The 105,711-nt window shown below is 49.3% G+C and overlaps 1 protein-coding gene across 3 annotated transcripts; it reads right to left on the bottom strand.

The window, feature by feature from the left end:
- Positions 1-1,320: 1,320 nt before the first annotated feature.
- Positions 1,321-74,437, bottom strand: ELOVL3 (ELOVL fatty acid elongase 3). 3 transcript variants are annotated; one of them, XM_059729673.1, is made up of 4 exons: positions 74,295-74,437; positions 16,768-16,899; positions 6,020-6,171; positions 1,321-4,722 (listed from the first exon to the last, which is right to left on the bottom strand). In XM_059729673.1, exons 2-4 carry the CDS (start codon positions 16,836-16,838, stop codon positions 4,301-4,303), a joined length of 645 nt encoding a protein of 214 aa, XP_059585656.1. In that variant the 5' UTR covers positions 16,839-16,899; positions 74,295-74,437; the 3' UTR covers positions 1,321-4,300. The 3 variants fall into 3 exon arrangements, with proteins under 3 accessions (XP_059585656.1, XP_006276298.1, XP_014460593.1); XM_006276236.4 differs by lacking the exon at positions 74,295-74,437 and adding an exon at positions 28,579-28,718; XM_014605107.3 differs by lacking the exon at positions 74,295-74,437 and adding an exon at positions 23,570-23,763.
- Positions 74,438-105,711: the final 31,274 nt, after the last annotated feature.

The raw sequence follows: 105,711 nt of genomic DNA, 5'->3' as shown, positions 1-105,711 counted from the left end.
TTTACTTGATCAACTTGCATCACGAAATCTTAAGGTCTTTTCAGGACCTCACTGGAACTCGTTACCTAAGACTGCCCTTGACCGCTGGGCATGGATCAACTAATTCTTCCTTACTTTATCAATTCCCTAAGCCCAGCTGAAAAAAATCAAGGATAAAATTCAATATCTAACCGCATCCACCCATGAGTTGTTTTTTTTTTGTTTATTTTTCTCCAGATTGCAGAGCCGGAGACCATAAAATGGTGGCAAGAAGTGTATAATATATACCATAATGAGGTGGCACACATCTCAGGGAGACCAAAGGTGTTCACTTTGCAGGCACCTCCCTTACCAGTGGTATGCCCTCACTCAGCAGCAGGGGTGGTAGAAAGTATACATAGGCCAGAATGTGTGGGCTTGGTATAGGGCTTGGTGCTGGGGAACATTCAAAATAGTGCTATGCAGACAAAGACTATAGGTCAGTGGGAGCCAACCTTTTTGGCAGGCATGCCACAAATTAGGCCTGACCCTCCTAGTGCTACTCTGATTTCCTTCCTATTTTTTATTCCCTGCCCTGTCCTCCCTGCCTGATCTGCTCCATGCCGCAGGTGCTGCCCACAACATTTATGGCACATGTGCCACAGGTTGGCCACTTGTGCACTAAGGGATGGTGTGTGTTTTTCCACAGCAGTGAGGAGCAAGAAGATCAATTACACTCTTTGGGTATGTTCTGAACAGGGATTTTGCAATACAGGAGTTAGGTTTTGTGAAATGAGAGCAAGATCTAATTTGCTTCAGATAGCATTAATTATGGAATTATGGTTTAATTGGCTTGTTTTGATCCCATATTTACCAAACTTTATTCCTGTTCCTCCTTTGGTTTGCATCTCTAGGAAGACAATATTTGATTGGGCAACAAGCTAAGAAAAAGAGACACGAGTAGGTTGCTGCTTGTGGGCAAAACCCTGAGCAGTTTTTCAGCTGGCCCTAGCATTGAAGTCTTTACAAAGAAAGCAAATAAACACAACCTTGTCCTACTCCAGACACTGGAAGGAGATTTCTATAGCTCCAACCTTCACACCCATATAGTTCAGCTTGCTGCTCTCCCACCACTCTGCTTCATTGTGTTTTTAACTTCCTCATTAGCAGACTTCTCACAGCCGCAGCTCCTCAGCCAGGCTGCTTGACTCCTCTTAAGGGGTATGTATCACCCTGTTTACAAGGTGCAACTGGATTAAAAATGTGATGAACAGAGGGGCAGGAGGAGACTGGGGATTTAGCAGTGGCTGGTCAATGCTCTGCTGGTGCGGTCATTCAGAACAAAGGCCAGATACAAAGGAGTAACAAAAATGCATTTATTAACCAAATTTCTACATCACATAGTGACTGTTTCAGATGCGCTTCCAGTAGTACATACATCTGGTCCAGAGAACTTTGCTTTTTGTTGTCTAGTGGATGCTTTGCAAATCCCAGCTGTAGCAAACCTGCAAGACGCAGACACTGTCTCTTCCTCGTCTTTAACTTCCAACAGCAGCTCTCAAACTGTGTGCACAGCCCTGTACAATCTGGGGCGGGCTAGACCTGGGTTCTACAGAATGCTGCTGAGGCAGGTTGCAGGTAACATCTGGTAAATTAAATGGGTTATTTCATGGGAAAAAAATGAATTAGCATTGCATTCACTTCCTGCCATCCAGTTTGCACCTGGCAGCAGACCTCTGCAACAAATAAGTACACCTCCATGTTAGCAGCTGGGAGCTCCACCTGGGTGGATAGGCCTTTTAGCACCAGGGAAGGAGGAGGGAGTGCAGGGTGAGATTGCAGGACAAGCCTCTTAGTTGCAGTTGCTACTAAACCAGGAGTACTCAAACTCTGGCCTGTGACCAGATCCAGCCTGCAGCCCTGAATCATCCAGCCCCCAGGGCTCCCCATAGTTTCAGAAATTTGGTGGCAGGGCCATAGCAGCACTGCTCCCCTGCCACCAAATTTCCAGAACCATAAGGAGCCCCAATCTCAGTGTGCAGGGCCACAGGCCCCAATCCTGCCATGTGGAGCGCTGGGAGGAGGTGGTGCCAGCCCCAGGGTCTGATCCTGGCATGTGGACCAGCCCCACCCCACTCATCTAGCACACAGGATGAAGAGGTTGGGCACCACTGTTCCAGACTGATCTATAGTATACATGTTTAAACTGCTGAGATCAGTATGGGGTGACCTTAGCTTTGGCTATTCAGCCGGGAAAGGCTACATTGCCTCAGTCTAGGCTTAATCAGCAGAAGTTGCCAAGAAAGGAGGAAGCATTAGCAAGCTGATTTCGTCATTTAAAACAGCAGCTTAAGCCTGGGGAGGGCCCAGGTTCCTGGTTTGTTGCCCTGCTTGTGCAAATGAAATCAGTGCCCTTCCACACTTATGTTATCTTTTTTTGTACAAGGGTACAGACTCTGGTTACCTCTGGTTACAGAGGGGGCATGTGGCATAAGGAAAAGGGGCTTCACCACTCTGGCTTTTAGGAGTAGGAGGCGAGATTTAAATGTTACACAAATTAACTAAAGGAATGCAAAACAGAGCAAAGTGCTCCCTGGCTTTGCCCTCCCTTGGCTGAAGCCAAGTGCTCCCTTGGTTTCAGCCCTGTCTGGAAACATGGTAAGACTTTTCTGCACCTGCACAGCCTCCTCCTGCATTTCACAGCTGCTTTGCTTGGAAGATGAAGCCCCTAGAAGAAAGAAACAGGGCAGGCCAGGTTGCAGTGACTTGGTTTTATATCACATTCATCTTCAGTTTTATATCTCCATCCTCCTGGGAGGGAGGGCTGACCCATCCCCATTTAAAGGTGCAGAGCTGATGCACAGAGAGATGAAGCAACTTGCCCAAGGCCCCATAAGCTACCTGTGTCCAAATGCCTTGTTGCTTGTCCTATCCTCAAGTCTCTAACACAGCAAGTGGGTAAATTTGAAGTTCCTGCCATTGACGAGATATATCAGTAGCCCTGCCATCATCCAAACCCGAGAGGTTGCTCATAGATTAAAACAGCCAGCGGTATTTTAAAGTGCAGCCAGTGCACATTGACCCAAAAGTGACTCATGGAACACCCCTCCAATCTCAGGGAGGCCTTAATAAGGGCTCCAAGAGCACAGTCCAGCATGCCACAGTCTCTGGCCATCCTCTGTTTCAAAGCAGAGGTAATCACCAGGTCAAGGAAGGGAAAAGTGTTACTTTCTTGTAGTCCATATCTGAGAGGCACTGTCTAAACCAGAACACCAGGCATGGGCATTTGTGCTGTTGTGAGCACAAGTAAGAGAATTTTATGAGGACTTAAACAATACCATCATGGGGGTAAGGTCAATTTCTGAGCTAATTGCTTTGGACTCTGCTTTTTGTAGCAGATGCTGGGCTTTTCATATTCCACCCCCCTCCCACTGTTAGCATATGGGAGATGGAGTGGGATCTTCATTTGCCCCTGCAGAAGGAGTTTAGATAAGCACTGGATCACCTGGAGAGAGTCCCCTCATCCCAGTGGGACTATTAACCCAGGAGGAAATGGGGTCCTTCATGTCATTTAGGAGGAAAAGCAAATGCTGAACCAAACCAGCTTGCTGGAGTGAGAAGGAAAGCCTTGAGGTCAGTAGTTCAAGCTCCCCCAAGCCTTTAAATCAGACAGGGGGACCAAGATATTAGTGGTTGCCCCAACCCTACTCCATGGCAGGAAACAGATTACAGGACTGGAGGAAATGGGAATATTTCCTATTTAAATGCAACCACTGCTCCTGCCACGTACAGCAACCGCCAGCACCAACAAGCTGGTGAGCAGAAAGGGGCGTCCTCGTACTGGCAACAGGAGCTGACTTCTGGCTGCAGAACTGCCAGACAGCAACTGTGCAACAGGCTCAGCATATTCACTACCATCCCTTTCTGTGAAACCACCCCCTGGAGGGAGCAGACTCCTCTCCCCTAGGAAAGATTTTCCTCCTAGAACAGGACAGAAGACTGGAATCCTGCAAGGGAAAGACTGGGACCCAGAAGGATGGGAGCCAAGGGGAGACAACCTGAAAAATGTCTCAATTAAGGGTTCTCAACACCCCTCTTCCAGCTTTCCCCTACTATTGCTGGCCTCTTCCCAAACCATCCCCAGCACTCAACCTTCGACTAGATAGCCAGGTGAACAGCTCCCCCACAGAGGTAAACACCAGGGCCTTCTAAGACTCCAACAGCAGATGTTTTTAGTGAGCAGCTTCCTCCCACCCCCTCAAGACTTCCCAACTCTCAGTGAACCACAGAAAGGAAGTAAGAGTCCCCAAACCCACAGCTACAACCCCCCAAGACCCCAACTTTAATCCCCTTTTGTCTTGCCCCTCCCCCTAAAATACGCCTCACGGAAGAACTGGCAGAAAAGCACCAGGTAGCTGAGGTACATCATGGCTGCCCAGAAGATCTGTCTCCAAGAGGTGTAGCAGTTTTCATCCTGCATCCAGGAGTAAGCCAAGATGGTCACAGTGGTGCCCATCACCATCTGCAGGATCTGTGTGAAGGTGATCACCATGGCCAGTGAGCGGGGCACCTTCAGGCCTGCTGCCCGCACTGTGTAGTAAGAGTACATGAAGGCATGGACACCGTAATTCATGGTCATGAACCAGCCACCACCAGCCACCATGTCCTTATATGCATACCAGGAGTACAACAACACCGTAATGTGGTGGTACCAGTGTAGGAACAGGAGCTTTTGCTTCCGGAGAACAATGAACACAGTATCACCTTAGGAGGGAGACAGAACATTGTTCAGTTAAGCCACAATGTTAAGCCTCTGTCATATCTCAGGCTAGACTGAGAAGAATCCCACTACCCTTGATTGACCTCCCCAAAATCCTGATTTCCCCAGTAGATGGTTTCTGGCTACAAGAGCTTTTGGGCAGTTTTCCCAGCCAGTTTCTAGGCCACCTGCCTAGTTGTAAAACCCTGGATGTATTTGGCCAGAAATATTCACAGCATTTTAAACAAGCCCAGAAGCTCCTTGAAATTCTAATGTTAATGAGAACTGGGCAGGCAACAGTTTTCCTATCTAGAAATTCCTCGTTTTGCATCAGGATGAACAAGAAATGGTTTGTGGCTCTTTGTCAGAGAGCCGCAACCCATCCTAGCTGAATGCCCGCTGGTGGGGGGTACTCATCTGGGATGTGGGAAGCCTGGGTTCAGATCACACCAACTCCACCTATTTGGAGTGGGGGCTAGAAGTCAACTTGCCTAAATCCAGGCAAGTGTTCTAACCACCATACTGTAGAGTCAGTGTCCTTATAGCATGGAACAGCCCCATCAGAAGAAGCCCTATGAGATGTGCCCCAGAACAAACACCCAGCTATTGCTTACTACGCTCACCCAGTTCAAGCCCTGGATATCCCTAATTTGGAGCATACTGACCCACACCCAGGTCTTCCACATCCCAGGCTAGGGCTTCAAGCACCAAACTGTTACCTATAACAGAGTGGGATCAGTCTCTCTCTTCAGTTTGACCAGAGGAAACCTTCAGTGACACTTTTTAACCCAGCACATCCTTGCAGACAATTTTAGTTTCAACAACTGGCATTTTTGGCAGAAAAGCACTGCAACTACATTTCCAAACAGCTCTAATTTTAACTGTTCCAAGGATGCATCCTTATAGGCATGGGATGAGAGACCCTCACACACAGCTGACCGTTGCCCCCTGCTTCTCACCCTACCATCATCTCTCTTAATGGAGAGTTGCCATATCATCTCTTGGATGGTATTTGCTTACCCATCCCTGCCTCAAACATAGTGATGTGAGGCCAGAAATTGAACCCAAATTCCAAATTGGCATCTTTCCACCAAGACCTCCTTCCTATGCCAGAAGAACCCAAACCAAATTGATTTTCTATCTCTGCCAACTCACAGGATGATGGTATTATGTTAGCTGACCCACTGTAGCTGAATTCACACCTGACTAACATAGGAGGATGGGGCCCTCCGGAAAGGCTTCCACTCTCAAGTCGAGAGGCTAGAACCACATTTGACTATTCCAGAGTGGTTCTATACTCACCCAATTCCAGGACTTTGCTCATGACAAACAAAAATGCCCAGAACTTGCAGATGGGACCGGTATAGAAGCCTCGATCGCACACTGACTGCTTAAATCCACTGGTGGAGAGGCGGAATCTCATGTACTCCCCAGTCCTCATAATACCAAGGATACTGCAAGGAAATCATGCAAAAATCACAAGGTGGGAGAAGATGATCTCATGCCACTGTCACATGCAAATGCTTGCCCTTTCCCCGTCAAACAAACCCAGTCAATCCCCTCGCCCTCTCCTCCTCCTCAGATGATTTAAGAAGCCCATGGGAAGAGCTGCTTTCAACTGCTAATCCCACAGTTAACTTGGTTACTGCACTTCCTTACCCTTACCAGTCTCCTGGCTGGCTAACAGAACAGAACCTCTTCTTATTCAGATTTTTCTTGGCTGCCATTTCATTATATGAATTCCCCAGCCAGTGCCTCAAAAGAAGAAAGGCTAGAGAAACTACTAAACCCCTTTAAGACTATGGTTTTGTTGTAATATTTCTGGCTTATAAGGGTTTATGTTATAGTAAAGTTGCATGCCTCTGTTTCCCTGACTAGCTTGTCCATGGGAAAGAAAAAGTTAATGGTGTTTGGAGCCAGAGCCATGGAAATTTGCCTATATACTCTACAATGTTAATGGGCCACCAAGCAACAGAGGTCCAGGCAGTCCTAGAGCAGGGGTGGTAAACATACAGCCTCTGGGCCAGATCCAGCCCATGGAGCCCCACCATCCGGTTCCTTTGCTGCCCTGGGTCTAAGCAGACCCACACCAGACACAACATGTGGCTGTTCCAGGACCATACAGCACAGGAAGGTGCTGGTAGTATAGATCCCAGATGGGCCAAAGCAGGTGCCATGCTACATGTGGTGCCCACCCTGGCCAGACTGTGCCACATGTGGTGTCCATTCCGGGATGCCTGCCACACAACGCACTTGCCCCAGCAGTTCTGAGATTACATTGCTGGCAGCACCTGCTGCAGCCTGTGGATACCATGTGCAGTTTAGGCCCCACACCAATTGAAACGGGTGCCATGTACAGCACAGTTCCCAGAGCAAGTGCCACTTATGGCATGGTCTGACTGGATGGGCGCCACTCTGCCAGCCTGGCACTCATGCTACACACTCCTGGCCAGACTGGGCCACACATGACACCCATGCCAGCCACTGTGGGATCCACACCACACACCCTAATCCGGCTGGAGTAGGTGCTGGATCTGGTATGTAGGGAAGAGCAGAGGGGAGGGGGTGAGGCCATGGATGGTCCCTGCCAGTTGTCTGGCCTGCCCCCTAAGGTCAGATGAATAAGACACCCTTGCCTTACAGGCTATAAACAGATTTCATAGACTTTAGAGCTGGAAGGGACCTTGGAAGATGACCTATTCATTTTGGGGCTGACTATCCTGGTTTCTGATTCCCATCAAAACCAGCTGGGATAGTTGTCTACACATGCACACTGAGTGACAATTAATTAAAATTACCCCCACTGTGCCCAGAAAAGTGTTATCTCTGTACTCTGTACTCACAGGTTTTTTGGGGTGGGATGTGGGTGGGACTTGGGTAGGATCCCAGAATAAAAGGCTTTGTTGGGGGGAGGGGGAATCTGTTTTTAGTTTATTTTTAGCCTAAGGGAAGAACAGTACATTTAAGAGAGAGTCCTAGCAAGGGAGACAGCCAGGGTAAAAACTGACAGGTTTATCCTGAGAAAAAGATTTTTATCCTGGGATCCTACATAAATACAAACTTATTGTCCCATCTTAAGTACCTTTGAAGTATCTGAATTAACACTTTGCCCCCTCCCCTACAAGCAATCAAGGCTAATTTGAGTTGATTGCCTTTTAAACTGTGTATGTAAAACCTAGGACAGTCAACCCCAGATTAAACCAGTCAGTCTGTTTTTTATCCCTAGAGGAAAAGGTGAAGAGTGACAGAGTGCCTCATGGGCCTCATTACACCTTATGCTGTGAACCGCACAAATGCTGATTGGTGTCACTGCCAGTTTGGAGCAGTCACACCCTGTGAGTTGCCACTACAGAGCTGGTGAGCAGGACAGGCTGCTATTCCTGTTCTATGGATAAGGTGTGATACTGGAGGACTTCAATTTGAGCTGCACATCTATGGGAAATGGCCACACCTTAATGGCTCAGAGGTAATCCTGCCCTGAAGTGGTGTCACTTTGAGCCACATAATGAGTGCTTAAAACAAGGGTTGGCAAAGTATTGTGTGGGCTGGATCCAGCCTTCCAAGGGATTTTATCTAGCCTGTGGTTGGTCTCTTAGGGCAGCCTGGGCTGTGGCACGTGTGGCTGGCTCCACCCCCAGGCACATGGTGGGACAGGGGCAGTACAGTGGCTAGACTCTGCCTGGCTGCTGCACCCAGTCCATTGCTGGGGCCTCTGGGTGCAGAGTAGGCCAGGTGGAGTCTCCAAGGAGACTCACCTGAGATCCTAACAGGCAAGGTGTGCTCAGCTGAGTGGATAGGATGGGGCCGCAGGAGTGCAGGTAGTGGCATCTGGAAGCAGGATGGGTGGGCTGGGGCCAGAATCAGGATCACAGGGTGGTGACAGCACAGGGTCAGGGCCCAGGGCAGAGTCACGATCTGCTCCATGCACTTCCTTGTGATGGGTGGCAGCTCCCCTTAAAGTGTAACTGGAAGCATGAACTCATGCAATTGATGCCACTCTTCTTAGTGCATCACAGCCACTTGAATAAATCATTTTTTTGTGAACTGAGAGCTGGTTAAAGACAGGAAGCAAAAGGTAGAGCTAGATGGTCACTTTTCAGGATGGAAGGAGGTCAAAAGTAGAGATTCATGGTAGGTCCTATTGTGTTCAACATTTTAATCAACAACCTGGAAATAGAGCGCACAGTGAAATCTCTAGATTTGCAGATGATACCAGATTATTCTGAGTAGCCAAGTCCTAAAATGATAGAGCTGCAGAAAGATCTCACCAAGCTCAGTGAGTAGGCAAAAAATGGCAGATAAATTTCACTGCTGACAAGTGCAAGGTAATGCACCTGGGGAAAAATAACCTCAATTATATATACACAATGCTGGGTCCTGAAGTAGCTGTCATGACTCAGGAAAAGACCTTGGAGTGAGTTCAGATAGTTCTCTAAAAGCTTCAGCTCAATGTGCAGTGGCAACAAAAAAAGCCAATTAAAAGGTTGGGGAGCATTAAGAAGAGATAGACAGCAAAATGGAGAACAGCATGCTATTATACAAATCCATAGTGCACCCACATCTTGAATGCTGTGTGCAGTTCTGGTCCCTTTGTCTCAAAAAGGTAGTAGAACTAGAAATGGCATAGAGAAGTGCCAAAATGACCAGGGGTATGGAATAGTCACCAAACCAGAAGAGATCAAAAAGGCCAGGATTCTTCAGTTTGGAAAGGAAAAGACTGAGGGGGATATGATAGAGGTCTATAAAACATGAAGGGTGTGGAGCAAGTGAACAGGGAACTGTTGTTCACTAAGCCCCTAGCACTACTGAGCACCCACTGAAATTAGGAGGACAGAGATTTAAAAGTAACAAGAGGAAGTATTTTTTATGTAAGGTGTATTTAACTTGTGGAATTTACTGCCACAGGAGGTGGTAGGGGCAGACAGCATAGTCTAGTCCCAGTTTGGACCTGGCAAGTTCATGGATGATCAATCTATTAAGAGTTGTTGAATGGCATGGTTGGAGATGTTTTCTTTGTCATCTCTAAACCAGTAAAGGTGGATGTAAGGGAAGAAAATGGATACGGGATAGGTTATTCTAGATCTATCTAGTTCAAGGCTCTCCCTCTAGCATCCACTTCTGCCACTCAGAGACTGGACACTGGGCTAGATGGACGATTGATCTGACTGAGTGTGGCACTTCTTATGTCTATACGCACTTAAAAAACATGCAAGAGTCATTTCTGCATGGTTTTTGCAAACTTGGCTACATTTCCTGGTCCCTCAAGGGGTTTGCAGCACAGGCTGTTTAAACCCCTTTACCTGGAAACTGGAACTGCTGCCTGTGGAAGCCACAGAGGCTATAGAAGCTAGTAGCATCTGTTCCTACTCATGAGACTACACTCCACATGCACACCAAACATGCCTAGCAGTTCATGTAGACTTATGGGCTGCAATGCATATTACAGACCCTGGGTTTGCAGAAGCCTGGCAGAAATGGCTCTTGCATGTTTTTAAGGATATACAGACACAAGAAGTGCCACACTGGGTCAGATCAATGCTGTGACAGGACACAGATTGGTACATCTAAGAATTGAGTCCAGCTCCTTCAAGTTTCTTCTTCTTGCAGAAATCAACATCTCCTGGAGTCTTGCAAAAGTCAGTGATGACTTGAGGTTTTCATACACTACAAAAAGAATAGTTAATATGCTCAAATAGTGTATTTAACTAGTAATGGGGTCCCCCCCACTTTCCTTCTCAAGGCTCCATTTAAGATACAGCTGAGCCTGGACTGAAACCTCAATACTGCTTAGCTGCAAGCACAGATGACCTTATTGGTGATGTTTCAGAAATGGAAGTTACAATCTGCTTACAGACAGAGCCCAGAAGTGGAACGCCAGCAGCCACCTGGCATCCAGCTAGGCTTATTCTCCCACAGGCATTCCAAGCCCACCAGCAGTAACAAGATTCCTGGGGTAGATGCTAATGCATGTGCAGCACTAGAACAAAGCTGCATTTCTGGGACGAGAGCATACAAATGCTGGTGGCACAACTGCCAGCAGTCCTCTGTGTTCACATGAGCTAGGGCCAATCCCAAGGTGGCTAAAACATTTGCTCCCCTGTTAGACCGACACCACCAGGGTATCACAATGTTGAGGACTGTATTGCAGCAACCCTGTATGTACAAGCACAAGGCTTTCTGCTTGCTTGATGCCAGGCAACAGGCCCTTGGAAACCAGAATGAGAGAACTGGACAGGGAAGAGCAGCAGCAGTTCCAGGAATGGAACAAGGGTGGGACACCCCTCCCTCCCATGCTTTGGCTGTGCCATGCATGCACAGTGCACTCTGAGCTCACTGCATGATTAGCACAGGCCCTAGCATAAACTCTCAGTGTGGGGTCTGGCCACAGCTTTCACATGTCTCCAGAGCCCACGGAGTGAGCCCTGCTGCTGTTTGCCCTTTCTCTCCCCTTCCCTCCCTGCTGAATTAAGCAGCAGGGGAAAGGAGGGGATGAACTGTGGGTCAGCACTCAGGACCTGCACTGAAAGCTCATGTGAGGCTAGCTAAGGTGGGGTGAAACTGCACTACTGCGTCCCCTCTGGATCTGCCTCTGTGGAAGAGTTTATGCTATGCCTCACCTTTGGCTTCAAGAACTTGTCTTAAAGGACAAGAAGTGCCTCTTAAACTTGCAGGCTCATGCCACAGAGCCAATGCAGCTGTTCAGTACTTGGTGGGGAGAGGAGGGCAGGAATGGACAGGTGTTGCAAAGCACTGAGGGGACACAATATGGCATCAATCCTGTCTTGCTCTGCCCAGCCAGGCCTGGGGTAAACAGATGCCAAGATACCACAGGGAAGGAGGTGTGGGAAAGCTGAGGGAAATTGGCATGGAGCCCCAAGTAATTACAGAGATAGTGCTGAATCACCCTCAGCAGCTTGTAATAAGGAGACAACCATTGTGTGATCTCTCTTTTTTCAAATCTTGAGTCTTTCAGCATAAGCTTTCGGGAAGAGGGATCAATATCTACGTTTTATATCTTGCACAGCATGACCAAGGTTGTTGGCACTTGTCAGGTACAAAAACTTGTTCAGAAAAATCATAATGTATTCATGTAAGAATCATAAATTCATACAATATTAAAAAACCTGTCTTCTCTTCAGTGTTCCTGCTATCCTGTTATAGTCAGCACTCCAAACCCTTTTTGCAAGCAATCTGGAATGTCTGCTGCATTGACTTCACTTGTAAGAGAAGCACAGTGGACGTCCCCATTTATTGGTCCAAAATAAATTAGTAGAATTTCAATGAGAAAAATTACCCAGTCCTTCATTAGGACAGCACAATAAAATTCAGAAGTACAAATCGAGGAATGACTGGTTAGGCTGCAGTACTGCAGAAAATGACCTACGAGCTATAGCAGACTGCAAGATGAATGATACCACAGGGTCAGGCAAAATACAGCCCAAAGGCTGGATCTGCCCCACAAACTCATCAGGGGAGATTATCAGCAAATAGAAAGAGCCCTATTCTCCCCAGCACCACCTGGGGTGACAAGGAACAATGGTAATAAGCTGATGAAGAATAGGTTTAGGTTAGAGATTAGGAGGCAATGTTTTACAGTTAGGGTGGCCAGAATCTGGAACCAACTTCCCAGGGAAGTGGTCCTCGCCCCTACCTTGGGTAAATTCAGAAAGAGATTAGATGATCACCTGTCTGGGGTCTTGTGAACCCAGCATTCATTCCTGCCTGTGGCAGGGGGTCAGGCTAGATGATCTGTTCAGGTCCCTCCTGACCCTAGCTACTATGAAACTGGCTGGATCCAGCCTGCAGCTGCCCCTGCAATGCTCCCCATGGTGCTGAGCCCCACCCAGACAGCCTGGTCCTGCACTATCCTTAGCCCTGGCCCCAGCCAGCACACAGCTTCTCAAAGGGCTGTTCCCAGTGCAGCTCCAGCTGGCCAGATGTACCTCTGCTCCCCTCATCTCCAGTAGGAGCAGCCGGGCTACGGCTTCCTTTCCCCCACCCTTCTGGAGTGGCACAGGATGGGGCAGGAGTGGGAGGAGCAGCCACTGGAGGCAAGGGGAGCACAGGAGCATCTGGGCAGCTGCAACAGGAATGGCTCCACTGGAAGCTGCCTGCACTGGCCAGGACTGTCAGGGCTGTTATGCTCCCCCCCCACTTCCTTCCAGCTGCGGCTCCTACGCTTGCTACGCCACTCCGAGCAGGTGGGCAGGGGGAAGCCTCAGCAGGAGGCTTCTGCCCAGCACATGGAGATCCAGCTCCTGGCCACCTTCCACCCACTCCAGTTGCCTGCAGGGGATGTTCATGAAGCCAGGCTGGTTTGGAATAATTCAAGAAACATTTGGATGCTTATCTTGCTGGGATCCTTTGACCCTAGCTGACTTCCTGCCCCTGGGGCAGGGGGCTGGACTTGATGATCTTTGAGGTCCCTTCCAGCCCTAATGTCTATGAAATCTATGAATGGAGCCAGAAGCTGGAGCTGAAGATCCTTATGCTGGGTAGTAGCCTCCCACTGAAGCTTCCCACCCACCCAGTGCAGCACAACGCAGCAAGGGCGGGGGAAGCCACAGCTGGAGGCGAGGGAAGCAGAACAACCCCACCAGCCCCAGCCATCATACGGCCTGGCCTGGCCTGGCTCAGCTTGTCCTGGCTGCAGCATGCAGTTTCCTGCTGCAAGGCTGGGACCCACGCAGGACAGCAGGGAGGGGATGGGCTGGCTTCGTGCCATGCTGTGCAGTCCCTAGCTTTGCAGCTGGAACTGCCTTATGCCAGCCTGAGCTGGGTGGGCCCCATGTGTGCCATATAGGTCCTAGCCTTGCAGCCAGGAACTGCATGCTGCAGCAAGACAAAATAGATAAGGCTGGCTCTCCACCTCCCAACATAACCCAACACACACCCACACCCTCCCACAGCCCCTACCATAACTCCACGCCCCCCACCATATCCATACACACAACCTACCATGCACCCCACCCCCCACCATACCCCTAAAAACCTTTCCACAGCCCCCAAAGACACTCCCACCCCTACCATACCCACATCCACATCCTCCCATACCCTAACCACATACCCCACCCCTCAACTGCCATACCTACACCCCCCCACACCCACTCCTCAACTGCACAGCCCCCACATAGACCACCTTTAACCCCTGCCTGCACAACATACAAGAGTAAGAATGTATATTGAGCTATTATTGCCTCTAGATACACTATGCAAACACACATAAATCAGGACAAAAATATTTTTTTAAATAAAATTAAAATAAGTTATAGTAGATGTTTGATATTTTTAGTATATGATTTATTTTCTGGTTTCAAGATGGCAGCCCCCTCCCAAAAGGAGGACTACCAGGGCAATTAGAGGGACTTCTGGTGTCAAAGGTCAGGGGTTAGGGAGCAAGACTTCTAGTCCCAAGATGGTGACCAGGAGGTGGAACAACTATCAGGGGGCAAGGCTGCCCATGTGGCCCTCGACAGCTCACTAAACCTCATTAAGCAGCCCTCCAGCTGAAATAATTGCTTGCCCCCGAGTTATCAGCATGCTCTTTTTTCACAGAAAGCCAAACGCATAGTGCAGTGGTGCTCAGATTCCAGCCCACAGCATGGCATCAGCCCACAGGGCTCCCCAAGGGTCCAGACATTTGGTGGTGGGAGAGCAGTAGCAGCATTAACTGCCATGGCTCTGGAAACCACAGTAATAACCACTTCCGCCACTCCCTTACTACTAAACTTCCAGACATCTGCAGGCCAAGTTACAGGGCTCTCTGTGGGCAACAGGGGAAATTTAGGTGGGATAAAAAAGAAATCTGACTATGATGGGGCTAAAGTACTGGATCAGATTAGCTAGAGAAGTTGTGAAATCCCCATCACTAGAAGTTTTTAGGAGTAGGCTAGATGAATACTTGGCCAGGATGACCATTTAGACATGGATGGTCTTGCTTTGAGCAGAGGTTGAACTAGAGCAGTCAATCTCAACCAGGGTGCCATGGCACTCTGGGGTGCCTTGAGATCCTTTCAAGGCTGCCACAGGGTGCCAGGCAATTCCAGCACTGATAGGTGTGAAATCAGGATTCAAAAGATAAACCCAGAGATTTCAAACAGGTATCCACAGTGCTAAAAACATTCTGACTTGTCGGGGTCTTTCTGAATTCTTTGCAACAGAAGAATTTCTCTGTTATTTTTCTGTAGTTAAAAAAAAAAATCAGTGAAAATGAAGAGCAGGCATTTTCTGAGGGGTGCATCTAGTATAAGGAGTTTGGTTCAGTGGTTCTTAGAGAGTGTCCTTAGGTTCTATTCTTCTCTCATCTCTTGGATTAAGCATTGCTGCCAATTTGTGCTGATGGCCAGACAATGTGGTGTGGACGGCTGACTTGGAGGTGACATGGAATCTTCTTCCATGCCCCCTCCTGGATTTAAAGGACTCTCCATGTGACATTCCAATTAAAAGGCTAGTACTGCGCAGTGTCCAAGGTACACATTCAATAATCTCAACAATTAGTCAGTGAGAATCATTACCCAAAGGCTGTGTATCTAGTGGAACTGCACAGAATTGACAGCAGATAGACTGCAGAGAATTGATAGATAGCACTGTATTCAATGTGATTATTGATGATAAAAGTAAGCATAAAACCACCACTGACAGGAGTTCCAGGTGGCACAAAGACTGGCAGAATGGTAAGTAAGGCTGAGGACAGAGCAGCCATACAGGGTGATCTGGATCACTGGATAAGCTGGGTCTCTTCCGGCACAATGCATTTGGCTATAGAAATACAAGAGTTAAGGCCATTCCTAGTGAACTACATCCTGGAAAGCAGGAACTCTGAAAAGCAGTGAGGGGTCATAGTGCATAAAAAACTTGAGACATCCATGCAGTCCTGTGTCAAAAAAGGCTGATGAGATCTTTGAAAGAATAGATCCAGGAGGCATGAGTAGGAGCAAGGGGTTGATTTTACCTCAGTATGTGGTACAAGTGAGACAATGCTGTCATTGTAGGTATAATTCTGGTGCCCTCATCTTATAAAGGACATTGAAAGAGGAGGAAGGCCACAAAAAGAGTCCCCAAAAACTATTCCTGGGCTGGAAAAAATATCTAACAGCAAAAGACATAAAAAAGCTCCATCTGTTTATCTCATCATAAAGAAGACAGAGAGGGAACCTGATGCCAGTGCCCAAGCACCTTCACACAGAAAGAAGTTACCAGGAGATAAAAGGGTTCTGTAATATAGTGGGGAAGGCAGAGAAAGAACACAGGGCTAGAGGCTGCAGCCAGAAAAATGCAAAGTAGAAATAAGACTCCACTTTTTTCAGTAACAAGGGTAATAAATTATTGAAGCAAAACTACTGTAGGAAAAGCAGAACTTCCTTGTGTTAATGTCTTCCTGAAAGGTATCCAGTCTTTACTGTAAGACATCAGGTTAGCAGGACTCAAAACCTGGATGGGCTGTAATGGCCTGGGATATACATGATGTCAGATTGGATGATTTTACAATTCCTTTTACCCTCTAACTCTGAAAATTTCAGCTCCATCTCTGTTCAATTTATCGGGGGCAAGAGCTCTTAGTTCCCCATGGCCTCTCTATAGTTTGCCAAGTGCAAGTTCTCTCCATTTTCTACACTGGTGACCAAGGCTCAACAATGTGGTCTTCTTCAGCAATACTGTTTGCCCAGAAGCAGAACCTGCAGTGACAAGGAGGAGGAGAAATATAGGGAACAATCTTGCAGGAATGGGATGGTGACCAGAGGGCTTGGGGGGAGAGGAGAAAAACATGGAAGACTCCACTCTCCCAGTTTTGCTCTGTAGGATTAGGAAAGGGAAAAAGATACCCATTTTAAAAGAAATTCAGTGGCTTGATTAAACCTTCAGGCCTCTTTTTGGGGGAGGGGGATCAACTGTTGGCTCTGCAGTTTCCCTGTTTGAGTTAGTGGAGAAAAGGCCTCCAGTTTCCCCATGGGGAAAGGTCTCCCCCCCCACCCCCACCAAGGCCTTTCCCATGAGGGAAAACTGGTAGGGTGCAAAAGCTTCTTACACACAGCTTAGGACACAGTTCTTACCTGAACAAGGCCAAGCTGAAGGACCACAGGGCTAGTGGCATGCGTAGGTTGTAGCCTCTCCGCTCCTTCATGACATACTGACCTCCAAAAATCAACAGCACATAAGCCAAAGAGAAGGAGAATGATTTCTGCCTGCAAGCAGAGGGAGGAGAAAACACAATTCTCAGAGAAGCTGGCACAGAGCACCAGTGAGGACTTATGGGAAGATACAGACTAGTCACCTGCTCCTGGTAGGACCTTCTACACCTTAGACAGGGACTAACAACAGTGCCTTAAAATGAGATCTCCATTCCTAGCAGACAACACATACCTAGCAATCCCCTGCCATGGTGAGGGCAGGCCCTGAAAGCAAGCAGAGCTTGTAAGGAATACCCATGATGGGGAAAGGAAATAAGAGATCCATTACACCCGAGTCTTCCACTGACAGTGTCCTGGCCTTTCAGATCCTATCTGAGGACTTAACTAACAAGGATTTTAAGTTGAAAAAACATGGCAGTCTTTACAGATGGGCCCCTCCATGGTAGGTTGTGATAAGACAATATTGCCTAGCTTTGTAAAAAAGCAGCTCATAGTAGGAGAGACATGACAGGATTCTACAAAGGCCAAGTTGTGTATTCAGCATCACTATACACTAGGGTCAAAATCTTGTTTCATGATGCGGAGATGTAAGTTTTGGCCCTAACTTTCCAGACTTGGGATATTTCAGTTCACACAACACAACTTTTTAATAAGATGGTATTTTACTTGACTGGACAAAATCCTACTAGCTCTATACTAATGGTCATCATCCTTTAAGACTCAAGGCACCCTCTATAGCTTTTCTGAATTTTGCAGTGACATGGGGGAGACTTACTGGTCTAGAGGCTCATAGCTGAGTACTCTTTCCTCCATCTTCTTCTGATGATTCATTTGAATTCTACTAGTTGTGTGTTTCTACCTAGCTATCTTCTCCAGTTAACATGAACACTGACACAACTCAGGGCGGGGGGCCCCCCCAAGCACAGCCCCTGACACCATGGCTGCTTTTCTGGAGTCTCATACTGTCTGCTGCTCTGTTGCCACTCAACTCCTTCCTCTGCTCTTCCTTGGTTTCAGGTCTTTTTATCAAAGATACATGCAGGTGGAAGTGATGTGCACCGAAAATGAATGTGCACCTCATACTGCTTGGGATACTAGGGTGTTATATGGGTTCTGGTTTTTGCAGTAAGAAGCTAAATTATGTATCATGGGCTTTAATCTCCTAAACCTGCCTGTAGACTGCAGACAAGAGCCTGAGCATAAAAACAACCCAGCACTGTTTTTAATCACCATCACTGTGCTTGCTTCTTCCTTCAGACCTAGTAAAGAATGCTTTGCATTTGAAAGCTTGTCTAATCCCATCCCAACCATGCAGCTGGTCCAATGAAAAAAAATAATCACCCACAAAAGTTTTTGTCTCTTGCTTAAAGCACTTGAAAGACATGGCCCTCTCCCCCTCATCACCTCATTCATTTGGCCATAATCACTAGTTTAAGCATTACTTTGCACCTGTCACTCTGCAGAGAAGCCTGTCCTGAGATCGAGCAGTGACACCAAGTTCCTGAAGCTGCTGAAAGCTGAGAGGAAGGCTCAGATAAAACAGGTTCTTTCAAAGAGAAGCTCCAAGTCCCCAGCTGGGGCTGCTCTCCTTCCTCACTAAGTAGTGAGCTTCTACCACACACCACCTAGCAACCATGAGTTTCTATTTGGTAGATTGCTGGCCCTCATGGCCCATGCTGCCCCAGGAGCTTGAGAGCAGGGGACAAGCTGGACTGAGACACCCGGCTGTGTAGCCTCGTGTCTACTGACCTGGCCAGGGGCTGGGAGAAGGAAGATTGGAGTCTCCAGAGAAGCAGCCATCAAGCTGCTTCTCTGAAGGAAGCTGGGTCTGGGACAAGGATGAGGGAGGAGAGCACTTACCAGCTCACACAGGAGCCAGGGTCGACAGCACCCATGAAAGGACCTCATGACATCCTAGGGTGTCACAGCTCCCCAGCTGAAAAAAATCACTGCTCTATACCATCATATATGACACCGCTGACATGCAAGCACCCTGAAGGGTGAAACATAACAGCAGCTAACAAGACAAGTGAGGAGAGCCTTCAGGTGGAACATGACCATTTGTCCCATTCACATGTAGAGTACCACAGGGTGACCAGAACCTCAGCTGCACAACTTGACCATATGGCAAGTGCCGTGACCCTGTTCCCTCAACACAGTGTTGGCAAATATTCAAAAGCCTTAGGTCCAAATTAAACTCTACCTCACATCACAGAAAGAGTAAAGATCTCAGATTGTCCCTTAAGGGATTCAGCCTATTGACAGCATCTCCTCTGGGCTGAAGCGGCAGGTAATATTGTGGATTGCAACCGAGGAACCTTGGCAGAACCTGCTGTTCAGGCGAGGAGAGAAAGGCTGGATGAACAAGTTAAAATTGCAATGCACCGGCAGAGACCCTACTGTCCCAACCAGAGCAAGAGAGAGACAGAAAGGCTAGCAAGATTAAAGTGATAGGACCATTGTGATCAAGGTCTGACCTACCACAAAGAAGCAAGTGTCCGAAGAGAAACAGAAAGACTGCTAACAGAGGATGCTGCTACCAAACAGCAGCACCATGCTTTGTTTTAGCCAACACTGCATTTTGCATACTTCATGCAAGAGTTAAAGCCAAACAGCATGCCAGAAGGCAAAGCTCTTACTCCATTCTGGAGAAAGCCCAACACTGTGACTCCCAACCATAGATGTGTCCAGGTCACACGACTAAAGGAGGCTCAAGTGTGGGCCAGTGTTAGCAGGCACCCAGTGAAGCAGGAGCAAGCCCAGAGCAATCACAGTTAAACTTCCATCTTATCCCCTATTTACTTAAGAGGTGGCAGTGCATTGTTTGAATTATTTTCAGAGACTGCGGGTTGGGCAAAAAGTGTAGAAAGACAGTGCCATCATCAGCTCATGCCTGGGCATTGCTTGGGCTGATGGCTCCTCCTCAAGAACCTGCCCATCTGCTGGCAGCCACACAGGTAGTATAATTCAGGGTCTGTCTGAGAAGTGAGGTATAAGGTTATGGGGCGGGGGTCTGAGAATGCAGAAGACATAACACTCAAACTGCTCCACAGATGTCACTGGCAACTGTTTCACCACTGTCCCTGGGAAGAAGCATGTGGACTGCTACCAGTTCCAAGTAACACTCTTAGCAGGGACTGCACTGCTGCCAAAGTGCTACCAGGGATGGTAAGTACCTAGACCAGGGGCAGGCAGTTATTTCAGGCAGACGGCCGCTTACTGAGTTTTGGTAAGGCATCGAGGGCCACATGACAGGCAGCCAGGGGCAGATAAATATTAACTTTCTAAATTTTTTAGGGGCCCCGCAGGCCGGATAGAATGCGGCCCGCGGGCCAGATGCGGCCTGCCAGGCCATTTTGCCCACCCCTGACCTAGACACCCATGCCTTCCAGGGAGTTTCCCCAGGATTCCTCCAGAGGGGAAGGAAAACCCAGATTGGGGGTTGCCTGGGTTGGAGGGGTTGCCTGGTGCTGGGGGGGCTATGTGGACCCATGCTTGTAGTTCCTAGGGGGCTGGGTGTCCTGCTCCTCCCCCCCAAGAACTCCCCAGCATTGTCAGGGATCACCTAGAGATGTGTGCACAAGGTGGAACCTGCACAACAAGACTGGCTTCAGGAGTGCAGGCCAAAGGGCAAGGAACAATTAACTGTTAATGGGCACAGAACTGAGAGCCACTCTTTTCTATCATGTGCCCATTGTGCAATGGCTCTGTTTCCCCCACAACCACCCAACTAACAGGTGTTTATTCTTGCAGGCACAACCCCCCCGACCCCCAAGCAGGAGGCTACAAAGACCCCAGAACCTGGCTACCCTAAATAAGGGTCCCTAGCAGGGACAGGAAACTGACACAGGCTTTCTGCTTCCCCACCTCTGTGGACTGTGGTCTCTCTGGGTTAGTCTACACAAGACGCTGACTGCACAGTAGCCCAATACTACTGCGCAGTAACGCTGCATGGCAAAAAACCATGATGCAATGCTGCTGTGTACCAGTATAAAGCTACTGTGCAGTAGCATCACAAAAATGGTATTCACCAGAGCTACTGAGCAGTAACTCAGGTTAATTGTTTATGCAAGTACTAAACAAATGCACAGCAACCACTGTGCAGTAGCATCTAATGTAGATGCGGCCTGTAAGCAATAGATCTTTGGGCAGCACAATTCTGGCTGCATCCCAGAGCAGACCTATTGCTATGCATGGATTTGGAGGGGTGAGAAAAAGTGCAGTTTGGGATGCCTGTAGGACTGAGTAGACAGACACTAAGCACAGAATGCTCTGTGTCCACACCTAATACAGAACTGATTCAAGGAGTTCCAGTTCATAGTAATACTCAACTTTTCTGGTGTTCTTTTGAAAGGTTCCAGGAAGTTTAAACTTGTCTTCAGTGACCTGTACATCTAAATTCTTGTGGCTTAAATATTTAAAACATTCTCAGCCTTATGGTTGTCCACACCCTCTGTGACTACATTTCAGTCACTCCCATGTGATCCTGGGACAAGGCCTTTGGCTGTGATGATCTTTGATCCAGCCTGCGGTTCAGAGCACAGCTCAGCTCTTGCAGAGACTCCTTCCCCAGTACTGTAACGTAGTAGAAGCAGGACAGCCTATTTTACTACAGCTTTCCTGTTCACCTGTGAGCCTTCTGGGCATCTGCCAGCACATAGCTTCTCAACCTGTGGTATGCAATACACAGGCAGAGGGTAGTCAGGTACCCCGACACTTTCTTGCCCTCTTTTCCTCTCTTTCTCATCCCTTCCTCCTCTCAAAACTATGGTAAAAAATGTGGTGTGCCGCACATTGTGCGGTGCTTTAAATTCCCCAGTAATAAGTTGGTGTTCAGCCCTCCTAGTTTTGGCCAACATCACCTCTAGCTCAGGTACATACTTGAGTTGTGTACCCCTGGTGTAAAAGGTGGCAACCCTACCCACACCAGCTCAGACATCTGTCATGTCACAGCCTTATATACACAGCCCGTCTTCCAACATATGGCACACATTAGTCTGTAAATATAAAATCCCCCAGAAAATTGTGTGTTGGGGTACTTATTAAAATTTTCAGAAGTTAGGGGGTACTTGCTACTTAAAAGGTTGAGAAACACTGTGCCAGCACACAGTCACATGATTCTGGCCTCTGTCCCACAGCAGACAAATATCATGAGAAGACGCCTAGAAAGCAGAGCAGATACTTTTCTGACGTCTCTTCTCCATGTGAGCCGCTGTAGTTATTAAAGGGGACTGAATGGGGCAGAGGTCCATGAGGCGTACACTGCATTACAACCCAGCCCATGCTATACAAGGAGCATGATATATGGTCTATGATATATATTCTATGTAAATCAGGATAATTACTTGATTTTTTTTATTCTTTATAGCAGAGTCAGCAATGTACAGCCCATAAGCCGGATCTGGACCTCAAAAGTATTTCATCCAGTGTGTGCAGCTAAGGGCTTCCACAGCATTTCAGTGGTGAGAGGCTTTGCGAGGGAGCAGTGACCATGGCTCTGGCCCCAGCAGGGCAGATTGGGTTGGAAGTGGCCAAAGCTTGGAGCCAAGCTCCATTAAAGTGGCCCTCTGCTGCAAAACCTTACTGACTTCTGCTTCAGAGCCACAGGTTAGGAGTTGACAGCACTAGCTCTCCCCTTTGAGAAAGACACACCCAAAGTAAACAGCTATACCCAGCTCTAGTAAATCACTTATATGATGCATGCTGACCTTAGCTCCCCTCATCTCCACCTGCCTGTGTATACATTCCTGGCAAACACTGCTAATGCAAAAGGCTAGAAAGCAGAGGAAGTGGGAGTTACTGTCAGACTTGCACGCTAACTGCCACATAAATGGGCAGGATACTACACATGTGCGCAACGAGGTACTGTAAAACAGGAAGCAGGCCATAAAAATGTTGCACATGTAATGTAGAACATTTCAATGGCTTGTTTGTCAGTCTCAGTGCCCCAGCAGTACGGGCGGTCTGGAACAGCCTCTGGACTGACAGTTAGCTGTCAGCCCCATCCTGAGATGGTGAGTGGTCTAGGGGAGCTAAAGGGCTTCCCCACCAGGGACTTTAAAACCTGTATCCACCAGCTCTGGCTGGGCTGCTGGCCACAGGGGATCTGAGCAACAATCCAGTGAAATGCTCTTCTGTACTCTTCCCCTTTGAGAAAGGCACCTGCTGGGACCCTCCGACCCTCCAAGACTAGCACCATAGCCACAGCTGTGGGGCACAGGGTTTAAAAAAGCAGCCAACTCTCTGCCTTGACAGGCCCAGGTGAACTAGACCTGAAACTATGGCAAAGTTGGAGTCCTCAAATAGTGGAGTTTAAAACCCCTAGTAGGAAAAGCCATTTGTTACTGGACCTTAATTCTGTACCTAAGCCTGCAAAAGAGCCTAATTATAGATGGGCTATAGCCTTGTCACTCTAAAACTGAATAGTCCCAAGTTTATGGTAACACAACAGAATCAATTGCCAGCTCATATTATGAGCAGGTCTGAAGTATCCCACCCTCCCACAGCTGCACATTAATTCATATCAGCAGCATTACAAAGTCTCAGCTAGGCCCTCTTCCTATACTAGGCTCTCTTCCAACCTGTGGTGAGGAAGAGAGACCAATGGCAGGGAATTAAGTACTATTCCCTCCCTCCCGCCACAGATGGGGAACAAGGCTGGAGATTAAAGGGACTTCACTGAGGTATGCCAAGAGCAGTAAGAGTTAAAACCCAAGAGACTAACGTTCTGTGGAAAGCATCAGAATATCTGGAATCTGATCAGGAACATCCTGGCAGGTTGTACTGGTTCCATCCAAGATAAGGAAAGCATGTAGGGCAATATAATCAATGGCACGTACATACCTGGGAAGATATGTAAGAATGTTACAATATTAAGTACGTTCACTAATCAGCAAACTGTACACGGCATGGCACCAAATGCGATTGATCATGTGTGGACAATGATGCAGGCTTGATGCAAGTGCTTCTAATACATAAATGGAGCAGAACAGAAACATGCTTTGGATCTGGGTTTAACCCTGTGCTATCTCTGCTGTCAGCCAGCCTGATCACCTGGCTGATAGCATCAGTAAAGGCTACACTAAATTTATACCTGCTGAATAACTATGCTGCCTACTTATTCAAACTATGTTGTAATTAGGTGTGCACCAATAAGAGATTTTGGGGGCCAATACCAATAGCTGATTTTTAAGGAGGCATATTGGCTGATACCGATTTGATTTCCAATACGCAGCCCAGCAGCTTGAAGAGTAGTGTCCGGCTGGTAAGTCTGTTGTGGTAGAAGGGGATGGGGAAGGGAAGGGGGGTGGGGGGGAGGCAGATTGAGGCCCCTGAGGTGAGGGAGGGAGTAGGGCTGGGGCAGGGGCTGGAGCAGGTGCTGCCCAGCTGGGGCGGGGTGTAGGATGGAGCAACGGCTCATCCAGAGGGTAGCTCCTGCTGCTGCACAAACCTCTGGAGGGCATGAAGGGCATGTACCCCTGGATCTGCATAGGGCAGGGTGGGCTGGGGCCAGGGCTGCATCAGGCTCTTCCTGGCAGGGGCCAGGCTGCATTTGGGGTGCTGATCCAATATTGGACCGGTGTATTGATGTACCTCGAGTTGTAACAGGACCCAATAGGACCATAGAGGAAACAATAACCAACCAGTGTTAGCTAAGGATGCTGATACATGACCTACTTGCTATGGTAGAAGGCAGGGTGGCATCTGATAACACAAGCTGTCATCTACAAAAGATTATACCTCTCTGAACCATCTAGTCTCTAAGGTGCACTTCTGCCCTCCCCCCACCTTCTTCCTGAGGCTAATCACCTCTCTACTTTGTGGAGGCAGAACCCTGATTTTACACAACCATAACAGTACTACACAGTAAACAGACTTTAATCCTTAGTAACAGGAGAGTAGACATATGATGCATACTCTCACTAGGCAGTATATCCCTTTTCAGGGAAAAGGCTATCCCATGAAAATAATGCAACTCATTATGGAGCAAGCCTTGCATCTCCCCTCCCTTAGGTAATTTCAGCTGAGGGTAGTTAGCTCTTTTGCTCAATGCAGACTGACTCTCTTGTCACTTTTCTGTGGCCAGCCACTCTTCAGCTAAATTCCTGGAACAATATAGCCTCTTTTGTCCATCACACTTGTGGGAAATAAGGATATAGAAAGAACATGGACTTCTGAAGAGTTTCCACCTGTAGGCTTCTTTTTCAGTCCAGAGATTTCATCTTTCACCTCTAAACCTCAAAAACCAATCAACCTCAGAGCAATCCTCACCAGCCTGTTAGGCCCTGGGCAGATACCAGTAAGTCACCCCTATCAACCCATGTGAAATTCCTGCAGCCTCTTTCCTCCCCTATTTCTTCCCTCACTTTCTGCTTCTGACAGTCCTGAGGTCAGCTGCATGCCACAGAACCAACATGTTGGGTTAAAGCAGCCTATACAGCCTTGTCCAATACAACAAGAACAGGAAAAGACAGACTCATCAGAAACAATGAGATGACAATGCGATGGGAGAAGGGAGCCAGGGCCCCAAGGGTATCACAGGCTGGCCAGAACAGATACATGAGGTGCCCATGACTGACCAGCATCAATCCCTGTGAGCACCAATGGGAAGCCACATAGCTACCTTTTACCAAATTATTCCCACATTTCTGGTGATGGTAAAAATAACTTTATAAGAAAGCAGCTGAATCAGAAATCCAGCAGAATTATCCTTCCTTGCCAGGAAAGCTGTTTGATGGAAGACTTTGAAAAAAGTGATTTGTTTTGAATGCTGCAGATTATTAAATTATTGAACTTAAATTTTTGCATTAATTTCATGCTAGCCCAGTGCCGAGACAAAAATGCTGCAGTCTCTATTCCAATGTCAGATTGCACATAGTATTGTGTAGTGACAGTGCTATTAACTGTCATGATTACCTACCCCCATTAATTGTATCTCACTGTTAAAACAGTCCATCATGACACCAGAAAGTAATAACTAGTAATTCTAGTAATGAACATGGTTTAGTATTGTGTGGGGAGCAACATCTCCAAGTAAGTTCCATCTGGAATTTCTCCTAACTAAAGACTAGTTATTCTAAACTGCATTAAGTCAAGAGCAATTGAGTGATATCTGTATCAGGATTTCAAAGCTAATTATCTACCTTCAGACTCCCACGTATATGTCCAATATGAAAATAAGGTGTGCAAAGCTAACTGAAACCTGAAGCCCAAGTACAAATCCCATTGGAAAGAGGATAGTATCTATCTACTAGTCTTTCATCAGTAACACTCCATATTCCTGAAGTGAACTATTATGGGAAATTCTAATGTGACACCCTGAGGCTTTCCTCCTGGGTCAGAAAGATTAAAGGATGAGAAACATCTAACTTCAGTGCCTGACAAACACGTTTACAAAGTTCAACACCGCTCAGATATTGGGGCCAACTCAGTTGGAACCCAAACCAAAATTCTGGATGCAAATCACTTCCACCATTGTGGAGGCAGAACCCTGATTTTACACAACCATAACAGTACTCACATACACACATACACATGCGTGCGTATTGTTGCGACTTGGTTCAAGCATTAGCAGACCATTATCTGGACACCTGGAACAACAAGAAGGAACACAAACGTACTACGGCCAGCCAGGCTGCTGACCCACATTTGAAGATCCTGGCTACTCTGACATGTATGTGTCTGAACTGAAGGTACAAATGGAAAAAAGAAAGAAAGACCGCTCAAGTTTTCTTCTAAATACTAGTCAGAAGCAGTGGACAGTTTTCTTATTGCTTGGCTACACTCATCCTATGGTGGAACCTCCCAGTGCTCCCAAAGAGTTAAACACATGCAGGCTCCTCCTGTTATTGGCAGGTCAGTGGCATCCATAAGAGGTGGGAGAGCAGTTTTCATTCTCAGCCTTTAATTAGACATGACTGTCAGTTGATGTACTAAAGAGGTTTAGCTACAGATTAGACCAGTATTTTTGCCTTGGAAGAAAGGAGGCAGCTTCATAACAGTCTTTAGCCACAAGAAGCACAGTCACTGTATTTTCTCATCAACCACTCAGGTTATCCTTCGCAAATCTGCCTTAGGAAAAAGGTTTGCCTAGTTTGCAGACAACTTAGTAGCTAGCCTAGGGAGAAGGAGGCACATTCAGGGAAAGGAATCACGAGAAAAACTGTGGTAGTAGGAAAGTTAACCTTAAAGATTAAGCAGTTGGTAAGTAGGCCACATCTCCACACTGCTACTACCTGCTGTTTTATACAAAAGGGTCACATCCTTCAATACCACTAAGCTGTGATTGCACAGGGGTGGCGTCATATGCCTCATAACCTGCTACTTTGTTCTGCAAAACAAGCATTGTTAAATGTACTGAACCTTGCCAGATCTGAGAAATATTCAGAAGATCCCCATCCAGATTTATTTTATGACTAAAGGATGCCTTGGCTCATAGAGCTTCTAAATGTGCAGGACACTGGGTGGGCCTTCAGTGGCCAATTTCTCTCTTCTACCTACAGTATGAACTACACTAGGGGACACACAAAATCCCAGGGAGTGATCCCACTGACAAGCTCTACATGCAAATGCAGGAAAACATGGGGATGTCTGAACATAGCTCTACTCAACTCCCCCAAACCCTGATCTGCAGCATACCCTTGTATTCTGTTTCTGGGCGCTAGCATGGCCAAGTACTAGATGGGTCAAACCCCTGCAGACAGAGCTCCTGGGGCCTCTTACATAGGGTTTATGCCATCAAGCCCTTTCCAAGGTTATTTTAACCTTTTAGTTTCAAGCTGTCACTCCTCATCCTACAATCTTCTTACACTCTGGAATACAAATCTGTTTAAATAATGTTTGTCGCTGCTATTCAAGACAGCTGACACTGTTCTTGCTACCTGGAAGGTATTAGAGGGGGGAGCATTACCACAATCTTTCCATCCACAAAAGTGATTTTGCACAGAGAACACCACAACACTGAAACAGATCTTTTAGTAGAGACAGGTTGGGAGAGGACTATTTTCCCCAGAGGCTGTTTGGCTAAAGAACCAGAGGTTGAATAGAAGAACCTATTAGGGTCCATCTATCAGTTTCTCTTCCTGCAATAAAAAGGTAGGATGCTTATTAGTTACCTACAATCAGTAAAGGGGCATAGGGCAAGGGACCTGTGGTTCTGTACAACAGATGTTTTATACCTGCTTCCTCCCTCTTGGTGGGACAACACAGCAGAAGGGTGAAGAGAGAAGCTGGACACAAGTAAGTGGCGGGCTGGCACAGCCAGACCTCGTCCTACCAGCCCCTGGAGCAGTGTGCACGCACTCCTCAAGGGAGAAGGGCACAGGCCGCTGGCTCGGAGGTCAAGCCAGGGGGGGAAGATGGAGAGAAAGCTGCTCGACCATCTCCTCTGAGAGAGGAACAACAGCGCGCTCAATGCCGCTTTGTGCAGAAGCAGCTGGTCTCGGAGCAGGGTTTCGGCCGCGCCAGATGCCCGGCTCCTGGACCGCGGGCGAGCCTGGCTGCTCGGCCTCCATACGAGCGCAGTGGGAAGGAGAAGGGACCATGATCTAGGGCAGGAGGCTTGCCTGGGTGCCCGGCTCCCGTCTCACTGCAGCCCTGCTCCTGCCTGGCCGGCTGCACGCAAGGCGAAGGCGAAGCCGGAGCCGGAGCCGGAGCCGGAGCCGGCCGCCCTCGCTGCCGGCAGGGCTCGGGGCCAGGGCCGGGGCCCCGCGGCTCCCCCGCGCCCGCGCTCACCAGTTCTCCTGCATCCAGCGCACCGTGTCCTGCGCGTCGAAGCGCCGCTCAAAGTCGTACTCGTGCAGCGCCGACAGGTTAGCGCCCGCCAGCGCCATGCCGCCCGCCAGCGCCCAGGGCTAGAGTCAGCCCCACGCCGCGCCGCGCCGCGCCACTTCACCGCCGCCCCGCGCCCCCCGCAGCCAATCAGCGCCCGCCCCGCCCGCGCCACCGCTGTCGCAGCCCCCGCCCCGGGCTCCGGCTCCCGCCCCCGCGCCTGCGGCTGGCAGCGGCCGCCCCCGAGCGCCGCCCGCCGGGCCCGGGGCTGCTCCCGCCACGCAGCCCCTGGGGGAGCACGGCCGCGACTCGGCCCCGCGCCGCCAGACCGCTGCAGTGCGGAGCCGGGCGGGGCTGGCGGTGAGACCGCGAGTAAGGAACCAGCCTGAGCCTCCTCCGTCCCAGGGACAGCTCGGAAGCGCAGGGTGGTGTCCCGAGCCCCTCTGAAACGGGACCTGTCCTGGGTGTCAAACATCAGCGCCAGGCAGGGCGCGGCGGGGCTGCTCAGAGGGTGCAGGCGAGCGCAGCGCTGCTGGGCGCGGGTAGGCTGCTAGTGGCGGCACCCAGGGGCCCAGCTCCCAGACCAGGAGCAGCCTAGCCACCCTCCTTAGCGGAGCTCTCTTGACAGGCTAAGGGCTATGGAGCAGGAGACTCCTTGCTCCCTGAAGGTTGATTGTGCTCTTCAAATGCCCCCTCACACCTGTCCTCACTCAGAAGCCCCAACACACCAAGCGTTTTAGTTGATCTGACCCCCATTCAAACATACATGGCTCGATGATGATGATGATGATTAGGAAAAAACTTACCCGCTGAGCATGGTTATTGTCCACGGGGGTTTCTGCCCCTTTCTCTGTACCAGGCCACAGACTAGATTAGAGCTTCCCAAACTTTCTCAGCATGACCCTCACTCCCAACCCGCAGCCCCCTGTTCCCTCCAGGTGCCTCAGGGCCAGGGCCTGCAGATCCCTGCCCTCCTCAGCAGTGCCTGAGCCCCAGCTGTCACCCACAGGAGACCACCAGAGCAGAGCACAGAGCCCAGCTTCCCCCCCCTCAGGCAGCACAGCTGGAGCAGAGTCCATGGGGGCAGCGAGGATGCAGACTGCCTGCTGCAGTTTCCCTGCCCTGCTGCCCTCCCCTGAGGGCTCTGCCCTGCCTGCCTGGCACCAGTGGGGGCACAACTCGGCGTCACTGCTGCTGCTGCCATGACTCACCTTGGTGGCAAAGGTGGCAGCCATGCTGGGTCCTGTCCACTGGGCCGTGGAGGTGGCTTCTGCCCAGAGGTGGTCTGGCCTGGCTGCAGCCCTGTGCCCCACTGTGGGTGCACAAATCTTGGGGGGCACATGCCTCCTTCCCACCATATCACCTTTGCCCCCCTGCCGCATCACCTGTGACTCCTCTGCCCCCCACCTGTGCCCCTTCCCCACATAGACTTACCTAGAGGGAGCTGCAGGAGTACATGCACATGGAGCCCCCACCTCTGATCACACTTCCCCACTCCCCCCAAGCCTCAAGCAGCTCCTTGCAGGCTGGAACTCTGCCAGCTTGTAAGGTGAAATGCATATTTTCCCACATTTTTCTCCTTTAAAGAAGAAAATCTACATTTTTCTTAGGTAAAGGATTAAATCTGTGTTTTTCCCCTTTTCTGCAGGGAACAGAAAACCCGAATCCCTGTTTATTGTGACCCCATCCACTGATGATGCAACTCCATTTGGGGTCGCAACCCACAGTTTCGGAACCACTGGACTAGATGTATCATGGTGCAACACTGCACAGAAATCCCTATTTGAAGAGGACTACAAGATAGGCAAGAATCACACAACAAAATCCATACCTTACTTATGCTCTCCATCACGGTTACCTTTTGTCACATTCGAAACCCCAAGCCTCTGCTGTACATAGGGTTGAGGAAGCTCTCCTGGAAATGACTTGTCTGAAGAGTCGTTTAACTCTTCAGTTAGAGTTAAAAGAATAGGTTATTCTTTTAATACAAATATTCTATTCTTTTAATACAAATAACAAAGTATTCACTTGCTAGTAAAGAGCCTGGGCATCATCAAAAACAACTGCAGTGGGAAAAAAGGTACAGTCAATCATATACCACAAGGGTTTTCAACTTTTTAAAATAAGTGTACCCATGGCAGCCCCCTTTTTAATAAGTGTACCCCAGGGGGGTGGGGAGGATCTTGCGAGACAACAGGTGATGTGTTCCCTGCTTACAGAGATTCGCCTCAGAGATTCCCCGTGTCTAAGCAGAGAACCCCAGCTTCCCTAACCCTGCCCCCCCCCTGGCCTTACAGAGCCATGCCTTGGAGATTGCCTGTGGTAGATCTCTGTAAGAGGGGAAAGTCAGGCAGGTGCTTCTGAGGCCTGAGGTGCCAGATCCCATGTTGGAATTCCCAGGTGTACAGAATCGGGCCCCTCAAGCCCCAGGAGCGCCCTCGGGAACACAGGCAGGTCCAGGCTGTCCATGCTCATGTCATAAAGCAAACAGACATACGCCACAAGAAAGTGACAAAAACTATTACCACCTTTGTCATTGCCACGCATTTTGGGCATTTGTGGCACAATAAGAAGTATGGATGTCTGTTGGCTAGGCTGTTGTGCCTAGCTGTCTAAAAATGTTTATGGCAGCATGGGACAACATCTGTTTCTACCCTTAGTGTCTGCCTGCTAGATACAACAAAGTTGCACAGCTTTTGTGAAGAGGACAGGCCACCATTAAGATAAGGAACTTCTCCAAAGAACCAACCCAGTGAACTTGCATAACCCATGCTACAAACATCACCTGCCCAACAGCACAACTGAAATTGTCCTTTCCCTTTTTTCTTAAAAAGAACTGTTTTGTGATTCCATACTTTTAATAGTAACAGCTCGTAGTAGTTACAACTTTCAGCTAATTCAGTACAAGACACCATTGAACAGGTTGCTTAAATAGACAACTACTGATACTATACCACACAGAAAATAAAGCCAGATGATTGCTGAAGGGGGTTCCCATTTGTATTCTGTACAATTACCCTCTTTACACCATATATTTCATCAACCTCCTTTTTGTAATTCTCAATCTTGTTTTTCACCTCTCCTGAACTTTTTTGTGTAGCCATTTCTTGTCGGGAAATGATTTTTGCTTCCTGATACTTGCAGGAAGATCATGATCCTTGCTTACTTTATGGTCCAGTTGTGAGGAGTGAAACTGTTGTTGTAGTTGTAACAGGTTATCAATGCAAAGGAGGCTGAAAGCTGCCGTCTTAGATGGCATGCACTGCTGGACACCATCTTAAGCTCAGCAACAACCAGCATGCCACTATTATCACTGTGTATGCCCCAACATTTAATGCTGACAGTGATGTCAAAGAACAACCAGCATGCCACTATTATCAGCGTGTATGCCCTGACACTTAATGCTGCCAATGATGTCAAAGAACAATTCTACTCTGACCTTGGCAATGCCCTGACTAATATTCCCAAGGAGGACAAAATCATTCTCCTTGGTGACTTCAACACCAGACTTGGGTATGACCTGGTACTCTGGAGTGGCACCACTGGGAAGGAAGAAGTACAGAAAATCAACTCCAACGGCATCCTTCTTTTGAGCATACGCGCAGAGCACAATCTTGTCATTATGAATGGCATCTTCAGACAGAGTGACAAATACAATACTACCTGGAGACACGTTCACTCTCAGCACTGGCACCCCCTTGATTATGTTATTGTTAGAACGCACAATTGAAGGGATGTCTGTATCGCATGAGCCATGCAAGGAACTGATGATTGTTGGACAGATCATTGCCTTGTCAAGATCCATTATAAATATTTGGCTTGCTTCAAAACACCAATTTGAAACAGATGTGAAAGCTACAGATCTGAAATATGAATGACCTACCATCATCATCTGAAGAGCCTGGAGAGATATCACCAATGATGGCTCCAGAAATCCTCCACATCAGATAGGAAGATCAGCCACAAAACCAACATCCTTGCTGAAGCCCGTGTTAATGCACTGAGTCAGTGATCCCCAAGCACCAACTTTGCTGGACTGGCCATTGTGTGTGGATGCCCAACTCTCCACTCTCAGAATGAATGCTCTACTCCCAACTTAGTTGTGGCCTAAGATCTCACAGCAGCCAGAGGAAATGCTACAGGGACATACTATAGAAAATGAATACCTCAAGAAAATGGATGCCAATGGCAACAGCTGGGAGGAGCTGGTTGCTGGCTTACTCCAATGGTGCCATAACCTCAACCAATGCAGCAGCCCACTTCAAAGTAAAGCATTTTGCCCTCGAAGCAGAGATGAGAGTGTGGAGGAAGAAAAAAGAAAGAAATGCCAGCCTACAGCCAACTCTCCCCTGAAGAAAGACTTGCAACTTCTTCAGACAGATCTGTGACTCAAGTATTAGACTCCTTAGTCTAATACAACTCACTTCAAGATCTCTCAATGAGCTGTGGTAGAAATCATCCTAAAATCAAGGGATTGCTGCCCATGACAGCTGCAGGCCAGGAAATGAATCAATCCTTATCTACATCTTAGAATATTCTTCACGTCTCTGGTGCTATGCAACTATTGCTTTATACTAGTGAGGTATTGATAACTGCTGCAAATGTGGATACCTTGCTGTTGTTCTAAATGTGGAACCTTAGTGGTAAGGTTATGGTGTGATTGCAGGTAATATGTAAAGGCAACATAGTTAAGCTTAATAGAAAAGCTCCAGTAAAATGCACCTCTAGAATGACTGAAAAAAGGAGTGGGAGCTAGAATATGGATAATAATATTGCTTGAAGCCATGTTATGACTTTTCTTTGGATGCTTGGTCACTTAATCTCAAAAAGATTTAGTAGAAAGTACAGAGTCATAGAGAAAGGCAACAGTAATAGTTGCCTTGGGAGTGCTTATAAAAGCTAACAACAGCTCACCGTATGCATGACAGTCACTCCTTTTAACTTTAAATCAGACTGCTGAGTGAGCGAAAGAAGAGAGGATTTAGACCCAAACCAATCTACTTTACCAAAGGAGAGGAGAGGGCCACGTGAAACAACAAGTACAGATTAAGCTACATATAAATGGGCTCATGTGGCAATTGGAGAACTGCCCAACTCAGGGGATGAGTGGTTAATCCTTCTAGCACAGCTCTGACAGCAGTTGTGGTGGACTATTGACAGCCTTAAAACTGATTAGGCCTTTTCAATTTCAGGGCTACTCTTAGAGGCAAGCTGGAGTAACCATCTAAGGAGCTGTAATAAGTGCAAACAGCAAAGCAACAATAGACTTGTCTACACGGCAGCACTGAAATGTCTTTGGGGTGCTACTCAGCATGTCCCACCCGCCGACACCCATGTGCATGCTCCAAACCTGGAAATATGCCACTGAAGCTACTTGGAGGCATCCCTCCATGGCTGCTCTTGTGGTCTGGCATGCTTTGCACTATCTTTAATGACAAGCCATGTGGTAGAGATAACACTTCATTACACACAAAACTATGTACAGAGATGAGATGCATGTGTTAACACTTCTGTGCAGAGGAGCCTGATGCCTAGCCTTTGTTCCTGTTTTGCCACATAAGGAAGTAAAAGCTAGCTCAATTTCCAGATTGTCTCTACAGAAGCCATTCTTCCCAGGATAAATTATTCACTTATTCACTTGCTTGTGAGACTCCTTCGGCCCTGTTTGGGTCCCTGGTCCTGTCTCCACTCTGCTCTGGGCACTGAGCCCGGTTTGGCTCTCTCTGGGCCCCCTGGCCTTATTTCCAACCCTGCTCTGGGCACTGAGCCCACTTTGGCCCTGTCTGGGCCCCCTGTCTCTGGCCTGCTCTGGCCCCAAGCTCCACCCTTCTCTTGGCTCTGGGACTTCTGGCCCCAGTATGTGCCTTGAACCTGACCCCCAGCAAGGCTCAAGGTGGTCATGTGCCCCTTGGGCACTAATGAGACCTTCAAATCACCCCTTAATCCCTTCCACAAACCAGCAGTGTAGAACTCTAAACCAAAATCAGCCCCCTGGCTATAACAGAAATCCTGATTGGGTCTAAGCCCAAACCCCTGCTCCTTGTCTGTATTCTTCAGCTTCCCCATACCTTGGGTCCCGTTCCCCTGCAAATCAGTAACATTCCTAGTTGCACTTCTCCTTGGGTAGTCCAGGCATCAGCCAACACCTTCTCTGCAGCTCTCCTGGCCCAGAGCTCTTCCCTCAGCAGTTCCCAGAGCAGGACTGAATACTCTGGCTTATGCCCTGGGTTTATATGGCTGGAAGTCATACCTCAGTTTGGTTTTGTGACTCTCTGAGTAACCACAGATGCTTCCTGATTTAGTTTGCCAGATCAGCCCCAGGGAACCTTACTGCTGCTGGCCTCTGCTGTAATAGTTTGTCACCCATGTAGGGCACTAGCCCAGTGCACTACTGCTGTGCAGCTGGTTCAGCAGTAAGTACTTGTAGCCAGTAAATCCCCAGTTACCTGTTCCCTGGCTGCTCATAATGGGCAGCTTTCCCTCTCCTGGGGCTCTCCCTGCTGCTCCTTCAGCCTTAACATAACAACAGTCTCTGGCTGTTTGTTACAAGGGCATTGGTTAAACATCAAACTTGACTATAGGGTTCATCTTACAGTACTCAATACATAGTCAGATGCGCCCATCAGATTTTAGCACTACCACGGTCAGGCTCCTCCACTGGCTCTGGGATTCTGTAATAACTCTTTTATTTAACATATGACCAATCTTGCTGTTACTGGCTCATGTAATTTTTTAGGCATATGCCTCCAGGAGTCCCTAACCACTCTTTTTCACTGAGTCTGTATGTGGTGGGTTATCCTCTTGGCCTCTACAGGGTCTTCCTGGAACACATCCTGAAATTCCTTTACAAGTTGTATAACCTTTGCTCTCTGCAGCTCAGTCAGCTAAGCTCTTAGTTCCCCCATCTTTGGCTGCTGGCTCCTCCTTCTGGGGGTCCCAGCTCTAGTTTATCAGCGTATGTGGCTGCCCAGACAACTTTTTGCTCCCTCCAGGGTTTCAACAAGGTTGACATGATATATTTGTCTATGTTTTTGCTTGTCAAGCTGTAGGACTTTGTAGTCCACTGACCCGACTAGCCAATTCACTTAATACAGGTCTTGCCATTGGACAAGTACAGTAGTTTGCTTTCACTGTCTAGAAACAGGACCAACACTTGGTCCCGGACCCCAAATTCTCTGTCATGGGCTTTTTGATTTTAAGTCATCTTTTGGTGCTCTTGGGACTTTTGGAGGTTGTCCTGAGCTGTTTTCTGGTCTGTTTCCAGCCTCTCTCAATTGCAGTACAAACTGGATGGGATTCTTAGCCCAGGCCATCTGTTCTTCCCACCCCTCTCTCACCAGGTCTAATAGTCCTGGAGGTTGCTGCCCACACAGTAACTTGAAGGGTGAAAATCCAAGGGATGCTTGGGGTGCTAAAGAAGCTCACCCTGTTAAATATCTGGGCTCTGCTGAACAACACCAGCAAGCCCGGAGGACCCTGGTCATCTCCCTGTGACAAGAAGACGTCAGCCTGTGGATTCGGAATATTTGTATCACATTGTGCCAGTAGCGCTCGGCCTTCCAGGCCTCAAGGATATTTTGTCAAGCTGGAACAGCAGAAATCTCTCCAAAAACCATGAGTGGTTGCTCAGCAATTGATTATTTAGATCGCAGGTAGCCATGTTGCAGCATGCATGCCACAAGTGGCACAGACAGCCTCTGTGTGGCATGTGGCAGATTGGGAAGGAATAGGCAGCACAGTGACAGGGCAGGGAGCAGAAAGCAATGCAGCAGATCAAGCAGGGAAAAGGATCAGAGTGGTGCTTGTAGAGGGTTCAGGGCTAATTTGTGGCATGCCTGCCAAAAAGGTTGGCTCCACTGCTTCAAACCATCTTCTACAAATGAGTGTACTCAACAAAAGACTTGTCTGCAACATAGCACAGCAAATGCCAGGGATTCTGCTCATGAGGAGGAATCAAAGTCCCTCACAGATACTTTCTTTGTCCCTTGCTCACTAGACATGTGTACAGGTTTCCCTCACTTTATGCTGTACACGCGTTCCTGGAAAACTGGCATATAACTTGAATTCGCATAAAGGGAAGCCACTTTACAATGTAACAACCTCAACCCCCAGACCCATTTCTACCATTTTAACAAGACAATTTTGGTACTCCCCAACAGCAAACCGTGCACACAAGCACAGGGCACTATCACAAGGGGGATGGCAACAACAGAAACACGTCACAGACAATGAGCGAGGAGCACAGATCCACACAGGAGACTATATTTTGGTGCGCATCAGTCCCGCAATGCACCGCACAAAGCAGCTGACTTCAGGCTTCCACCATAATGATCGCATAAGAGTGAATTTACTTCACATATAACAATTTTTTGGTATAAAAGTGTCATCACATAAGAGCAAATTCGCACATACAGAACCCACATAAAGCAAGGGAAAGCTGTATATAACTTCAACTGCATTAACCTATCGAGTGCCACCTACTGGCAGAGACAGGGCATATTCATTTATTAAAGGGAAAGTGAGCAGTGTAAAAGAATGAATCTTCACAGAGCCAGATACAAGCAAGTTATCCTTTAACTGACAGCTAGTGTTAATGCTACTAAAGGGTTGGGTTAGACCCTGCTTTCTTTTAAAAAATATAAGGTCAAATGTTCTGTTGATCCCATGTGCCACAATAAAGAACACTTGATATTTCTATTCATGATGAGACACTGAAACAAAGCCTCGAGCCTGCAAATTACCATAATTAATCTCAGTTCACTGCCAGTCCTGAAAGATCATAAGAACTAATGTGCTTTGCATGAACCAAAACGAAAATTTCCAACATTTTTGGTAAGGCCAAAAGAAAAACCCAGAAAGTTCCAGGCAGAACAAGTTCTTTAGCTTCAGAATTAAGTGTTTAAAATTTAAAAAATAAGATAGAAGGCATGCTTTCAAACAAATAGATATTTCAAATTAAAAAATTGGAACATTTCATTTGGAAGATGTCAAAATGAAATGTTTCCACTTTTTAAAAATGTTTTGGCTTGTTCTGATACAAACGACTTAGCAGAGAGAATTTCGGAAACATTTCATGTTGCTTGATTTGTATTTTTTACTGAAAAAAATGCCTGAAAAATTTCACCCAGCTCTACACAAACCCACATAAAACCAGGCTAAGTGACAATTTAGTACAGTTCTGTTCAAAATAAAAATGCTTGGTTCAAACTTTTCCCTAAAAGTTTATACAATCCTAGAATCTAGGAAGTAAAACATTTCTCCAACTTTGTGTTTAAAGTGAGTCTTCCCCATTTCCAAGCATACTTGGGCACATGGAATTCAGAAAAATGTGCTACACCAAGTATTTACACATTATGAATGGAGCAAACCCTAGAGAAAGCATCAGGGAATGACCAACCCCAAACTCCCAGATAGTAACTGTTCATCTTACTGAGGGACTGTGCTTTGGAGCATAGTGTCTATCCACATAACATTCCCCCCCACCTCATAGCTACTGGACCTAGTGGTGATCCATTGAGTACTGGAAGGCAGCTCTCCTCAGCCTGTCCACTTCAGTCCAGGGACAGCTTTGGTACCAGGTCCCAGCCTAGTCTGTAGTGATCTGATCCAGTAGCTTCACACGTGCGTCTGAACGATGGGGTGGGGTGTGGGGGGGCCCACAGTTGTTTGCTCTGGGGAAAGCTATCGGGCACTGGGGGTGCAGCAGGGTGGGGAGGTGAGAATGGTGCCTGCCCCTCCAGAAGGGGAAGGGGGCAGGGGGTGAGCCATTCAGGGGCAGCAAGGAGCTGTGTGGCCAGGGCCAGAGCCCGTGCTCACAGGGGCAGGACAGCCAGGAGATGCTGCAGGGCTGGGGGCAGCAGGAGACTGTGGGTCAGGAGTGAGGGGCACTGGCAGGGCTGCAGGGGCTGTGGCCTGGGAGTGAGAGGCATCAGGGGGGCCAGGAGACTGTAGGTTGAGGGCATGGGACACAGGCAGTGCCAGAGGGCTAAGGGTTGGGAGTGAAGGGTACCAGCATGGGCTGGGAAGCAGGGGGACTGTGGGTTGGGAGTGAGGGGCAGCAGGAGGGCTGGGGGGATTGTGACTTGGGAGTGAGGGGCAGGGCAGGGCATGGGCATATCACTGCCCCCCACCCCACCATTTATATTATACCTTCCTCTCTGACAGGTATCCTCTTTTTTGAAGCTGGAAATATGGTAACCCTAGGTTTGCAGACTGCATACAGAGGTGGTACTAATTGGTCCCACCTGCAAGTTTTGTCTGCCGAAAAAATCTTTAACCTGTTTGCCCCTGTCGGGCTTCGTATAGTTGATAGCGGGTGGCCTTCGAGCGTTCAGCCAACCCCATCTGAGGGGTATGTCCCCGGAACTTATGTGTTGGGTTGTGCTCCACCCTGAGGGGAGCCCGGACAGTTGCCTGCTAAGGATTGGTCTTCTATGTTCCAGTAGTGAGGCTCTCTCCTGGGGTTTTTCACTACTCTTGGTATCACCTGTCAGAGGCGTTCTTGGGGCTCCACCTCCCCTACACCCTAACCAAGTGCCAACCCTCAGGGCCGCTGGATGGTGGATCTTTGGCCTGCTCCTCGGCTCACCTATTCCTGATGACCGCGGGGCATACAATTATCTCTGCCTTTGCACTCATCCCTCCTCCGAGGCTCTTGCCCAGTCTTGCCTCAATCTTTCTCCATGGCCCTGGACCCGTAGAGGGTCTTTCCTCAGTCGTCACTCCATGTGCCCTCCAAAATAGAGTAGGTCAAAGAAAAGAAAAAAAGAAGAGAAAAAAAATAATGAAAGCGTCTGGGTGTGGGCTTCTGCCCACCCCACTCACAGGTCTGCTGAATTTGACCTTCTCCGATCCCCTGATGTCATCCCTCTTTCCCTCAGCTGTCCTGCCAATTAAGGTGGTGGGCCTCTCTAGAGTGGAGAGACCCCCTCCCAAGGGATCTCCATCTCGCCCCTACTGGGGCTGCCGACCTCCCTGGGACATTGGCTGGGGAGCACCCTCGCCCTCCAGCGTCCCTGCCGCTTCTCTTGCCATTTCCCTGCCACTGGCTTTTAAATCTGCTGAGTGGCAGTTTTTTATGATGTCATCTGTTGGTGCCGCCGCCAGCCGGCAATAAAAGCAGCTGATAAACTGCGCCAGTGGCCCTTCTTGGCGCAGCTCACTCTTCCCTGTGGGAAGTAAGTATTTCTTCTTTTCAGGGCTCTTTTCCCCTTTCCTCAGGTATGTCACCCCTGCCTTGGGTCCCGCTGTGGGAGGCCAGTCCGGTGCCTCCATCTTTATTCCCCTGGGACACTGTTCTTCAAGGTCCAGTTGAATCTTTCAATGAGTCCATCTGTCTGTGGGTGGTATACAGATGCCTGTAGCTGCTTAATCCTGAGGGCTTCACACACCCGTTTTATCATGTTGAGCATAAAATTACTCCCTTGATCTGTCAGAATTTTCTTTGGGAATCCCATCTGGGAAGAGACCTTCAGGAGTTCCTCTGTCACTTTTGGGGCAGTAGCCATATGAATGGGTATATCCTCCAGGTAGTGGGTTGCATAGTCTGCTATCACAAGTGATGATGATGAAGCAAGTGTCGCCACACTTGCATGTTGGAAGCATGAAGGCCAGAAAGCCAGCAACAGGTAGAATGGCCAATGTCAATAAAGACTTTGAACACCTGAACGAGGGCTGTAAGGGCATTTGTACATAATGTGGTTGGCCATCTGAGTTTGAGCACCAAAGCTACAGCCAACTTTTCTGGAGAGGCTCCAAGAGTGCATGCTTGCCTTAAACTATCCGACACCCATTCTGAGATGGTTAAGAGTAGTCCAGGCCCTCAGGGGCAGCTGCCATCCTGAGGAGCAGAAGCTGGTGTTGGGGATGAAGTTCTTTCGCCTCAGTTCTTGCACAGTATATTTCCTACTCCACTGATGGGAGGTCCCTGCTGTAGGTGATGTGCCAGCTGAAGATTTAATGAACTTATTAGCCCGAGTTGAAAACAGGCTCCAAGACTTCAGGCAGTACTTGGTTTTCTGGCTTATGGCTACTAGGTGGGAGTGCAAACAATGGTCTGGGTCTTGGGCTTTGAGGCCTAGGGCCAGGTTAGCAGCTTGTCTCTAGATGTCAGTGGGGGGAATACCTGAGAGGAGTGGTAAGCAGTCAACTGGGATTGGCATAAGGCATCCAGTAATGGTCCTCATGACACTGTTAAGGCTGGAATCTACTAGCTTAGTCTGCATGCTCCAGTCCCATACTGGTGCACAGTACACAGCAGGAGCATATGCAAGTGCCAAAATGGAGGTGTAATGTGTTTGGAAACTTGCACCCCAGGTCGGGGCAGCAAGGCAACGCATAAGACCTCCTTTTTGTCAGAACCAAATATTAGTATGCCTATGGCACAGTGGAACGTTCCTTTGGTTTGATACATGTGCCTCAGTGGAATCCCCCGCCATAGTGAAAGATCCCGCTGTCAATCATTCTGAATGCCATGGCACAGTGGAAAATTCCGCTATGTCAGAGCCCAGTAACTATATGCCACAGTAATGGAAAGTTACAGCTTAGAAAAAGTTCCCGCCAACTTTATGCAAACACGCACACCACTATTGGCCGGTTTCAAATTATTCATATTTGGCGACTAGTGATTGGCTTGCTAGTCATATAAAAGTTAAAGCAGTTTCCACCCACGTTGGAGAATCCAGAGAACTCGGAAACCTCCGCACATTTCTCGGAGTTTAGAGAACTCAGAGAATTCTGCTCATTTCTCGGAGTAAAGCTGGCGGACTGATCACCCACCAGCAACTCCCTGCCACGACCTCCCCGACGAAACCCCCTCCCCCCCCGTCTTGCATGCTTGCTCAGCCATTCATGGACGTCTCATCTTGTTCGAAGAGCTCATGTTTGCAACTGTAATCTAAGCCAGTTTTTCTTCCTACGCTATATACATCAACGGCGTAAGTAAATAATCTTTTGTTCAACCAATATGCTTCAGTGCCTAATTCCGCTCCATTGGTCAAAAGTACCCACCTGCCGTTTCGGGGCTGCTGGCCACAGCCCGGCCTACCACTCGACCACCACATGGCGTCACGGACAGGATCTGGGGAAGACGCGATGGAGTTGGAACTAGTTAAAAACTGCCCCTGGTGCACCGGGACCCGTCGCGTGGAAAACACAGATGAACTCTGGGCGCATATCGCCTACCACCAGGCGGTAGGAGGGGATGGAAGGAACATTGACGGCTACTTCTCGGTGAAAGGGGAAGGAGCAGTCATGAAGGAGTGGAGAGCAAAACTGTTTCCTAGGGCGTTCGGGTGTGTAATGGGCAGTGACCGGGTTTGCTATCGGCCCCCGGATGAAACACCGACCTATCCCTAGCGGGGGTGAAGGCGAAGACAGCGGAAAATCTGACCCCCGTTCAAGAGTTTGCCCAGTGCACCTGGTGCCTGAGGGAAGGAGGGGAACCCACCCCATCGGACTGGTTTAACTGTCTGGCTTTAGTGCCTGGATTGCGTGGTTACGAACTCCTCGGCCAGCTCCGGGAAGACCTAGAGACCGAGGGCCGCCACGCGGCACAATGGGAAGGCCCAAAATGGAACAAGGAAAAAATAATAAACGTGTTATTTCAAACAGTAGCAGGGTTATTGAGAGAAAACACCAACCTAGAAATGCAATTGCAAACAGCGAGCATGGAGTCACTGGAGCAGGCGGCGGGGGGCTCCGAGCCAACACTCGAAAATGGCACTGGCCGCATGGAGCTGCCACCAGAAAATGGCGCCGAGAAAAAAATGAGCTGCCCGGAGGACCCGGAAAAGAAGGGCGGAGCCACAAAAGAACAGGCGGGACTCGACCCAGCAACCCCACCCCAGGAGGTGACGTCGCTCCCAACAGCCCCACCTCCGCACCACGGGGAGGGGGCAACGAGCGGGAAATTGTATCCGACCCTCCCACCAGATACAGTAACAATTTCAGCAGCCGCTTACTCTGTAGCAATAACCAAGCAAGTAACCAACCCGCAGGGTGCAACCACCACCACCTATCACACTCGCAACAGAACTGAGCTACGGGAATTACGTAAGGAATCAAAAGAGAAACCTACTGAGACACTAGTCATTTGGCTGGGTCGTCTCGTAGTGGAGTATGGATCAGAACTGTTGGATTTGGAGGAGGTCAGCTTCCTAACTCGTCAGGCCTCGTGGAGCGGAGGACATGCTACTGACTTAGAACTGGTAGTGAACAACAACAACTGGAACATTCCACTCCCGTCCCTGGTTGCGGGACAGATCAAGAATAAATCTCACGCGTGGCACGACGGCAGGTCGGGAAAAGCCTCAGCAGAACAACTGCTACAGGCCATAATAGGGGTATCCTATTGCTCTTGGAACCCGGAGTTACATCAGTCGGGGTTGACGCAAGCCCAGCAAAGAAGCAACTGGCCTCACCGGTTCCTACGAAATCCCGGAACAGTTCCAGCCACCCTCGATGCCATCGAAGAATGCGTGGAGGTTTACGGAGGAGAGAATGCCATCACTCTTCACCTCCTCCTCAACCCGCTCGCTACTCAGCCAGCAGGGAATCTTTTAGGTCGGCTTCCACGGCTGCAAGCTCTCATGAAATCAGCAACCACAAACTCAGCTATCGCCCTAAGCTATCTTACTGCATATCCAGTCAAATATTAAAGGCCAAGACATCAACAATTCAACCCATGGAAGGAATCGAAACTGCCACTTCAAAGGACACCGGAGGAAAGAACAATGTTTGGGTTCCTCCCAAACCACTCTCCGCATACCAAGCAACAGCTACGCGTCCTAGGAGATGCAGGACAACGACGACTGGCGCATAAACTAGGCTTCCAAAGTGGTAGGAGACTTTGACCGATCCCGCCAACCGGTCCGGGCCCCAGAGGCAGCCACGTCTAGCGACGCACTCCGGATAACACCGCAACCTGCCCCAACAAGCAACTACTCGAAGGGGGCATCTACAAACTATTCTGACCACTATGACATTACGTTCGTAGATGTACAAAAGACAATTTTATTGCTTTCAGTTTTCTTTGCTTTAGCAGGCCCGGAACCTGAGACGCGCGGCGACAAGGGACCTAGCCCAGAGGGAGAGAGAGAAAGCGCCACCGCAGGCACCGAGGCCCAACGTGTGGCGTCATCATGACACCTACCGAAGTAACCTTGTTATCGTTCTGGGCCAAAGCCATAACTAACGGCTCATCAACAGATAACCTCACCATGTGCTTACGGTTCCTCTTTTTTGTTAATGACCCCGTGTTTACACCCTTAGTTTACAAAATTATCTTGTACATACTTGTTTTGTTTTAAAGCCTGTTTAAAACTTTACGCAGTGAAGCCAAGCCATAATGTTTTGAGTGGGAAGGATAACTCACTTAACGGAGCAGTCCAAGTTGTTTGACATGCTGACTGTAACCAGCTTATGCAAGCTCTGAATTACTGAAAGAGAACAGCATTGGTAATCTGAAGGTTTGGGGGATGTCGCAGAAAGGTCGGGTGTAGACAGAAGTATTGATTAGGGAAAATGAGAGAGAGAGAAGAGGGGAATTTTGAAGGCTATGTCGTAGGTGGATGGAGGGCAGGAAGTGTTTGGTGTCAAATCGTTGAGAGGAGAAGCAGGTGGTGATGCATGACAAGGTTGATGCGTTTCGATGGTCTTGAGCAGAGAAATGAAGAAAGGCCGCTAATGATGGCACGGAAAATCAGTGTTCTAAGAGCTACGATTTAAATCAAGTATAATAAGAGCATAATGAGGTTACTCCACAATTATAGGAACCCTCTGTATAGGGGGCATTAATCTAATACCCCACTCTCAGTTACCTTGAAAAATCGAATTAGAGAAAATTACATAAAATTAAGAGTAACAATTTGCTGCGTTTGGGTTAATTCAATTGTCAACGTCTTTAATTACCTTGTGTTTACCATTAATAGTAATAGCCATTGTTATATGTATGAGTTGTTGTATTTTATAGTTTGTTAAAAGACGATTCATCAAGCAATCTGCTTATCTATAGCTTGAGCTCTTGGTCTGTTGTGTCATGGCCAAGGGGGCACAAAATCGCCACCAACACAAACAAAATCTCAGGTATTAGAGAGGGATGGATGGGATGCATTCTCATGCCTCTTTACCCTTCTAATTCCCATTATTACCTTGATAGTACCTGTTGTTTGCATTGGTATTTGCATATATGTTGGTTGTTGTTTTATGCAATACCTTGAGAACAAACTTGTTTCATTGTCAGCTTTTGTATATATTTGTTTACCATTTGAGAGTCCTAAACAAGAAGATGACGACGTAATCGGCTTATAAGTAAATAGTTCCAACTGTGCCATTGGCAAGGGTGCATGTCAGAACCAAATATTAGTATGCCTATGGCACAGTGGAACATTCCTTTGGTTTGATACATGTGCCTCAGTGGAATCCCCCGCCATAGTGAAAGATCCCGCTGTCAATCATTCTGAACGCTGTGGCACAGTGGAAAATTCCGCTATGTCAGAACCCAGTAACTATATGCCACAGTAATGGAAAGTTACAGCTTAGAAAAAGTTCCCGCCAACTTTATGCAAACACGCACACCACTATTGGCTGATTTCAAATTATTCATATTTGGCGACTAGTGATTGGCTTGCTAGTCATATAAAAGTTAAAGCAGTTTCCGCCCGCGTTGGAGAATCCAGAGAACTCGGAAACCTCCACACATTTCTCGGAGTTTAGAGAACTCAGAGAACTCGGAGAATTCCGCTCATTTCTCGGAGTAAACCTGGTGGACTGATCACCCACCAGCGACTCCCCGTCACCGACCTCCCCGACGTACCCCCCCGTCTTGCATGCTTGCTCAGTCTTTCACGGACGTCTCATCTTGTTCGAAGAGCTCACATTTGCAACTGTAATCTAAGCCAGTTTTTCTTCCTATGCTATATACATCGACGGCGTAAGTAAATAATCTTTTGTTCAACCAATATGTTTCAGTGCCTAATTCTGCTCCATTGGTCAAAAGTACCCACCTGCCGTTTAGGGGCTGCTGGCCACAGCCCGGCCTACCACTCGACTGCCACACTCTTCTGTTAACTTTACCCTAGACTCCTTCCAGATGCTGGCAGTAGGTAAGGGTCCGGTCCAGCTTGACTCCTAAATAAGTAATGGTGTGACAATGTTCAAGTGTCCAGTTACCAATCTTGACTTTTATTTTTTTCTTCTCTTGGTTGTTTATTTAGGTGAAAAGCTGTTGCCACTGTTTTAGTGAGGTTGAGCTGAAGTCATCATTTATGGAAGTAGTCGGCAAGGGTGTTTGTGTCTGATGTCAAAGTGGATTCAGTGGCTTCCCATTGCTTGGTTGATTTGGTGAGACCCAGGTTATTGGCACAGCCATACTTCTTGGACTGGTTGTCTGGCAGGTTGACAATGTACAGGTTGAAAAGCAATGGAGAAAGTACCAAGCCTTGTGGGATGCCATTCTTAAGACTTCTAGGGAGGCTTTCCTGTCCATCAATGGTCTTGAGAATGAAATTGCGGTTCTGAAGTATGAGTATAATAAAGCCGACGACTGTTTTGTCAGGTATCATTTGGAGGAGCACGTAGAAGAGGCCATGGAACCAGACAGTGTCATGCAGTAGAGTGAGGTCCACCAGGACAGCACCAACCTTCTCCCCAGCCTCAAAACTTTCTTCAATGTCTTGAGTAAGGAGAGTTACCTGCTCCACTGTTGACCTTCCATGTCTAAAACCAGTCTGCTCCTTAGGCAGCTGTGGATAAATTATGGGCTGGACACAGGCATACATGAGGTGATCCAGTAGCTTGAATGGAATGCAAAGGAGGGTGATAGGTCTATAGCTCTTTGCATCATCCTTGGGCTTATTAGGCCACAGCCATTGCAGTCCCAGCCTTTCTCCAAATGCGAGGGACCTTGTTGCATTTGACACAGTTGGAGATATACTCACAAAGCCAAATGAACATCATCTCCCCAGAGTTACAAAGAAATTCAGCATGTATAGCATCAGGCTCTGGTGATTTATTGGTCTTTAGAAGCTTAAGGGCTGCCTTTATTTCCTCTACTGAATTCTCCAGACAGATGCTCATTGGGACCACAAGTCTTCCAGAGCTGTTTAACTTCTTTCTTTATCTGCCTAGTGAATTCATTTTTAGGTTTGTAGCGGCCATTATGTATAAACTAAGCTGCAATGGCATCAGCTTTGACTTCACACTTGCTTACTCCTTGCTTCTTTCCTGCGAACTGGACTATCTTTTGCCAAGCTTTCCAGCTGGAGTGAGAGAAGTTAATTGAATCCAGTGTTTTTTCCACATCGGGCTTTTCTGACTTTGTCTAAAAGGTTGATGAGCTCTGTGGCACCATTGTTGGCTTGCTCTGGCTCAGCTGAGATTAAACTTTCATACAGTTGTTGGCATGCATCATTCCAGTCAGGGATATAATTTTTTCCTATATTGTCTGAGGATGCTATTCTTGGCACATCTAAGAATGATGTCACAAAATGCAGTGTAAGAGGCATTTACATCTTTTATTCCAAGGGTTTGGCAGTGATTCAGCAACAGAGTTTGTATCAGTTTTGAATTTTTCCCACCTGGCTTTGCAAAATTTCCACCTAAGTGATGGTCTGCTATTCACTGGTGCTACAAAGCTTAGGTGTACAATTAGCAATGGCAGATGTTGTGACCAGGGAAATTTCTCCAGCACTCATCTGGCAGGCTAACAAGTATACACAGATAACCCAAACTACACTTCAGAAATGGTACCATAATGTCCATAGCTATTTTTTTTAACTCTATTAAGCTCAGAGAGATTAGGGGAGCCATCAGGGGCTTCCCTGGGGCTACCACCTGACATTCAGGGCAGGATCCACAATACTCAGATCTCTCGTAAGCCCAGCCAAAAAAAATGCCTGAGCAACTGGGCTTCAGTTTTATCTCCCGCCAGAAGTCTTCCTATGGGAAGCTTGTGGGCCATCCTCACTAAGGCCCTCTTATAATGTTTTGAGACCAACAACTGCACAATCTCTTCCCACTCTATGGTCTCGAATTTAATGCAATACAGTAGATCATTCCTTATCTCAAATCAGAGGTTAGTCTTCAGTAGTTCAGGGCAAAGAATTTCATCATTACCTTTTTGACCCGGCCAGTCTTTACCTAGTATTTGACACAGCAAATTTGGTGCCACAGACGGGGAAGGGGTGTGTCTGCTCCATTACTGTCAAAGTAACTCACACACACTTGTAGGTACAGATTTCCCCATGTAAACAGACCAGAGCTTTCTGACCTGATGCCTCCTTGGGGTACCAGTTTCTTTTGTATCATGGTCTGTAAGCATCCTGAATCAACCGCCACTACAATTGACTCTTTAGTATATGTACTTCCACCTTTGAGTGGGGAATACTTCCTTGGGGGTCACAGGTCCTCACCTGGCTTTGTACTCCATAGCTACAGTCCATTTTCTCTAATGGGCGGCATTCTTCAGTCTTTGCTTCCTTGTGAATTGGGGCTTCCTATAATCTGGGAGCCACCTCTTACTGAGGCCTGGCAGAACATACTGTAGTGTCCTGCCTTGCCACAGTGATAACACAGATCCTTAATAGGTCTCAGGGCTTTATCTCCACCTTGAAACCTTCTACTGGTCTCCTGGGTACTTGCTGCTGGGCTTGTGCTATCCCTGAGTCCCCATTCCTTCTTCAGCCCTTCTTCTGCCTCAGAGAAGGCCTTTGCTAGTTCTATCATCTCTTTCAGTATCTGCAGCTTATGCCTCTTCACCCAGTCCCATGTCTTGGTCTTCAGGTCCCATAAGAACTTCTCCATTACAATTTGTTCCATTAATTCATTTTTGGACCTCTTCTCTGGGCATAGTAATAGTCGCTTAAGGCAATGCCCCTTAAGCTCTGATCCAAAAGCTGGGGTTGCTGTGAATCTCTAGCCTTTCTTTCTTGAAACCTTTGTTGGTAGTATTCTTTCAGTATCCCCAGGTAGTGCAAAATGCCCTCCTTAACTTTCTCATAGTCCCAAGCATCTTGTCTTAAGAGCATGCAGTACGCAGCCTGTGCTTCTCCCATTACTAGTGCTCCCAGGTGTGTTGCCCAGGTGGATTCTTCCCATGTGGCTGCTTCCGCATCTCTTTCAACTGTCTTAAAGAAAGCTCATCATCTTTGTAAGGGTAAGCTCATGACTGCCCCCTGCTTCTCCCTTCCCCCCAGCCTTTGTCTGTTGATGTGTGACCTGTTCTCACATTTATTGCCTCAAAAACTGAGTATTCTGCCCTACCTGCTATGCTTGGTTTCGCACCACCTCCTCAATCTGACATCACTGCCCCTGCAGCAACTGGGCCATCATACTCTGGCACTTCTGCATCTCTTTTTTTGGCTGACTTAGGTGTTATAATAACCTACTCTCCTCCATCTTGTCACCTTCAAGTTCATACTGCCTACAGACCACAGTTGGCATAATAGCCATTTAAACAATGTATCCTGACCCATTGGCAATATGTATGGGGTGCGTGTGTGTGCACATGCACCCCCTGACAGAAGCACTGCTGGCGGCACCTGCAGGCTGTCGCCGCTTGCCACCTCCCCCTCTCTGCACCCCCACCCTCCATTGCAGCCCCCTGTGGCAGCTCCCTGCTTGCCGCTGCCATGCCCCTGCTGCTGTCCCCCATTAGCCGTGCCCCCACCCCAGCCTCCAGGGGCATGTGTTGTTCATATCCTGACCAAAGCACTGATGTGACAGGACCTGTGACCTAGGGATGCTATGATGCCCCCAGTGGACATGTGGCTCCTGCTCACTCCAACCCTTTGGGGTGCCCTTCTCTTATTTCATCTGCCATGCCTTGATGTTGCTCAAAGGATTGGGGAGGCTGCCTTGAGGGTCTAGAGTGGGCCCAATCCATTGCAAACTTGGCACTCAGGCAATCAGTTGCAGCCCTTCTGGCCCTATTAGTGTCCTAGGACACGGGTTGTCAACTGGGGGTACGTGTACTCCTAGGGGTACTTCAAAAGGTCATAAGGGGTATGTGTGGGTGAGCAGGGACGGAGCGCACACCGGGGTGCGGTGGCAGCTTCACTACCACCACGTTCCCACACTTCAGCTCTTACCTAGGGGAAGGGCCGCTCTTGAAGCAAGAGGTGCAGAGGGTCTGAATGGCGGGGTGGTAGGGAGGAGGGGAGAATGTGTGCCTACTCCCAGGAATAGGGCCAGGGGGGTGAGGGCAGCGGTGCCCCTCTGTGGGCTGCACAGGTGCCACCTGGCTGGCCGAACATAGAGGAGGGATAAGAGGGGGAGACTCACACGTGGTGGCTGCTGCCGCCACCCACCACCCTGTGCTGCAGCTGCTTCCACCGCCACCCACTGCTGCCGCACAGCACTTCCCCACAGCCAGTTGCATGTGTGACTCCGCAGGCTGCAGACGGGTGGTATGGGATTGGCCAGGCTCGAAGCCCATCAGCAGCCCATGGAGCTGCACGTGCAACCATCCATGGGAAAATGGGGCACAGCGGTGGTGGCGTGGGGTGGTAGGTGGCAGCAACAGTGTGGGGTGGTGGGTGGGGCTGGCAGCCGTTGCATGCAAGGCCCCTCCCTCCCACATCTAATCAGCCAGGCAGTGCCTGTGCAGCCCGCAGACGGGTGCCACTGCTGTCACCCCCCCCAGCCCTGCTCCTGGGAACAGGCACAGAAACACTCTCCCTCTGCTATTCTTACTCTCTGTGCCTGAGTGCTGCTGCTTGCTTAAAGAGTGACTTCACTGACTTGGATGAGGGCATGGCCAGCACTCTGTCCAAATTGGCAGATGACACCAAATTATGGGATAAAGTAAACACACTAGTGGGCAGGGAATGAATCCAGGCAGATCTGGACAGGCTGGAGAAGCGGGCAAAGCAGAATAGGATGCAATTCAACAAGGACAAATGCAAAGTGTTGCACCTAGGGAGAAGGAATCACCAACACACTTACAGGCTGGGGGATGACCCTCTCAGCAGCACTGTAGCAGAAAGGGATCTCGGAGTCATAGCTGACTTCAAGATGAAGATGAGTCATCAATTTGATGAAATGATCAGCAAAGCTAACCGCACTTTATCATGCATTAGCAGGTGCATCACAAACAGGTCCAGGGAGGTTATACTTCCCCTCTGTGTGGCACTGGTGAGGCTGCATTTCAAGAGAGCTGTAGATAACCTTGAGACGATCCAGAGAAGAGCCACTCATATGGTTAAGGGCCTGCAGGTAAGTCCCTATGAGGAGAGATTGAAGGACCTGAATCTCTTCAGCCTCCGCGAGAGAAAGCTGAGAGGGGATCTTGTGGCCATCTACAAATTCATCAGGGGGGGACAGCAAGGGATAGGAGATGCTCTGTTTACCAAGGCACCCCTTGAAGTAACTAGAAATAATGGCGACAAATTGACAGAGAGCAGATTCAGGTTAGACATCAGGAAGAACTTCTTTACAGTAAGGGTTGCCAGAATCTGGAAAGGGTTTCCAAGGGAGGTGGTGCTCTCTCCTACCCAGGGGCTTCAAGAGGAGACTGGACAAGCACTTGGTTGAGGTCATCTGACCCCAGGGCTCTTTCCTGTCTGGGGCGGGGGGTCAGACTCTATGATCTGTTGAGGTTCCTTTCAACCCTGATATCTATGAATCCATGACGGCCATGTGCATCCTATTGCTTTGCAGGCAGTAGCCCGGTGGTGAACTGCCTAGCACTGGGACGCACATTGCGTTGTGCCACTCTCGAAGCAGTGGCAGCAAGGCACAGAGGCAGACCAGAGCCCAGCCTGCCCTCACCCCAGGCACATGCCCCCCACTTGGCTCCCCTGTGGTGCACACGGTGGGAGTCCCTCTCCTCCCACCTGTGCCCCCAGACATGCCACTGGGCTCCTATTATCCCGCAGCCTAACCCAGGTCCCATTCACCCCTGCCCCACTCCCTCCTGCACTGTGTGGGTCTTGATTTGCACCCCCCCAGCCCTTTTCCTCTCCCCTGCCCTGCCTGTTCCATCTACACATACTTACTTTCTGGGGGGGGGCAGTGTGTGTCTGTGTGTGTCTATCCCCTGCCCACCTAGTGACAGCAGGCACATGGCATTGCACGGCTCTTGGGGCAGCGGCAGTGGGAGGCAGAGTCCAGCCTGCAGCAGCAGCTGCCTCTGCCCAGTGCACAGATCTGGGGGGCACATGCCCCCCGGGCCTCAGCTGGGGTGCACACAGCAGCGGGAGCCACCCCCCTCTCCTTGCAGCTCTGTCCTGTGCTCTGCTCTGCCCCAACTGTGCAGCGCCTACCCCTGCCTCTGCCCCTGCCCCAGCCCCACTCTGTCACTATGGGGGCCTCAATCTGCCCTCCCCCCTCCCCCTTAAAAACAAGAAAAAAAATATAAAGGGGTACATGAGCCGAACCTCTGAGGCAGAAGGGGTACACTTGTTAAAAAAGGTTGAAAACCCCTGTCCTAGGACACCAGGCACGTTGTGTTTATGGCCTTTGTCCACCACTATAACCACACCCACGCCTCCTAGATGTCATTCCAGATTTGCCCACACAGGCTTATACAGACTTCAGTCATCTTGTCCTTGGCCTCCCAGTTACTCTAGCTGTGGACTTCTAAGCCTGGGCCACTTGCACTGGCCTGGCTCCTCAGTCCCAGCCTTATCATCATCTGCCTCCTGGCCCTTGTCACCCCCTCGGGGCTCAGGCCATAGCCGTCTTCAGTCTGAGGCTGCCTGTACCCACACTCTGGGTCAGCCTTAGGTCCCTCCCTTTTAGCTTCTGTTTGTCTCTTTCTCCCCACATCTCAAGCCTCTGCCTCTGGCAGGGTCCAACTCTGACGTGCCTCTCTGGCACCCCTGCATGGCCTCCTAACCGCCTCTAATAGTCACACCTGGTTGTAAACTTAACTGCAACAAAAGTACAATAAACTGCTTTTGAACATAAACCTCTCCCACTCTGGGAAAAAGACATCTTGCCAGCCCTTATTCCCTTGGACCACATAGCTCTTGGGGTGGTTTGACGCCTGCTAGGGTGCTTCCTGCAGCCCCTCTCTCCTGGGAGCTCTGTTCCCTGCAACACACTGGGCTAGGCTGCCTGCCTTCCTCCAGGCAATGGGTTTATATGTCCTGGAGTCCTGCCCCTTTTAGTCAGGTGACTCCCTAATCTAGCACAGGGGTTTTTCCTTTTACCTAATGGGTAGCCTGCCACTCTGTGCTGCAGCTTACCCAGGCTGTTTGCCGTCTTTATCCTCTGGCTGCCTGGAAATCTCCACCACTCCGCTGGATCATCATGGTGCAGATAGGCTTGGCTCAGTTGCCTGCCCACACAGCACAGCTAGCCTGCTGTCCCTTCCCCTTTAAGTAACAGGGGCCTTTGGCTCCGTTAGAAGGGTCTATGACCGTCATGAATAGACTCATAGATTTCATAGATGTCATAGACATTAGGGCTGGAAGGGACCTTGGAAGTTCATTGAGTCCAGCCCCCTGCCCAAGGGGCAGGAAGTCAGCTAGAGTCAAAGGATCACAGCAAGATAAGCATCCAAACGTTTCTTAAAAGAGTCCAGAATACGCCTGAGCATATTGAAAACTGATTTTTCTATGGAGGATATGCAGATAGAAAATGTTGAGTTTTTTCTCCTTCATGTAATTATTTGTATTACTGTGTTTCAGCTGTTTCTGTCACTAGTTCATCCCATATGTCTGAAGGAACATCACATAATATTTTTACCATATTCACACGTTTAAAGTTTGTTCCAGATCCTCAGGATGTGAATTGTGTGATAGTTCCTGCTATCACAAATTGGCAGCCAGGTCATATGCTTTTATCATTTCTGAAGTAAAGACTGCATCATAGCCCAGTCACTGGCACGGATCTTTGAGAACTCCTGGTGCTCTGGTGTACTGCCCAAAGACTGGAAGAAAGCCAGTGTGGTGCCTATCTTCAAGAAAGCGGGGAAAGTGGATCTGGCAAACTATAGGCCCATCAGCTTGACTTCTATCCTGGGGAAGATCTTAGAAAAGTTTATTAAAGAGGCCATCCTTAATGGACTGGCCGACGCCAACATCCTGAGGGATAGCCAGCACGGGTTTGTAGCAGGTAGGTCTTGCTTGACCTATCTCATTTCCTTTTATGACCAGGTGACCTATCACCTGGACAAGGGAGAAGAAATTGATGTCATATATCTTGACTTCAAAAAAGCCTTCAATCTGGTATCCCATGATCACCTCTTGGTGAAACTGGCCAATTGTGGCCTTGGGTCCAGCATGATCCACTGGCTGGAAAATTGGCTCTGTGGTCAGACCGAGAGGGTAGTAATTGACAGAAGTCAATCATCATGGTGACCAGTGGGGTCCCCCAAGGATCTGTCCTTGGGCCCATGTTGTTCAACATTTTCATTAATGATGTGGACATTGGAGTCAGAAGCAGACTGGCCAAGTTCGCCGATGACACCAAACTCTGGGGCAAAGCATCCACACCTGAAGACAGGAGGGTGATCCAGGCTGACCTGGACAGGCTCAGCAAATGGGCGGACGAGAAACTGATGTTTAACACTGAAAAATGCAGGGTTCTCCACCTTGGGAGGAAAAACCTGCAGCATCCTTATAGGCTCGGCAGTGCTACGCTGGCTAGCACTATGGAAGAAAGAGACTTGGGGGTCATCATTGACCACAAGATGAACATGAGCCTTCAATCCAATGCTGCGGCTAGTAAAGTGACCAAAATGCTGGCTTGCATCCATAGATGCTTCTCAAGCAAATCCTGGAATGTCATTCTCCCCTTGTACTCGGCCTTGGTGAGGCCACAGCTGGAGTACTGCGTCCAGTTTTGGGCCCCACAATTCAAAAAGGATGTGGAGAAGCTTGAGAGAGTCCAGAGAAGAGCCACGCGCATGATCAGAGGTCAGGAAAACAGACCTTACGACAACAGGCTGAGACCGATGGGGCTCTCTAGCCTGGAAAAGCGCAGGCTCAGGGGTGATCTGATGGCTACTTATAAGTTTATCGGGGTAACCACCAGTATCTGGGGGAACGTTTGTTCACCAGAGCGCCCCAAGGGATGACGAGGTCGAACGGTTATAAACTACTGCAAGACTGTTTCAGGCTGGACATAAGGAAGAATTTCTTTACTGTCCGAGCCCCCAAGGTCTGGAATAGCCTGCCATCAGAGGTGGTTCAAGCACCTGCATTGAACACCTTCAAGAGTAAATTGGATGCTTATCTTGCTGGGATCCTATGACCCCAGCTGACTTCCTGCCCTTTGGGCAGGGGGCTGGACTCGATGATCTTCTGAGGTCCGTTCCAGCCTTAATGTCTATGAAATCTATGAAATCATTGGGAGCAATTATCCACATCCCTTTTCATATATTTTGATCTGTGTTTTGTGATCTGTTTGTGCTGAGCATTTACAACCATATAGAAGGGTGGTGGTAGATGTTATTTTCCCATAACTTAAGATGGGAGTTAAGCTAAGTACTCTTTGGACATCTCAAAGTTATGCTTCTCCAGGTAAGGATTATCTCCAGCTGGTGTTAGCAGCTCTTGTTAAAGTAACATAAGTCTGCTCCACAGGGCCAATACCAAAAACTAGCAGTTCTCTGGTATCCCAGGATACACCGCCCCCAGCCTCCCACTTCCATATGGCCGACCTATCATCCAGAACTCTGCTGCACCCGACTGATGGAAAGCCAGGGAAAGCTGGGCTACATGCCAGGATTGGGGCCCCACACCACTTCTGTTTGGCCCCATGCACTGAGATTGAGGCCCCTGCTGCCTTCGTCTGGCCCTGCTGACTCCTGTGCCTCCATTTGGATTATTTAGAGACACTAGATGCTTTCACATGGGCAGGACTGGATGGGATGCATCACAGGGTACCAAAGGATTGGCTGAGGTACATTTCAGAGCCATTAGCTCCTCTTTGAAAATTTGTGAAGTCTGGTTGAGGTTTCGGATCAGGCAATTTTTTCTGCCTGCGGGCCACATAGGGAGTTTTGGGGAGCTGTTGTGAGCTGGGTCAGCACCTCCCTCTCCCCTCTTCCAACAGCTCACCAAACCTCCCCATGTGGGATGGGGCTGTGGGCAGTGGGGAGAGGGAGAGGGGCTGGGGTGGCAGCTTCAGCAGGTTCAGCCTCTGGCCTGCCCTTCTACCCCAAGGAGGGGCTCGGGAAGATGCTTTGATCCCCAGGGGGAAGCTGACACCTGCATCTGTAGCTGATGCCAGTGCCCGCTGGCACTGCTTCTGGTGCACGGGGTAGGAGCTGGTGTAAGCTGCAGGGCTGTGCTGGAGGTGCAGGATGGTTGCAGGGTAAGGGGAAGAGAAGGCGGGGGGAAAGGCGGTGGAGAGGAAGGGGAAAACAGAGAGGCGGCTCTGTCCACGATGAGCAGCAGTGGCTGGTGCTGGATGTCAGGCAAAAGCAGGACTTGGTAGCAGGCATGCTCACCACTTCCAGGGCCCTACTGGCTGCCACTGCCTGGAGCCAATGCTGGGGATGCCCTGCAGCTCCATCCCAGTGCTACTGCACTGCACCACCTCCAGGCCTGTGAGCCACAGAGCAGCCCCAGCATGCGATCTGGGCAGCCACAGCCAGAAGGGCCCTGGAAGCAGTGATGGCGCCCACTGCCAGGTCTTGCTTTTGCCCAATACTCAGCATCAGCCACTGCCACTCATCACGGGCAGAGCTGCCTCTCACTATCTCCCCCTTCCTTCCTGCCCCACCCCCTGCCTTTCTCCTGCTTGCCCCGGAGTGGTCCCGACCTCAATACCTGGACAGGTATTGGAACAGGTCCTTAAGGAATCTATTGCAAGTCCCTAGAGGAGAACAAGGTGGTCAGAAACAGCTAGCCTGGATTCAACAAGAGCAAGTCACACCTGACTAACCTGATTTCCTTCTATGAAAAGAGAACCTGCTCTGTGAGTCAGGGGAGAGGAGCAGTGAATGTGACCTACCTTAACTTTAGCAAGGTTTTTGGTGCACCTCCCACGCCATTCTCATTAAGAAGCTAAGGAAATATAGATTAGACAAAAGTACTGTAAAGTAGATATCTAACTTGTATCATCGGGCTGAATGAGCACCTATCAATGATTCAATGTCCAGTAGGGAGGAGGTATCAAGCAAGCTTTCCCAGGGATCTGTTTTGGCTCCACTACTGTTCAACATCTTAATTAATGATTTTGATGATGGGATTGAGGGCATACTTAGCAAATCTGAGGATGACAATGGATTGGGTGGAGTTGCAGACCCTCTGGAGAGTAGGGCTAGGATTCAGAATGACCTGGATAGAAGGGGAAAATGGTCCACAAACAACCAGATGCATTTAGCAAGGACAAGTGCAGAGTCCTGTGCTTGGAACAGAATAACTGGATGCAGAACTACAGACTGGGGAACAACTGGCTAGGCTGTGGTACTGCAGAGAAGGACCTCAGGGTTACTGTAGACCCAGGGTAGTTCAATTGGTGGCCCACAGGCAACATACAGTCCCCCAAGGGGATAAACTGAAGCCCCAAGCCCCCCGCTTGGGTGGCACTCTCCCTACCACCAAGCTTCTGCTGCTGCTCCCATGTCCCAGGGCTCCCCCTCCTCTCCTCCAGTTTCTGCTTCCTGGCTCTACCCCTGGGGCCAGGGTAGAGCAGTGGGGCTGAGGGAGCTGATGGCCAGGTGGCTTGGGGGAGACCTGGGACCCTGTGCAGCATGGCACAGTGCAGAGGCACTAGCACAGAAAAGTGGGATCATGCCTGCTGTGTGGTGCCAGAGAGCTTGTGTCCCCCAGCTGCTCAGAATATGGACTGGGCTGTAATAACCCAAATGTCACTTGCAAGTCAAGGGAAGTGATTCTTCTGCTCTACTGAACACTGGTGAAGCCTCATCTGGAGTTCTGTATCTAGTATTGGGCTCCACACTTCAAGAAAGATGTGGACAGATTGGAGTGAGCCCAGTGCAGAGTGACAAAAAATGATTAGTGGCCTGGGAAGCAAGACTTAGCAAGAAAGGCTGAAAGAACTTGGGTTATTTAGTCTGGAGAAGAGAAGACGGAGGGGGGATTTGATAACAAGGATATATGTGACCCTTCAAATACCTGAAAAGTGATTACAGAACATATGGAGATGGGCTTTTTCTTCTGGCTATAGGGACAGGACTAGGAACAATAAATAGCCTTGAGTTGCAGCAGAGGAAATTTAGTTGATTAGGAGGAATTTTCTGACTATGAGGATAGGACAGACCATCTAGAGAAGTTGTGGAATCTTGAAATTTGGACATTTTCAAGAACAGGTTGGACAGAAACTTTGCTGGGGTGGTTTAGTCAGGGATGATCCTGCCTTAAGCAGGAGGCTGGATTAGATGGCCTCATGAGCTTTCTTCCAGCTTTACTTCCCTCTGATTTTAGGAACATGCCTGGAAATCTGTCCAACTCTCCTCAAGGGGAGGGGTGTAGATATTCTGGGACAACCCAACAAAGGCACTCTGCTGTAGACATGTTCTTCATCCACACAAAAACATTGGTTGGGAACTAAATCTTGAGTGGACTGCATGGGATGGGTAGGAGTTTTAATGGTCATTTCTCTGTTATTCTGCAGTTACCATGAGTGTCTTCTTCAGCAGAAGACTGTGAGAAATGATCATGGATCCTGAAAATGTATTTTCAAGAGTTCTGTCATACCAGATGGGTTCAAGAGGAAATGGAGGAGGAGGAAGAGACAGCTGAGGAAAAGCATGTTCCTTTGAAATGGAGAACACAATAGACAGTTTACTTTGTATTCTGCAGTAAGAAACTATCATTACACTCAGTACTTTGACATAAAGATCCTAATGAGCACTTTATACTGTGAAGTTCACAGGGCTAATTCCCCTGAACAATGCACAACTGGAGGATTATTTGACGATGTAACTTGTCCATATTTCAGCCTTTTGACTAATCATGGAGTAGAAATGGTAAGAAAACATATGTAGGTTCACCTATCTTATTAGCAAAAAAGAAATAATAGGTCTAGTTCCAGTCAAAGCTGCTTAAGATGCACATGGATAACACAGGCAGCCAATGCAAATGGTGCAGGCTATTTGGCCGAAGTCAGGGTAATTTACATTTTATGGATTAACTAAATCAGTGACGTGTAAGCTTTTGTAAACAATGGCTTATTGCATCAGATGCTATTTGGCCATCTCCCACTGACCTCAATATTAATAGGCATTGCTTAAGTATGCTATGGTATTAAGTATGCTACCCAGTACAGGAGTTGTCAACCAGGGGTATGTATACCCCTAGTGGTACTTAGAAAGGTGGTAGCGGGTATGCGTGAGCAGGCAGGCAGGTGAGGATGGAGTGCACCCCGGGGCGTGGCGAGACTGTCTCCCATACTTTGCTTCTTCCCCAAGGGAGAGGGAGGGGTGTGCTGGGCACTGCCAGCCCCACAAAGCACACTGCAGCGCCTCCCTGTCCCCCACCTCAGTTTGCTCTCTGTGCCTGCTCCCAGGAGCAGGGCTGGAGGGGGGGGGAGGGCAGCAGCACCCCTCTGTGGGCCACACATGTGCTGCCCGGCTGGCCGGAGAGGGTGGGGGAGGCTCTCATGCAGCAGCTGCCACCACCACCACCACTGTCACCCACTGCCCCATGCCAGTTTCCCATGGCCAGTCATACACATGGCTCCACGGGCTGCTAATGGGCGGCATGTGATTGGCTGGGTGCAAGGCCCATCAGCAGCCCGCGCAGCTGCACATGTGATTGGCCATGGGAGATTGGTGTGGTGGCAGTGTGGGGCGGTGGCGGCCGCCGCATGTGAGTCCCACCCCACATCCGGGTGGCGTTTGTGTGGCCCTCAGAGGGGCACCACTGCCATCGCCCCCCCCCCCCCAGCCCTGCTTCTGGGAACAGGCACAGAAACACACTCCCCTCCACCCCCTGACTTTCTCAATCTGGGCCCCCCTCAGCCCCTTCCTCCTCCCCCACCCCCACCCCCACTTACCTGCTGGGGGGGGGGGGGTCTGTGTGTGCGTGTCTGTCCCCCACCCACCCAGCACCAGCAGGCACATTGTGTCGTGCGGCTCTTGGAGCAGTGGCAGCAGGGTGCAGACTCCAGCCTGCAACAGCAGCTGCCCCTGCCTCATGCAGAGATCTGGGGGCATGTGCCCCCTGGGCCTCCACCAGGGTGCGTGCAGCGGCAGGAGCTGCCCTCCACCTCCTCGTGCCCCCCAGATGAGCTGCTCTTGCGGCTCTGTCCTGCACTCTGCCCAGGCTGTGCAGCCCCAGCCCCACTCCCTCCCTCACCACAGGGGCCTCGATCTGCCACCCGCCCCTTAAAAACAAGAAAAAAATATAAAGGGGTACATGAGCTGAAACTTTGAGGCAGAAGGGGTACACTTGTTAAAAAAGGTTGAAAACCCCTGATCTACTGTCGTACCCGTAAGGGGTCAAGTGGTATAACTTATTTTAGGATAGACACACAGATCTTTGAAACAAGCTTTTGTTTATTAAAAAAAAAAAGAATAAACAGAGTATACTCACAAAATCCAATACAGCATGTTCAAGCCTTGCCACTTCTTATGCGCAGTTTCTAAAGACACCCTTAAAGATGATGCCTGGAGCAGATCAGCTAAGCCGTCTGTCATGTACTACCCGCAAAGCTTCTCAATTATCTGTTCCCCCAGCAGTATGCTTCTATGAGCACCCTAAGATCTGAGCACTTTGCTTAAATTTTGGGCCAAATTTATTCACATCTAAGCGGAATTTAGGACCAAATTTGGATTAACCTTTACTGTGACTGGCTAAACGCTAGAACATTTTGTGGTCAGCGTGGTGAGCTGTTAGTTTCATTTTGTACTGCATTGTGGTGAGATACCTTTTCCACTTCTGACCTTAAGAAGCTGATTTTCAGCCCTCTCAAGCAGTTGATATGGAGGGCAGAAAGAGAGAGAGAGAAAAAAAACCAAAACAAAACTCCCGGAAGAGTATACCCTAAGAGGCCTCGCCGTTGTGGAGTTGTTTCTTCATGGTTTGCCAGTGTAGGTGTTTCGTTGCTTTGACAATGTTGTGAAACCGTATTTTTCCCTGCCTCGGGGGCTCAGTAGCAACCAGGCAGTCAGAACATTTGGGTTTCTCTTTTGTCAAGTTTGTACTTTGTTTCTGTACTGTCAGCAAAATGGTAGGTATGGGTATCACATCTACTACATGCAGACACAGCTCAGCTGTTTGTACCTGGTTATGCTTCCTTACTGAACAAAGACCTTGCTTTTTACCAGGCTGTAGATTTAGTCATTCTGGCATCTGCTAAAGATTATTAGCAGCCAAGAAACTGACTAGCAGTTAACTATTTCCTTGCTTACTTCTTTCCCACCATATTTGCTACTGCAGTCATAAAAGCTGATACTGTTGCCCAACACTGACAGACACTGAAGCCAGCTACATAGCTTAACAATTCACCTCAGACTGTTTGCCAGATGAGTTAACAGCAGGCACATTAGATTGTGTTTAAAGTTTTTGAGTTTGTTCCAAGTTCTCAAAGACAGGAGCTTAGCTATAGTCAAATCTTTTATTTTGATCTGGGTTTTGGTCTCCACCTCTAACAAGTTATTTCCTAGAACTGTCCAAGTGCATAAAAAGTCTGCACTTGGTCCGGAGGGCAGACGGACCCTGTGGTGGATGCTTCTCCCACGACTGGCTCCTCAAAAGTTCCCCACAATAACTTCCTTCCTTGCCTTTTCAACAGGCGCCCCTGAGGTCCATTGTTCCCGAAATAAACCTGATGACTTCTGTTGATTGATACATGACTTTTTCATTTATAGTACAGTCCCTGCCCAGATCCATGTAAAGTGGGATCTTCTTAATTGGTGTAAAGAACTTTTGTTGCCTTATACAGGTCATTGGCTGGCTACTGCCTTGATCTAGTTGGTCAGACCAGGGCCACCAGGATGAAATTCCCACTTCTAAGGTGTACTCTACCCATTTGGAGTACTTTACTACAGAAACTCCACATTCTGGGGGAAAAGTTTCAGAAAAGCCCAGGTTTCTCAACTTTATAACAAATATTAGATGTGCTGATCTAGGTATATTTTCTAGGGAAGACTTTATAGGATTTCAAGTTTGATTCCAGTTCCACAACATAACTCTCTTCTCCTCTGCCCCCCACCCCCGCTTGTTCTAGTATCAAGACTTGAAATATTGAATAGAATCAACCAATTCTAGCTCCGGGGTTGATACTGCTGCCCATCACCATGGGAACTGATTTTTTTTTATATTCCATCTCATATTTGTACTAGATTTCAGGCTGTGACTGACCTCTGCCTAGCCTGAGAAGCAGAGGACTTTATTCCTGTATTAGCTGCCAACTGAATTTTCAACTGGAAGTTTGTGTCCTTTTTCCTCAGCTCTGAATGCTCCTCCATACATAGCATGACCAAACCTCCTATTTTCACTATGACACTCTTCTGCTTTAAACACTTCTCCTGTGTCCCTTCAGTTTGTTCAAATGAACATTTTTGTCCCATGTTCATATGCTTGTGTGCACATCCTCATTCCCCCACTCTGGAGAGCCTCACCATGCCATGACTGAATGCAGCTGCAGCAATCTTCAGCCTGGGGGTGCAATAGAGGGTTGTTGGTCCTCCACCACCCTGTGGTGCACTGCTCCCCCTTCCCAGTTCCCCAGTGTGCTCACCTGAGACTGGAACTCAGAGGCAGCTGAATTTCCCAGAGCTGGAAGCAAAGGTAAGAGGCAGCAGAGTGTGGTGGGATGCCAGGGAATATTTGAAGTGGAAATATTTTGGGCACCCCTTCCTCCAACAAACACCACTTACTAGGTTGTCTTATTTTGAGACTTGGGAAATATGGTCACTCTCTATCTAAATATTTTAGATGGTCTAATAAAAGATAGCTTAATGGTGGTTTTACCAGTCTGACTGCATGTGCTAGGTAATGAGCTACAAGGACAATAGAGCAGGTCTCCTGGCCAGTTTGATTCTTCTTTGATTTGTCTGTTTGTGTATAGGCTTTTGGAGGCTCTCCCCTTTTTAAAAGTGTACATCTGCATTTTTTTTAAACATGGATTTAAATTTAGACTTCAAAGGCTTTGGGTATCTAGATAAGAGGCCTGAAGATTTTTCAAGTATGCTAAGCACCCCACATTCACTTAGGAGCCTAGCTTCAGACATGGAGCTTTTAAAATGATTTGTCCAACTGCTTGGACTAGTCTTTTGCTTGGGTCTCTCTGCACTGTTGCCTTTGCCCCAGGGCCCTGCACCCAGCCCAGTGAGGCAGGGAGGGGACCCAGGGCCCCAAGCAAAGGCAGCAGGCAGACAGACCTGAGCAAACAATGTGCAGCCTGCTGCTGCCACACGCACAAATCTGGGGGGGGCACATACCCCCCCATGCCTCCCCTGGCCTGGGTGTGCACGCAGCGACAAGAAGCTGTCGCTCCCTGTCCAACCAGAAGCCCCACCTTTGTTCTGCTTCCTGCCCCAGGCATACACTGCCCTGGCTGGAGCTGGGCAGTGCCGTGCCCCCAGACCTAGCCCCTGCCCCACCCCGCTCCCTCACTGTGGGGGCCTCAATTTGCTCCCCCCACTCCTTTTCCCCCCTCTACAGACCATGCACACAGTTGCTTTCTCCTGGGCTATGCAGCTGTTCCCTGGTCTCTGCTCTCCGCCCGGCTCTTGGGCACCTGCATGCCTGCACCTGCCAGCTCTGTATATACACATATGCATGCCCCTGCCTGCCTCTCCCGGGGGGGGGGGGGGGGGGGGCGGCGTGGCATTTCCTGAAGGGCCCTGGGCCAGTGCCCAGCAACCCCGGGCATTAATCCACCTATGGGCTTGCTGGACACATCTCCATGCATTCCCACAGCCAGGCAACCTTATGTTTTCAGCTGGGAAGTAGCAATACTTTGCAAGTACAGCTCTTAGCTACTAGAAGCTGTTATGGTACTTGCTGATCAGGCAGCAAGGGGCCTGTCTGCTGGATTGAGCGGGGAAAGATGGCTGGCAGAAGTAGATCAACCGAGGCAGTGAAAGACAAGAAGTGAAATAGTCTTAGGTTTCCATCAAAACACAGTCATCTACCCATAGACGACTGGTAGGGGGTGCATGGGGAGGCACGTGCCCCCCCCCCGACAGCCGACACCGATGCTCTCGGTAGGGCTGGTGCCCCCCCTGACAGGGCTGCTGCCATCAGTGGCTTCTGCGGTTGCCCCCCCAGATTCAGGAGGCACCAGTCACACATGCATCTACCCCTTCCTCCCCCACCCCTCCCAACACACACACTGGTTCCTCCTGCCATTGCCTCCTGGACTGGTTTCTACACAAAACTGTTACCACCTATTTCTCTCTCCAACACTTTAGTAATTATCCATACTGCCAAGGTTTGTGCAGCTTGATACCCTACCATCTTGAGAACAGGATATATTGACCTTAAGCCAACATTTGACATATATGACAGTTTTGTAAACGTACCCATGTAACAGGGTTTGCAAATTATAACATAACTCTCATGGGAGATCAAAGTATTGGGTAAAATTTGGCCACCAAGGGGGCAAAGCCCTAGCAGCAGTGTCTGTGTTTGCATTCATGTAGTGCTGTGCCACCGGAAGGTCCCAATCCCCGAGTGGAAGCCTAATGCCCCTAGGCACTGTACTGAAGACAGTCTCTGTCCTAGACAGCTAGCATCTTGAAACATCTAACCTTTGGATCACTTAGGGAATCTCACTTCTTACCCAAGGTAGACATCTCTGCATTATTTTTCTAGCTGGTTTCATAAATCACAGGCCACATTTTCCTTTGCCTTCACAACCTTCTTTGCAGAGTGTACAGGAAAAGGAGTTTCAGTATCTTTTGTACCCCCAAATTCCAGGCCTGACTGTTGGACCTGCCCAGATCAGACACCATCTTAGATCCACCCCCTGGCTACTGGTTGCACACTGGTTGCACTGGTTTGTAATACCCTTTTGGAGGCTGTTACACTAGGATGGAAATCCCAAACATTCAGGGCACTCTAGCCACGTCCCTTTCATCTGTCTTTTCCTTTGCCCTGCTCTTATAAATTTCTGAGGGCCACAAGGGGCTGGCCCAAGCACAGATATAATGACTCTGTGTCAGGTAGGGAAATATTTTACAACAGTTACTTTTTGGTTTTCTTGTTTTTAGATGGGCTTATTCCACTCTGTGAAGAGACAGAAAAGGACCAGATCTGGTCCTGTGTCTGCCTCTGATTTAGGTCTTTAAGCTCAGTGTTGCATCCCTGCTGCTTAAATTCAACTGTATGGATATGATCATTTTAAGTCAGTTACTTCTGCTCCCCTGACCAGCAGCTGTTGTTGCTCCATTTGATTATCTGAAGCCCGCTCAGGGATGAATCAGTTCTTGTGCCAGGGAAGCTTTGTCTTCTTGATCCTCAGCTGATTTGGAGAGCTGGCCAGTCTGTTCCTGAAGTGAAAGCTGCTGTATCATCTGAGCACCTAACCCATAACAAGCCTTGGATCCTTCAGTGTCTGTGCAGGGAAGCTATTTTTTTCAGCCAGCTCTTTGTGCAAGGATGATTCCAGGAATCCAGAAGCTAAGTTTTCATTTATTTACCCAAAGCTAGCAGATGTGGGACAGGTGAATCTATTTTCTATTCTTGGTACATTCACGCTTCAAATGGACGTGGGGGGCGGGGCGGGAAATGAAGAGGGGGGAGGGGAAAGAAACATTACAATCAGGCAGAAGTATAACAATGGGTGGGTGAGTGGGGCACGAGTTCCAGGCAGAATGGAGCCAGGGGAGGCAGCTCCCCTCCTGCCCCTGTCCTCCACCCTCCCTCCCCATATCTTGTGCCTTTGTTGCAGTGGATCTAACTCTGGATGTCACCAGTAGGTTTATTTGGCTGGTTGATATGCATGTCAGCAGCAAAAAAAGGCAACATCTCCCCTAGCACCAGCTGATCTACCTCTACCCCCCAGCCCTGCTCCCTGGAGGCACAGCTGGCTTCCCCACCCCCATTACTCCTTGCAGGTGATGGCCATGGCAGCGCGGAGGGGAGCAGGGTCAGGATGCTGCAGGGGGGTGAGACCACCAGTGCTGGCCTTGGCCCGCCCCGCCACTTCCGTTGTCACCACCTGCAGGGCCGAACCCAGACAATGCAACAGTGGTGGGGGGAAGAGCAGGTGCAGCGCAGTAGCGGTGGGGGGAGGGGAGGAGTGGGCATGGGCCCGATGCAGGGGAGGACTGGGCCTGAGGGTGGGGAGAAGCCGGGTTGCCGCAGCAGGGGAAGCAGTGGGCCCAGGCCAACCTGGCGGCAGCGGGGAATGGGAGGAGCGGGCTTGGGGACAACACAGGGGAGCAGGGTGGGGAGAGCACCGGGCCTGGCCTGGCTTAATGCGGCAGCAGTTGGGGGAGGGGAGGAGCAGGCCTCCTCCCCCACTCAGGCCCGGTCCCACTCCTCCCCCACCGCCCCCCTGTGTCCCGCCTAGACTCCGAGCCCACTTCTCCCATCCCCACCACCGCTGCCAGGTCGGCCCAGGGCCACTGCTTCCCTCCCTGCCCCTGCCGCAGTGGCCTAGCTTCTCCCCAGCATTGAGCCCAGTCCACACCCGCATTGGGCCCGGGCCCACTCCTCCCCTTACCCTGCCACTGTGGCAGGGTGGGTGGGAATGGGCCCAGATCCCAAGCAGCAGGAGGGAAGTGGGCAGTGGGCCTGGATGGCGGGGGCCATGGGTCTCCATCCCCGCTCCACCCCCCCCCCACCCCGTCATATTTGACAGGCAATTGGCTAGTATATAACAGCAGTTTCTAGGTTTGGGCCCATGATCTGTGGAGTGTGCTGAAGTTCATACCAATGCAGAAGGCATCTTCTAGCAGCAGAGAGGGTGGAGCACGTTCCAGGACAGGCCAAGAGGACAGGCCAGGCCTCACCAAGGTGGGAAGGATTGAGATGACTGCCATCTAGGAGCAGTGACAGGTGGTTGTTGGAGACTCTTTTCTGCAGGGGACAGAGGAAGCCATCTGCCAACCTGACCTGTTGTCTCAGGAGGTCTGCTACTTGCCCAGAGCCCGGATCTGGGATGTTATGGAGGGAGTACCAAGGCTCATCCAGCCCTCTGACTACTACCCAATGCTGATCATCCATGTGGGCACTAATGTTACTGCCAGGGGAGATCCTGAGTGTATCAAGAGTGACTACAGGGCTTTGGGTGCAAGGGTGAAGGGGTTTGGAGCTCAGGTTGTATTCTCATTGATCCTTCTGGTCAAAGGAAAGGGCTTGAGCAGGAGCAGGTATATCCTGCAGATCAACACCTAAATGTGGAGGTTGTGTCACCAGCAGGGATTTGGCTTCCTCAACCATGGGATGTTCTTCTAAGAAGGACTGCTAGGAAGAGATAGGACCCACCTAAGAGCATCTTCACAGACAGGCTTGCTAACCTAGTGAGAAGGGCTTTAAGCTATATTTGCTGGAGGATGGAGACCAAAGCCCTGAGATAAGTGGGGAAGCAGGAGACCTGGAGGAAGAGCAAGCAGGATGGGCTAACAGGGGAGGTGCTTTCATACTTCCTGAGAAATCAGGGCAATCAACTAGTTACCTCAGGTGCCTGTACACAAATGCACAGAGCCTGGGAAACAAGCAGGAAGAACTGGAAGTCCTTGTACAGTCATGGCACTATAACGTGATTGGAATAACATAGACTTGGTGAGAGCTCGCATGCCTGGAGCACTGTCATGGATGGGTACTGTCACAACCCAGTTAATCAGTGCCCATGCCACTAGCAAGAGATACTATTCACACAGTAGTCAACTAAGGGTTAAAAGAAATCCTTGCCAAAAACTCCTGAAACAAAATCCTGGCGGAGAGCTGTATATAATTTATGCCCACGTCACAAACAAGAAACGAAACTTAAGACTGGTCAGGGTGAAAGGGGATAGCCCTGCCATAAATCCCTGCAATAAAACCCAGAGGGAAACTGTATATAATTGGTCAAGAAATAAGCGTAAGCCTCTCTCACATAACATACTAGAAACCTAACCCACTATCTTGTAACCTGATAGCAACCTGAGAGCACAAAGAACTGCTGCTTGCCAGAAAATTAAAGATTCCACATATCGGTTCATCATTAGATATCTCCGTCAGACACCTCTGTCTATAAATAGTTTAGCAACTTCCTCCCAAGCCGGAAAAAACTCTGGAGAATCTCTAAAAAAAAACCTGAGCTCATCACCAGAGTGACTTGACAGTCTGATCAGCTGTCAATGACTCCCCGTCATCGTAAATATTGACGTATCAAAGCCCTGCAGGCACGATAGCACGTTTTTGGCGCCACGTCCGTCATTGCTTGGCTATAACCCATACATTTGACTGTAATCGATGCAACTGTAACGGAACAAAGGCTCAGCCTGCGTCGCACGTCACTATCTGGGCGATGTAAGTAAACGATCTCCTGTAACCAACATGCATCTGTGCCTGGTTAATTTCACCCTATCCATCACTACCAGCCTGTCAGATAAAAGTTTTACTGCTCCGGTGGGGGGGGGGGGGGGGGGGGGGGGGGGGTCAGAAAGCAGCTGCCGGCCGGCTGCTCTGATTCCCGACTGGTACAAACTGTTCAGGAAGGACAGGCAGGGGAGACGAGGAGGAAGAGTTGCACTTTATGTAAAATAGCCATATGATTGCTCAGAGCTCCAGTATGACTCTGGAGATAGGCCTGCTGATAGTCTCTGGGTTATGTTCAGAGGAGAGAGCAACAACATGTCATGGTGGGGGTCTGCTACAGACCACCGGATGAGGCGGAAATGGTAGATGAGGTTTCAAACAGCTAGTGGAAGTTTCCAGACCACAGGCCCTGGCTCTCATGGGGGACTTCAGTCTCCTGACATCTACTGGGAGGGCAATACATCAGTGCACAGTCAATCCAGGAAGTTTTTGGAGAATGTTGGGGACGACTTCCTGATGCAAGTGCTGGACTGGCCAACTAGGGGCCATGCTCTTCTTGACCTGGTGCTCACAAATAGGGAAGACTTGGTGAGGAATGTGTGGCAGCAGTGACCGTGAGAAAATTGAATTCAGGATCCTAAGGAAAGGATGGAGAGCAGCAGGGTAATGACCCTGGACTTCAGAAAAGCAGACTTTGACTCCCTTGGGAAACTCATGAGCAAGATCCCCTGGGCAGCGAGTCTGAGGGGGAGAGGAGTCCAGGAACGCTGGCTGTACTTTAAAGAAGCCTTACGGAGAGTGCAGGAACAAAACATCCCAATGTGCAGAAAGACTAGCAAGTATGGCAGGAGACCAGCTTGTCTTAGCAGTGAATTCTTCAGAACTAAATCACAAAAAAGCAGCTTATAAGAAGTGGAAACTTGGACAAATATCTAGGGAAGAATATAAGAGCCTTGCTTGGGCATGCAAGGATGAAGTCGGGAAGGCTAAAGTACAATTGGAGTTGCAGCTAGCAAGGGATGTGAAGGGTAACAAGAAGGGTTTCTACAAGTATGTTGGTAGCAAAAGGAGGATCAGGGAAAGTGTGGGTCCCTTACTGAATGGGGGAGGCAACCTAGTGAGAGGATGCAGAAAAGGCTGAAATGCTCAATGCCTTTTTTACCTCAGTCTTCACAGGCAAGGGCAGCTCCCAGGCAGTAGCACCAGGCAGCACAGTTTGGGGAGGAAATGAGCAGCCCTCAGTGGTGAAAGAACAGGTTAGGGACTACTTAGAAAAGCTGGACGTGTACAAGTCCATGGGGCCAGACGGGATGCACCCGAGGGTGCAGAGGGAGTTGTACAATGTGATTGCAGAGCCATTGGCCATCATCTTTGAAAACTCACAGCAATCAGGAGAGGTCCCAGATGATTGGAAAAGGGCAAACATAGTGCCCATATTTAAGAAAAGGAAGAAGTAGGATCCAAGGAACTACAGACCAGCCAGCATCATCTCAGTCCCTGCAAAAATCATGGAGCAGATCCTCAAGCAATCCATTTCTCAGCACTTGGAGGAGGAGAAGGTGATTAGGAACAGTCAGCATGGATTCACCAGGGGCAAGTCATGCCTGACCAACCTGACTGCCTTCTATGACAAGGTAACTGACTCTATGGAGATGGGGAGGCCAGTGGATGTGGCATACCTTGATTTTAGCAAGGCTTTTGATACAGTCTCCCACAGGCAAGCTAAGGAAGTAGGGGCTGGATGAATGGACTGTAAGGTGGATAGAAAACTTGCTAAAGCATTGGGTTCAGAGAGTAATAATCAATGACTCAATGTCAAGTTAGCAGCCGATATCAAGTGGAGTGCCCCAGGGGTTGGTCCAGGGCTGGTTTTGTTCAATGTCTTCATCAACGACCTGGAAGATAGCACAGAGTGCACCCCCAGCAAGTCCCTGGATGACACCAAGCTGGGGTGTAGATATGCTGGAGTGTAGGGATAGATTTCATAGACATTAGGGCTGGAAGGGACCTCGGAAGATCATCGAGTCCAGCCCCCCGCCCAAAGGGCAGGACGTCAGCTGGGGTCATAGGATCCCAGCAAGATAAGCATCCAGTTTCATCTTGAAGGTGTTCAATGAAGGCGCTTGAACAACCTCCGGTGGCAGGCTGTTCCAGACCTTGGGGGCTCGGACAGTAAAGAAATTCTTCCTTATGTCCAGCCTGAAACGATCTTGTAGTAGTTTGTGACCATTCGTCCTCGTCATCCCTTGGGGCGCTCTGGTGAACAAACGTTCCCCTAGATACTGGTGATCACCCCTGATAAACTTGTAGGTGGCCATCAGATCACCCCTGAGCCTGCGCTTTTCCAGACTAAAGAGCCCCAGGGCTCTCAGCCTGTCATCGTAGGGTCTGCTTCCTTGACTCCTGATCATGCGCGTGGCTCTTCTCTGGACTCTCTCAAGCTTCTCCACATCCTTTTTGAATTGTGGAGCCCAAAACTGGACGCAGTACTCCAGCTGCGGCCTCACTAAGGCCGAGTACAGGGGGAGAATGACGTCCCGGGATTTGCTTGAGAAGCATCTATGGATGCAAGCCAGCGTTTTGGTCGCTTTACTAGCCGCAGCATCGCATTGCAGGCTCATGTTCATCTTGTGGTCAATGATGACCCCCAAGTCTCTTTCTTCCATAGTGCTAACCAACATAGCACTGCCGAGCCTATAAGGATGCTGCAGGTTTTTCTTCCCAAGGTGGAGAACCTTGCATTTATCGGCGTTGAACACCATCAGATTCTCATCCGCCCACTTGCTGAGCCTGTCCAGGTCAGCCTGGATCACCCGCCTGTCTTCTGGCGTGGATGCTTTGCCCCAAAGTTTGGTGTCATCGGCGAACTTGGCCAGTCCGCTTCTGACTCCAACATCTTCATTAACGATGTGGACACTGAACAGTATGGGTCCAAGGACAGAGCCCTGGGGGACCCCACTGGTCACAGGACACCACGATGAGTGACTTCCATCAATTACTACCCTCTGGGTCCGACCCCAGAGCCAATTTTCCAGCCAGTGGATCGTGGGGGACCCAAGGCGACAATTGGCCAGTTTCTCCAAGAGACGATCATGGGACACCAGATCGAAGGCTTTTTTGAAGTCAAGATATATGACATCAATCTCATCTCCCTTGTCCAGGTGATAGGTCACCTGGTCGTAGAAGGAAATGAGATTGGTCAAGCAAGACCTACCCGCAACAAACCCGTGCTGGCTATCCCTTAAGACGTTGGCGTCGGCCAGTCCATTAAGGATGGCCTCCTTAATAAACTTTTCTAAGATCTTCCCCGGGATAGAAGTCAGGCTGATGGGCCTATAGTTAGCCGGATCCACTTTCCTCCCTTTCTTGAAGATCGGCACCACGTTGGCCTTCTTCCAGTCTTTGGGCACTACACCAGAGCGCCAAGAGTTTTCAAAGATCCACGCTAGAGGCTGGGCTATGATGCTCGCCAGCTCCTTGAGTACCCTGGGGTGAAGATTGTCAGGGCCGGCTGACTTGAAGGTATCCAGCTTCTCAAGATGTTCCTTCACAAAGTCAGCATTAATGGGGGGCAGGGGATCACCCTCACCCGGACTTCCCGGCCCTGTAGCAGGCACGGGCGTCCCATGGGGCTGATGAAAGACCGACGCAAAGTACTTATTTAATAGGTTGGCTTTTTCCTGGGCGTCAGTTGTCAGTTGCCCCATCTGGTTCAGCAGGGGTCCAACGTTGCCCCTGCTTTTCCTCCGGCTCCCCACATATCTGAAAAAGGACTTTTTATTGTCCTTGATGCTCAAAGCTAGCTGGAGTTCAGTTGCAGCCTTGGCTTTCCTGGTCTGCTCCCTACAGGACTGGACCAGTGCAGAATAATCCTCCTTGGAGGTGACTCCCATCCTCCATCCTTTGTAGGCCTTTCTTTTTAGCCTCAGGAGGTCTGCTAGGTCCCTGGAGAGCCAGGGGGGCTGCTGTGCCCTCTTGCTGCCTTTCCTCCGAGATGGAATAGACTTAGTTTGTGCATTGAGGATCGCTCCCTTGAGGAGCAACCACTCTTCTTGAACTCCCCTCTCCCTGTGGTCATGGTCCCTTAGGGCCTCACTGACAAGCCTCCTGAGCTTGTCAAAGTCAGCTTTCCTGAAGTCAAGGACTTGCGTGTTGCTGACCGACTTGCCAGCTTTTCGGCGGATGGTGAAGGTGATCAGCTCGTGGTCGCTATCACCCAGCTTCCCATCGATCACTAGGTCGCCGACTAGGTCCTCCCCAGTAGCCAGCACCAGGTCGAGCAGCGCTTTGCCTCTCGTTGGCCCATAGACTTCTTGAGTCAGGTAGAGGTCATCCACGCACGAGAGGAAGCTCTGCGACCGCTCAGATTTTGCTGAGCGATCCTCCCACGAGATGTCTGGGTTATTGAAGTCACCCATGACAACCATGGTCCTGGAGCAAGCTGCCTCAGCCAGTTCCTGGGCAAACTCCTGGTCTAGCTCAGGACTTTGGGTGGGAGGTCTGTAATAGACTCCCACCATTGTGTCCCCTGTGCCGTGTTCCCCACGGATTTTAACCCAGAGGGTCTCCAGCCGTCCACCCTGGTCGCCAATATTGGCTTGCAGGGACGCGTAGCTTTCCTTAACATGGAGAGCTACACCCCCGCCCCTTTTCTCTACACGATCCCTCCTGTACAGGGTATAGCCATCTATCCCCGTGGTCCAGTCATGGGTGGAGTCCCACCAGGTCTCCGTGATCCCTATGACATCGTAATTGTTTGCACTGAGCAGGAGGATGAGCTCCTCCTGCTTATTCCCCAAGCTCCTGGCATTTGTGTACAGGCAGGCAAGCGCCCCCTGGGGGGCTCCTTCCTTGCCCACAGATTTTACCAGGGCTGGGGCTGGCTCCCTTGAGTGCCGTGATCCGCTGGCTTTGCAAGATTTGCTCAGTGGGCCAGCAGTGGCAGTCGTGCCCCCGTCCCCCAGCAGGCTTAGTTTAAAGCCCGGTGGAGCAGGTCAGCCAGTCTGGCTGAGAAGAGCCTCCTCCCTAGGGGAGAGAGGTGGAGACCATCTCTTCCCAGCAGCTCGCTGCCTCTCTCGCCAAAGAGCGGGCTGTGGTCATGAAAGCCAAAGCCTTCCTGACGACACCAGCGCTGCAGTCTTTGGTTGACCACATAGATTCTCCTGTCCCTTCTCAGCCCATAGCCTGAGACTGGGAGGATCGACGAGAACACCACCTGTGCCCCCAGACCCTTAAGCCCCGCTCCCAAATCCCTGTAGCGCCTCATGACCTGGCTGGGAGTGCTCCGAGCCATGTCATTGGTGCCCACATGAATAAGGAGCATGGGATAGTGGTCTGTGGGTTTGAGGAGCTTGGGGATCCTCTCCGCAATGTCCCGGATGCGGGCCCCTGGGAAGCAGCAGACTTGCCGGGCTAAGGGGTCAGGGTGGCAGATTGGCCCCTCCGTCCCCCTCAGGAGGGAGTCTCCCACAACAAACACCTTACTTTTTGTCTTGGGGAGAGCAGGGGCAGGAGTTGCAGTTGGGCCCATGTTGCCTGTGGGGGCCGGCAACTCAGCAGGCTCTGCTGGGGCAGCAAGAGGTGCATACCTGTTGCTCAGTTGTGGCGGGGGTGGGGCCTTGGTGCGGCGGGCCTTAGGGCCCTTGACCACCTTGGTCCATGCCCCTGGCTGGACACAGCAGGAGGTCCCAGAGTCCTCCTCTGGCCTGGAGGGAGACTGCGATCTACCCTCTGCCTCCCGGGGGAGAAGGGCCTGGCAGTAGGAGTCTATCTCCTGCTCACAGTCCCTGATGGCACGCAGTCTGTGGACTGTGGCCTGGAGCTCCTCCAGCTGGCGTGCCAGAGACCCAAAAAGGGAGCAGACCCCACAAGGGGAGGTCGCCATGCTCCCAGGCCCCAGAGCCTGAAAAAGGGACAGGCAGCCCCCGCAGCCGAGAGCCAGGGGCTCCGTCTGCGTGGAGCCCGGAACCAGGGGCTCCATCTGGGTGGCCGTCTCTGAGGTGCCAGAGGGGGGGCCGCGGAGCCCGAGGGGACCCTCGGGGTGCGGCGCGTGCCCATCCGTGTCATGCCTCTGGGAGGCTGGCTACGGCTGGGACTGTCTACCCTGGGGGGTGCGCAGGCAGGGTCCGGCGCCCTTCCGCACGCCCTCCCGCGTGAACTCCGCGCTAACTCGCGCGCCGGCAGAGAAGCGCGCCTGTTTGTGCAGCCTGTTCGCGTGGCTCCCTGGGGGGCTGGGCGAAGTAGGGGCCTGGACGGGGCTTGACCCGGCCCGGCTCCACTCAGCTGCCGCCTCCCACACACACACTAAGGGGTTAGCCCCTTCTCTCCACGGGCCCCGCTTACCCCGGCTGCGCTGGGGGTCAGCGGGGGGCTCCGCGGCTGCTGGAGGGTTTCTGGGGGGCTTCGGGGGAGCGGGGGCGCAGCGAGCTTTCACCCGCGCGTCTCTCGCCGCTCCCGCGTCTAACTGGGCTTTTTCCCGGTCGGCGGGCCCTTTTAAACTGCGCGCATGGGCAGTGGGCCTGCCGTCGAGGAAGCTGCTCTTAAGGCAAATACGGGGGCCCTGCCCGGGATTTGGGGGACCCTGCCTTACTGGAGGGGGGCTGGTGAGTACCCCCTCTTCTCTCTCTCTCTCTCTCTCCCTCCCCCTGGGGGGCTGGGCCAAGTAGGGGCCTGGGCGGGGCTTGACCCGGCCCGGCTCCACTCAGCTGCCGCCTCCCACACACACACTAAGGGGTTAGCCCCTTCTCTCCACGGGCCCCGCTTACCCCGGCTGCGCTGGGGGTCAGCGGGGGGGCTCCGCGGCTGCTGGAGGGTTTCTGGGGGGCTTCGGGGGAGCGGGGGCGCAGCGAGCTTTCACCCGCGCGTTTCTCGCCACTCCCGCGTCTAACTGGGCTTTTTCCCAGGTCGGCGGCCTGTGTTTATATACCTCCCCGTCCCTGCCTTCTGCTGGTCACATGCCTCAAGCTGCCCCAGGTGTTAGCCTCAGGTAGACACTGCTGCTGGACCCTGTTGCATTCCTATGCAAGGCTCTAGTCCATGGTGCTACCACAACACAGCTAGTTATGGAGTAAATGTTCACATCAGGCAACTACCCCCAGTACCTGTTCCCTGGCACCCCATAATAAGTAGTTTTTGCCACCTGAGGCTCTCTGCTGCTCCTTCACCCTTAACGTCACATGAACCTTTGGCTCCCTGTTACACTGTCCAGCAGAAACTAACTGGCAGCACCCAAGAATTCCTTAATAATAACCCTTAGCAGGGAGAGAAGACGAGTCAAACACCTCAGAGTAGATGGGAGCAGAAGCAAATATAGAGCAGAATAGACTTGTGTCTGCCCTGTGTGCCAATCCTAATGCCAGAAAAGTGAATTATTGCTTTTTGAAGTTAGACTTGCATTTGTTTAAATACTTGGATTTGACAATATTGCTTTTCTCAGCTTTGACGTTGAGCAATAAGCGCTTGCAATGTGTTCAACAATCTGGATGATCCCTACCCCAAAGAGCTTTTGTTCTGAACAACGAAGACCACAGGATAGACGAAGAAGTGGAAAGGGAAATAACTATTAAGCATTTACCATGAACCCAGTTTGTGGGTAGCTTGGGGAGGATACTTGCTTTGGGAAATCCTTCATGCAAAGAGCAAAGGTTGGAAGTAGAAAACCAAAATATGGAATCAACGTGTCAGAGGGCTTCAAAATACTGCTTCTGTTAATACTCTAGTCTTGAGGTATGCTGCATATAAAATCTTTATTTAAGACTCTCAGAGTAATGTAGTATATGAGAGAGAAAGTAGGCAGAAGCTCACAGTATTTCTCTTTTACCTTACCATCTTAAGCTGCTTACATTTCTGAAACTCCCATCTTGGGAGCTAAAATTTTCCAGGCCTAACCTGAGCAAAAGCAAAATTTTGAAAAATCTGGCAAAGGACACTTCAAGCAGTTGATAGTTTAAGATGTCTTTAGGTTGCTTCCTCCTTCTCCCCATCCCAGTGGACCATTAGCACCAAAACGAGGAGCTGAAGTTTGTAAAGAAAACAGCCAAAAACCCTGCTGAGTTCCTCTAAGAATTGTCTTGAATTGGAAATCATAACATATGGGAACAGAGTTTTGCATTTGCATTTTTAAGCAGGGAAAGTGTACAGACTTTGGGTGACTACATCTACATTTATGCACCTAATTTCATGACTTAATTATTGGAACAGACAGAACACCTTTCCAAATGTTTCATGAAAAACCCTGCTTTTGTTCTATTCCTTTTTGCCCCTCATCTGTACACTTCTGGGAGACAGAGAACCTAAATTCTAGTCTTGTTTCTCTCACATATTAGCCTTGCTTTCACAACCTGAAAGAGCAAAGGCTCATGGTGTACCCCCTTTGCAGCAGGCATATCACTCCTATTTTACAGATGAGGTTGTCTTTCTAAACCGTGACTGATTTTGGGTACCTAAGCTTTTGAGTGATCTATCAGAGGTGCCTTGAAGAAGCCTGATTTTCAGAGGGTAAATGCTTAGTGCTTTATGCAAATCCTGCCCACTCAAAGTTTCAGGATGAGCATCAACAATCACTAGTTATTTAAAAAATGCTTGGTTGGGATAACTAAGACCAGAAATAGAAAGCTCAAACTTTCATTGTTAGCTTTCGATGCTGAGTGATTCAGCTCTGGGGTACCCAACTTAAGGTATGCAAAGCTACCTGAAAAACTGGACTAAGGGCTAATCCAATGAAAGACTTATGCAGAAATCATTCATGTAAGCTCAAATGCAAATCTTAAAACCTCTGTTCAGCTGCCTCCTTACCCTAGAGGTACATGATGTCATCCACTGCTTCCCTGTTTGGCCTTTCAGTTTTCTATGTGCCAAGAACTGCCCCACTCTGAACTTGTCAGTGCCTTGCCCAAGCACCACGGGATCTAAGAACTATGTAGAAGTAGAACAAAGTTCCCAATGAGGCTTGATCCGTTGGGCACTTCACAGTCATTGGATAGAATCTAAATAGTCCCAGGACTCTTCGCTGCAGGTGAATGCCCTAACCACTATGCCAAAGTCAAGCCCCCTCTTTTGCTCTATTTCTAGCCCAATGTATTTTGAATTCTTTAATGCAGTGGCAAAGCTTTAACCAAAAATCTGCCCCAAGCAAGCCTATGACCCAGTGGTTAAAACCAAGGGTGGGCAAAATACAGCCTGCAGGCCACATCTGGCCCACCAGACCATTCTATTGGCCTGCATGGCCCCTAAAAAAATTATAAAATTATTATTGTCTGTGGTTGCCTGTCTAAGCTGATGAGGCGCTAGTGGCGGCAGGACCCAGGAGGAGCCGGAGGCAAAACCCAGAGGCAGCAGCAGCAAGGCCCACCTGGCCCCACCCCACCCCGTCCCCAGCCCTCCCACCCCTAGCAGCGTTCCCTCTAAGCTGTGTGGCATGCGCGGCCGTGCAGGCATGCTCATGCTGCGCTGCCAGGCGTACCTGCGCAGCTTAGAGGGAATGCTGGCCCCCAGCCTCTAACTGGAAGCCTCTGCCTAGCAGAGGATTCTGGCCTGGCAACCCTGGTGCTGTTCCCCGTCTCTCTCCATCTGAGACTGCAAAGTCAGATAAGAACAGGGGGAGGGGAGGACGCCAGTGATTGCCCCAGTCTGTGGGGCCGAGCCACCCTGGGCCGGCACCTGCTGTGTTCTGTAGTCCCAGCCATGCAGCTGGGAACTGTGCGCTGCCAGACTGGTGGGCAGGCAGGGGTGAGGAGAAGCAGCAGCAGCGGTGGGAAGGTAGGGAATGGTGGTGGCAGAGGTGGCAGGTGGAGTAGCACCGAGTGGGCAGGCAGGAGTGCAGCAACAGCTGGGTGGGAGTGTGGGGCCCATGCCCATGACCCAGGGCCAGGGCTGGCGGGGCTCAGGGTGGGGCAGCAGAAGCATGGATTCCGGATTGGCAGGGGCTTTATGGAAAGGGCTCGGCTCCCCGCTCTCTCTGCCGGCACAGCAGAAGCAAGCTGGGAACCATGGAGGCCGGGCTGGCCCCTGCTGCATTCTGTGGTCAGGGCCATGCAGATGGGAATCATGTTCTGCTGGAGCGGCGGGCAGGCTAGGGGGCCTGCACTGGTGCCCGAGGTGGGGCAGCAGGAGCAGAGCCCAGGCTGACAGGAGTTCCATGGAGCCTGGCCGACTCTCTCCTCTCCCTGCCAGCAGCCTGGCTGCACACAATCCTGGGGCTTGCCAGCATCGCTCACCACAGGGGATCTCTGCCTGCCATGGGCCATGAGTGCTCTGACGCCTCACCGCCTGCTGCTGCCGCTGGTGGAAGGGGCTGTGTGCAATGAGGTGGGGGGGCATGTTTGTAGGGAGGGGTCCCACATGCACACCCCACCATACACATGTACCTACACCCCCCTTGCACCACCATATACACACCTCCTCACACGCCTGATATTATCCTCCCCCTCCACACATGCTGCAACCCCCCCAGCCACCCTCCCTGCCACACACACACAGCCCCCACAAACCCCACACCCACCCATACCCCACATGTCCACACACCCACATGCTCCCCCATACCACAAACACACACTCACCCACACCTCCCCACACCCAATACCTCCCCTGCAGACCCTGTACCCACCCACCACCGATACCCCACCCCCAAAATACAAAAATAAGACTTCATGTTCAGCTATTGTGCAATCAGCAATATGTGCACTACCAAACACATGCAAATCAGGACAAAAAGGCGGTAGTCATTCGGAGACCATAAAAGCTAAAGAGGCGGTAGTCATGGGGGACCTAAACTACCCAGACATCTGCTGGGAGACGCAGACGGCAAAGTCCCACCGTTCACGCAGGTTTCTAACCTGTGTACAGGACCTCCACCAGACACAGGAGGTACACAGTCCCACTAGGGGGAATGCCTTACTGGATCTGGTATTGGCAACAGGGAATGACATGGTAGGGGACCTACAGATCGGTAGCCATCTGGGGGACAGCGATCACCTAATAATAGAATTCGTCATAAGACGTCGAGTGGGTAAGGTAACCAGTAGGGTGAAAGTGCTAGACTTTAGGAAAGCTGATCTCAATGAACTCAGGCGATTAGTCAGGGACGCACTGCAGAGTAGGAGTTTTGAAGTGATGGGAGCCCAAGAAGGGTGGCTGTGCCTTAAGGAAACGATCCTTCGGGCACAAAGGGAGATGATCCCGATGCGAGGAAAAAGAGGGAAAGGGGCCAGGAGGTTTCCTTGGCTGACCAGAGAAATCCAGCGGAGCCTAAGGGCCAAAAGGGGAGCACATAAAAAGTGGAAACAGGGAGAGATCACCAAAGACGAATATACCTTCTCTGCTCGCGCTTGTAGGGAGGCAGTTAGACGGGCCAAAGCTACCATGGAGTTGAGGATGGCATCCCAAGTAAAAGACAACAAGAAATTGTTTTTTAGATATATAGGGAGTAAAAGGAAGGCCCAGGGAAGAATAGGACCCCTGCTAAATGGGCAGAAGCAATTGGTGACAGACAGGGGGGACAAGGCTGAACTCCTCAATGAGTTCTTTGCCTCAGTGTTCCTAAGCGAGGGGCACGACAAGTCTCTCACTGGGGTTGTAGAGATGCAGCAGCAAGGTGCCAGACTACCATGCATAGACCCTGAGATGGTGCAGAACCACTTGGAGGAACTGGATGCCTTTAAGTCGGCAGGCCCAGATGAGCTCCATTCGAGGGTGCTGAAGGCACTGGCCGACATCATTGCACAGCCACTGGCGGGAATATTTGAACGCTCGTGGCGCACGGGCCAAGTCCCAGAGGACTGGAAAAGGGCCAGTGTGGTCCCCATTTTCAAGAAGGGGAGGAAGGAGGACCCTGGCAACTATAGGCCAGTCAGTCTCACCTCCATCCTTGGCAAAGTCTTTGAAAAAATTATCAAGGCTCACATTTGCGAGAGCCCTGCAGGACAAATTATGCTGAGGGGAAACCAGCACGGGTTCATAGCAGGCAGATCGTGCCTGACCAATCTAGTCTCTTTTTATGACCAGATTACGAAACGCCTGGACACAGGAGGAGGGGTGGATGTCGTATACTTAGACTTCAGGAAAGCCTTCGATACGGTATCCCACCCCATACTGGTGAACAAGTTAAGAGGCTGTGACTTGGATGACTACACGGTCCGGTGGGTGGCGAATTGGCTAGAGGGTCGCACCCAGAGAGTCGTGGTGGATGGGTCGGTTTCGACCTGGAAGGGTGTGGGCAGTGGGGTCCCGCAGGGCTCGGTCCTTGGACCGATACTCTTTAATGTCTTCATCAGCAACTTGGACGAGGGAGTCAAATGTACTCTGTCCAAGTTTGCAGATGAGACAAAGCTATGGGGAAAAGTGAACACGCCGGAGGGCAGGGAACAGCTGCAAGCAGACCTGGACAGGTTGGACAAGTGGGCAGAAAACAACAGAATGCAGTTCAACAAGGAGAAATGCAAAGTGCTGCACCTAGGGAGGAAAAATGTCCAGCATACCTACTGCCTAGGGAATGATCTGCTGGGTGGCACGGAAGTGGAAAGGGATCTTGGAGTCCTAGTGGACTCCAAGATGAACATGAGCCGGCGGTGTGACGAAGCCATCAGAAAAGCCAATGGCACTTTATCGTGCATCAGCAGATGCATGACGAATAGATCCAAGGAGGTGATACTTCCCCTCTATCGGGCGCTGGTCAGACCGCAGTTGGAGTACTGCATGCAATTCTGGGCACCGCACTTCAAGAGGGATGCGGATAACCTGGAGAGGGTCCAGAGAAGGGCCACTCGTATGGTGAAGGGCTTGCAGACCAAGCCCTACGAGGAAAGACTAGAGAACCTGGACCTTTTCAGCCTCCGCAAGAGAAGGTTGAGAGGTGACCTTGTGGCTGCCTATAAGTTCATCACGGGGGCACAGAAGGGAATTGGTGAGGTTTTATTCACCAAGGCACCCCCGGGGGTTACAAGAAATAATGGCCACAAGCTAGCAGAGAGCAGATTTAGATTGGACATTAGGAAGAACTTCTTCACAGTTCGAGTGGCCAAGGTCTGGCACGAGCTCCCAAGGGAGGTGGTGCTCTCCCCTACCCTGGGGGTCTTCAAGAGGAGGTTAGACGAGTATCTAGCTGGGGTCATCTAGACCCAGCACTCTTTCCTGCTTATGCAGGGGGTCAGACTCAATGATCTATTGAGGTCCCTTCTGACCCTAACACCTAACATCTATAAAAATATTTTTTGAAATCAAATGAATGCATGTTGTAGTAGATGTTTGATTGTTAGTATATCATTTATTTTCTGGTTCCAAGATGGCAAACCGTTTCCTGAAAGGAGTATTTCCAGGGGGAAGTGCGGGACTTCTGGTGGCAAAGGTTAAGTGTTAGGGGTTGGGACTTCCAGTCCCAAGATGGCAACCAGGGGGTGGGGCACCTGCCAAGGGGTGGGGCTACCCATGCAGCCCTTAACAGGTTGCCAAAACTCTTCAAGTGGCCCTCCAGCCAAAATAATTGCCCACCCCTGGGTTAAAACACTCCCCTGGGAGGTGGGAGATGTGCGTATGAAACGCCGCAGCATGAGAAGGAATATAGCTCTGGGTTTTTACACTTCTTGGGCCAGCACTGTAGCCATTAGGTGATTATAAAAGGAAGAGAAACCCCCACCTCCCTCCTCCAGTGACTGTAGTCTAAAATAAGGAGTGAGCCCTGTGCCGTTCCTTGGAAGACCCATTGTAGACCTCTATTTTCAGGCAGCGGCTCTGAGCTACGCCCCACGCCACTGCCACAGGGCAGGGACATGCAGAGAGTGGATTGCGGCTCTGCCCCAGGCCCTGGACCTGCATGTCCCTGCCCACAGAAGGAAGGTAGGTTGATGCAAGAGATGCATGGACTTCCACTAGGCACAGGGCTTGTCACCAAAACTGGGAGGTGCATTGGGACAAACACTCTAATATGATGGAGTCTGGGAGGCTGTCGAGGCATATCACATAACTGGGCTGTATCTCTTGCTCAGGAAAGGCCCCTGAATGGGATAAAATGGAATGAGCTAGATAAGTCTTTCTTCAAACAGCTAGTGGAAGTTTTCAGGTCCCAGGCCCTGGTTCTCATGGGGGACTTCATTTGCCCTGACATCTGCTGGGAGAGCAATACAGCAGTACACAGGCAATCCAGGAATTTTCTGGACAGTATTGGATACAACTTCCTGGTGCAAATGTTGGAAAGGCCAAATAGGGGGTTTGCTCTTCTTGATTTGCTGTTCACAAACAGGGAAGAATTGGTGGTGATGTTAAACTGAACAGCAACTTGGGCAGCAGCAACCCTGAGATGATGATAAAGCTCAGGATCGTGAGGAAAGGAAGGAAGGAGAACATCAGAGTAAGGACCCTGGACTTCAGAAAAGGGGACTTCAGCTCGCTTGGGGAACTGATTCCCTGAGAGGCCAGTAGGAGACGTAAAGGAGTCCAGGAGAGCTGGTTGTATTTTAAAGAAACCTTACCAAGGACACAGGAATGAACCATCCCAATTTGCAGGAAGTGAAGTAGCAAGTACGGCAGAAGACCAGCTTGGCTTAGCAGGGAAACTCTTCAGTGAGCTCGCACACAAAAAGGAAGCTTACAAGAAGTGGAAACTTGGACAAACTACTTAGGAAGAAGTATAGGAATATTGCTCAGGCATGCAGGGATGAAATCAGGAAAGTCGAAGTGCAACTGGAATTGCATCTAGCAAGGCATGTGAAAGGTAACAAGTATGTTAAGTATGTTGGCAACAAGAGGAAGATCAGGGAAGTGCAAGTCTTACTAAATGGCGGAGGCAACCTAGTAACATAGGAAAACCAAAACCCCCCAGACAAAATGAGAAATTGATTATTTTTTGGAATGACTCTTAGTGTCAGTTGCTTACCCAAACTTTTCCTGCTTTGCCATTTTACCACTTGTATGGGCAGTTGACTTGTCCCATGACATTATAAAACATCCTTTTGCTAGATTTTTTTTACCTCTCCAATTTCTTTTTAGCACCTTGCACTGTATATCTTTGATTCTTCTTAAGCCTTGTAGAACAACCCCAGTAATATCTCTATTGTTATAGCTTAAGATTCCTGCCACAGGAATCTGTATGGTCCTTACCCTTTGAATAGTAACTTGCTATAGGATCCTTCAGACCCAGAGCTGTTCCTCTACCTTGGCAGGCTACTCTGCTGTCCTTCATCAGGAATTATAGTAATCCTGTAGGATTTTTATCAGTATGCATTTCTTCCATCATAAACAAGATTGTTATCCACTTCAAAGCATACTATGGTACATGGCTTCACTTACAAATATCTTACATTCATATAGAGGCATAAATAACTTAAAATCCTAACAGCTCAGCTGCTGCATCACTGATTTAATGGAAACAGGAATTCATTGCTATGGACCTGAGGTCAACACACCACATTGCAATGGATGCGCAGGACATGGACTCTTTAATAGGGCAACAGGGTGCTTAAGAGTTTCACTAGTGCCTTGTAGTCACCTCGCAGGTAGCCAGGCCTGTTCAGCCAGGCCAGCCTCCCTGTGGCCTTTTGTGTTCCCACAGTGCTTCCCCTTTAAGGGAGTGCTCCTGTAGGTTTCTGAGGGCCTATCAGGACTTCAGCTGTCAAAGCCCCCCTTTTTCTCTTGGTCCTTGCCCTCTGCCTCAGTCTACATATTAAGACTTCAGCTCCCAGGTTCAGCCCTGCCTTTGCAGCAGCCATTCCCAGGGGCTTCAATCTCAGCATACCAGTCTTCACCCCTCCAGTTTGGCAGGGAGTGGGTGGTGCCTAGACACAGATGGGGGGTTCTAAACATCTGTGTCTGCACCAGCGTTGTGCTGGGGAGGTGGCCAACCAGTGTGAGCTGTTCCTGTGTTAGGTGGTCTCCCATTCCTGATGTCTTCACTTTCCTATTCATTGGGTCTTCCGCAGGTGGAGGGCCTCGCTCCCATGTGTCAGGATCAGGGTGCATCAGCCAGCCCTCTTGCTCTTTCCATTCCTTCAAGAGGTTCACGTGATACATTTGCCTTTCTTACCTTTGCCCTGGTTGTACTATCTCATAATCAATGGGCCCCAAACTTTGTGATATCTCATATGGTCCTTGCCACTGGACCAGCGACTTGTTGTTGTTATTTGTTAATAAAAGCAGTACTTTTCTCCCTACAGCGAACTCTCTTTTCACAACTCATTGGTCTTGGGTCCTTTACTGATGCTCTTGTGCCCTTGCAGATTTTGTGGGGTGATTTTCTGCACAGTCTGAAGTCAGTTCTGAAGCTTCATAAAATGATTTGGGAAAGCTGTCACAGTGATTTCTTGTCTATCACACCCCTTGCATACCACATCTGATAAGCTGCGAAGCTGGCATGCATAAACCAATTCAAATGGGGAAAACCTCACCAATGCTTGTGGTGCCTCCCATATCACAAATAAAAGAGGGTCCAGCAGCTGATTCCAACTCTTGGGATTTCCTTATATCACAGCTCACAGCATCCCCTTTAAGGTCTTACTGAATCTCTTTGTCAGCCCATCTGTTTGCAGGTGTTAAACTGCTGTCCTCAATTGCCTGATTTGTAGGGTCTTGTACAGGCCCTTCAGGACCCCAGACATGAAGTCTGTCCCCTAGTCCATTATAATTTCTTTGGGTAACCTGACATGTACCACCCAGTTCATCAGCTCTGCTGTGATTTTGGAGGTGGTAACAAATCTCAAGGGTGTGGTGTCTGAGAGCTGAGTAGCACAATCCATGACAACCAGTACAAACTGCTATCTGGCACTACGCTTGGGGAATGGCCTGGCCACATCCATGGCAATTCAGTTGAAAGGTTTTTCAATTACTGGCATGGGCATTAAGGTTGCCCATTCGGGGAAGACCTGGGAGACCTTCTGACACACTGGGCAGGTGTTGCAAAATCTTTCTCCCTCCCTGTAGATACCCAGCCAAAAGAATCTTTTTAATAGCTATGCCCCCATCTTATCGCAGCCAAGATGATCCCCTGTGGGCAGGGAATGAACTATGCTCATCAGGTCCCTCCAATATCCCTGAGAGACCAGCAATTGGGTGTTCTCCTCGCCTTCCCCTGAGCCTTTTACCACCCAATACAACAGGTCCTTTCTCATCTCAAAACATGGACACTGTGTCACCATCTCAGGTTTCAGGACTTCATCATTCCACCAGACTATGTTGTTCTCAGATACACTGTGGAATACCTCTTCCTCCACCTGGTCTGCTTGTCCAGTCACATGTTCCAAGTCCATTTCATCTGGCTCATTGTCATCATCAGCAAGTTGCCCGACCATCCCCTCCATCTCGCCCCTCTAGAGATGCAGGGTTCCTGGAGTCCTGGTCGCCTTTTCAAAGAAGCCTTTGAGATCCAGACAATCTCAGCCCATATCAAATATCTCGGCTCAAAAATGTTCGCTTACCCTGGATATTATCAAGAGGAGATTGGAGAGCCACCTTGCAGGGGTCACCTGACCCCAATTGTCATTCCAGCCTGGTGTAGGGGGCTGGACCCGATGATCTTCTGAGGTCCCTTCCAGCCTTACAATCTATGAATCTATTAATCATGGGGTAGGGCAGCTGGGGAACCAATCCCCAGTTCCCTCGTCCTTCCCAGCAATGTTCGTTTCAGTCTTTACTAAGGGTCTACCCAATTTTCTTCATGCATACATGTCAATATGGCTGGTGGCCAGTCAGGATGGCCTGTTTAGCCATGGGCTGGGATCAGTGAGGATTTCACCAGGGTTTGAGTAAACCCCGTATCTGTTACCACCCAATATTCATGGTCTTCCTGTGTCACTGTCACTGTGGGACAGGGCAGCAGTTTCTTGGTGTTGGAACCAAAACTATAGTCCATTAGCTCTGGCTTCACTGCTTCTTCCATCATGTCATTTGACAAATGTGCTTTTCCCCATGGTGATCCTCGTTCATCTCATAGCTTAGGGCACATCTACGGTCTGTGGCCTCGTTCTCCACATGTGTAACATTGGTTTTCTTTCCGTAACCCACCTGGCCTGGAGTCACATACTCCTGGCAATCTTCCTCACATTCCCTGGTCAATGGGTGAGGTCATCGTAGGCATCCCCTTGGGGATGTTAACCCTTTCTGCTTCTGTGAGGCCTCAGCCAACTTTAGGGCTTCCTTGGAGGACTGAGGTTGGTGCCTCCAGAACTCACTGTTGGGTACCCTCTGCAAGGTCCCCAGTAAATTGTTCTAACATGATTATGTCTATTATCTGAGCCAGGGACTGTACCTCTGGTTTGAGCTATTTCTGGGCCAGATCTCTCAGGGCCTGCAACAAAACTCATGGCCATTTTTCCTTCCTTTGCCCGAAACTGGATGCACTAGCTTTCCGTAGACACTTCCATTCTATATAAAATCTCATCTTTCAGTTTCTTGTGATCCCCGGCCTCTTCCAGGGATAGAGCCCTATAGGCAGTCTGCTCGGCCCGTCAGCAAACGCCCCAGCTGGTAAGCCCAATGCTTGTGGGCCCACCCCATAGCTAAGGCCCGTCTTTCAAATGATTCTAAATATGGCTCGGGATTGTCACCTCTATCCGTTTTGGGCACCCTAAGCCCTTCTACCACCCCTGCTCTGATCCCTTGCCAAACTTCCAATTTTTCATTCAGCGCTTGCTGTCGCCCAAACAGAGTCCTGTGAGCAGCTTGCTCCTGTGCCCTTGTCCAGAGCAACTTGTCCATCTGTTTCTGTTGCCCCTGCAGTATCTGGATCAATAGGTCTTGTACCTGTGTCCCTGCTGCACCCAGCGCAGGTTCTTGGGGCTGTCTTTCCATATTACTCGTGAACTCTCGTTGGCCCTGGGTTCAGTTTCCTGGACAGTGCACCAGTAATCCCAATGCCGGTATTGTGGCCTGGTTGTCCTTCTTCTTGCCCTCCCTGGGGAGAACAGTTCCCAGCTGAAGTGGTTACCTGTCACAGCTTGATGGAAAAAAGTCTATAGGATTCTAGCTTAGCGAGAGATGATGCCTCATCTGGTTGGGGCAGTCCCTTATCAGACTCATAATGTACCCGGGCCATAGCTGAAGGATTTTTGGAGGTGGTGGGTAGGGCTGGGTGTAACTGGGGGTGGAATCCATAATTGGCAAACAAGGGCATTTGCCCAGCTGCGGCATTCATGGAATTGTTATAGGCAAACTCAGTGAATGTTAGCAGGGGAGCCCAGTTGTCTTGCTTGAATTTGAGGTAGCACCAGAGGTACTGCTCATGGACCTGGTTTGTTCTTTCCACTTGGGCATCTGTTTGTCAGTGGTGTGCAGACAAGAGCTGGGCACTAACTCCAAGCAAATACAGGGCCTTGCACTAGAATCAGGAAATGAACTGGGGCCCTCAGTCAGAGGTTATGAAGTCCAGGAGACCATGAAAGCAAACCACATGGTCCAGTCATAACAGGGCTGTGCCTTTAGCTGAGGGCAGACCTGTGCATTGAATAAAGTGGGCCACTTTGGTTAACTGGTCCATCATCATCAGGATGGTGGAATATCCTTTGGATTTGGACCTCTCTACAATAAAGTCCAGGGAAATGACAGACCAGGATTTGGCAAGGGGGGAGGGGGGGGGGAGGGACAGGGAGAGGCTGGAGGAGCCCACAGGGTTTCTGTGTGGGACTGTTAGCAAGGGTACAAAGATTGCAGGAGTAGACAAAGTCTTGGATGGTCTCAGGCAGGCATGGCCACCAAAAGTATTGGGCAACAGTCAATAGTTGTTCTCTGTACTTGGGTAGCCTGCTGACAATGAAACATGGCATACATGGAGCACTGTCAGACTGGCCAGACCTAGAGGCACATAGATTCTATCCAAAACTAATATGACCCCCTCCCATTCCTGGTGGGGCTGTTGAGAGACACTGGCCTGCTTCTCAGGAGGAATCTCTTCTTGGGTGACAGCTGGAAGCAGGGTCAGCAAGTCTATTGGTCATGTGGCGCTAATGAAATTGTGCATTTTTAAAATAGGGCTGGATTCAGCTGGCACCTGCATGGAGTCAGCTTCATATTCCATCTTTTGAGATAGCATGTCTGCTTTTCTGTTTCTGGGCCTGGGCTGGTACATATATGAAAGTCAAAATGGTTGTCAAGGTAGTACTGCCATTCTCTGAAGGTCGCATGGATGGTCAGGGGTTTCTGATCCAGGATCTCGTAATTCTGTTCTGCTGGGGTAAGTTCTCTGGAAAAGAAGGTGGAGATGCATAGAGTCTGTTTTGGGCCCTGCCACTGGGTGAGCACTGCACCTATGGCTGTGCTAAATGCATCCATGTCTACCACCAGTGGCAGGGCAGGGTCTGGATGGGCAAGCATAGGGGCAGAAATTTAAGGCCTGTTTCAGGTGTCTGAAAGTCTGATGGGCCTCCTTGGACCAGCAGAACTGGACATTCTTTCACAGTTGTGTAGTGAGGGGATTTATTACCTGGGCAAAGTTTCTGATGAATCTGCAGTAAAAGTTCTCAAACCCTAGGAATCTTTGGAGTACTTTGACGTTCGGAGTGGGGTGGGAGCTTTCCATTCATAGGTGGCCTGAACCTTTCTGGAATCAATTTACAGGCCTTCAGAAGATAGAATAAACCCAAGGAACTCAATTGTTGAATGCACATTTCTCTAATTTTGCAAACAGGCTGTGTTGGTGCATTCTTTACAGTACTGTTCAGGCATGTGTTACATGTTGGCTAGGTTCTTCCAAGAAAATCAGTACGCTGTCCAGGTATGCAATTACAAAATGGTCCAGTAGCTTTCATAACACATTGCTGATAAAGTGTTGGAAAGTAGTCAGGGAATTGGTGAGTCCAAAGGGCATAACTAAGCATTTACAATGCCCACATTGCATCCTAAAAGCAGTTTTCCATTCTTCACACTAGGTTATAGACTCCACGAAGATCAAGTTTGGTGAATATATGAGCCATATGTTCAGGAGGTCAAGCCAGAGCCAAGTCAGGTATCGAGAGGGTCACGCCAAACTCAGGGTCCATGGACAAGTCAGGTCAGGTATCCAGAGAATCCATCAGAGAGTCAGTAATAGCATGAACCAAGGGTGCAGCAGCCTAGGTACAAGATTGAGTCTTGTTGCCCAGACACTTCCCCTTCTGGGTTAGGATTTTGAATGGGAAGGGATAAGAGGTCAGCTGACCTTGGCTGGCCACGCCAGTGGCAGGTAGTGTATGTGCACATAGGGCCAGATGGAGGGGCCTGACCACCTGTGTCTGCCCCAGTGTCCTGGTGGGGAGGTGGCAGACTGGGTGAGCTGCCATGCCTGGCAGGATAAGGCCCCAATCTGACAGACTGGGTGGCAAGAAGGGGGAAGGGGCAGTGCTGGAAGAAGCAAGTAAAAGCAAAGAACCCATAGGAACAAAGGACTCACAAAAGGTTATCTTTCCTTCTTATACATTGTTCCATGCGCGTCCTTTCAAAGCATCTGATGAAATGAGCTGTAGCCCATGACAGCTTGTGCTCTATACATATACATATCTACACTAGCTCATCTATAGGTTCCAAATCTACCCTGCCTTCTACTTGACTTCAGACTAATGGGCTCCACAATTGAAAAAGGATGTGGAGAAGCTTGAGATAGTACAGAGAAGAGCCACACACATGATCAGAGGTCAGGAAAACAGGCCTTATGACGACAGGCTGAGAGCTATGGGACTCTTTACCCTGGAAAAGCACAGGCTCAGGGGCTACCTGATGGCCACCTATAAGTTTATCAGGGGTGACCACCAGTATCTGGGGGAATGATTGTTCACCACAGCACCCCAAGGGATGATAAGGTCGAACAGTTATAAACTCCTGCAAGACCGTTTCAGACTGGACATAAGGAAGAATTTCTTCACTGTCCGAGCCCCCAAGGTCTGGGATAGCTTGCCACCAGAGGTGGTTCAAGCACCTACATTGAATGCCTTCAAGAGAAATTTAGATGCTTATCTTGCTGGGATCCTGTGACCCCAGCTGACTTCCTGCCCCTCGGGCAGGGGGCTGGACTCGATCTTCCGAGGTCTCTTCCAGCCCTGATGTCTATAAAATCTATGAAATAATATGGCTAACTGTTTAGCCTAGTAAAGATTGTCAAAGCTATGACAAGGAACCCGTCTCAAATTCACGCCAATCATCAACAGCGCACAGGTAATTTAGAAAATTCTCCTCCTCCTTAGCACATCAGTCTATATACCATACTAGATGAAGATCTTTCAAATCCAAGCTTGAAATATCCCTGGCAAACTACTTTGTAGATAGGATGTGACTAAAATATTCAATGATCCTGCCTTGAGCAAGGGATTGGAATGGGCAACCTCCTGAGATTTGTTCTGGTTCAATTTTTTGTGATTCTAAGTAGGATCTTTTTATATGTTTTGTTAATCCTCTATTTTCCCTAGCCATTCCTATGTTAGAAGACACCAGGTCCCTGTCAGAGCAGCAGTATGTGTATTGCTAGGGCTTGTATATTTTATATAGTTAATAAATATTTATTTGGATCCCATGCTGTTCACATGATTCCTACTATGTTTGTCTCTTAGTCTCTATGTTTGTCTGAGTAATATAAGTATCTTTTATTCGTAATGTGTTTAAAGATGGAAAATTTTGGGATGAGACTTCTAATTATAAGGCAGGTCAGCAGAGAAGGGTTTTTAACATCTGCATATTTAGCATGTGCAGATTTGAGTGCCCAGCTGGGTCATCCTGGAAAAACTCAGGTGACAGCTAGGAACTAATAAGCAATCATATTTCTGATTTCTCCTGCTTGCTATGTAAGTCAACTCTTCGATAACGTCTTGATATAAAGTTGGAAAAAAGAATGATGGAGTTTGAACCTTCTCGCCTTCAGTTAAGACCTGAGTTTACAGTCGCTGTCTGAGGTATCCAGTAAACCTCCTAAAGAATACAGAGAAGAGAGATTTAATACCCTGAATGTAAAAACAAAGATGGGAAAAATAAACCTATTTGGGGAAGGTGAAATGAGACTAAGGTCTTCATGCATCCTATGATAATAAAAACAAACACCTCCCTCGTTTGTTAAGCCCCAGGTACCATAGGTTTCAGTAAGTTTACAAACCTATCATTAGGATCTGGGATCACTGATTTATATCGAAGTGCATGCCTACTCTCACTGACCATAAAACATGTCATTAGGACATACACATCAATCAAATTAATAAATTACCACTTGTAGCTTTAGGTGTAGGACACCTGTTCTAGCTCTGGGAGTTTTCTTCTGAAGAACAGGACCAGAGACTTTAAAGGCATGTTATCCCAGAACACCAGTTGGGGAGGAATTAAAAACTATCGCTAACTACTGCTGCAGCTCTGAAACCTTCATTTAAGTGATCAAGTTGTGTAAACGAAGGTACCATGCTCTACAGTCGGGGTGTCAAACATATGGCCTACAGGCTGGATCTGGCTGCTTCATCTAGCCCATGAGGCTCCTTCCTGGGAGAGCAGGAAACTTGAGGGCAGGACTACTGTAGAAACCAAGGCTACATGGTAGGCCTGTGCGAAGTGGCTAGTATTCACTTTGGATTTGGCCAATTCGGGGGGCAGTAATTCGATTCGGTGATTCGAATCACTGTCCTGATTTGATTCGGCCAGATCTGATTTGGAGATTTGGCAGCAGCTAAATCAGCCAGCCCCATCGCCTGCCTCCTCTGCCAGCCTGGCAATGGTGGCCCCAGCTCCCGGCACTTGTTAAAAAAAAAAAAAAAAGCCCCGGATCACCGGGTGCTGCTGGGCAGGGGGCAATCCCTGCTGCCTCCCACCGCCCCATGCTGCATGGGGGGATCTGCATGAGCCCCCTGACCCACCCCCTGCTCCCCCAGCCTCACCACGGCTCCAGCCCTTTAAAAAAGAAAAAAACAATAATGAAAAAACCCTGGAACTCACCGCTCCTGCTGGTAGGTGGTGATCTCCGCTGCCCCTTCTGCCCCATGCCACATGGGGGGCTCTGCGCGAGCCCCTGAAGCCCCAAAGCCTTTGCAGGAGCCTGAGTCCTGGGGCTTTTCTTGTTTTTTTTTTCCTTAAAGGGCCGGAGCTGGCCCAGGTGGGGCACCTGTGGGGGGGCTGAGGGAGAAGCGGGGAGAGGTCGGGGGGCTCGTGGCAGAGCCCCCCATGCAGCATGAAGCAGTGGGGGGCAGCAGGGATTCCTCCCCTCCCCCCCCAACCAGCAGCACTTGGTGAGCACTGGGGCTTTTCTTTAAAGTACCAAGCTGGGGGGGGGGGGGGGGGGAGTTGGTGGGGGTGCAGGGGGCTGGCATGTCTATGGAGAAATGTGCAGAATTATGGGTGTCCAGTCCACTTTAATTTTGAGATTTCTTCATTTCCTCACCTGACATTTATTTACTAGATTTATATTCAGCCTTATCCAGAAGTTCAGAGTAGCACTACAGCATTAACTTTTACTTAATGGGATCTTTTCATATAAATACTTGTTTGATTGTTCATGGGCAAAGCCTGTTAGAAGAACTGCCAGAAACTTAAATGTACTGGTTGCCTGGAGAAGAAACACCATTAAAGATGACACAGGTTTTCAAGTTATTCCCCAGACCCTACAAACAACTGAAGTGCTCTGTGGGAGTTTGCCTAGAGCTTTCTTACAACAGACAGCTAGCCATAAGCTAGGTGTAAGTACTATGGGTCAATTTAAGAGAATGCAAATAATCAGCAAATGAACCACACTGTGTTCTTAAAAATCAGTTTAAGCACTAATAAAGAACTAGGCCTGCCAGTGGGACCAATGTATTGTGACATTTCAGGTCAAATAAAAAGCTACTTGAGGACCTTAACTGTACAATTTGTAAACATTAACTTTAAAATCTGAACTCTGGATTGCTTGTGTAATCCTTCTACCAGACATTGGACCGGTAAGAAGGGCCAAGTTCAAATGTAGGGGTTTAATACCAACTTACGAAATCTGGCTCAAACTTCCACCAAGAAAGCTGGCAAAATAAACTGTTGCTGGCTGTTCTAAAGTGAACAAACTTCCCCACTCACAGGCAACATTAAACTGAACCAGGGTTCAGTGCTGTAGCAAGGAGGGAGGAGGGGTGAGTGGGGTGACCGCCTTGGGTGCCAAAGCAAAGGGGTGCCAACAGCTCAGAACACTCCTGGGCAAATGTGGGAGAGGGTGTGTTCCCCCTGGATCTGTGTGTGGGGTGAGGGTGGGCTGCTGCTGCAGGCTTTTCCCTGGGCACCAAATTTTCTTGCCACAGTACTGCCATGGTTTAATATAGGGGAAGGGGAACAAATACAAATAAAGAAAACCTGAACTATTAAACAAAAACGGAAACACTGAACAATTAATAGTGTCAGTCACTGGCAAACCAACCCAGGGGAGCTACCACCTAGCCCGGTCTGTTGAGAAGGCACCCAGGGCTGCCACTGGGGGGGCTCTGCCACCTGTGCCAGACAACAGTGGCAAGTGCTGGCTTGAGAGGTCCACCCCAGAGGACCCTGTTGCTCCTCACTGCCAGGGCTCTGCTAAGGAGGCTTCACCACCTGTGCCATCCCCAAGTGGCAAGTGCTGAGTAGGGAGGCCTACACCAGAGTTGCTGCCACTCTACTGCTGGGTGTTGCTGGTAGGGATCACTGTTGGGGATCACTGCATCATTGCTAGGAGTTCCTACCATTCTGCCACGACCACCAGAGGTTGCTGCCACTTTTCTGCCATGGCCACCAGGGGATGCCACCACCAGAGAATGCTATCACTCTGCTGGGGATCACGACTGCTCAGTGGACACTATTGGGGTCACCGCTGTTCCTCTTCAGGAAAGGAAATCATAGAGTTACTATCACAGTCATAACCAAACCAGAGCAGATATAACATCATCATCAGCTACACTTGTTAGCAAATTAAAACATCTTTGGGACTTTATTTTTTTTATCCCGAAGTCACTCGTACATTCTGCTTCCTGGCTGGCCAACCAGCAGCCATACTAGAGAGCCTTTGCACAGTCCCCTTGGGGATGAGAATCATGCTAGTCAAGATGTTTATTAAAAAAGGATCCAATTCACTGTGTACCTGGACATCAACAGGGACATACTACATGCAGGCAGCTCTCCGGTCTTCTCCCAAGAAACTAATTCTCTGCCTTTGTTCTTCTCAAGGAACCCTTGCAGTGAAATGTATTTCCCTGCTGACTGTCCCTGAGTCTCAGGCGTGGGAAACTCCTGCAGGTCCACACTCACCTCTGGGCTAGATGGGGCTGAACCATTTTATCCAAAAGGAGCTTCCGTTGAGTGCTCAATGCAACTCTTCCTTTTAAAAAGGCCTTTGTATCCCAGATCCATATTAACAAGCAACTAAGTATTCTTGGTAACTCCAGTTCAAAAACTAAACATCTGCTGGCCTCTCTCCACATCAGCCTAAGTCACTCTCACCACCTCCCTTCCTTCACTGTCATCTCTCATGTCCTTGGTTCTTCCAATCAGCTAGTCCCACCTTCACAAGACTGCACAAATGGTGTTATTACTTGTGGCACAAATGTGACATTTTTCAACACAGTCACAATGTTAGTTCTATGGGTGCATTACACCCTTTAAGTTGTCAGACTTTTCAGTAACAGGAAATAAGTGGTCCCATACTGGGTTTGTCTGTAGGCACTATTGTAATCCAAACAAAACAGCACACATACACACCCTTAATACTTTTAGCACTAGGTTTTCCCTTGACTCGAGCAGTGGTTCTCAACCATTGAGCCATGGCACGCTGGTTGAGAATCACTGCTTTAAAGGCTTCCAAGTGAATTCAGAACCAGGTACTTTAGATAGAAAAGCCTGTAGGGTTACTGACTACAGCCCTAGCCAGTCTTCAGGCTCCCATGTTCTCATGAGGCCAGGCCATACCTATTCATGAAGAGGGTGCAGTGACAAACAGCTTTGTAGCAGATACCACTGCTGCACAGTTGCACAATTGAGGGCTGGCAACCAGGGCAGCAGCCCCAGGTCCTGTGTTTGTGGGAAGGGTGCCAAAAGAACTGCTGGCACAGTGGCAACTGATCACACTGCAGCAATCCCAGGCATTGTGGCTGCCCTGGGCACAGCTGACTGCTAGACCTCTGCTACTGTAATGCATGTCACCATACCCTAAGCAGACTGCACTAAATAGGTGCCTCTGTAGTAGCTGGTTGAGGTGTCCCTGCAAATGTTACTAATGTAAAGTTGTCAGCAGGCTGGGAAGGCCCATTGCACTGCTGCTTCCACTAGTTGGGAGGAGTCGCACTAAAGTTCATGTTGTTGGTAGAACAGTGTATGCGACAGATGTGTTCATGAATGGGAGGTTGTATAATGGAGCCACTGTTGGTTGTATACCAGGATCATCAAGGGTGTGGCTGAAGATCTGAACAGATGTGATCAGTGCATCCTTACTGGACTTCTCATTGGGAAATCCAGATTTCTGCTGGACTTGCATCCCATAGACCCATCCTATAGCTCCTGAGGTTCACTGAGGTATTGTCATAGGAAAGTAGGGCTGGAAAGGACCTCAGGAAGTCATCTAATCCAGCCCCCTTGAACAAGGCAGGATCATTCCTGACTAAATCATCCCAGCCAAGTGTTGGGAGTTTGTCTGTTTAACCTGCTTTTGAAAATTTCCAAGGCTGGAGATTCCACAACTTTTCTAGGTGGCCTGTTCCAGTGCTTGACCATCTTCATAGTCAGAAAGTTCCTCCTAATCTCCAGCCTAAATTTCCTCTGTTGCAGCTTGAGGCTATTGTTCCTAGTCTTGTGCCCTATGGCCACAGAAAAAAACCCATTTCCATCCTCTCTGTAATCACCCCTCAGGTATTTGAGTACAGTTATTAAAACCCCACTCAGTCTTCTCTTCTCAAGGCTAAATAACCAAAGTTCATTCAGCCTTTCTTCCTAAACCTTGCTTCTTAGGTCCCTAAGCATTTGCATTAATTTACATTGGTTTCTCTCCAGTCTGTCCATAGTGCACATTCATAATAAAGGTGATGTACCATGCCTGCTCTGAGAACTCATTTTGGGAATTCATGTTTTCTACCTACCAACCATGGCTTCATATATATATTAGATCAACTCCTGTCCCTTGCTACATCGACAGCAATAGTAAAATAGCCGGCATCTGTCCTTTTCTCCCTCCCTGGAGCAGGAAACAATGCCTATAAGCCAAAGATCAAGTGAGAATAAGAAGCAACATTTCTCTCTGCTCTGAATAGAGGGCAAAGAAGAACCTGGTCTGTTTCTCCACCACTCGTTGCAAAACCTGTTAATCTGTAAGGAAAGTGCAGCTTCCCCCACAGGCCAGGTACCACCTGATCATTCCTAACCCTGCCAGATGCAGCAACAGTTTTGGCATGCAGCAGTTCCTCTTCTTGGCATTGTCCTAAAGAAAGGTTAGTGACTGTTTGTTTCTGGTCAAAGATCAGGATACTTTGTGTGTCAATGTATTTACCCAGACATTTGCTAATGACCACTCTTATGCCATACTCACCTGTTCCATGCTAAGCATCTTTCTTTTAACCGTGTGAATTCCACAAACACATTTTTACACTAATTTACAATTTCACTAGTCAGGGTCCGAGAGCTGTGAATTTTCTTGAAGATGCTCCCTTGCTCACCTCTGAAATAGTTCAGGCAGCTGAACGTGCATGACAATTCAAACATGCAATGCCCCCTGGAATCTAAGTAATGACAACTATTTCCCGTTGCACAAGTTGGAATGAAGAGGCCAGACACTATGCCCCAGAAGATGATAGGCTCTGTCTGAGCAACAGAAGAGAACTTGAATGGCCAAAACACTTAACATTTAAGTTTGTGGTACTTTTAGAGTTGTGTTCTAGATGAAAAGCAGCTCTCCAATGGCACTTTAGCTGTTAAGCCAGTGTCATATATTTTTTAAAATAATTTTCACTCTAAGGATGAGGTTACATGGTGCACTTAGACCATACTAAATCTGAAGAATATTATGCATTGTTAAAGTTGGAATGTGCCATGAGCAGTTGTATGTTAAGGGTTAATACTGCTTCTTGACTGCACAACCCTGACTTGCTACTGAGGACTGGTTAGCGGGGGCATGGCTAGCAGCCAGCACACCTGGGCTCTAGCCTTGCTCTGTCGAGGAAGAGTGATTTCAAGAGACCATTTTAGCCAACCGCCTCTGCTGTGTGGCAGGATCATATGTACGTGGACCCATCCCAGTCTCTATAGTGCCTCTTATTGTGAAAGCTCTGTCTTAATTTATCTGATTGATCCCAGTGTCCCTACTTTAGGTTAGTATGAGGCTGTCTCTCTGCAAGATGTATTAGACTTCTACTAGGAGAATCTGGCATTAATTGGCTCTGGATTTTTACTGTTACCCCTAGTCTGTGGTGCATGGTGCCCCAACTATGAGCAATAGGAAGTTGCTAGAGGTGACTTCACTGACCCAGAGACTGAGATGCAAGAAGAAAAGGTAAGTACTTCCAGCAGCACCAAGCAACTCACTGCCAGCTCCTGCTACCTATACAAATGCCACCCCTTCCCCCACCACACACACCTCCCCAGGAATAAACCATGACTCAAGGAACATAAAGAATCAAGGATCACAACCATGTTGTTGGTTAAAGGTCAAACTAATTTTAGTACCACCTTCCAATAGTAGCTCAGGCTGATGGAACTGCTACTGGAGAAGCTTAGCATTCAACCAGTCACTTGAACAATGCCTTCTGCTGGGCAGCACTGGGATTAGGGAAATGTAGCATTATCCCTACCAGGACAGCACTGTAACTCCCACAACACCTACTGAAGGAAAATTCAGGAGTTGAGATTGTCACGGCGGGGTCCTACAGGAGGGCCGTGATCTCCTTAAGGCCCCCTCTTCCATGCCAAATCGGCCCAAGGACACCCTCAGATTCTCACCCACCACGTCTTTGATGTTTAGGTAAAGTTGGGAGGCTGCCTCATGTCTCCTTGGGCACAGTTAGTTGGGACCTCTGTCCCCGTGTTTTCCCAGACCCACCGGGGTCTCCCTGTATGATGGGTGCTTCCCGGACACCCTAGCCTTATGGGCTACACGTGGCTCCAACCACCCCTGATACCACGCCCCAAGCCTCGCAGATGGGATAGACATTGGTCTGACTCTGTCTATATTCATGCCCGTCTCTCAGGCCTTCTCTGTTGTGCTGCCCCCTCCTGGGCTCTCCGAGCCCCCTCGAGGCCTTCCCTGTAATGTCACCCCTCTCTGGGGCCTTCCCTATGAAGCCGCCCCTTTCCTGGGGACTTCTGCGCCCACTCTGGGACTTCCTGGTTGAGCCACCTGTCTCTCGGGCCCACCGCACTGCTACCCCCTTTCTCCAGGGCTCACCGCACCACTACCCACTCTCGCTGGGGTTCACCGCAGCACTCCGCCCTGCTCCAGGGTTTACCGTGGCACTAGGCCCTTCTTCAGGGGCTCACCACGCCCACACTGGGCTGCTCAGTAGTACCCCTTCTCTGGGGCTCGCTGGGCCCACACTGGGGCTTCCTAATAATACTGCCCTCTCTCTGGGGCTGGGGTGTAAGCACCCCTTTAGCTGCGCCCTAACTGGCGCTGGGGCCCCCACGCCGCTGTGGGTCCCTATGAGTATGCTGCGCCCTCACTGGCGCCGGGGTCCCCACACCACTGTGGGTCCCTTTATGAGTACGCTGCGCCCTCCCTGATGCCGGGGTTCCCCCACCGCTGGGGGTTCCCCCTGAGGCCTCCTCCAACCCCTTATAGCCTCACCCTAGCCACCGGTGTAATACATAACAACACAAACTCGAGCCTCCTGGCTATAACTCAAACATATGCCCTCTGGTTATAACAACATTGCTCAACTGTGGTCAAGCTGTACTTGCTGTTAAGCTTCTCCTTGCATCCTAACTGCAGGAGCTCCCACCCCTCTAGCTGCTGGCAGGGAACTGCCAACTTGGCCTCAGCCCTGGGCTTTATGAGGGCCAGGCCCTGCCCCCTCTGGTCAGCTGACTTCCTGGTTGCTCTGGGCAACCCGCAGCTGTGCTAGTTATGTCCTGCCAGGGCTCTCTCCCTGGCAGTTTCCACTCTCTAGCAGCAGAGCACCAAGGTGCCCTGCGACAGAGATGCATGTGAGCTCTTCACAGCTAGTACCAATATCACTTCGTAGCAAGAGGCACTGCCACCTAGTGGTTATAAACCTGAGTACCACTGAGCTTGCTCTGGCCAAATTGCATCCTTCACCTCTGTAGGTTTTGCTGCCTCCAAGCATGCTTACTAAAGTGACTGTTTATTGTGTGATCAGACCTCTGAAGCGCTTTATAACCACGTAATGACAGAAATGCATGGCTGCAGAGCGCTTTAAAAATGTTTGATCATGCAACAGTGTGAACCTTCATTACTTGAGGGTTTAGAATAGATGAAGGCACTCTAAACTGGAGCACCTTTAGTAACATCTGTTAGCATGTGCTGGGAGCAGGTCTGGGCTGAAGCAGCACAGCCCAGCCCAGCCCTGCTCCACTCCCAGCTCTGGTGCTGTCTTCAGAATGGGAGAGAGGAGTTCTGTCTGGGGTTTGCCCAGCCTGTGCTGGAGAGTTAGGGCAGATAGATTGGAGCCCCCCTGAGGTGGGGGTGCTCCAATCCACCCACTTCACCCTCCAGTGCAGGATGGGCAAACCTCAAACCGAGCTCCCTCTTCCCTCTGCTCCTTCCCCCCTCCCATTCTGAAGACAGCACCGGAGCTGGGAAGTGGGAGGGATGGGGCTAGGGGAGAGTGACTGCAGACACACAGCCGCTTCAAACTGGAGCTCGACCCCCCCAAGTCCCTGGACCCAACAGCCAATGTCTCTTGGGTCTGGGGAAACACTAACTGACAGCACTTGCTGCAAAGCACCATGAGTTACATGGGGGAACTGCACCTCTGTCAGCACCCTTCAAGAGATTTAGGTGTTTCCAGGGGTGTAACTGGCTGGTATTTCACTCTAAGCAATACTGCACCCCCCTTGCACCCTGCATCTTCCTTCCCTAGAGCCAGAGTCAGAACAAGAGGGGAGCAGGGAGGGGCAATGAAGCAGCCATGGCATGTAGTGGAAGCTCACTGCTGGAGGGAGGGAAAGGAGATGATCTCACCCACTTTTTTTGTCACTACCATGTATACCAAGGGGTCAAAAAGCCATTATATTTCATTGGCAAAAAAAGTAATGTTTCTCCCCTACTCTATGCAGAAATGACCCTTCAGCTTCTCTTCCACCACATACCACTTTTTTGCCCTCTGTTCTACTGCTGCCAGAACTGGAATAGGGAAGGGATGAATGAAGCATGGGAGGGAAGGGGGGAAGGAGGGGGAGGTGCCACACCAGCTTCATTCTGGCACCTCCTGGGGCTCAATCCCTGCTCACCCACCCATCATTCATTACATTAGCATTCCAAGGGTGGATTGGCTGCCATGGCTTACATGTTCAGGTTAGAAATGGAAAACAGCTCATCATCTTTTGCTAAAGCTACCAAACATCCTGGTTTGAAGCTGTTGCCCTAAGGAATTTTAAAACATTTGGACAGGATTACCTGGGGGTGGGGACAGTCTGAAGGGGAAGGGAGTCCAGGAGAGGTGGTTGTATTTCAAGGAAACCTTACCAAGGGTACAGGAATAAACCATCCTGATACACAGGAAGATTAGCAAGGAACACTAGCAAGTATAGGAGAAGACCAGCTTGGCTTAGCAGGGAACTGTTTAGTGAGCTAAAACACAAAAACAAAGCTTACAAAAAGTGGAAACTAGGGAAGAGTATAAGAGCTTTGTGTGGGCATGCAGGGATGAAATCAGGAAGGCCAAAATGCAACTGAAGTTTTAGTGAGCAAGGGATGTGAAGGGTAACAAGAAGGGTTTCCTACAAGGAAGTCAGTAACAACAAGAAAATCAGGGAAAGTGTGAGTCCCTTACTAAATGGGAGAGGCAACCTAGTAACATAGGTCTTTTTTACCTCAGTCCTTAACATAGGCCTTTTTTACCTCAGTCTTCACCAGCAAGCTCAGCTCTCAAACTACTGCACTGCTGGGGGAGGAGGTGAGCAGCCAAATTTGGCAAAAGAACAAGTTAGGGACTATTTATAAAAGCTGGACATATACAAGTCCATGGGGCCAGGCAGGATGCACCTAAGGATGCTGATAGAGTTATACAATGTGATTGTAGAGCCATTGGCCATCATTTTTGAAAACTCATGATGATCAGGAGAGCTCCCAGATGATTGGAAAAGGGTAAACATAATGCCCATATTTAAGAAAGGGAAAAAGGAGGAACCAGGGAACCACAGATTGATCAGCCTCACCTCAGTCCCTGGAAAAATCATGGAGCAGATCCTCAAGGAATCCATTTATAAGCACCTGGAGGAGAAAAAGGTGATTAGGAACAGTCACCATGGATTCACCAGGGGCAAGTCATGCCTGATGAACCTGATTGCCTTCTATGACAAGGTAACTGACTCTATGGATGTGGGGAGACCAGTGGACGTGGTGTACCTTGATTTTAGCAAGGCTTTTGAACTGGTCTCCCACAGCATTCTCACATGCAAGCTAAAGAAGTGTGGGCTGGATGAACAGACTGTAAGGTAGACAGAAAAATGGCTGGTGTATCAGGCTCAGAAAGCAGTAATCAATGGTTTGATGTCTAGTTCCCAGCTGGTATCAAGTAGAGTGTCCCAGGCATCGGTTCTGGGGCTGGTTTTGATCAATGTCTTCATCAGTGACCTGGGAGATGACATAGAGGGCACCCTCAGCAAGTCTGCAGATGACACCAGACCTTGGGGAATAGTAGATACACTGGAGGGTAGGGCTAGGATTCAGAGTGACCTAGACAAATTGGAGGATTGGGTCAAAAGGAATCTCATGAGGTTCAACAAGGACAAGTGCAAAGTCCTGCACTTAAGATGGAACATCCCATGGCACCAATACAGGCTTGGGGGCTGACTGCTGGGCAGCAGCTCTGGAGAAAAGGACATGGGGGTTACAGTGGACAATAAGCTGAATATGAGTCAGTAGTGTGCCCTTGTTGCCAAGAAGGCTAATGGCATACTGGGCTGCATTGGTAGGCGTGTTGCCCGTAGGTCAAGGGATCTCAATTATTTTGCTCTATTCTGCACTGGTGAGGCCACATCTGGAGTACTGGGTCCAGTTTTGGGTCTCCCACTACAGAAAGGATATGGACAAGTTGGAGAGAGTCTGGAGGAGGGCAACAAAAATGGTTTGGGGGGCTGGGACACATGACTTCTGAAGAGAGGCTGATGGAATTGAGCTTATTTAGTTTGCAGAAGAGAAGACTGAGGGGGTATTTGAACCTTTAACTACCTGAAGGGCAGGTCCAAAGAGGATGGAGCTAGACTGTTTTCAGTGGTGGCAGGTGACAGAACAAGGAGCAACAGTCTCAAGTTGCAACAAGGGACATTCAGGTTGGATATTAGGAAAAACTCTCTCACCAGGAGGGTAGTAAAACACTGGAACAGGTTCCCAGAGAAGTTGTGGAATCTCCACCCTTGGAGGTTTTTAAGACCTGGCTAGAGAAAGCCTTGGCTGGGATGATCTAGCTGGGGATGGTCCTGCTTTGAGCAGGGGGTTGGACTAGATGACCTCCTGGGGTCTCTTCCAAACCCCATTTTCTAGGATTCTATGATTTTTTCTGGGTTAAACCATCTGCTCTAGGAAAACATGTGCTACCTTACTCTGGTGCATGGTAGCACTCTAATGAGAATGCTGTGTCAAATCTAGGCCTGCCATCTCCTCAGGAATAGCCAGATTAGGGAGGCACTTTATGCATACCAACAGTAGCCTAACTTTGGGTGTGCAACCAAGGTACCAGCTCTCACAGAAGGAGCACTGAGATGACAACCACCCAGGGAGTCTTTGCCCCAGCAGCAGAGTCCTTGCAGCATGCAGTAACTGCAGGGTGGAGGACACTACTACAGTAGCAGCTTATTTAGTGCCTGACTAAGGCAGCCACACTCTGGTTTGGGTGGCCTCCCACAATGGAAGGAACGTAGCTGCCTTAGTGCAGTCCTGGACATGTGAACACTGGTACCGTAGTGGGGCAGTTTTTTCTCACTTCAGGGCACCATAATTATAATATCTTTATCGCTAGCTTATAGGTGGATTCTGATTACTAAGAACATGAATAAGAGAGGAGGGTGATTGACAGGGTCTCATGTGATGCTTAATGAGTTGTAATGTCTGGCCTATGGCAAGAAGATAGCAAAGGTTTGTTCTCCAGCCATTACTTAGTGGGCTAGGTGACAAGGCACAACAGAATTTGTACTGGGGAGAGTGGGCAGTGGCATGTGGCTGAAAATAAACATGGAAGAGTGATTGGAGGGATGGGGGTGGAATTAAGAGTGCTGGTACCTGAGAATTAACCACTAGGACACCTAGTTAAAAATAGAAAAATGTTGCTTTTCAAAACAGAGGTCAGTTACTTCAATTAATAAAATCCCCCAATTTCTTTAATAAAAAAATATACACAGCTTTATTATTGGCTTAAAAGTCAGGCATAACCTCTCCTTCCAAATTATCATTTGGAAAAAGTCACAGGAGAAAAACCCCCCAGTAATTTAAAATATACAATGGTGAAAATACAGAGCAGAGGAAGGACTTTCATTTGGCCCTAAAAAGGGCCAAACTGTACTCAGGAGTCAGTGCAGGGAACAATACACAGGAGTGAGCTGTGGACGTGCTGCATTCTGTCATGGACTGTGCCTGTGCATTGTTTCTACATTTAACTTCAGAGATAGCAAATACAGAAATCCAGTTTAGGGCAAATCATTCAGCTGAGAAGGAGCGTTTCTGGTACTTTCTCAGGTCACTTGAGTTGTGAGGCAAAGGCCCAGCCAGACACTTCCTGCCCCTTTAGGGAGGGAGAAGAGTAGGTCCTTGGTGCTGGGGGACGAATGTCCCAGCTTGTTCTTCCACACACGTTCCTATCCCACCCAGTATTGCTTCCTTCTTGCTTGAGTAGAGTGGCAACAAGCTCCTCTTTAGCCAGGGTCCAACTCCTGGTAGACATGTCCCAAGTCCTGTATAACTTTTAAGTAGCAAAGAGCTACTAATTAAGGAAAAATTTCGGTTGAACATAAGGAAAAACTTATTTTCCGTAAGGCTAACTAGAATTTAAACTAAGATTGCCGGGGGTTGGGGAAACACTTACTGGAGCATGCCTGAGGACTGGCACACAAGAAAGCTTTGAAGTTGGGGACAATAGGAGAGCCACTTTTGCAAGAGCTAAAGGAATGGTTCTCCCTCAACGTGACAGGAAATCAAGGGTCTCAGTTGGAGGACTCAAGTGCCTTTACACTAATGCCAGGAGCATGGGGAACAAGCAGGAGGAGCTAACCCTCCTACTCTCTAGTAGGGATTATGAGCAACAGTGACCATGAAACCATCATGTTCATTGACCGTCACAAGGCAGACAAATTAGCTAGCAAGGTTAAAGTTCTAGACTTCAAAAAAGTGAATTTCAACAGGCTCAGGGCAATAGTAGGGGAAGCGCTGCAGGACCAGGGACTGCCGGTGAAAGGAGTGTATGAACAGTGGTCATTCCTCAAAGCCATGATCCTCGAAGCACAAAAAAAGAAGTGCCTCCCATGCAGAAAAAAGGTAGTAGAAGAGGTGGGAAGCCCTCTTGGCTTAATAGGGATATCATGGTCCTTTTGAAAAAGTAGAAAGAGGCATACAAACAATGGAAGCTTGGGACAGTTGCCAAGGAGGACTATATAACAAGGGCCTGCACGTGTAGGGAGCAGATTAGAAAGGTTAAGGTGGCAATCGAATTTAAACTAGCAACAGAAATCAAGGACAATAAGAAGTCCTTCTTCAGGTATATAGGGAACAAGAGGGAAACAAATGGAAGCATGGGGCCATTGCTTAATAACTCAGGACAGCTGGTTACTGACACTCAGGAGAAAACTGAACTCCTGAATGACTACTTTGCTTTGGTATTTCACTGGATTAAGGGGAAAATCATACTAGATAAGGTTCAGAATGGGCACGGTGGGAATGACCGCCTTCCTACTGTTGACGATGAGTGTGTGATCAGCACCTGGTGTGTGATCAGTTGGAAAAGTTAGACATTTATAAGTCAGCAGGACCAGATAAACTTCATCCAAGAGTGCTGAAGGAGCTGGCCAAAGTCATTGCAGGACTGCTGGTGAAACTCTTCCAAAACTCGTGACGTTTGGGAGAGGTCCCTGAAGACTGAAAGAGGGCCAATGTTGTGCCCATCTTCAAGAAGGGAAGGAGAGAGGACCCAGGCAACTATAGGCCAATTAGCCCAGCTTTTGTCCCAGGGAAAATCCTGGAAAAATTCATCAAGGAGTCTATGTGCGATAGACTTGCAGAAGATAGGATTCTGAATGACAGCCAGCATGGTTGCATCATGGGCAGGTCTTGTCTTACCAATCTTATCTCCTCCTACAACCAGGTAACTTGCCACCTGGATAAGAGAGAGGAGGTTGACATTGTATACCTAGACTTCCAAAAGGCCTTTGATCTAGTATCCCATGATGTTCTTACAAGACAATTAGAGGATTGCGGGCTTAACTACTTGACAGTTAGGTGGGTAGGAAGCCGGATGCGGGATAGGACCCAGAGACTACTAATGAATGGTTCTGTGTCATCCTGGTGAGAAGTGGCGAGTGGTGTCCCTCAGGGGTCTGTGCTTGGTCCACTGCTTTTCAACATCTTTATCAATGATTTGGATGTGGGGGTGAAGAGCTCACTGGCCAAGTTTGTGGACGACACCAAGTTATAGAGAAGCGTGGTCATGCTTGAAGATAGGCTGCAGATGCAGGCAGACCTAGATAGGCTGGCAAGTTGGGAGGATCAGAA

Source organism: Alligator mississippiensis, chromosome 6 (assembly GCF_030867095.1).
Source record: "Alligator mississippiensis isolate rAllMis1 chromosome 6, rAllMis1, whole genome shotgun sequence".
NCBI lineage: Eukaryota > Metazoa > Chordata > Crocodylia > Alligatoridae > Alligator > Alligator mississippiensis.
The sequence above is the reverse complement of the archived record's forward strand: the minus strand, read 5'-3'. Positions and strand labels throughout refer to the sequence as shown.

Coding starts and splice junctions, on each gene's coding strand:
- ELOVL3 (XM_006276236.4), bottom strand. CDS start 28,676: ATGGCGCTGGCGGGCGCTAACCTGTCGGCGCTGCACGAGTACGACTTT. Junction 16,900..28,578: donor CGCTGGATGCAGGAGAACTG/GTGAGCGCGGGC, acceptor CTCTGCTTGCAG/GCAGAAATCATTCTCCTTCT. Junction 4,723..6,019: donor GAGCAAAGTCCTGGAATTGG/GTGAGTATAGAA, acceptor CTCCCTCCTAAG/GTGATACTGTGTTCATTGTT.